Source organism: Larimichthys crocea, chromosome XV, assembly GCF_000972845.2.
Source record: "Larimichthys crocea isolate SSNF chromosome XV, L_crocea_2.0, whole genome shotgun sequence".
Taxonomy (NCBI): Eukaryota; Metazoa; Chordata; class Actinopteri; family Sciaenidae; genus Larimichthys; species Larimichthys crocea.
In genome coordinates, this window is record NC_040025.1 from 17300180 (window position 1) to 17422882 (window position 122703).

The following is a 122703-nucleotide window of genomic DNA, read 5'->3' on the forward strand; positions in this document are numbered from 1 at the left end:
GCTTACAGTTTACCTATACATTATTTGTTTGACAGGTTGCCTTCTTCCACATCTCACCAGGTTGTTCAATCAGGAAAAACGATGAAAGGGAAATGAGGCTCCCCTGGGATACAGTCCCTCAGAGATAAATATACAGTATGTGGGTTGGACAAGTTGTTTTTTTTTATATTGTCAAGACAAACGAGGCTGTAGAAGTTTGAGGAGCTGTCCAGATGCTGAAAGAGCATCAGGCAGCCTTTCAATTAGTAATACGAGCTGGTGACTCTGGGGGGAACTAATTTTAACACCAAGGGAAGATAAACTATTCATTCGTTGCGTGTTTTTTTGTCCTTAATTTGAGGCAGTATTTTTTTTATCTGCACAGAAATACACCCCTGCTGTTTTCTTTAAAACCAAGAGGTTTCATTTTAATAGATGGCTCACATCAGTCAAAATGTTTCACATTTGTTCTAAAAAAGGTGGAAGAAAATTTAGTCCAATGCAATATTGATGCCCCTCGGTGCTTATTTATTTTCTGTTAGAGGCTCTTAAAACCAATTTGGAGCAAAACAACGATCCATCCAGCCATAATCAATAGCTTGAATCTGCAACGCGTGTCAGTCGCAGCACCGCATGTAGGAGAATGCAGACAGGAGGGGTGGAGTTCACAGCTTTTACTTTTCAAACGCTGCTCAGGCAGAAGAGCTCATTCTTTGCCTGCAAAACAGCGGAGTTGGCGCTGATGCGTTGTGGCATGTCATCCCACTTTTAAGTCAGATCAATCGTCTCACTGTTGCAGCCTCCCATTAAACTTTTTATGCTGTTGCCCGTCCAATGGACAGCACTTAGGAGGTTTATCTGGACCGTACCCGCTCCTGCTCGCTCGCCCGCTGCGCCCCAGCTCTCCGCCGTCGATTCTCCAGGTTCAGAGGGACTCACGCGGCTCGGGGAGCTGGCCTGGGTCTCCTGCACGCATGGAGGGAGACGTTATGGACAAGGTGGAGGCCACGGCGACGGTCCGTGACTTCGATCCTATCAGTGGGAGCATCCCGGCCACCAAAGTGGAGATCACCGTATCCTGCAGGTAAGTCCACTCCGGTGCTGATGCTGCTGTGTCTGCGCCAGGGTTTGGGGAGCTCCGCGCGCTTTGGGTACGTTTTGCTGTGAGAAGAAAGAACGCTGTTTATCAGAAGTAACGTGCAATTTCATTCAATTTCATTGCTGAAATATAGCATACACTTCACCATGGCTCATTTCGAAGAATAATAACACTTTACAAAAGGTAAAATGACGACGTTGTCTCGGGAAAATCCTCTCAGGTTGCGCATTGATACACAGGACGTCATTGAAATATTTTAAGGAATTTTAAGTTAAGACTTTAAGTTAGAAACATGAATTTAGGATTCATACAAAACCTAATCAGCTTTGCAGTAGTGTCCAGATCTCCCCCTAATCACAGTTAGTGAAACTTTTACGCGTTTCTCTGTGTATTGCAAAGATTTACGCTCTGATGTCCGTTTAGATAAATGTTAACCTCACTTCAGTCAGTCAGGGTTTCTCGTGGTTCTGACAGCGCCGTGTGTGTTTGTGTTTTAGCGCGCGCCAGGTCGCGTGCCAAGTCGCGTGCCACATGAGCTATTGACCGTGGTGGAGTTTGCTTCCTGAGAGGTTTCCCCTGAGGCTGCGTGTCTTGTGAAGCTGTGTGTAACCGCCTGACAGGCTCCGAAACCAGTCTGTAACACAAACGTGAAAAAAACAAGAAAAAAAAAGAGCCTTTAAATGGATCCTTGCTCCCCACCTCCCCCATAAAACCTCTCCAAATACCACGAAGATGTCAAGTGCCTCGGCTGGAAGGGTGGGGCAGCGCTGGTTGCAGGTAAAGTCACTGTATACTATATGCTGCTGCACCATATAGTGCCTCTGTGGGTCGACGAGTACAGTTGGTGCAGTATTAATGAACGTTTCTCATGAAAATTTGTGTTAATGTGTGTTTTCAGGGCCTCCTGGGCTGTGCGTCATTTCCCCCCTTAATCCAGTGTTTATCTCTTTGTAGCTGGAAGCGTCAGTGTTAAATGCATGTAAATGAAGTGTTGCCATGCGCACTGCTGTTGAAACCGATCCCACAGAGATTTCATAAATGAATGCACGTAAAGCCATAGGACAGAGATTTATTAACCAAACATCCTGCTGCCATTGTTTTCTCCTCTCCCCTCTCATCTGCTTTCCTCTCAGTCATTCATTCAGTTATCTGGAGGGGGGGCTGATTGATCGTCTTTCTTGTTGCTTTGTCATCCACTTTTAAATTCAGAAGTTGTTCAACAAACACAAAATCGCTGTTGCCATTTAAGCGACCTTATAACCCATTTTGCATATTAATTCATTAGTCACACTTCAAAACAAATTTGTTAACCTTTAAAGAGTTGACAGGTTGAGAAGATGATGCAGCTCTGGGGGGTGGACAACATTAAACCCTATGTAGGTTCACTTTAGGATGCTGTGTTTATATAACCAAAATTATTTGTGTGTAAACCCGAGGCAAGTGTATAAGGCTTGTGTATAAGGCTGACATGTGGAGCTTAGGTTGTGTGTGAGTATATTGTGTGTATCTTATGCTTTGCAGGGCATGTGTCATGAGTAGCAGCTGGGCTTGTGTTGTCTCCCTCTTGGTACACAAACAGTTTTTTCCCTAAGACCTTCATACTTTAAGCCTGGATCTGTGTTGGTGCCCCCAGGCTCTTTTGCTCTGCAGCTCCCTTGTCTTTCATTAATGTGTCTCCAAACAAAGACTCGCTCTAGGACACAGTTTGATAGAGAAGAAAAATTCATTCCTGCTTTCACTGAGGTTTGAAACATTGTCTGTTCTAGATGCATAGGCTACCCGTTCTTCTTTGTGACTTGTGGAGATTGCTACAGTAGCTCATGTCTGACCTCTGAGGACCGCTTCAAACATCAAAGCCTGGACAGCTCAGAAATTGAACACATAAACAGTCACGCATGCAGCCATTCCTTCTACTTATCAGCTAGTGTGTATTTGGTCCATCCAATAGAAGCAAACAGAAACAATGGGTGTTATGTGGGTGAGAGGCGCAGGCTCCACAACTCTGTGTAATTGATTTAGTAAGCCTGAAAGCTCTGAGGTTGCTGCGCACATGGAATTGAATTGCAGAGTGTGGCCCTGCTGGCATTCTCATAACCCTCTGCCAATATTGCAGCAAGCCCCTGACAAACTGGAGAGACTGAAGCAGACAACCCCTTATCAAAACAAGTGCATATCACTGTGATAGCACATTGTTCCCCGGCTATGGCTCTGATTGGTTTTGCTCACAGGTCAGCCGGTGAGCCGAGCCCAGAGCATCTGCTCCTTAGCTGCGACGGATACACTCCATATCTGCAGTACGATGACTCTTAAAACTCAAGTAGTCTCTATCTGCTTCAGCAAACGCATGCCAGTGAATACAGTTCAATGGGTTAGGACCAGTGGTTCGATGGTGCTTTTATAAGCTTAATCCCACATCTTACGTGGCAGTAATGAGTGTGTTCATTAGTTAATATTTAAGCAGTTGTGATGAATATTTCATAGTTGTCCATGCAGTTTTCTACATCATGCTTTAAATATGAGCAAAGTACTAAATGTGAAACCTGCTGGATTGTAAAATGTTTCCCATTTTATATCTCAGCTTAGCAGACCGTCTCAGAGTTCCCATGTACAATGACTTGGGGGAAATCTGGGTTTCAGCTCTGTGGTGCCACTGTGAAGAACACTTCTGGTAATAAAAGTCGGAAAAAATGTGCACACTGACAAAATTTACAAAGCCCCCAAAGGCAGTTTGGGGGCTTTGTAAATTCGTTTAATGAATAGCTTTTATTCTGTGTTTGTCCGTGGTTCATCACAGTACAGACCCATGTATGACTGTAACGGTTTTTAAATGCGCTATTTACTGTATGTGACAATAAAGAGGGTGCAGAGTTGATAAGCTTGACAACACTGACAAAGGTTTACAACTCTTATCACAACAGAGTGTGTGTGGGGGGGGTAATTCCTTGTGCCTGAAAGATTATTTTTTGGCATCTCATTTTTTACCATCCAGATGAGAGCGAGGGGGAAGGAAATAATAGTGATTTGATGAAAAACACAGATTTGAACACTGTATCATTGTAAGCATATAATATACACTCCAGTCCAGCAAAACCACCAAGCTTGAATTTTTATTTCACTCCCATTTGATAACACCTCAACAGAGGGCATATTATCAAAATTTATTGGTCCTTTGCAACGTGTCAAAGCACACCACAGGTATGCAGTTAAAAGTGGAATCGGCTGACAAAGCCACCCTCCCTTCCACTGCACTCAGCCTCCCACCTGACAGCTTGAATGTCGAACTTTATCAGCCCCCATGGCCCGTTTCATCAGAACAAAGACACTGTATCTTGTCCATCCACTCTTGTTCTCCGCTGTTGCTTTGCAGCTCGTTGTAACCATTCATTTGCTGTGATAGATTGGTTAGAGTAGCACTGCATCCAATCAATGCATTCCATAGCTGGGGGGATTTAACTCAACCAGGCCACTCTGCTCCCAGGGATTCATTACCTGGTGAAACACACCAAGAGGTCACATGACTGCCAGGATCCTGTGACAAATGCTCGTGCGAGAGAATCCCTGGCGCACAAGGCCACTGATTGCTGTTCCCTAAGGTCAATCTGAAAACTTGCGCCATGCTTCTTGATATGAACTCTTCCTGAGGCAATCATTGCAGCAGAGGTGGGAGGCCTAATGAAATCATCAGGACTATTAGGATGTGTGGCATCGCTGCTCCATCTGTCAAAAACAATTGCTGGAGCAGAGCAATTGGGATTCAAGCTGTGTAACAACCTATTGTTGATTTAAATACATTGTTATGGCCTGTAACTGTGCTGTTGTTGTAGTGTTAATAGCTGTTGTATCTGTCAGTCTTGGTTACTCATTCACTCAAACCCTGTGACCTGGTTTTTCTGGTTGAAACATCCTTTTTGCTTTGTGCCTGCAGAAGTTTGAATTGCGCTGGTTTCCATTGTGTAAGAGCATTAAATATTAATAAACTATCTCTCTGAGAAGAAGAGAGAAATTTCAATTTGCAGTGTTTTTACTGTGCTATTCTTTTCATATTGTGTTCTCAGTTTAAGACTGACCTGGGGCGATCTTGCAGCTTTTATCTTGCAGGATGGTTTGTGTGTGTGAGTGATGTGTTGCATCTGTTTTGGGGATTGAGGCAGAGAGACATGAGGGTGCCAAGAGGAGACAGAATTATTTTTTTCTTTTCCAATTTTGGGGATGTTAAGATTGCAGCAGGCAAGTCTCACAGGTCGATGAAGCGGATAATTATGCATGAACCCCTGACACAGTGAAAATGAGTTTGGATTCCAGACACTTGGCTTGTGGTTGTGTCAGTGTTATTAATATATTCTCATTTGGGATATATGACAGCCAAGGGGGATCCCATGGAAACACAGTTATGGTGCCATGCCAGTGGTTTATAACACTCTGCATGTTGCCTGTGTCATCTGAAAGTGTTGATTGAAATGACAGGAAAGTCAAGAGTGTCGCGTAGCAATAAGAAATCAAAGCAGTCCCTCTCGGCTCAAAAGTATCAAGCTGCTTTTGTCAGAGAACCTGAAGGGTCAGCAGAGTGTGTTAGTGGATTTCTGTGTCGGGGGATATTTGACCGAACATCACAGCTTGTCTGGGAAATGTGAGAGCTGGTGGCGTTTTTTTGTACAAAGTGTGACATGTTGCTCAGTGAAGATTTCACCACATTATGTTGCATATGTTGAAGGTCGCTCACACGTTGACAGTCGTACCAGCTACTTATTGTTGGGTTATTGTCATTTCTGTAAACCTTTCTGAGTCAGTCATTTTTCTGTTAGATAGATTACAGTGGATGTGTTATACTGTAGCCATAAGGGACATTTCAGCCTGAGTGAGTGAGAATGTGTGTGTGTGTGTGTGTGTGTGTGTGTGTGTGTGTGTGTGCACTGTGAAGCTGTGTAAAGAGCTGAAACATCAAGTTTGATAAGTACAAATACAATTCATTTTCACTGTAGGGAGATAGGATTATCAGTCAGAATGTGTGGAGATAAACTTATCCACAAGCTACAAAACTTTAAGATGATTACAGGCTTCTGTTGAAGCTGCCAGTGTGTCTATTTTCAAGTTTGTTTTTTTTGTGTTCGTGCCTTCAAATTGAAGGTCGTGTTTTTGATAAGTCAGTCCATGAAATGTTTTGTTTTTAAGTAGTTTAAGTCATGTTGCTTGCTCAGTAAAAAGAATTGTTGTTTCTTTTCAACAATAAACAATGATCTTATGTTTTTCGCATTTCAATGTCAGGCTGGGAACATGACAGATCTACAACAAAGTTATTAAGTAAAGAAATCAGCTGACATCACAAATCTAAATTTTCAGAGAATGACTGAAGTCATGAATACCACAAAAGAATACCACTGACATGCTGTCAGTGTGTTGACACTTAAGTAGCACAAGACATGATACAAAGTTACAGGATGAGAATACATCAATAAGGAGGCACCGTGACAACCTACACAGTACAGGAGAGCTGTGTCTGCAATCACATGTATTCACTGTGTCTGTGGCTATTTTCCACAAGTAATCCCTCAATTCAATGCTCTGCACTTAACAGATGTGATAATTACCATATTGCGACTCTACACCTGTTGGAGATAGCAAGAAATGATTAGTATTAGTAAGTGTACGAAATGTGAATTTACTGCTCACTTTGAAGGAAATAGTTGAGTGTGTGTTCATTTTAAGGCTTAAAACTCTTTATCGGAGGGATTTTCCGAAAGATTTGTTGCAGCCTGGTTTCAGATCTCTGAATGGCCGCCTACAGTACATCTCAGATTTAAATCACATTTGTTGGCAGTTAAGTTGGAGTTATGTTTCTTCAGGCGGCGCATGTGTCATTCAGACACATTTGCCAATGTGTTTCTTTTACACTTATGTCCACTAGGAAGCAGTGTCAAAACATAATGTAAAGACATACACAAACATAGATATCAGGAAACAGACTTATTTAGAGACTTTCTTTAGTAACTGACCAATCAAAGTATAGAAAACTGGATTAATATACATCAACTATATTCATAAATATAGTGTCAGAAGATGAGCAGTGAGGCGAAGTAAAGTGTGGAATAAATAGATGTAGCTGTACAAGTTGTTGTACAAGTCATGTTACAGAAAAACCCAACTCTTATACCTGCAGTACAGAACTTCACCGTCTCCCTGTCTGACTTAATTGAAAGTAATTGTGAGAAACTGCACAAACAATGGGTGCATATGCCTCCACCGTTCTCCTAGTTACTGTAGCTTACTCCTTACTGGCTACTGCCTCCTCCAGGTCTGGCAAAGCAGTCAGTGGTGTAAGATGTGATGTAAAATGCATCACTATCGGTGAGCCAAAAGTGGGAATGCTGCCACAGAACACTACTTTATAAGAGAAATACAGAGATTAGCATTGTGTGAAGCATTGTGTTCGACAGGGGCTTGAATGTAATGGGTGTTCATTTATGTAAAAGTCCTGCAGCTTTAAATCTGAATCTTTGACCAATATGAAAAAACCTTAAGAACACTTACCACAGCTTTCATGTTGAGTCAGATTAGTATTATTGAAGCATGAAACTTCATATGATATTTATTTCCAGCTCAGTGGTTACATTTCAGGCCAGTTAGTGTGTATTTCTGAGTATATGTGTGTTATCAGGTGGTCGTACCTCTGAATACATACAGTGTTAGATTCTCATCATCTACTTGCTGTAAGCTGTTTTCACATATCAAGGCTCAGCACGACTCCACTACCAATTAGACAGCTCCACTTCTCTCTTTTCACCCTGTATAGTACTCTCACAGCTATCGCATCCCTCACTAACATCAATTAGTGTTATTCTCTGAGCCTTATTATCATGATCACTATTGAGATCGACCCTGCTCTCTCTGTGCAACACATGACCGAATCCACCCAGAGCTTCCTTTCTCTAGCTCGATTTAATGATGAGTTACTGTCATTTCCCAAATATGTATGAGCTTAGAAATGCTTTACTGCGCCCGATTGGCTTCCTAGTGTACAATTTAACATGCTTTATGTCACCAGTCTGTGAAATGCGCGGTAAGTGTGCGCCTGCAAAGATATTTGCAGCCTTGTTTTTCTTCCGATGGGATGGAGAGATGAATGAAAATTGGCATGAATTCCAAGTAGGCTGAAGTGCTCTGCCAGGGTTACAACAGCCTTATATTATCAGTATCTCCCCCATCTAAAAGAAATACAAAAAAAGATCTTTCTTTGCACAAACCCTGAGCTGTTACAGTGTTCAATTAACACTGATATTATTCCCTGGTCGGACATTAGTCACAGACAAAAAGCCGGTCAGAAACAGGGAGTCACAGCGTATGTGCATTCTCATTTATTATACTAGAAGAAGAGCAGTTTTATGACTGAGATTCTGTCACTGCCATGAAGACAGCCACCCAGGGAGTGCTCTGCTGCAGGTATTGTCGACCTGGAGAGATCCCAGGTTGAACAGAAACTGAATAATTAAACAGATGGAGGAGAAGAAGACACCTGGTGCCATCGCAGTGAAGGTCAGCAGATGGGTCTGTCACTAATAAAAGGGCCAGATTGTGCGTTGAATGTAATGGAGGGGAGTTTTTTTTATTCCATGCAAAAGTAACATTACTCTGAATCATAATCTGCCACCATCCGGGGGATTCAATTATGCAGTGCAAGCAGAGATCATTTACAATAATGAAATGCATAAGTGCATGAGATTTTATCAGTTGTTTTAATTTGTTTGTTTTTATGTCAGCAGCAGTGCTTCCTACATGCCAGTATCTGATGACCTTTCCTGCATAATACACTGCACATTTTTCTTTTTTTATGAATTACAAAAATGCCCTGAAGGAAAGTATTTCAGTCTAACTAATGGGAATCCTTCAGTTTGTAGAGGGTCAGCAGACTTCTGCAGCTGTATATATCTCCCTCTGTTTGGTTCTCTGATGCTTTGAACCTTGAGAAGCTACTTAAAGGTGTATTAGACAAAAAGTAGACCGACTGACCCCATGGTGTGTGAGTGGAAAGAAAATGTCTGTCCCCAGTCAAAAGAGACAGGGCCATGGGGCAGTTGAGAAAGTGACAGAGTAGACTTAAAAATACAAACCATCCTCCACTTTGTCCTCCCAGGCATCTTCCATTGTCTCTAACATAATAGAGATTGGATTTTCCTTCCTCTAATGCAGCCAGAGACTTGACTTTCAAGCTTGCATTTGTCGTGTCCTTGTAAGAACCAATGAGGCAGCAGCTCATACTGGAATTGGCCGGCCAGATTCAAGACTATTTAAAACCACTTTCCACTGAATTACATGCTATTTCTCCAAGGTGCCAATTATGATTTCAACAACTCTAAGAAAGTGGAGGAGAATTAAGGCACTGCTGACAATAAGATGCTGTGGGTACAGGAATTAATTTAATAATCAGCCACATGGACCAAGCAGCGGCTAAAATATCTCCAGGGATCTGACCAAGTGGGAGCATATGCTCCTAATATTTTCTTTTAAATTAGAATCGAGCAGTCAGCCATGTTTTAGAGGTCAAACCTCTTTCACACTTTTCGCTGTAGTGGCAACATTTATCAATATTTCAGCCAAACAGAATACTTTAATGACACATTTATACAGCCAGAGAGAATATGCATATTTGATTTCAGAGCACATGCACTGGTTGGGTGCTGCTAATACTGTATAGTGTCTGCCGATTTCCCTGGTACCGCCTTATTAATTTAAGTGTGCATAACCAGTACCTACAAGCCTCATAAAAAAACAAAAAATGCTTTGTTGGGGATGACTAGACAAGAGAAAGAACGCAAAGAAATTATATTTGTGAAATTGAAATAAATTTCTTGTAGTTTAGTTTGTTCTGCATCTAATAATGCACTCCGGATTCTTGCTCCACATGTGAGGAAATATTAAGTGCTCCAGTGACAAGAGAAGATTATTACACAGAGTTTTAATGAGGCTGGTGAGATCAAGTGGAATAGGAAAAGTTCACCATTTTCATTTACGTACTTCAAGTTAGATGGTCCCAGTGATCTCAAAAGTGATACATGAAATGTGGCGGGATGAAAAGTATCTGAGTGTAATAACCTTTGTCCTACTTTCAATTAACTTCATCTTCATCTGCAAACTTTCTCTACATCGCCTTTCACGATAATGATCTTCTCTTATCCCGCTGAGATTTAGAGAACTTCTGAAATAGGCAGCGTTACATCAGTGAGGGCAGAAGGATTATCTGAGGTGTTAATACCCATCCTGCAGCACCATTCTGTCTTTCCTGGCCATGTGCACAGTACGATGGTGGATTAATTTGTATTGGTGTGTAAATCTGTATTATAATTATTTCATCCTGGAATAGAAATGTTCTGCTAGAGCCAAGCTGTTCAGCAACTCAAATAAAGGTTTTTTTCTTACAGTATCATTGTGGAAAAATTAAGCAGGATGTCAGATATTCCCACTCATTCCTTTCAACGTGGCACAGAGATGGGATAAGGTGATGGACAAGCTAATTGTCGGAGGGTAATGGGTGCCAAACAGTAACAGGTGGATACAAAGAGGCAGTTAGTCATGGATGGCTTTGTTATCTCCAATGATAATTACTCTGACAATGTTCCAACTGTAGTCAGGTCAGCCTGAGGCTAATACCCAACAAAGCTGCATCTATTATCCCCCCACGTATCCCTGTGACAGAAGATTTTGTGTCCAGGAATGCAGAATTATGTGTACATGAATGATGTCCTGTTGCTTGGATTCGGTCCTGAAATCTCATCTATATTCATTGAAATACGGATGTCCCCTAAAGGGATGAGGATTGCTCTGAAACGCTGGTTATTTATTGACACTGTTCACAATCAGGAACCAGAAACAAGGCATATTTATAGGCTTTTGTATTACACTGATATGCTAATGAGATCTCTGAGACAGCTGGAAAATGTCTTTCATGTAAAATGTTGAATGAAGTGATTGATTAAGTGATTGTTTTGTGTTTAGGTAATATCTGATTTATTGGATCTTGTGCACTGACAGAAGGAAATGCTAAAGGGAATGAATCTGAGGAAACTCAGAATTTCCCTCCAGCTCCAAAAAAAAAAAAAAACCCAAAACAAAATCCAGTCTGACAGAGGCTAAAAATAAAGATCACATGAATAATATTAATTCTGATTGCACTTCATATCTTGAATGAGCCAATCAGAGTGCCTGGCTGCTTTCAAAGGTTCTGGATGATGATCAGAGTCGGGGAACTGGGTAGCTCCTACACAGTAAGCAAGGCTGAGCTTTACTTAGACGATTTAGGGTGTGGGTAAATTGTAGGTATCATGGCATGTAACAGTACTCTAGGAATGGGAACTGGTCTGGTGTGTACAAGGATTGGATCAGATTGGGACGCATAACGTTACCCATTAGGGAGAGAGTCCAGTACTCTCCCATGGATGCTGCCTGAGCTTTGAATCTAACCCTTGCACACAGATGCATGCTGATGTACCAGTTCAATGCATCGATAATATCATGTTGCTGTGAATGTTGATATAAACCCTCATATGTGCTCTATGTTATCGTTTGGTTGCTTTTTGCCCTGAGGCCAGAGTCACTGCAGCAAAAATTGGAAGACTACTCACCTCGCTATGATAGAGCCCATTACATGTTAAATGTCACAGTCTCCTCTGTGTTGTCATGGGCATATGAAGCGAGGGTAGTTAATGTATTTCAGCATTTCTTTATGTTTGTTGAAATTCTGTTTACATCCCGACTGCGATCAATAAATCAAATGCTCTGAAAGTAATTCAGAATCTTCAGAAGTCTGCCCGCCTGTCAACTTGCATGAACTCTGCCCATGCACTCATTGTAAAGGAAAATGTGTTTGTTGAGCGACTTTCTTTTTTCATTTTTCAGTCCAATAAAAGTTTCCCACTGGGTGGTAGACTGAAAGGTTCTTTAGTTCTTCATTTTCTGACCCATAACACATATCCATTAGAGATATTCCCATAACTAATTATTTTCATTATTGATTAATCTGCCAGTTAGTCTCTTGATTAATTTGTCTGTCAAATGAGCCAATACTGATGACCAGAAATAAATATATCCATTTACTATCATACAAGACAAAGAAAAGCAGAAAATGGTTGCATCTGAGAAACCAAATTGAAAAATGTCTAAAGTGATTTATGGTTTATCAAATCAAATTTACAATTCATTTTTTGTCGATCAATTAATTGAATAATTGTTGCAGATCTAATTAGACTTCTTCTTTTGTTGAGCTGGCTGACTCCTAGCACCATGAATGAATGAACGTCAAAATGATTGAATACTGGTTCATGACTTTGTGATTTGTATTGGACATAGTTTTTTCTGTATCATTTTCCTTACTGTTGTTTCTGTGACTACTACATCAGCATTGCTGGAGTTGTTGAAATTTTGTCTAACCTTTGCTGTATGACATACAAGGGGTGGTCCAAATAGCATAAAAAACCTTTATAAATAAGAACTAAAGTAACTAAATTATTATTCAAAAACAAAATGAGTCCTATTTGCCGCAGCAAGTGTATTTGTCACCTTTGTTCTGTTCATCTATAGCTCCTCTTCATTAGTTACCTTCAAAAGATGTAGTTCAATATTTTGGGTGATTTATTTGCTTCTTTGTTTCTTCAGAGCATTTATATTAAAAACAAGATTTAAATGAAATTTAGTGACAAATAAGGCCACAGATTAAAGAACAGTGCAGAGATCAAGCACAGGTTTGGCATCTTGTAATTAAAAAAAAAATGCTATCACAAAATAAAAACTGACACGTACATGCCTGATTTTCTGCCTTTTATTTATTTTTTAACTGATACAAAAACAGAAAAACATTCATCAACATTTTCTCTTTTTAGAGTAAGGATTTTTCAGCCTTGGCACAGGTTTGCAGTCTCTGTATGCTTTGTAGCGTGTTTTCCCTGGCACCTCTGCCTGCATCCTCTGTGTCCTTTCAATGTGCTTATTACTATGCAATTATCTTATAGCTGTGTATGGGAATTTTTGATTAAACTGTGCCACAGAGGAAACATTTACATATGTGTACAAAACTGTTACAGAGCAGTCTGAAACATTCAGTGAAATTAACAAATCTAACATAAACACATACTGGATTTGAGCTTTTGATGTTTCCTTCTCTTACAGGAATCTCTTGGACAGAGACACTTTCTCCAAATCCGACCCATGTAAGTTCCCAGCTTTTTACGATGCTAATTGCAGCTTAGCTTTCCCTTCCTCAGAATAAGGTTCATTGACACGTTCTCTCCTTTTGCGAAGCTTTACTTTTTACTTTTGCTGAGCTTAACTTTGATTCAGTTTACTCTGCTATTTCAAAGTGTTCCTTCAATAACCGCATATCATTTGCACAGTAATGTGACAACCTTTCCTCACTGAGAGCTACAGAAAGTACCTTAATGCATGCGGGGTATAACCACCAGCCTTTGAATACAAATGGGTATCTTTTGGTGAGACACATGGGGAACTGCCATAAAGGCATTTTCTTTGATACTCCCTGAAGGATAGAGAACCGAAGAGACATTTAACATAATAGGGAGGAGGTTAAAGCCCTTTGTATAAATAACCTACTGGGAAAATATCACACTCGCCCTGTTTTGTATTTGCCTAAAGATGAACCTTGAGATATATGACTGGTCACGTCTCCAGCTTCAGCTTCATTTTAACTTGCAAAAACAAATAGGAATCACAAGAATCCTGCTGTTAAGTAATTGTATTTTTTTTTGATTGCTCGGCTTAAATTGTGCTCTGGTAGCCTTCAATCTTACTTAAGAGCTTTTGTTCTTTGCATGTGGACATCATACCCAGAATTTGATGCAGTGCAGCAACATCAAGCTTGGTACTTCATTATGCTGTCAAGGCGTGGCAGGATAATTAATGATGAATGTCAGCAAAGAAGGAACAAAACAAACACCATTTGAAGAAGAAGGATGCTTGATTGAGATTGTTAAGTGACAATAAAGCACTCCTCTGCTCTCTCTTTCTCCCTCCACCTCCTCTCTTTTTCAGTGGTTGTGTTGTACACGCAGGGTGTGGAGTCCAAACAGTGGAGAGAGGTAAGAGATCACAGCCGTCCCTCTGTCAACATAGCTCAGTCAGCCTGTCTCTTCTCCATGACAGCCTGCTCTCTGTTGCCCTCCGCTCCTTTCTCTCAAGGTAAATGCTGTAAGTGTCAATCATTTGCAATTGATTGACCCCGCAAATATACGTGCGCTGGTCAGCACTGTGTTAGCTGTGACTGATTGGCTGATTAAGGAGACAGCTACACGTATCGATGAAGATTTGCCTCTGCGTCAGAGCCCCCCTGGCTGTTGGCCACTGGGCCTTAATTAGACCAGAGAGGCAGCTAGAGTAAAGGAAGGCAGAGACTGAAGCAAGACAGAGCGTTCTGGGATTATTACCTGTCCCTGCAACCTCAGTGGAAGCAATGCAGAGAAATAGTGACTTAAATTACACCTGAAAGGGGAATGCTTTATAATTTAAGATTTCGTATACTCTAATATTTCTTTTGTCTAAGGCAGCCCAACCATTCTGTGTGAACATGAAACACTTATTTCAAAAGCTAAAAGCCAGCTGAGTCAGAGATCTCCAACCCAATCAATACTGTAAATACATGCTGTGAACAGGAAGATGGATACTTTTTACACTCAAATCCTCTTTGATTGAATTCGAGTGCTGTGTTTATTGACTCCACAGGGACCATGGTGTCATGCTGGTGCACAATGATATGACACAACAGATTTAAGAGTGGGAAAAGGATTCAGGTATTATCTGTGTTTTGGTGGATGTGGTCTAAAAAACCTAAATAACCTAACCTTAAAACCAAGTTTTAAAGGAATACTTGGTTTTACATTTTAGAAAATATGGTTATTATCTTTTTTGTCGAGAGTTAAATGAAGATCAATACCACTCTCTGTCTAAAATATGGTAATAATGAAGCTAGAGTCGGAGATGATAGCTTAGCTTAGCTTGGCATCAATACTGAAAGCTGACCTGAAACGGCTAGCTCTGTCCAGAGGTAAAATATCTGCCCAGCACCACGTCTAAAGCTCCCTTAGTAACATGTTATATCTCTTTTGTTCTATCTGTACTAAAACCGTAATGCAACAATGATGAGTCACAGTTTTATGTCCCGGACTATTTCTTGACCGGGAGTAGTAACTACTTGGAGGTTGCCTGGCAACCATGTGGCGGTGACAAGACTCCAGATACTGCAGTGTTATTGATCTCGTCATCTACCTCTATGCAAAGAGTGAATCAAGGTATTTCCCAAAATGTCAAACTATTGCTTAAACCCTCAAAGGATCCTTTGAAAAAGTGAAGACAGGCCAAGATGTCCTTGCTTTTTTTATTTTTTATTAAAGTTTAAATCTCACAGGCCTGGTCCTTGCAAAGATTCAAGTACAGCAACACACACTCTACCACAACTAAAACCAGTTGAGTTCACTGGACAGTGTTGCTAACTTTCACACTTTGTAACTCATCTTGAGAGTTTGCTGACTACAAAAATGTCACTTTTATTTTCTGTGCTCATTTATTTGTATGTATTTTATTTTTGGTGGGCTCATCTGCGTGTGTGTATGGAGGTTATTTGTTATGTGATTATGACTTCTACTAACCCCACTGTATAATTCATTCCCCCGCAGACACAATTAACATGAATGATGAACTGAATGATGGACTTGTTGGTTGTTGGATCAATTGTTTTACCGATTTGCTGATGAACTGGGTGAGTGTAGTGATTCAGAGAAATGACAGCTGGTTGAGAAATGGTTTCATTACTTTAAAACATCTGTTTGCAGGGGTAATCACTAAGAGTAAATAATACTAGAGCTTGGTGGCGGGTTATAATTATTGTCTTTCAAGAGATATCTTCTTCCTTTGACTTACGGTAAAGAAAACCTCGGTGCTGGCAGAAACATGGTGATAGAGTAGTTTCGCTTATTAACATGCAAATGTAGACAAACATCAAGTGCCATGTTCAGGCGGGAAGAGCCACCTACACCTGTCACCAGTGGTTACTGCGCCCCACCTCGAGCTTACAAACTGTGGGTGCAGCCTCAACATCTCTTTCTGAAAGAGATACGGTCGTCTGTTTTGAGTGCAGACGACAGCTAGTTTTGTGAGCACCAGTCAAGCTGTGCAGTATTGATAAAGCTAAGCGCTTTTTCACCCCCTCTGTCATGTAATGTGTTTTTGTTCTCCTGAGACTAGATATGGTTGGTCGGAGCACCTTTCACCGTGTCACCAACCGTCTGTAATCCAATTACTCTTCTGTGGGACAAACTCCCCCCCAGCTGCGTGGGAAAAAGCAAATGTTTATGGATACATTTTGTTGTGATTGAGGATGCCTTCATCACCTCCTCTTGACACCTGTGCCCCCTGTGACTAATTTTTCAGCTTCTGCAGTTGAATATATAAAACTGTAGCTGCAGCCCATCAGTGTGTTACCACATGACTTTAAAGTCTTAATCTTCCACTCCCTCGCCTGTTATTACTCCTAGTGCATGGCAGGTTTTCCTCTTTCTACGACTTTCACTTAACTGAGCAGCTGACACAATATAACCTCCCCAAACCTAAGCAAAGGTTGGCCTTTTCACTTCTAGTCGAACTCCTAGACATTAATCTTTTTTACCAGGATGAATTTTCTGACACTGCAGCTCACAATTTATCCTAGTTAGGGTTATTGGAGGGAAAGAGGTGAACATAGCAGGGTTTTTTATTGGGGCAGGTTTGACAGTTAATTGTAGTACTTTGCTACTCTGGCTTTACTGACTGTGTACTTGCCAAAGTAGAAATAATGTGTGGATTGGGAAATCTGTTATCTCCTCTGGTGGCTGTTCTTCACTCTGGTGCTGATTCTTCCTTTGTTAAGTTTGGCCTGAGAGCAAATTGAATATGCTATTGGACCACTGCTGCCAAATTCAGCTCCTATCATTGAGATGGAATCGATGGAGCTTCCACCTTCTTTGCATCTGCTGGAAGGGAGCCCTCACACTTTCTGACAGGGATGGAGAAGAAGAGCAGAGAGAGAGGAGAGGTGGTGCCACACAGTAGTTAAACTTTTATGAGCTTAGACACACTTTTATGTTTGATGGCAGGTCACACTCTCTCAAACTGTCATACGTTACACACAATCCAGCCTGACTGTTCTTGCATTAGCATAGACGTCCATGCGATCTAGGTATTCTGCTGATGTAGCATTACTCTGCTGTTAAGTCCCACTTTGAGTTTTACACCCACTGGATGTAATCACAAAGGTGTGAGCCTGTAATCCTGCTGTTTCATCTCCTCATTAAGCTCTAACACTGCTATTATTAATGCACTGTGTCAGTTTATGGTAACACTTTCTACTGGGGATCATTTATTTATGCAGCTCAACATCAGTTCTCCGACTTTGAATTATTCATTTTGGATACAATTAATGTGTGTGTGCATGTGTGTGCGGGGGGGTGCAGCACTTTCTGTTTCTGTTGATTTGTTTATCGCTGCATCAACTCATCAGAAGGTCTTGCTCTCTAACACTGACAAATCTTTTTTTTTCTGTGTCTGTGCTGGCGAGTTCCCATTTTCCTCTTAACACCAGGAAACAGGAGATTCTTTTGCCATCCTCCCATCATTGTGACAGTTCCCCTGTGTGAAGACAGAACGTGAAAGTCACTGTTTTTCTTTGCCTTTGTCTCATCATCCCCTCATCCCCAAGCCCCTTGTTTTGAAGTGGCTCTGAGAGCAACAGTCGTGTTAATGTGGTTTTAATTAAATGAGTGTAATTGGACTCAATAATGTGCTGTCCTCGGGCTTGCTCATCCCAGCACAAAGAGAAAAGGTGGAGAACAGCTGACACTGTGTGATCACTAACTTCTGTTAATCAAATCTGAGCTTATTTGAAGCTGTGAGTTCACACGGTTGCTGGGGAAAGATCGAGGGGGGTTGCGGTGAGGCAATAGAGCAGTCGATGTAGTTTCCGTGTGACTATATGATGTACCGTTTCAAAGCTCTGTGCTTACATCTTTCTCATCTGTCTCTCCCTCCCCCACTTCTCCTCTGTTCCTGATCTAGTTTGGGAGAACAGAGGTGATAGACAACACGCTAAACCCAGACTTTGTCAGGAAGTACATCCTGGACTACTTCTTTGAGGAGAAGCAGAACCTTCGCTTTGACGTGTGAGTTATTCCGTTTGATCCCGTCCTCTGAGGACACACCGAGGTGCCGTCCTCTTCAAACCCAGTGCTCCAATTCTTCCCTTTGTTTTCACCACAACCGTAACATCTTCTCGCTCATTCACTTTCCCCATCATCCTCTCTGCTTCTTTCCTGTCTCTCTTTTTTTTTTCTCAGCAATTCACTCTTCTCTCTTCTCTCCCTTGCCACCAGCTCGACTCTCTCCTGAGGAATTATTCATTAGTGCAGTGTCTCAATAGTCATTCTTTGAAGGGAGATTGGTATAAGGGTGATAAATATTTCATATAAAGTTTTATCCTTAATCTCACTGCTGCTAAGAAAGGCAAATGTCTAAAACCAAGTCCCATAAAGCTCACAAAGACCCCGTCTTTCTCTTTTTCACATTCAGCTGCCTTCTTCCTTTTGAAAAGGCCAGGCTAGTCAGAGGGTCAGGGAGGTGTGGTTTCATTTTGAGTTCGCAGAGAACAGAGTTGGGATCAGTTTCCTCCTCTCTTCCTCCAGATATGCTTCCAAAAAACGTGATTTTTTATTTTTTTTCCTCCCTTCAAGCATGACATCCCCGGTGAACTACCCAGGATGGAGCTGCAAGTCTCTGAGGATTTTTAGACACTTAATGAATTAATTTGGTGTGTTATCATGGTATGACTCTGGAACAGGAAAGGAGGGAGTGCATCCCCTCACAATTAGTGCGACTCATTTACATCTCTCTTTATCGCAGAGGTGGGAGCCAGGGTGTATGAAGGTTTAATTACTTTTACATTAAGTTTGACTGGCAGATGCTCAAAAAGTTTCTCTGCATTGGTAAATTGTTTCAATACGATCCCTCAGGCATAGTATGGAAATTACATTAATAAACTATAGAATGACTTCCTTAATTAACCGTCACTTTATTGCTTACGCTTTTTGTCTGTGGCCGTTCCCTTTTGCTTCCTCAATGACCCAGGTGTGTGATTGACAGGCAGAAAATGTCCACGCTGCAGCCAGTAGTTCTTTATGAGAGCCTGTATTAATGTGTTAACGCCTATAATGTTTTTTTCTCACAACTTTGCCCCTGTGATTTGTGGCCACTGTGATTTCAGGTATGATATTGATTCTAAAAGTCCTGATCTGGCAAAGCATGTAAGTAAAGAACTTTTCTATTTTTCTGTGTATGAGGAGTTCAACTTCACATTTAATCCTAATATTAGTTTAAATTGTCATTAGTGCATGTCTCTCATACAGAGGTTTTATGCAAACCAAAGCATCTGAATGCTCTAGCATCTGAATGCTCAAATATATTTTGGAAGAAAGTGAATTATGCTTCATCTGCAGAATATTGTTTATTTTCATTACCTTCCACCTGCTTTGTTTTATAAAATTAGGTACTTTATTTCTCCAGAGTCCTAATAATCAGAGTTTCATTTGCATCTGGCATACTCTTATTACCTTTTTTTTTCCTAAATTGAGAAATGAAGCATTGCGCATCATTATGAAAACATTTCAACACATTTCCCTGTGTGCTCTGTAGTGTTGTTTGCAATTTAAATTTAAATATCCAAGACCTCATTCAGTTTTCCAAACAATATACATGTATTAAATGGTAGTTTTATCTGAAAGACACACTTTATTGTAAAACATACATTCAGTTAAAAAACGAGGTGAATGTATGTTTGTGCTGAAATGTTCCTGCACTGCTATAGCGACACATAAAGAATATATTTGCAGCACTTGGTTTGCATACTACCAAAGTCATCATTAGTTATGCCCCTGTCTCACTGTGATGCTTTCATTGTTGTGTTTTGCATTGTGCTGCATGCTCTGAGACAAACTATTCTTCTTCCTGCCCTCAGCTTTTCGTCTCTTTTGCTATTTCACTTTCCTTTTTTCTTCCTCTGAGACTTTGTGACTCTTTACCCTCTGCTTTTTCCATTCTGCCTATCTGCTCTTTCACATATCTTCTCTTCTTTCTTGCACTTGGTTGATGACAGTCTGGTATTTGAGTCGTGTGCCTTCTGTTCCATGATATGCTCTGTTGTGTCACTGCTGCCGCCTGGTCTCTCTCTCTCTTCCTCCTCCTCCTTCTTCACCCTGGAAGCCAACCGACTTTAACGTACGTGTCTGCCTCAGATGTCCTAATTTATACCTGTACAGTTCTTATAATAATGCTTAACTCCTCACCGACTCTCCTTGTTACCCACCGTGATCCACCTGAACGCCCCAATCCTTTGCCCCAAACCTACGTCTCTCTCCATCCCATTTTATGCCCCATGGCAGGACTTCCTGGGACAAATCTACTGTACACTGGGAGAGATAGTGGGCTCACCTGCCAGTCGCTTGGAGAAACCTCTTGGGTAAGTGTTCCTTTGACTGCGTTCACTCTGTGATTTTGCACAATCATGCAACAAAAATAACAGACACTCAAAGGTTTTTTTTTTTACCGAACCTCTCAATAAGACAAATAGAACAATTTGAAACTTTTCGCAAACACATGCTCTCAGATGCTATCAGATAATGAAAACTCAGTGTCACCTATCAGCCTATTCAAATGTGACATGTTTCTCCTGCAAATACGAGGGGGTGATGAATATGTCTGCCTTCTAAAGCCATCTGTATCGCACATTACACTGCAAGATTACATCCGTGTGCTTGGATGTGAATGGGTAATTGAACACGACCGGGGGCTTCCTCAATGCAATTACTGTCATTAGGGAGGCGATCTAGCACGGAGAGTGGATTGAAGTCTGCGTGACACACATGGTGCTCTCCACTCTCTCAGCGTAAATTGGGAAATATGAAGGCCTGAAGCTATTGGCCCCCATGGATGTGAGAAGGAGGACCAACTACGAAGCTTGTGTTGAGAGTGAGACTGTGAAGTATAGCGTGTATGTCTCTATGTGAAGTATGAGGCAGTGCTGGGCTCGACTGCGGGGGTTTGTGTGAACAAAAGGCCTTTGGTGTTGACCGTGAACTCTGCCAGGGACTGGCGGAGGTGGATTACAGAGCTCGGTACCCTCCAGTACTAACTGAGAGGATGAGCAGGATCAAGAGAGTGTACGCTGTAAACTAGGTTTCATTCCTCACATCAGACATAGACAGGAGGCTCAGGAGCCCCCAGACATAATGGACAAAAGTATTGATTCTGCAACTTCAGTGTGGCTGTGATCTCCGCTGAGACTGTGCACTAATGCAACACCCAATTAAGCAGAGGGTGATGATGATGATGTGGTTGTCATTACAGACTAGAGTTTACCGAAGAAGTAAAGAACTACACCAATTTGAAAATGAACTCTTCCAACAGCTTTTATGTCGGGCAGCAGCAGTTTACAAGCACAAGTATAGATTTCTTTGAGTCTCATGTCCTGATGACATTAAGGTGAAGTTTTGTTCAGCCGTGCCCTTTTTGAATAGCTAAATAGAATCAATGGGTAATGCAGTTTTCCTCCCCTCCCGTGATAGACGATCGCTCAGAAGTTGTTTAATGGCTATGTGCTCCATTTCCTTGTCATGCACCCAGACAGTGACAGTGCCTCCCTGGACCAGAGCTTTGAGGAACGGCCCCCGCAGGGACTGAGGAAATCTGTTAGCCATGCTTAAACGAGCCTTCCCAAAGCACACTGCATCCAATGACCTGCTTAAGAAGCACATCAGCACCTCTTTCCCTATTTTCCACACTTCATCTCTCATTTATTTTCCCTCCTTTTTTCCCTGGTCTGACCCCCTTTCTCTTCATTGTATTTTCCATTGCGTTTTGTTCCTCCAAACCTCTCCCCTTCTCTCTTGTTCTTCTTTCCTTTCATTCCCTCCTCCATCTGGCACACACACACCTCCACACAGATTACTGACTTACCCCAGTCTTACGGTAATCATAAATACTATACGCCTCTCAAACCCTTACCCAGAATTGAAGCCGTAATTCTAGCCTTCGTCTCAAATCCAAGTCTTAACCCTTAATTGTTTTTTTTGTTTTGTTTTTTACTGTATTAGGACCAAACATGTATCCACACATATTGGAGTGTGTATTACCACAAAAGTACAGTTCACAGTATACTACAATTGCTCTTCCAGGTGCTTTTTGGAAGTGTGGATCATGTTTGCAGGTGTTTTTTAAAAGTTATTTTTCTCTAGGCTTTATTGGCTGACAGAAGAGGATATTTAGGAAAAATGGGAACTCATAGGGGGAGTGACATGCAACAAAGGTTCCTGGCTGGGAAATTGTGGTTATTTGGCGTATACTGCTTGAAATCATAAACTCTACTGTACATGGAGACCAGGGTTCATGTCCTGCACTACACTTAACCAAAACCACAACCTGACTACTTTTACTTAAACGTAACCGCAAAAATGTTAATCATGATTTAGTTATTCAGAGCTGATATTACTGGAAAACAAAGGAACCATATTACTGTAATGTTTTACAGATGTGTTTAGTAATACTAATTCTGCAGTGGCACACAACAGTTTAGATGTTTTCCATACAACTGCATGCATCAAAACATCTAAACATGATATAATGTGAACATCATACTAACTCGAAGTTCTCCGCTCCTTAACATTAACCGTAACCACTACTGTAGATGCTTCGTCACAGACAAATATGAATAGCATATGAATGCAGAATTTGTAGGCAAGAGACCAAGATTTTTTTATTATCTGCATTCATATGCAGTCATCTGTTTATAGAGGTTAGCAGAAATGTACTTCTCTCTTCATTCTCATGCATCAAATTTCTAATCGGATTTGCAGAAGAAGTCTTGGCCTAGATATCCGTTTTCTGAATTGCCGCTAGAAACACCTGAAACCCTGTAACATTGGTGGTTTCCCCCAGAGTCTAAATCATCATCAGATGATAGCCGATGGGTTCTAAGATTGCTGAAAACCTAATTCAGCCCTAATTTAAAAGTATTAAAAATATCTTGACCCCAAAATAAATGATTCACGTTATGAGCTAAATTTCAGGGTGGAGTATTCATCATGTTGTGGGAATGCACTCATATTGTGATGGATACACTGTGTACATACACTCTTTCCCTTTGATGTAAGCAGAAACCTGAAAGCAGAAACCTGCTACTCACGCTTGGCTCAATAATTTACCTCAATCATTTCTGAATTTGTATTTGCTGTGCACATGGGGACAAATGTAATCTTCTAGTATTCGCCTCTGAGAAAATTTCCAAAGACTTATTTGTTTTGGAGAAAATAACAGATCAGATGAAATGTATGACTTTTCCGACATGCCTTTATTGAGGCAGAAACATATGCCAGTGGATGGGATGTGAGCTATGAAGCACTGAACTGATACAGTGGTACAAATCCTTTTCTGCTTATAATCTGGTTTTAATGAGAGGCATGTATCAAAGTTATACAGCTGAGGAAATGCAAAGCTAAATGATTTACTGATGCACGTAAATGACATCTTTTACTGAAAAACATAGCTGTGACGCAGCTCTCATGGCTGTGATGGAGTGTATAGCCTGTGGGAAGGAACCATGGTATGTATGTAGAGGTAACATGATAATAGAGTTCATTATACAAATGGCAGTAACCTTTTCTGTTGGTATGGTAAATTATACCACACACTAGAGCATATGAATGCATTACATTAGCATGTTAAACCCATTAGCCTACTGTGACCGTGACCTCCTGCTGTATGTTTGAAAGAGGAAGTGAACCGAAAACAAAACTACAATGATTGTTGTGGATGTTGTCGTTGCACCCATGGGAGCCAAGGGAAGAAAGGGATTCACTGAAATATAGAAAATTGTCCATAAAAATGCAATGCACGCATATTGATTTGAATAAATTGAGAACCGTAGCTCACATCAAAGGCTCATCTGAACTGCATCCCACCCTGTCGGAACCAAACCATCATCAAAAGGAATAATCTCGTCTTTTATTTGTTTCTACATATAGAGTTGTGACTGAGTAAGAACTTTAGGAGAATATTTTACAGAAGTGCACAGTACAGCGAGCACCTTTTAGTGCACTTCATGTGTCTTTCACTTTTGAGCTAAGAGGTCAGCTACGGTTAAAGTGGAAAAATAAGTATTCCTAAACATATTTTCAATGCAGCAATTTATGTGAAATTTAGACCAGACATTGTTATTAATTCAATAAAACTACAAAGATAAAGAAATCGTAGCATTTGAATCCATTGAATACACTAAGAAAAATCACTAAACCAACTGATTCCAGATTGATTAGATCTACCTGTGTTAATTACAGTCAGCCGGGTTAGTGCATGCTTGAACTTTTACTTGTTTTGAGAAAAGATAATTTGGTGAAACCTGACAGATTTGCATTTGTATATGCCAATATAATGATCATTGGCACTGGCTTTCTTTCTGAAGACAATAATTACACCTGTCAGAAATAATCACTATCAAGAAACCAACAATAAAATCAATACCAGTAGAAAGTCTTGAGAAAGTAGTACTAGGAGAGAAAAGTAAACAAAAAGTCCATCACCGGGTCTGTCACATTCATCTGTGTCACCAGGCCTCAGGGAACAATTAACACTGACTTTTCAAGATTAAACTTTGATTGGCACACTGGCCAGTGCACATGTTAACTGCTCACTTCAGTGCAGATGATGAATGATAATGATGTTTTAAAAATTCAACTTGGTTCGGCCTTCATCAATTTAACCACGTTTCAGCCGACTGATTCATCGCTCAAAACATCACTAATAAAACATGGCAACATTTAATACATCTAAAAAACAGTTTTAAGTTCTGAAACACAAAATTGCATCAAATTAAATCAATTTAGTATAAAGTTCCATTATTTTTGTTACACTTTCTCAAGCTCTCATTGTTCTGTTCCCACTGAGGGCTAGACAACAATTGTGTCTGCACCCACCTCTCTCTCTCTTTGCTTTCTATAATTAAGTTTTAGACTTATTAAATACAGCAACACCAGTACAATATAATACAATCCAACATTATAGCAATTGAATAAAATACTCCATCTGTGAAACCTATAATGTTTGATATTTGCTGAGGTGTAGACTAAACTATTTTTTAATCTTAAATAATCGTGGTTATTCTTACTTTGTTTTTGTTGTTGTTTTGTTATCTTGCATTTAATGAGTTTAGGTTGGATTATATCACATCTAGCAGTTAGATGTACTTTGCGATTATCATCCACATACTGTAGTTGTTTCACTTTTTAATCTTCTGTTTCATGTTTAAGCTGCTCACAGTCCATCAGTGGACTGAAGAAAAAATAAAGATTTACTGTAAGACAATGATAAGAAGTCAGTCCAAGTATCTGGCAGCTTAGTTTACATATTTGTTTGTATTTAGTGTCATATTGAAGGATTTGTTCAGGATGAGGATGTGTTTGGCAAATGTTACACTATCATGGGTAATGATGGATGGAGTTCCTAAACTCTGAGTGTGAAAAGCCTTTCTACATAGTTTGTAACCCCACAAGCTGATGTAATGAGTTAATGAAATGCTAATTTCAGCCTTGGAAATAATGCTGTTTATTGCTCTCACTATTAAGCTGGTTAGCCAGGAGTGCAGCTTATTTTAGAGCAGTGAAACATCATTTAAGTTGTCTTGATTTACAGAGCAAAATGTATATACAGTAAAAGAGACTAAGTACATATTTATGATGTCATCCTTACAAGATGTCAAACTACTGTGCAGCTGTATGACTCACTAAAAGTTTACTCAGAGAAAACTGCGGGCATTACTCATATCATCTTGACTACAGAGTCTCACTGTTCCTTTAAAGTTGTTGGTTAATGCAGCTGGCTGACTGACTCTGGACTACAGAGCTCCGCTGAGATGAAAAGAAGAAGAAGACGAAGAAAAAAAATCGTATGCTGCAAATTTAAATAATGAGTGGGCGTGAGAGTTCATTTCTTGGTGAAACTGAAAATCTTTGAAAGTCCTCCAGATACTGTAAATAAGAGAGGGAGGCAGGTACTGTGTTTCTGTGCCCGTTTAGCCATGTGTTTGCCTGTATTACTTAACTGGGAGGTGATGTGTTTTAGACGGCTTACAGTAATCAGCATCCTCTGCCTCGGGACATCACACACAATTAGAGCATTTTGCTGCCTCGCTAAATGCCAATTTGTGCTCTCAAGGCTGAGCACTAACAAGAGGTCCCTCTCTAATAATGTGTATTCCTGCTTAGGCGTGGAAAACCCAACCATGCTGATTCTACAAGAACCATTTTAGTGCAATAGAACAGGGATTTATTAGCTACCATTTTAGAGGCGAAAGGCCTCCCTTCTCTGCAGCACAGCCCTGTTATATCACATGGCCTTCCCACATTGTGTGGCGTTGTTCAGTTTATCTTAAAGGACTTTGGCGTCATATAAAATACAAAAATCTAATTTCTTTGGCCATAAAAAGAAATATATTCCTATATTTAAAATATTCTGTGGATGTTAGTTAATTAATTAATTAGGTTAAGTTTTGTCTTCACGCTAATAATGAATGATTTTTACTCTGCTTGATAAGCTTAGCTTGATTTGTTTTGCTCTCAGAGCAGACAGTGCTCATTTCTGTCATAGCCAGATGCTGTCATCTGCTTGAAAGGTGCGAAAGCACCCTGAAACGCTTTGCTGCCCCTGTTTAACACTCCCATGTTGTTAATCTATTCAGCGGCCGAAAACGATCTGTTGGCATGCAGATTGCAATCTATAGTCAGCAGTAACCACCGCAGTGGAGGTCAGGGCGTCCCAGTGTAACATGATATGAATTTAATTACTCACCGCCCAGCACCAGGTGAGAGGGGTAAAGGTGCTGCAGCCTCGTGGCACAGCGGGGATAAGAGAGAGCTGTGATTTGATGTTGAGCACACACAGTGGGTAAAGTGGGATAAAATAAGACTTAACATCATTTATGGAATAGCAAATAGAACTGGGCATCTCTTTTGGCCTCTGATGGAGAAGGATGTTCTCTTCTTGCAGGGGGGTTGGGGTTGAAATAGGTTCGTTATGTCCTCTAGAGAAGGGTTTTTGTTGTTGGCAGGAGAGAACACAGGAAAGGAAGTGAACATGGTCATGACTTTGAGTAGTTTTTCCTGCACACTGTGAGAGAAAGTTTCTTTCTGATTGACATCATCTCCTAATCCTCTCTTACTCTACCAAAACAAGCAATTTTTAGCTCGCAGGTGGCTGATGAATGCCTCATTTATTCTAGAATCACAATAAATCAAACATTGTTATAGTGATTAAAGCCTGTGCCGTAATTTATGTAATCAAAACATCAACGACAAAGTCATTACATCACTAGACTTCAAATTTAGTGATATTTTGTGTTTAGAGCAAACAGACTTCAGTAAATAACAGGATTATTTTCATTCATTCAGATGCATCAGTGGGAGACCCGATGTATCCTCTGAATACGACCCCAAATGTTACACATCTGCAACAACAACAAAAAAATAAAGGCATGTGTACATGTTGTCGACAATGTGGTTTCATGCCTTGCACCTTTTTTCCAGCAGTAAAGAAGGTAAACACATTCTTTACTCAAACATACCCATCTGACATTTGCACCACATTTTTTTTTTGCCCTATTTACCTGCTTTCTGCTCATTCTTACAAAGCTTCAAAGAGTATCGAACAGGCTGCCTGTAGCTACCTGCTTTAAACACAAACACCAGCTTCCATCAGCAGTAGGAAGCAGCTTTCTTCTTCCTCTGTGAGAAGGTATTCGGGTGTCCTTTTGAATCAGACAGTGCACTTTTCATCTCTCTTTTTTAATCCTACTGAGGTAAGGGATTATGGATGCTTATCAGTGTATGAAGATCACAGGGATTAGGGGTCTAATCCCATTTGAAACCACACAGAGTTTTGTCAACCTTGTCTAATTCTGTTCAACTATGATCTGCCCACTGCCCCAAACATTTACAGTGGCACAAAGCCAGGTTATATGTTTATCCTCTGTTGGTCTTTGACTCAAACCAGTTAGATCTGTTCATATATACTGTCATCAACCAGAGAGAGAGACTGGATTGGATCCACTAAATCTCACTAAAATCATCCAACGAAAATTACCCTATTTCTTGTCTTATTGCTCTCTATCTTCCCAGATAACATGTTTTAATTTCTTTTATCCCTAGGTGTGAAATTGCAATGTAACTATCTTCTTAGCATGGTAACACTGCAGTCATTTTGTCTAATAGAAAAATATATAGTCCCACCCTGCAACAGCTGCAGTGTGAAAAAAATAAAAATCTTTTTCTGGGGCTCTCACTCATATCGTTAAACAGATAACCCTCCCCCACTCTCATATGCGTGACACGTTGCAGCGTTGTTAAATATCAAGACCATTTCTCATCCTAATGACCTAATGTGAACGGCATCAACAATTGCTTCCTTCTCTCTCTTTGGACTTTAATCTCACCAACCTCCAACCACCCCACCTCCGCACTGATAGGTAATGGAGAATACAGGCATTGTGAATCACCATTTCGCGACAGCAACTGCCTCTGGATGGGAAATTATAGAGGCCATACATTGAATCTGAATATCCATATTATAATATGTCATGCACAATGATCTTCAATGCTTGTTTTCTGAGGAATAAATGACTCGAATGTCTTTCCTATTGAAAAATAGAGAGGCCCAGTTATCTCATCAATATTCTGCAGAACTGCAGCATCAGAAACTTTAGTCAAGTAATTGTAGTGATGCTGAAATATGCTGCTTCATCTCTTTTTATTAAGCTGATCAAACAGGAGATCTGTCAAGACAGCTATATCTAACTGTTTCGGTGTGAGCTAAGAGCATGACAGCGCTTCTTCCTTCTTTCTTTTTGTATAAAGGAAGCCACTCTGCTCACAAGGCCCTGTTTCATTTCTGTCTCTACTTGTTTGTTTTCTTCACGAAGCTTTTGTTTGATCCTCTGGGTTTCTGTTTGAAGAGGAGGTAACCTCGTGATGCTAATACGACTGTAAATATGAGGCCCACTGAGGTTTTCAGACAACACTAATGCACATCATGGACTGGTATTGGATTGGTCAGGACCATATGGCAAGGTGTCTGTTGAGTGCCAAGGGAAGCCTGTAAGTGACTGTATGAATTATGGAAAATTGTAAATGGTGTTAAGTATCATAGCTATTTAGGATGTGGTTAGTGCAGTCACTGCTCACCTGTTTTGCTGAGACGCTGGAAGCCTTAATGACTTTATTAGATTTCATTAATCATTCACTGGAAGCACAGACACTGATGACAAAAAGCTGTCATCTGTCTTCTCTCAATAAGACCACCTCTTCCACTGTCTGCACTTCACTCACTGAACTTAGATGTCATTACCACTAATACAACGCAACATGTTCTTTACTGTTGTTCCTCTTAATTGGAAGTTGCATTAAATGTAAATGAGTTGAATTGTATATGTCCTTAAGGACACAAAGGCAAGTTGTTGGGTTAGTATTATATGGGACCTTATGCGGAGAAAGCTAATGTGTTGTTTGATTTTAAAGCAACATTACATAGAAATTGGTATTTTTTGCATATTAACTCCCCCAGTTTCAGAGTGCAATACCACTGTGGTAAATATGGATGGCTGTACATGTGTAGTTGTTATGATCAAAGACTAGCAAGTCAACCACTTTACTAACAGTCAAACTTAAAGCAAGTCCAGTAACACAAGACATAGCAGCCAGCTAATATTACTTACTAGTCCAACAGCAAGAACCCCAGCTTGGCATCTGTGTAGCTACTGGATTTGATCCCTCTCTAATTTTCTCTTTTATCTTCCTCCGTCAATGTCCTCTTTGGTCTCTTCCCCTCTGTCATTATGTCCATAGAGGCTGCTTAGCCTGCTTACATTGCCCACTTACCCAGCTCCAATTCTGGCACTACACGGTCTCCGCTCCCCATCAGCATTCGCCCCATGCCCCTGACCTGAAAACCTTGTCTTCCCAGTTGTCCAAAAAGCCTGTGGTATAAACAATAAAACCCCCCTAGTGCTCTGAGCTCACAGTTCAGACAGCTACCAAAATGAGGTGGGAAAATGTAGCTAAAAGGGTAATGGAGTACGGCAATCTGCCATTGTTGACATTATTGGTCAAAGATGGCAATCCAAGAAAGCATCATTACAAAGTTTACTTGCTGAATATTACGATTATTTGCTAGAAATTAGTATGTGAGACAAAGTAACTCCAATTCAGCTAAGCAAATGGCTCGTTCTTCATTCATCAGTTAATGGCATGTGTGTCTGCAGAATAGCTGTTTATTTAAGCAAAGATTTTTTACAGTAGAAGATGATGCATTACAAGTCTTCCTGTCTCCTAAGTGGGTGATGTCTCTTCACCCCAAATCCAAACCTCGTTTGGAAGTGTTGTGAACGTCATTTGGATGGATGACAGCAGTTTGTGTTGTTCAGAAACTTATTTAAGTTTCAGTTCAGTCATTCTAGCTCTTCTTTGGTGAAACCAGACATATACCTATGTTGCCACAGTGTGTTGTAGGTCTCGAACAAAGTTCATTTTCTTCTCCTCTGTCTGTTTGAAAAATACCATTTTTATAATTGTCAGAATGTTCAGAGGATATGTTGCTTAAAAAATGAGCCCAATATTTACTTCAGTGACTGTGGAGTGAAAACACTCCCATTAGAGTCAGTAGACTTCAGACCTGCTGCTAAACCCGCATGACACAGTACAGACAGTGACTCTTCGATGTGGTGTCTCTTTTGTTAACTGCCTCTTTTTACCCCCTCTCCGACCCTGCCCCTCTGCTCATTAAGTGGTCCTATGTAATATGAAGTGCAGAGGGGAATTGATGGAGAGCATGGAAAACAATTATTGAAACGCACCTTAGGATTCATTATGGAATATGAGTATGCATAGAAAATTTAATGAAAATCCCCTCAGGATGGTAGTGCTCAGGTACTACGCCAGTCAAATTATCAAAGAAACAGAGTTTAGATAAAACCTAATTGTAAAGAACAAAATGGAATAGAATTGGTACAGATAAAGTATATACAAATATAGGAGCAGTTATTGATGGTGACTATCTGCATGAGGCAGTTTTAGTAAGCATTTGACTACCAGCATTTACATAGCACCAGTCTTTACATAAACACAGCCTGAGTTACATTGCTGCACCATTCACACCGACCAGTGACAACGTTACATCAAGTGACATCATAGCAACAAATTATTTGACTTTACCGGTTTTGATGATGTAACTTGTCTCATCCGACTTCTAGAACAGAAAATACTGTAACACACAGCCGTGGTGGAAGTAAAAAGATGAAAAACATATTTGACATTACACTCGATGATGTAACCTGAAACACTGACGTTGTCATGCCGTTTTGTTGAAGTAAACTGGTAACTAGTAATTTGAATATTCAAATGCAGAATTAGTGGAGACAAATATGACACACATTTACATGACCAGCTGATTAAAGCTCAGTCAGACTGCAGGCCTTTGTTTAGAGCAGATACTACAGCAACAAGGACCACAGCAATGCATTGCACATAATTTCATCATCAAAGCATTTTCCCACTGAGGAACCCTAAGTGAATGAGTGCTGAGCGAACAAACTCTCTTGATGCCGGACACTTCATATCACCAACAGTCACATTTCAGCACAGAAGCTGTGAGAACTGGGCAATAAAAATGAACTCATGTGCCTGACAGAAACGGTATTTGTCTATTCAGTGCTTGCTTGCTCTTCCAGTTAACTAGTCATTGTCAGAGAAAATGCCACGCTCAATAATGCATGCCTAATCTAAAAGACCATTGCCCTTTTGGTACCTGCTCTCATCTCAGCAGCAGAGATTAGAGCGGGGTGGTGCATCTTAACATGGCCAGAGCTGATATTTTACCAATCACTGGATCTCATTTCACCAGTTTGAAAGGAGTATCCGTCATTACCTTGACCTGAGGAAGATTTCTTGACCTGTTTAGTGTGCAGGCTTTACTAGCCTCTTTGGTGAGAGGTTTACTGGCACTTTGAGGTGCCGTCAAACTGCATGGTGGCAACTTGGAGTGAAACATAAATAATTCAAGGACAGTTAATTCACCTTGAGATTGCTCTCCATGGAGTTTGAGAATATAAAATGAAGTGTGGCTGCCCTCTCAGATTGTGATGGCTTCATTTTACACTTTGCCTCATTAAAGGCTGAGACTATGATAGTTCTCTTGCACACACATGTGTGGGTATGCAGCATTTGCAGCTGTATGCTGTATGTCAGTGGATTTATATTAAGGTATTGATCATAGTTGACACATCAGGCTCCAGTTGCTTTTATGGAGCATTGCACTGCATCTATTGGACCTCAGAGAGACCAGTAAAGGTTAATGAAAGTACAGTGTCCCATATATCTTAAAATCACGGCAAACACTTCCTGCACAGGCAAATAAGAAAGAGGAAACCATGCTCTATCCCCTAATAGGTCCCCTGGCATAACCCCTATGCTCAGCCTTTGCTGGTTTATGCTTTAGATTACCTTTCTAAATAATGCAAACTTCTGCTGCTGTAGTCAAAGAATACCTCCCATTTAGCAGCATGGAGTCCAGTATCACTGCCATTCAGATCAACTGTCACAGCTTGATGAGGATCGGCAGCATATCTGACCTTCTAATGATTGTCCTCCAGCTAAGGCCACAGCAGGACACTTGTGTAATTTCCTCTTTTATCCGGAAAGATGACAGGAGTGTCCACAGCTGGAGTGCTGTATGATTGGAAAGTAGATATGCTTACTCTGAGTTGGGTGGAACAGACTCTGACTTCCTCTCTCAGCTTCAGCGGGTGCTGACAGTGGATATTAAAATAAAAGTTTCAGATGTAACATTTAAAACTCCAGAACAATTTTGTCTCTGTTTTTGTTAGCCCCATTGGATTGGCAAGCTACTGAGGAGGTGATGCAAAGAAACACGGACGCACAGGGAAGCTCTAGCTCGCTATGATCTGTCTTGATCATTTGCTGGAGCGGGAATCAGCAGTAAACAACTGCAGACCTGCAGAGCTTTAAAGTCTCACTGCAGCGCTTGCAAATGGGGAGCAGAAATCTTTTGTGTCTCAGCAGTTTTATTCCATGTTGTACAACCCCCCCTCAAAAAAACCCCAACAACTCTAGAGTCAGTATTTATGAACTGCTTTTGATTCAGTTACAGTGGTGAAACAAAATAACATGCTCATTAGAGCTGTCAAACTGTCACTCTAATGGTACTTTGCCATTCTGTAATGTATTACTGGGTTAAAGCTGATATTTTAGGTGAAAATACGCCTGTATTATCAGCCTGAAATGAAAAGTGTGACTTTAGAAAGAGCCTTATGAATGTTAATCTATTATTTAAGTGGTATGCCCTCTCGTGATAATGGCATACAGGTGGTGAGAAATTAAAACAGTGGAGTAAAAGTGAAGTCCTGCTCCTCAATATACTTTATCCTTTTTTGAAAAGATAACTGGATGTATCACCATTAGTTAAAACTGCTACTAATACTGCTAAAACTGAAAAAAACTAAAATAATTTCAGAGATGTGTGTGCTTTACTGACTCCATTACAATGTATTTGTTTCCACAGTGGCATACCTGGGAAGAAATGTGGGACCATTGTCTTGTCAGCTGAGGAGCTGGGAAACTGCAGAGTAAGTCTGAACAGTTTTAACCAGTATATTTTCAAATTTGCATTATGGTAAATGTTTTGCAATGTTCACTGATCTAAGTTGAAAAGGCCCTTTAACAACGCCACATCAGAGTTTAATTGAACGCATTCACTGGAGCTGGTTTATTATTACGGCATGTCACTGTGAAATTGTATGTGACACACAGTAGAGGAATGCTGCACGTTGTTTAAGTCACGTTTAGCAATGTTCACACGCCTGCTGATGTGAAGCGGGATGTTTAATAGCCATGACTTCAGCGAGATATATTGTATCGTAACTGTCCCTCATTAAACCTGCAGGATACACCATGTCACTATGCAGTTGCGCTTGTCATTTAGAAACTGTGTACATAACGAATATGCTATGCGTTCCAATGGCTTTTTAATGAGCCTGCAAACATTCCAATCACTAAAACAGCCATTTCTTCTGATGTTTGCGTGTTAATCCATGCATCTGCATTAATAACCAGTGTCCACTAATGCCCATTGGCTTTCTCTTTGCACTGCCAAATGAAGACAGTAAATAATCACATTATACTGCTGCCAGTGGAGCAGAAGAAAGTAGATAGACTTATTGGCCAGAACAACTGGCCTCCCTCAGAGGCTATAAAGTAAGCCACTGAGCTGTAACTATTGTATAAATGTTTTATGATATCCTAATGAATGTAAGCATCTAATGATTCAAGGCTTTGTATCTTGCAGTCCTATATGTTGAGTAAAAAGCACCTGGTTTAGCAGTAATTGTGTCTGCCTTTGTGTTTTATCGTTTATTTCCTAACAAATAAACAGCCTCTGATGAATATGAGGCAGATAAGCGGTGCTGACAATAAAACCGCTATGATAACCATTTCTGATTTGGTCCTAGCTCGATTGAAGTGTCAGTGCTCACAGTCATGAAGGGCTGCTGTGATTCATCTGGTGGATCTGCCATGATAAGAGTTAGCATAATCAATGCAAAGCACCACTTCAAGAAGCGATTTTGTAATATAAATGCAAATGATCATCACTGGTACAAATGACCACTTCCTTTCTCCCAGACTGAATTAGAGAGACAAACTTGACGTGTCACTCTAGACCTGCCCTGTTTACACAGAATATGACACTGAATAGAAAATGCCTCAGGTTTGAGTCAAGAACAGGAAAAGGCTTAATGTAGTTAAACAATCTGATGACTTGCTGTCAGTCCCTCACCTGTGAATTATAGCAGTTTGGAATTGTTACCATCCATCTGGATGCTGTTTATTCTATAATCCACCTGTGGCCAATAAATGGATGCAACATGCCTCGCCTGTAGTAAACACTGCAACTCTTGTTTGGAGAAACTGAAACCAGCAGTGTGGGAGTTGACTGGGGAAGTTATGCAGGGACTGTTAACCGAGAGGCGGGTTGGCTCTCACCTTCGTGGAGGATTTGCCAGGTATCATTAAACAGAGCAACAGCCTCTGCATGGATCAAAGGGTTCCTCTTGGCTGTCGTTATCTCTGGCACATATGACATGCTGAGCGGCAGCAGGCTCTCCCTCAGATCCTCCTCACAGTCCAGCCGCAGCACTGGCTGATTTTAATTGCACAACACTTTACACATGACAGTACGAAACCGCAGAGAGATCCATTCTTTTACTCACAAACAAGTTCAATTACCATTGACTTTTTGGATTGTGTGATGTATTTCTCTCAAGTAAGTATTCTTCAGTTTGTTGTAGTTGTAAAATAATTAAGCTCTCTTACAGTTTTTATGATTCCATTTACTATTTTTTGTGCTGTAAAACTGTTCCTCACAATGCCAAAAAAACTCCTTCACCTGAGGCCTATACTCATAATAGACAGACACCTGAATGGAGGTTTAAAGTTTTTTTTCCTGAGGGGAATTGTGTTAATTTCTGATTCATACAATCCTCTGGGTCGTGAGTTTGCCAACTCATATACTGATATAACATGAATTTAAGAAGTATCTGCATTGTCTTTGTATTTCTTTGAAAGACCCGTTCCACTTTCTGAAAGTGACAAAGTGTACATTGCTCCGCCACTTACCTCATGCAGCGATATCTTGGTGGAGCAGAGAAATGGGAAGAAGGATGCAGACTACACTCTGTATTCCCCTGCTGCTCTTAAAGCTCAGCGGCTGAAATGAATGTTCTGCCTTTTTTCCCCACTTAATGAGAGAACGCTGCTAGGCACCAAAGTAGGTATGTGTTATCTGTGCCTAATGAAGGCTTAAGTCACCGTGCTGCCATGATAGTGTAATTGTAAAGGCCTTGTCAGGGCTGAGCAGGATGGTTACAGGATGTCTCTATTTTTAAGGGCTTTGGAAAACTGACCTAAACAAACTCCTCTAACATAAGTATTTGTTTTGCTTTTTTAAAATCCATAAAACGAGCCACAGTGGAAACTAGAACATTAGATGTTGTATGTGAAAAGCCATCAAGGGACAGCTTGACACACTTCCAGTACAAACTTCATACTGTAGTGGATGGCTCTTTAACTTGACTGATCCATTTCCAGCTAAGCAAATTGAAAGAAGACAGTCTTCCATTAACGTGCTCTCTACCTGTATTGTAGAAGCGGTAGAAACATAACTGAAAATGACAGTAAGGAGTGAAAATTGAAGCCTCGCTTCATTTAGCCGCAGATTGTTTTAATCAGCTCTTTACTTTACTTCATCCATAATGTTGATTGGAAGCATAAACTATGATTGGAAACAACAGTGATAATCACATTAGCTCTCCTTTCTGGGGAGAGTACTACAGGAGTTATTTTACTATATATTTAGTGACATCCATCTGTCTCTCAGCAATTGTTTCACTGATAGAGGCTTCTCTGTGTCTTGCACATGTCCAAGGGATAAAGTGATGGGATGCAGGGGTTAGGGAGAGGTTGGTCAGAGGCGAAGCGCACCACACTGATATGGGTCAAAGCAATCGATGCACCATGCTGATTCAGATCTAATAGCTGCAGTTCAAAACTTGGGAGACCTGGAGGTTAAAAACTCTCTTTCTTGAAGGCTCTGAATGTCTTCTGGTTTCTTACAGTTTAAAATATGATGATTAGACTCGACTTGCATATGCAGTATTCGGCAAGGCTAAAAAGACTCAGCTTTGAGAGAAAGACTGCTGGCTGTGGAGAACATTTTCCAGAATGTCTTCTGATGTGGACATTTAGCTGTCTACTCAGTGTCCACTGTGCAGCTTCATTATTCTACAATGCAGACTAATATCTGGAGAATATCAGGAGCCGAGAGCATTATGGTGCATGTTCATTGTCCTTGTAATAGCAGCGCACATTGAAATGGTGCCTAAATGAGTATAATTATGGTAATACCAGCCTTTCTAATGTATCATTAGCTGCACTCACACCCTCCACATCCTTTTTGTACACAGCCCTCCCTCCTCCATGTACAGGGGTTTTAGAATCAATTTCTATGTCTCTCCATGGTCTCTTATACTGTTACTATGATTATATTCAGCACAACAAGATATTTTCAATTTGATATCCCTTATCCCATCCTCTGGTGTTATGCAGGAGTTGCATAATAAAGAAATGGTAATGAATGCATTTGCAGGTTTTGAAAACTGGAGCCCACTGGCTGGTTTCACTCTGCTCTTATTAGGATTCAGTCAGCACTTTGCTTTTATTTGGTGCTTCAGTGCTTTTATATCTTGGCACACAGCATGTATAAACAAACGACAGGAGGCAAACAGAGGCAGGAGCATGGATTTACAGTATCCTTTACTTTTTTGTCTTTTCATTTCTCCGATTCTCTTGTTTTTTCCTCTATTGTAGGATTATGCCACGATGCAATTCTGTGCCACCAAACTGGATAAAAAGGACTTCTTTGGAAAGTCTGACCCCTTCATGGTCTTCTACAGAAGCAATGAGGATGGCACGTAAGTCTTTCTGCTTCTCAGTGGGTTTTTCATTTCAGCTTATCATGGGCAGGTAGGAGGGCGAAGACATCAAACAGGAAGGGATCCAAGGTCGAGAGAATTAGATTGAGATCCCCCTGAACTCAGCGGTATGAAGATAAATTCATGCAGATGCGATCTTGAAGCAAAGCGTATTGGGAAGTTTTTATGTGTCTTTTAGGATTTTAAATCCCTGTCGATTTGCATCTCCAGGTTCACCATCTGCCACAAGACTGAAGTAGTGAAGAACACACTGAACCCTGTGTGGCAGTCCTTCTCCATCCCTGTCAGAGCACTCTGTAACGGAGACTATGACAGGTAGGATGAATAATGATGTACAATAAAATGTTGTGCGCACTCACACTCACACATACTCAAAGAAGGAAAGGAAATCAAAGCCAAGCAGACTTTCAATATGCGGTGTAGATATTTTGAAATGACTTGGGTGTGTGTCAAATTTAGACACCATTGATTTTCTACCGTTATTTCATCTGCTACTGAAATAGAGAATTATTACAGGCCTATCTTTGACTACATGCTACTTTGCCTGGCTTTTCATTGATTTGCCCACAACCGGCAGGAGCATTTTCAGAGCCAATCAAGTTTCTGATTGGCTGCTCCAGTGGCATCTGAATTCTTTCAGAGCAAAGGGCCTCGCGGGACAACTGAGGAGCAGGAAGGGGTTTTGGCAGGAGAATAAAAAATAAGACAGAGAAAGAAAAGTGAGAGGGGAAGACAGAGTGGCTATACTCATCGTTCTATAGATGCTGACAGGTGGCTGGAACAACAGAGGAGCCCTGCTGTGTGTGTGTGTGTGTGTGTGCGTGTGTGTGTGTGTGTGTGTGCGCACATATGCATGAAAGTGTGTAGACCCAGACAGCCATGAGAGTGTGGAGAAGTCGTCAAAGAATATGTCAAACTTTGCCCTCTCCAACACGCTGGGTGTCAACAGAGGTTCTTCACTTGGATCGCCTCTCTGCTCACCTACCTGGAGAAGCTAATTGGGTCAGACAGATGGAGTAGATGCATGAAAGACGCTTGATTCCCTTTGAGGATTTTGATGGCAAGAGAAATCTACAGTGGTTTAGAGTCTGCCCTGTGTTTTGTGGGAAATCTGTACAGTTTGCTGTGTTGTGTCTGTTTTTTGAAGATGTATGCAGCAGAGGCAGTGCAATTATTCATTCATTCATTCATTCATTCACTGCTTCTCAGAAAATCAATTTTTATATTATGTTTAAAACACAATGGCTTTGCAGTAATTGCAGTTGGTCTGATTTTGACCCACAGTTTTTGAATGTTTGACTTAGGCATTTGTCAAACGCATAGCCATTTCTACTTGATAGATAATGCAGCTTTCACAGAATAAGCTACTATGCTTTTCCTTAAATAAAGTCTGTTTAATTTATAATTTCTATGGTCCACAAATTTTCCTCAATGGGCTTTACAGTCTGTACAGCATACGACACTCTATCCCTGTAGGCCTCGAGTCATATAAAGAAAAAAGGGCTTTAAACTCAATAGCTCATCCAGGCTGGACAGACGTAACAGAGCCTGTGTGCACAGAGTAGACAGAAATAATAATAATAAAATTACCCTATAGATTAAACTGTATAACAATATTTGGTGGCTAGATTGCAATGTACATAGAGAACATTGATCCAGGAAGACCTCCTACCACAAAGAGAGGGAAAAAGGACAAACCACTCATACACACAAGATGCAAAATACAAAGATACGATTCACAGGGTCTTGAATGATGTTTACCTCCTCATCACATCTTATGAGGCAGGCTTACGAATCTGTCAAATCTCTTGTAATTATATGACTTTAATATCAATCCGAAGGTAAAATCTCTCTCATTTCCATTTAAACGTTCCTGGGTGCAGGAACCACAACAGTGATCCAGACTAGTTCTCTGTATCATCACCTGTAGATTTGATCGTGTTGTAGGGCTGCTCATGACTCTGATCATTACTCTTGAGTAAATGACTTGAGGTAAATTTACGTTGACGGACACATCACTCAAGAATCGTGCACCACGCTGGCTTCAATTGTCAAAACACATCAATTTTATTTTTGCCGTTAGTTCTGCCACTCTGACTCTTGAATTCTGAATATCTGGTTGTGTTACAAGTTGTTCCAGAGTTTTAACACTGATTCACAGAACAGGGAGAGGAAATATGTTAGCTGCAGACAGAATGAGTTTAGGTCAGGATAACAGGGCAACCCTCCATTACCTTGCCTCCTCCTGGACCCACTGACACATGATTGACAGCGACTGATGGGAGGGTGCAAGCCACTGATCTTTCCATCAAACCAAGAAGAAGAGAGGAAGCACTCTCCTCGTTCTATCAGGCTTATTTATTTGGTTTTCTCGCCTTACAACTTATTTTGGGAACTTGCAAAATATGCTCCCTCCCGAGAGGTTAGGTTTCTATCTTTGGCCTGTGCAGGGAAATGCTTTACCCAAATTTTTGGCAACTATCATTCTGCTCTCTCTTCTGTAAGAAACACAAACTAACTAGTAAACAATTAATTAAAATCATTGATGGCGGTTTACCAACTCTAAAAAGATTTGTTTTGCTTTTTTGGATGCAAGACTGACAGAATCCACAAGACTGCTTTGTGGATTTGTGGTATCAGTCTTGGTTAAATGATTTGTCATTACAGACCAGCCTCAGCGTGCAGCGCAGTCTAGCCTCAAAGAGGTAACTCTTATTAGATCCCCAGAAGGATGTTTGTGTCTTTTGCATGCAAAACACACAGCAGCCACTCTTTGATTGATTTAATTCAGCCTTCACAACAATTAATGAGCTTTAATAACTTGGGTTTTTTGCTTGCACTTCAGAAATGCTTCCTCAAATCTCCTCAAGTTCCTCAAGGACATTTAGGTAGCAGCTCTCGCATTACACATATGCCCACACAAACAAACACTTTTCTGTCTCTTTGCATGTGTTGTACAGGACAATCAAAGTAGAGGTGTACGACTGGGACAGAGACGGGAGGTAATGAATATGCACACACAGACATTTATTTTATATAATTTATGACATCTTCAGCATGTCTTACTCATTCTGAGTTTCTCGTTTAAATCCCCATAGATTACATTTTCATCAGATTCACAATCTCTTCCCATTAACTGCTTGTAATTGTTTTTATTAACAATGGATCCCATCTGTGCATCAGTGCCTGTGGTGTCATTTTATCTTCTACCTGTTAAGGCTTTATCTGAAAGGACAGTATGTGATGCAGTTTTTGTGCCTCTTCTCCAGCCACGATTTCATCGGTGAATTCACCACCAGCTACAAAGAGCTCTGTCGAGGTCAGAGCCAGTTAAACATCTACGAGGTGAGTAGAGATAAAGACAGTCCATGCTGTTATCACCCTTTCTGTTTCCCCTCAGAGCACCTTTAGATTGTAGTCATTTTGACTAATACTTGAGCTCTGTTAAAAACCTTTTTGAAGATCACTGCACTGTGTCTAGATAATGGTTGTTTTAAATCTTGTGTTACTTTTTCCTGTTGTGGATCTGTTTTAACGACTTTAAAGTGGAATTCAGGTCACAAAATAAAAACCTGACCTCCTTTTTTATCTAATTCTGATGGTCTGAGTTCTGCAAGATCAGATATCTCTGCGTCCAACCCTATTAATGTGTCTCAAGTCAAGTGAAGCACAGTGAGCAAACTGTGGATAGGCAGAGCTATAAGCAACCTATCAATAAATGAAGTGTGGATGCACATTTGCTACAAAGGTTTTTTCTACTAGGGCACAAAAACAAACCTAAACTCCATTCCTCGGTACCACTGTGAGAAAACTAGTTCAATTTCTGAGCAAATTTAAGAGCCCTTTGGCTCAGCAAGGTCTTGTTATCTGAAGTTTAATGACTTCGGGGGGCTGTAGATGTTTGAGCCAGAATTGTGGTTGTTTGAGATTAACAGCTCCCCTCCTCTGTCTCTCCTCACCCTACAAGACATAAAGCATCTGAGAGGTTAAGAGTTGCAGCAGACCAGATGAGGAAGTGTGTTTCTGTGGTGAGAATACAAATGTGAACCCCAAAGAACTATGCTGCTTATTAGAGTTTTTTTGGATAATCCTTGAGGGTCAGAATGGGTATTACTGTTAGGCGCTGGGAGGCTTCTATTGGTCCTTACTCATTAAAACACTTGCCATGTTACATTAGCCTCTGAATTAGTCATGGAGGTACCTTAAGGAAAGAAGAGGGCTGGTGAAGAGAGTAGGAGGGAGAGGAAATGAGGTAGATGGGGATAGGTGAGGAGACACAGAGTGAGAAAGAGAAGACAGATTTAGTGAGTGGCATGCAGGGTTGCCCTTTCACACTGCTGACATGACAGAAGAAGGTGCATCCATTACCCTTCACCAAACCCTCTGTATTTTAATTAGAAACCGAAACACATCAATTTCCTCTCGCACTCTTTGCCAGGTCAGTGCCCTTGAATCAACTTTGAGATGTGTTTAAAAACTACATGAAGCCACTTTTTCCACAGTTGACAAATAACAAATTTGAATAGGTCACTGGCCTGCAGCGTCAGACTCTGATTCCTGTGTGCTCAACCTGACGTGCATGGGGCCTGCAAACATTCGCTTTGTAAGTTGAGGTGACAGCAGGCTAATGCTAACATAGGTTGGTGTAATTAAGGGTGATGTCTGTGTAATGTAATGTGAAGATGGCATGTGATGGCTGCAATGTTATGAGGCATTATCTGTGTTTGAGGAAGATGGAGCCTCTAGAGAGGAGGAGAAAGGAAGAGAGTGGGATACCTTTTATTTTATTACTGTATACAACACAGCATCCTCTAGACTTGTGCTTTATGTCTGTGTGTAGACCATATATTGGACCTTGATGGCTCACTGCTGTGGCACACGTGTTTTTGGCTGTAAGCTCCAAATGTAAATGTAAAATTCAGGGAATGTAATCGCTCATCATGAGCCCTGTATATGTGCATTTTCACAGATTACACATTATTCTTCTCCAGTGAATTTGCACACCATATATCTTGGTCTCTGTGTGGTTATCATTTTATTACAAGTAAATATATGGGACAGAGACATATGTTCCACCATTGTTAATGTGCATGTAAGACGCAGTGTAGGTATAAAAATCCCCTTGAATAATCTGTATCTTGCTGCGAGGCATGATCAATGCTATCTCGTTCTCAACTACTGCAGTTATTGGATTCAGTCCCTATGCTCCATTACCCTTACGGACACGGAGTAGGAGGACAAAGATGTTTTTATTACTTGCCCAAGGGTGGATAAAAAGAATTGTGCTGCAAGTTTACATTATCGTTATCCGTCTTTTCTATTCTGCCTTCATACCAGGTGGTGAATGCCAAGAAGAAAATAAAGAAGAAGAGATACATCAACTCTGGGACGGTGAGTCTTAGCTCTAAGATAAGGCAATCCCTCGTGATGCATTCTCCCCCCTGCCCTCCTTTGCTTTTGCATTCACCAGGAAGTTTCCTCTAAGTGGATTGCATGAGGCAGTTCAGCTCTGTTAAATGTTTTTGTTCCATTTCCAGTCTCTGAGCTTATGATTCAGTCAGTGAATTTAAGTAAATGGGCAAAATATTTGTGTGACCTCAAACTGGGTGAATAACCAAGTCAATGATAATGCATAAAGAGACTCTTGTCTGTGTCCTGTTAATGAAGAGTAGTGATGAATGTTTATAAATGAGCCACAGCTTTGTTACCGCCTGAGTGCTTTTGCTGCTCGCTGCTCTTACTTGGCTTGACTCTGTAATTAAAATCTCTGCCTAGTTATCCATCACACTGATCATTTATCAGCCACAACGATGCTTAGGCACGACAATCATTCTGCATGAATGTAATTTTTCGGGTGCTTAGCTCAGAGGTCAGTGTTAATGTGTAAATTGGTAGATTTGCTTTTCTTAATTAACAAGCATGAGATCATCTATTTGGACCTTTTTTTTCTCTCAGGTGTCCTTGTTGTCATTCAGTGTGGAGTCGGAGCACACCTTCCTGGATTACATCAAAGGAGGGTGAGTCTGACACATATGTTGTTGCTGTTTATATGAATACACAGCATATATTTTCATATTACCTTCGTGACAGGCTCCTTATGGCAGTAATACACTCTGACAGCATATAATTTAAGTCCTCCACCGCTCAAAAAATGTGTTTGTGTGTTTGAATGTATTTCTTCACTTGGATGTTTGAGCTTCACTGTGCATAATGATGATTCTGAAGACTGCTGAAGGGAAAGTTTGTCTTTACTCAACTTAAACTCAAGGTGTGCATGTAGGGTTTGTGACATCATAACTAGTCTGGAAGTCAGTTTTTAACTGACTAGTTCAGTTACAAACTGAACTTTGCTTCAGTTACAAACTGAACTAGTCGGTTACTTACAGTTAACTTACAGAAGAGTGATGTGGAATGATCAGATTTTGAGTGGCATCTTGTTGTTGAACGACAACAATTAAAAAAATATTAACTTGTTCATAAATTTGATTTTTAAATATATTGAGAAGGAGAAAATGTGATTATTAAAACTGGAAGATCCATATCAGAAACAAATTATTATTCCGAGCAGAGCATTTTATATGTCTTAAAACATGTCTGAGGAGATCTTTACCTTTATATGTCAGCTTTATTACGTGACACACAGCTCTGACATTCTGTGTGAAATGTTGGGCACAGACTGTACAACCTCTGGCCTCCTGTAAAGGATACATTTAACTACTGACTTGGCTCATGTGCTTGTTGTATCATATGTGGTTCATTAAAACCACAACGTTTCAAACTGAAACAGACCAAAAAGGATTGATCACATGTTGAAGTGTGCACAGAATAGGTTCTTTGGGGCGATCCTTTATGCCATGTTCATGTCCTACTTGTAAACTAGCAAATATAGAAACTTGTAAATAGCTTTAATGTCAACATATAAGTCAGAATGATGACTGGGAAACTGGTACTGGAATGAAAAGTGCGGATACATTCCAAAATATGGAAGACTCATGTTAGCCAGACATTGAATGTGATTAAATCCAACTTGTATGGACTTGTATGACTTAGTGTCATTATCATTGTCATCCACAGTTTTAATTCTCACATGACAAACTGTGTAGTGGAGCAATCATTTTGATGATATAAACGTTCGCAATTTGTTAACATGGAAATTTTTCCCATCTCTACCATCCATCCATCTATTCCATATGACGGTAATGTAGCATTAAACCGTTCAGGTGTGATGATGGATGTTTTCATCTCATTGCTAGCATAGACATCATAAAACAACAGCCTGCGTAAAGCTAAAGTAACATTTCAGCATGCCTGACAAACACAACACTTAGTGTTGAGTTAATGTGCTGTTACAACAAAGGAAACAACAACAACAACGCCTGTTGTCACACGCATCAGCACTTCATCTGCACTCCCCGTAGAAATAGAAATATTGCCTGATATTTTAGCTATTAGTGTTTTTTGTCAAAGATGTCAGGGATCTTTGTTTTATAAGTCATTTCAGTTTATTGTCTGCCTCTGAACTGTCTAATGCCGTATCATAAAAAAAGAAAAACAAACAAACAAACAAAAAAGAGCACAACAAGGTCATGTTAGCCAGTGTGGTCAACTAAAACTCTACTGGAATAAATTGCATACAGTAAGTGGAGGCAGTAAGAGGCAAAAAAACAAAACAAAACAAAAAAAAACACATATTACTGCGCTCTCATTGTAGTTTCACTTTACACCGATGAAGTATTAGATAATCAGTCAATAGTGGGAGTTACCTAGTTTGCTAAAACCTGCTGCAGCAATACAAACAACATTAGTGAGTGTTGTGGGCATTGTAAACTTGTCATTGCTGTGACTAATACATGGAAATAAGGTGGAAAATGAGTGCTGGGAGATTTAATACAGTAGATTTAAATGCATGGCTTTTGCTCCCCTGCTGCCCATTGCAGTACAACGCACCCATCCACTTTTATTTCACTGTTCACTGTGGCCCCAAAGCAGGCGATCCTGTCCCTGTCCACAACTACAGTATAAAGGAATATGAATGACTATGATAAAATATGGAGAAGATGTGAGAGCTTAATTAAGGGTGGACAACCTGTCACATATGGAAATGTTTCTCAGTGGATCAGTGGCTGCCCTGGTTTTAGTTTTCTACTGATGGCTGAGTGTCCCAGATCTGTCCTGTGGGTCTCTCTGCAGCTCACACAAACGGACACACATACTGTATGCACTCACACACCCACTTCATGTAACTGTGTTCTCCTCCTTACCTTTATTACCTGCTCGCCTCTGATCTGATTTGTCCTTGAGACACTGTAGAGAACTGCCAGGAGAAGGACAATAGACAAACAAAACTGGCTTATACACTGTGGGTTCATTAATGTTCTGCATTTAGATACATATTTCAGTTTATGGGGGTGCCTCTTAACATCATTTCATATTCACTAAAACCCAGATAAACACTCCAAGATCTGAGTAACCTAAATATGAACACTGGGATTTGCTGATGCCGTGACATGTACTCTGCCCTACTCTTCTTGCTTTAGGTGCAGATATATTTCTGCATGACATTTAGAAGGAAGAAGCAAAGAAGCAAGAGATAATAGACATTCTCAAATGTGTGGGATATTAGAGATTTTTAGTGGCATGATAAATATCTGCAATCATTTTGGCTAGACATTAGATAAGCTAAGCTAAGATAAACAATGAGTCTAAGTTGTCTGCAAAAGTCCACATCCTGCCTTTTTATTGAATTTCGCTTTTATTGGATTTTGCACTGGATGTTGAAAATCTACATTTACAGCTATCTGCTTCCCGCATAAGTATTGAGTACTGTGAAAGATTTGCTTTATTTTATATGCACAATACACCAAATCCAGCACTCCACAAAAAACTTAAATCGTAAATGTTTGTTTCTATTATATTAGAATATATCACTGTTCACCATCAACATGTTTTTATCCATCATGTTAAATAAAAAGTGATAATATTCATGAAACTGTTTCAAACACAAATGAGAGAGATAGATTTCCCCATTAATTAGTGTGACCTCTGTGTTATATGGGTAAAAGCATTATGTAGAGTGGTACGTGTTGATGTTAATGATGTTAAAAGCTATTTTGTATGGTTTCAGTGTCATACTTGGGATGGGTGCTGATGACAAAGACTATTACGTTAAAAACAGCCATCGTGGTTTCAAAACATCTTTTTTGTAAATATTTTCTCATGGTCTTTTAAATTATCTTGAAAGCCTCTGTGTCTGCTGTTGTCATTGTGTCTCTGATGTTTTCTTTAAGAAGCACTCTTAATAATAGAAGTCCTCGTGTATTAAAATGCTCAAAAGGAGCTGCAGCGATAAGAATAGTCTGGTAGATACCATCAAATACATGATATTTATACGAGATACAGAATCGGTTAATAATAAAAGTCTTAATATCCAAGTCTCTATGTACTGTAAGTCAAGGCTCTCTCTATCTCTGCCTTTGTGTTTTTATGTTTTGAAAGGGGCTCTTATCATTTTACTATAAGTTGTCTCTTGATTTTGTCTCTTCTTTGTAGAATATAAACCAACTAAGATGTATTTTTATGGCCATTAGACTGTGCTGTCAAAATGCATTTCAGAATTGAATGTAAATATTTCACATGTAATATAGCCAATATGTGGCTGTTAAGAAGAGTGAATCACTTCCTTCTCTGCTGTACTTCTAAGCTGTGTTCCTGTTTTTCAGTGATACTTTAGTCTATGAAACTGTCTCAGTTGCGTCTGGTATTTGAGCCTGGTTGTGAAAAACAATATGAAAATATTAGATGACGTTAGAGGAAACTGACAAATCAACATTGCAACCCAGGAATATAGAGAATATGACTGTTGATTCAAAGCTACAAGTTCACTTAGCAGTTAATAAGAACAGAAATAGATACAGTACAGTAGTAGTAGTATATCAGATCTTCAAGATCAATTCATTCGAGGCAAGATTCAAGGCTACATCTAAAAAAGCTCCACGCTTGTCTGGCTCACTATCTTCCACTGTGTAACTGTAGCATATGTGTGCTATTTTGATAGTTACTTTTTTAGATGTCTACATAGTATATGAACTTAAATGTTGGGAATTATACACTTAAGTGTTTCAACAGAGCAATAGTAGAGTATTAGTAGTAGTATAGAGTATTATAATTATTTAATACAGTAATTAAAGTGTTGTTTGTGTAATATATAATCATCTACCAAATATGTGTAACACCAATGTGTATTTACTGTAGATTCTTTTGTAGATGTATTGCCTAGTTTGATTTGAGCCACCTCTCCTAAAAACTATATGTGTCACAGTCCAGTTCTCTTTTTTTCGTATCTGAGCTGAAAGATTGAATCATATCATTGAATATGCAAATATTGTAACTGATTTATGAGTGTGTGGTTCAACCTCCTTTTTTTTGTGTCTAAAGGGAGCACCGTCTATAACACCATCTCTGGGATGTTGTATGTATAGTATTTTTTAGATAAACAAGCCTATTACTATTTTAAGATATTATTTGTCCATTAGTTCCCCATGATCTATTTGAGCGATGGTAGCTAAGAGAAGGTATAATTTCACTATGCCAAATCTCCACAATCATAAATAACCTGATTTATTAAGTAAGAAAAACAAACAAACAAACAAACAAAAAGATTGAATCTGCTTGGAGCAGATTGCATGACAGACTGATGAGGAAAATAAACAAGATTACTAGGACTGGCAGTGGAGAGATAAAATAATGAGCATGCTGCTTATCCATGATGGGTAAGATTAACTGTATCCATGAAATACCAGACTTATAGTGTTTAACTGAAAATAGTTTGGGAAAAGTATTTGCAGTTTTGGTCAATTAAACTGGAAAACCTTTAGGCAAACTTTGAAGTCTTATCAGTCTTTATAGTTAGAGCGTATTCTCCACTGAACATTCATCAAGTTAGGTCCCATAATAACTGTTAGTGTCTCTAAGGGGCTTCACAACACCCACATTATGAAAATTAAGCACACCATAACCTTAACCCTTCAACTGAGGATGGGAAAAACTCACAGAACCTCATTAGAAACAAAAATACTCTCCCCGCTGGGACGTTCAGACATGCAGTGGGTGCTGAGAATGAGCCAATGAGGATTAAATGTATGTATTGACTAATTATAAGTGTTTTAATTGGCTGGATAGCATTTGAGGAAACAAGCAGGTAATTACCAGGAGAGAAAAATAAGATGTTAGATGACAAAATATTCACAGGTATTGCTCATTTCTAACAATGAGTCATACAAAAACATTCTTACTGTAATGCATCATTTCATTATGTCCTAATCTCATACTGACATCTTTGTCAAATAGAAATTGCAGAATATTTTTGAATCAGATTCAAATTTGATTGTAGTTTTGTTCAGATTTTATGCATCCACATCCGCAGTGACAAAATTTGCAATTTATGAGTTCTGCCACAGAGCACAGCCAGTGTTTGTCCAATGGATCGCTTAGTTTTGATTTGGCAGCTGTACTTCTGCAGCACGGTGACAGAGATGACTTTTCTTCATCTCATACAAAAATGTATAAAAAGCAGCTGGAAATAAAAGAAGCCGAACCTGAATGCCTGCCAACCCTGCCATTCAGAGAGATGATGAGAAATATGAGCTGAAGCCTGCATGAGGCTGTTTGAATTTGACCTAGATTTGATATTTTAGATTTCTACTATTGATTCCTTTCACATGTATTTACTTTACTGCTCCCTTTCTAACAGGTGATAACTAACATGATGCATTTTAGATGATTTTTTGCTGCACAGGGTAAAAATTTTCTTCTCCAGACACACCATCACATCCTGGCTGCTTTTTCACGAACTGGTTTATCAGAAATATTCATTAATGTTCAGCTGGAGCAGAGATATCGTCAAATAGAGGTAATTAAAGTCCAAAAAACCACATACTGTGCTTGATTGTGAGAGGCTAATGAAAGATTTATATTCTTTTCATCACACGTTGAAGTGTTTCTATTTAAATTAAATCTGCAGTGAGATCAGCTGTGTAATAGCTTGTGTGGAGCCTCTATTGTGTGGAGATCTTATTAAGATTTAATAGTTTCATCCCCAAATATCCTGTTGTTCTGATATTAGAGAAACTGACACTTTTTTTTCATTTAATTTTCTTAGTGGTTGCCCTGCAGAATGGCTTTTTTTTTTTTTTTAACACAGGAGTAGACCGTTTTCTTTTCTTTGTCTTTTTCTTTTACTGCCTTTGGTATTGACTGATTCTTGAAAACAGGGAGACATTTCTCAGCTGTGACAGTGATTCTTCTGCCAGGTTATATTTTACTGCGAACACAATGGTTTGTAATTTGTTCACCTTGCACAAATAACCGGAAAGAGGTGGCATTAGAAGATTTAAATTACTGGGTGCTGGACTGCTAAGGATTGTGCTGCTTTAGTGTTTCAATGTCGGTCCTGTTCATGTTGAGTTCACAGGGAAGCAGAGGCAGAACACTTCACTTTGAATTCATGTATGACACAATCTAGGGAAATCTCTACAACTAGAGACTGTCAAGACAGTTTTCTACAATCTGAATCTTGCCACTCTCGACCTCCCTGACCTTTCTTTTCCTTTTTCTTTTACTGCCACATACCAAATATCCAAGTTTAATAATGTAATTTCGGCTGGGGACGAGGGATCATGTCCCCCTCACTTTTCAAAGTCTCACTTCCTCACATTTATAGTTTCAGTATAGATTTCCATATTAAAATCTCTCGGAACATTATTCTTTTACTGTGCAAGCTGCCCTACTTTAGTGGTTGGTGGTGGTTGTCTAAAGGCAAAGAATTACTTTCAACATATCTACCCACTGTTTTTGTTTGCAGTTAAAATAATTTAATCTGTTGTAATTTTGGGCCACAGTTAATGTTCCCTTGAAAAGGTGCTAGAACTGAACATCAGTCAAAGATAAGTCAGTAAAGCAAAGAGTTATGTTTACTAAAAATGAATCACTAAAGAAGTGAAGTGAACAAAAAATGACTTTAAGTATTATAGAGAATTGATAATGAGGTGGCTATTATTATTATTATTCTTATACTGTATATTTTAAAAAATTCCAGTATATTGTCTTCATTAAAGCGACACTCTTGTGTATACCTACCTGCCTGCATGTAATTATAGGAGAAAAGTACTGTTCCAATCTGCTCGTGATATTGCATTGGACAGTTTCCAGCACATACAGATTGTAGGTGTACCATAGCTGTGTTCTTTGTTTTACATTATATACAGCATCCCACCCAACGCAGATTGCTGAGAGTGCAGGGATTTCACATCACAAGTCTCCTGCCATATGGTGTTTGTCTAACTGGAAGGGGAAAGTCAATACGACACTGATATGTTTGTACCTATTTTAAACTATTGCAGCGATTCAAGGTGATACAGACTGGTTGAGAAGCTGTCATTTTAGCTGAGAACAATACAGGGGGAAGAGAACACGCTGAGCGAGTTAGTGATGATATGAAAGGACAGAGTGAAGCCCACTGGGAATTGTTGGACTTCCTGTTCTGAAAAGTTTGTACTGAGTCAGGTTGGAAAAGGCCATTTAAAGGCTGGTGTCAGATTTATGAACTCCTGATCAAATGTAGGAAATCGTGTTGGTACATCAATTTGGCCACAGAGCAATACATCACTCAAGGAAGAATCTAAAAAAAGAAAGATGACTGAAGGATTACCTGTTCTCAAGGACTGTAGATGTGAGGATTGGAACAATATAAATAGTAACAGACCATCCACCAGCTAGTGGTCCTCTGCAAGAAAACCTACAAAACAGACAGTACTGCACCATCAGTCAACATCAATCTGTATTGATTTTTTTTTGTCTCAAAATAATTTGTGAGCTCAGCTCTTAAACAAATCCCCACTGTGCATCACTAGTAAAAGTACTGCACGCATACTGTATGTGTGATGGGCAATAACTCTTCCTGCAGCAAGCTACAGACAGACAGCAGCAAATACTGACTCCCAGAGGACTGTGTGTCCATGGTCTGTTGTGTTGGCCGGCTCATTTCACAGTACTTTTCTCTAATAGAAAAGGACACAACTGATTTCTGCACCTGCTCATTGAGTGAATCCTTGTGGAAAACTGCTGTATGGAGTAGGATAAATGGATAGAAGGATGGATATTACATGCCTTACTCTAACCCCAGTCCAAACCCTAGTCCTAAAAGGGAAACAAGGGATATCTACCTTGAGTACAGTGCAGCTGTTATATATTGTACATTTATTACTGAGCCCAAAGACAGCCCTATCACCAGGCAAGCACACTGATATTGATGTCTCGTGAAAAGGAGCTGCAAAAGCAGTTACTCTATGGTTAAGATTAGGGAAATATTGTGGTTATGGCAAATAAACTACAGTTACGGTATTTCAGTCAGAACAATCACGTAAGGGTTTTAACTATGAATAGATTAATAGATGTGATTATAAAATTACTTCTGTGCGTGTCTGAACTACCACAAGGCTTTTTGTTTAGGCCACTAAAACTTTTAGGTTTTAGGTCATTTAATAGGAAGGAAGACATTGGTTGCAGTTATGCTACTTCCTGCAGTGTAATTAAATTGGGGGATTGTCCAATATGGATGTAGTTCATAGAATACTGGGCTAAAAATGTTTAATAACTTTACCAGAAAATCACCAGACACAAACTACATTTTCTGATACTAACTGACCCTATTAAAGCTCCTAAACTGATCAGACTGCTGGGGAAATCCATCAGGGTTTGTGATGATGTTACACAAGGGAACTGTAAGATGTTCTTCTGCTGGATTATGGAGTTTAAGCGTCAACTAATGATTATTTTACTGTCAATTAAACTGTTCATTATTTATATGTTTAATAAATGAAGAACTGGTGACAAATTCTCATGAAGATTTTACAGTGCCCAGGTTGAAAACCCAAAGATATCTGGCAAAATGTCTGGCAAATTTGAGAACCTGGGGTCAGAAATTTTAACATGATAAATAAATGAATATCACAATTATTGTTGATGAATTGACAATATTGCTGTTTTTTGGTATTGGTTATATTGTTGAATCTTGTGATACTAAGTGTTTATTTATAGGATTTATAGGTTGTTGTTGGCCGTCAATGCTATAAATGTGACACTAGTGATGGAATTTTTTGTAGGGACTTTCACTTACTGCAGAGTTTAGCAGCTACAATCTGAGGATGAACTTCCAGGTAATGTTCTGATGGCCTAATTGGCAGTTTGACTGACAGTTTTTACTGTCCTGCACTTTGCATTAACTCTAACCCACCACCTCACTCAAGCCAAACATTCAAAACTAACCACAGAAATCAGCACAGACTTTCAAATTCAGCCAGTGTGCCATTGTAACAATCCCCCCTTTGTCAGCTGAGTGGTCCAGCTCAATGCTGATTAATTAGCTGCGGTCAGAGTCTCCCCAGGAGGAAGGGGCCATTATCTCCAATGCTATGCTTGTGGGAATTTCTGAATGGAGGTGAAGTCAAGAAAGGCAATCAGTGTTAATCACAATAAAAGAGCACACACTTTGATCTAAGGTTCCCTTGCCTTCACTCTTCTTCTATCTCTCTGGGGAATGACGCAAATCCAGCAGAGACTTGTTAGGCCAAGTTTAGTTTCTTTTCAAGGTTTTGCCTATCATTACAGGCTCATGAATAAAAAATACGCAGCAGTTTTTGGACATTTTGTGAGACTGCTTTTTCAGATTGATACAGTGAATGGAAGACCTCACATTTTCCTTTGACCATAAAATAGTGACCAAGTGGAACAAAGACAGTAATCAATGATAAATATTATAATGGTGACAATAATGACCAGATGCACAGTATACAGGGTTGTGTAATGTTTGCAGGGTTGTGTAATGTTCATCTATCTTTAAAAAGATAGATGAACATGATGAGGAAATGTTCTTTTTAAAGCTTTTGCGCCCCGTTAATAATAATAATACTTTTCCTCTGTGTGTGAAATCATTAAGCCAGCTGCAGCGACTCATTATGTGTTTGTGGAGATCATGTGAGAAATTATTATGCCTTCATGAGTTTTTCTCAGTTACTGTTGGATGTGTTTGTGGTTTTCAGTTTGCCGTTGTGCCGTTAAATCTTTAAATACAGCATTATATTTGAAGATCATATCTGTTCTTTGGATGCTTTTTGACCATAAGCAAATGTTGCATATAGTTGAATAATAAAAACCTGATTAGATCCCATGTTGCACAGACCATAAAAGCATATTATCAACAGTGTTGTGGGTTTCGTTTCATCACACCTCCTCTCAGATGAGAGGTAGAGCAGAGAGCGAAACCGTGAAACAGTGAAACCTGGGAGAGCCTTGTTAACAGCATCCTTTCCCCTTTTCATCTGTTTCAGGACTCAGATTCACTTCACAGTGGCCATTGATTTCACCGCATCAAATGGTGAGTGTTTTGACCACCCTGTTAGGCTTTCATTTCCGTCCTCTGATATTTGACTGTGACATTTTCCATGAATCAAAGATGGGGTTGAAGTTTTCTCCCTGTTTGTAGCAAACTTTTTTTTACTGACGTGTTCCAATTCATAATGTCACTGTAACCTCAAAAACACTTTATCCAGTAGTGCTAATAACACAGGCAGTCACAATGAGCCTCACCTCTGATTCTGAACATCCAATTAAGTGTTGGCTCGCTCACATTTCTCTGGTTGCAACTGTCAGTTTGGCCTTGGCCTCATGGTTTGCATCACTGACTCTGACTCCTCTTGTCTTGAAAGGAAATCCATCCCAGTCCACTTCACTGCACTACATGAACCCATACCAGATGAATGCCTATGCCATGGCCCTGAAGGCTGTGGGAGAGATCATCCAAGACTACGACAGTGATAAGATGTTCCCTGCACTGGGATTCGGTGCTAAGCTGCCCCCTGATGGGAGGGTCTCTCATGAGTTCCCTCTGGTGAGTAAATAATGTCATCCATCATCAGAATTTTTCATAAAAGTTAATCTGGCTATGTGAAAATGATTTTAGCCCTCCCATAGGAGTTTATCTTTGAGTATGTGTACTCTTTTCTCTTTTCATGCTCTCTTTCCCATGTATGGATAAGCATGTTTTCATATGCAATATGGATGTGTGCATTTTGAAATGAATGCTGCTACACCTCTGACATGCATAATTCAGAATGAATTTCATTTACCTTTTATAGTGCAAATTAGGTTCTGTAAGGCTGAAGGATTCTTAAATCAATTTGGCTTCTCTCAGCCAGCTAATGTGCTCTGGTTGCTGCATAGTACGGCCTAATGAGGAGTCTGTCTACAGGGTAACGTGTGCATCACTCCATGTTTCCATTAAAATTTGCAAATTAAGATTCATCTCACCATATAATTGAAGCCTGATTCTTTTCATGCTCTAGTCTTGTAAGTGATTTGAAAAGTAAAGTTACAATCCTGACTGAAATATTTGTTTGGTTAAAAATGTGCCTTGTAGCTAAGGAAGATAAGCTCTGAAGCTGAAGTTTGACGAGCACATCTCCAAAAACAAAGAGTGTTTTCAGAATATCATTCAGCCTTTAAGCAACTCCACACTCCATCTTTTATGGTGCTAAACATCTATGGTTTAAATCTGATGAACTTGCACACCTATGATCACAGCTGGATATGCTCAGGTGTGGTCCGCTGTTATTGAGAACTGCACTCGATGTGGAACGAGCATGTATTTAATACTAGTTGTGTATCTTTTTCATCTCTGTTCATCCAGGACAGAAACCTAGAAGTGTGTTCAGCCAAACTTCAAAGCTGTCTCATTGACATCCTGTTTGTTGTCTAACACATTTAGATACAGAAAATAGATGTTGGATGGATTTTAAACACGCTTTTGGCTAACTAACATTTCAGCTAACAAGATACAACCCAAGGGTAGCTTCTCCCCTTTGCTTCTAGGAGGTGCTTTGACTTACTGTGCACTTTACTGTGTGTGCATTCCTTTCATCTGGCAGTCATCTATATTTGTCTTTTTCCAAGTCTCCCCAATGCATGATGGTATTTTTCTTTTAGTCAGTGAGCATCAATTGTACATTACCTTTTTTTAGATACATTGTGGGATCATTTGAGGATAAAATAGTTCTCACTAGACCAGTGGTTCTTAACCTTGTTGGAGGTACTGAACCCCACCAGTTTCATATGCTCGTTCACTGAACCCTTCTTTAGTAAAAAATAAAATATGATTTTTTTACTGGTGCACAAAATGAACCGTGCATTAACATCACCTTGTTCAAATAACAAAACCAACACAGTGCATGAACTCACAACAACTTACCTCAGTGTGACTTCTGCTGTTGCCTTTGAGAGACCAGTTCAGATATGCGTGGCTTCACCTTGGCAAGTGCCAGTCTCATGTCATTTTCACAGCAAAGTCTGTTCCTTTTCTTAGTTTTTATGTCCAGCATCCTCGAAAACGATTGCTCACAAAGATATGTTGTAACAAATGGTATAAAAAATTCCAGGGCGGAGGCTCCACCGAACCCCTGAGACCGACTCACCGAACCCCTAGGGTTCGATTGAACCCAGGTTAAGAACTACTGCACTAGACACTGAGAAAACTTAAAAACTATTCTTATGTCAGGTCTTATTGTATTCCAATATTCTAATAATAAATCTAAAATTATGTGTGTATATTGTTTGTTTCTGTACTATTCATGTTTTGCTTTTGTTTTTCTCAGAATGGCAACATCGAGAACCCGTACTGTAATGGCATGGAGGGGATCCTCGAAGCTTACCATCAAAGCCTTAAGACGGTTCAACTGTATGGACCCACCAACTTTGCACCTGTTGTTAATCATGTGGCAAGGTACAAGCACAAACACTTGTCCCAGAGAACAGCTGTCCTTTGTGTGAAAGTCAGTCTGTGAATAAACATCAGTTGGAGATACAGAGCCATCAGAGTTGTTAAGACAATGAGTGATGGTTTCTCTATAAGTTGAGCAAAAATAAGAGGAGGGGCACCTGGTAGAGCAAGCCCAATGTACAGCTGTCCAGGGTTTAATTCTGATCCTTTGCTATATGTCATCCCCCATCTCTCTCTCCCTACCTTCCTGTCACTATCTAAAGCTATCACTATCGAAAATAAAGGTTAAAAGCAAAAACCTCAGCTGCCAGGCTGAGATGAATAGAAACAGTAGGTGTATGCAGTGCAGCTTTTTTAAAAAACTCTGGTGTGGTGGGAGTTTTAAGGTAAGGTGATGAGGACTGGCAGGAGATTCATTATGTAGCCTTTCAGCCATTTGCTCATGAGCTACATGAATTTTACTGTGAATGTGGCATCACATACTTTAATTCAACATTACAATTCATTCACACATTCTGTCATTGAAAGTGGGTGTAAAATAATAATAAGGCACAGGTGTATGCTGTTTCAGCCCCGACCTTCAATACTGGACTCTCAGACTCAAGCTGGGACTGAGTTCTCAGTAACAATGACTGGCTTGGACTTGAATATTATTAATTCACTTGGACACTATCAGGGGGCACACAGAAGGATTCTAGACAAGTATATGGTGGTACAATCAATGTCTAGGCGAATGTACAAAATCGTTGGGCAAGAATCGTGGTCAAAAAACAGACACAAGGTCAAATAATCAGGTCAATCAAAACTAAATGCGAGATAAAGAAACGCTGGAACACTGTACAAGAGAAGGCAAGCTGGCGACAAACAAAAGGAGCACAGAGACTAAATACAGATGGAAAAGGGGAGGGGAAACACAATCAGGAAACACATTGAGGGAGGCAGGTAATCAGGTAGCAGGGATGACACACAGGGGAAGGCAGAGACAGACAAGACAGGTGAGACATAACTGAAAACATGATTTATCAAGACATGACAGACACTCGTTCATTGTTCGTTAACTTTATGGTACATTAACACTTAATTTTAACCCTCTAAGCATTCATAAGCATTATATAAACATTTAATCAATGGTTAACTACTGTAATGTAATTATAAGCTGATATGAGACATCATTACAGAATTGAGGACATATTTATCAATGTTCAATCAATCAAGTTTTTTTATCAAGAATTTTCACCTCTGTCATGAAGACATTAATTACCTTTTTATACACTAATCTCCCCTCATGGGTGTCCACAGGAGGACTTATTGTATAGTCTTGAAAAATAAATAAACCACACTTACTGTATATCAGCCTAATTGGAGATGTTACACACCATGAAAACTTGTCTTACAGTAAACACAGGTCTCCAATTAAGCATTTATAATGTAATTTTGAAGGTTCTGTTCCTGTTAATTGTGTTCATTTGACTGATGGCTAGAACAAAAAATATCCCTCCACAAAAAAGAAGAGCAAACACCTCTACCCACGGACACAAGAATAAGAAAAAAGTCCCCTTTAGACCTCTTTGTGCAATTTCAAGGAATGAAAATGATGAAATAAAATACTAAAAGGATTTTATGCCTAATAAAAAAATTCATATTATGGCTTTGAATCGTCTGGGTCCAAAGCAATCAGAGACTTTATGCATTTAGAAAACTACACTGTGACTCTACAGTGTTTCCTTTCCTACAGGGTGCAGTATCACTAAGAGTGCATTAAAACTCAAACAGTGAAATTTATTCACAAAGATGATGCAGACCATTAGAAGTGAGACCATCCAGTAAACCAATTATGAAAATAATAAAACGACTCTTTACATGACCAGAAACAGATCTTAACATCAGAAGTTGGGCAGAACATGCAGTTCTGTTTTTTTATCGTCATCTTTGCAGAAATCTGATTCATTAATAATAGCAGACGATGTTCTTAAATGGATAAAAGCTGTTGATGTAGAATACATACTGGGTACCAAATGTACAGTATGATGTTAAATTGTTCATCTGTTAAATTGACTGTACTTATAGAACCTTTCTAATCTTCTGACTACTCAAGGTGCCTTTGCAGTTTATATCTCATTCACCCATTAATACATTGATGGCTCTGGCTTCCATGCAAGGTGCCCACTGCTCATCAAGAGCAGGAGGAGTTAATCACATTCACACATGGGAGTGAACCGCCGATCTTCTGATTAGTGGACGACCTGCTCTACCTCCTGAGCCACAGCCGCCCTCATGTGTTGAGGTTATATTCTCATCTATGGACAAATCTAAAAATGTAGACTAGACAACACTGTGTTTGATGCTACAGTTATTACTCTGCTCCCTTGAATGGTTGAGTGTAGTCCACATTGTTGTTTGACAGGTGAGGAAGACAAATGTTTCTTTAATATCCAGCACATCTGTCACTGCTTTTGCCTTTGTCATTAACTGGGTACACGTTCTGATGAAAATGTCAATGGCTCCCAGTCAGATTTGACAAACAGAAAGTGAAAGTAAGGAGCTGACCTCTGACCTGTCCACGGCTCTCTCAATGATCTGCCACGTTTTCCCCCATTTGCTCATCGAGTCTGGTCAGTCGAGTGCTCGGCAATCAATAATGTTCTGAAAGAATAAGACTGCAGCACTTGCATAAACAGTTTAATAAATTATTCATAGCCAGCAGCCAGCAATGGGCGATTGAAACTAGGCCACATTCACTGTGGTGTCTCTGATGGGTTTCGTAATAGTGTCTGGATAGACCTCTGAGACGTGAAGAGCTATACAACATATTTTACTTCTTTACATGTCTATATTAAGCTTTTGTGTCACATGCTGAGCGGAGGGGTTTCTGAATATCATGTTTTTTTGAAATATTTTTTTATATCTCTGACACAGTGGTCACTGCTCTGCTGCTCTTAGATTCTCTCTTTGGCTGAGTTTTCTGTGAATCCATGAACATGCAGTCAACTTTACTTTACTTTAACATGGTCTGTGTGTCTTAAATCATTCTGTGCTGGTGATTTCTCTGTTTCAGGTATGCGGCAGCAGTGCAGGATGGATCTCAGTACTTTGTCCTGCTCATCATCACTGATGGCGTCATATCAGACATGGCTCAGACCAAAGAGGCCATAGTGAATGTGAGTGCTGATCTAACCCTACCTGCAGAAATTTCACCTCTCTCTCTCTCTTCCTTGCCTTCTCTGCAGGGCACCAGCATTGCAGGTGCTTTTAACTTACTGTGGCACTTCTCTCAGGCTTTCTGTTATTTTGAGGGGTTTATAAGCCACTGGCACTAGATTTGAGGATTTATGGGATATTTTCTGCTCCACTTGTCTCATACCCTGTGCTTGCGCGCTCTGTTTGTCCAATATTTTCCTTTTTATCGAGACCCTCAGGAGGCGGAGGGGGTCAGCTAAGATTCAATCTCAAGTCAACAGGTTTACTGTATTAGAGGCCAGTTTCATATTCAGCCCACCACCTGAGGCACTTTTTTCGTCAAAATGTAGTATCTTGGTGTTTCTTTTCTCTGTATACTACATATTTCTGTGTCATTTAGAGTTGGAATAAAACACTCATCATCGCCCAGGTAGACCTCACAGCAACATGGTGCTCTGACCCCCAGCAGACTGGGTTTAAAGGGAATTTGCGACTGTTAATCAAACCATTCGAACAGCCACACCTTCCTTTTAAGATCTTGTCTGCTGCTCTGCACTACCAAATCTACCGTGTCCTGCTTCCACCTCTCGCCTTTCAGTTTGGACCTGGCTTCTCTTTCATCTGCCCACAGAGCAAAGGACTGGATGACCTGCTTCACTTGGCATTTAGCTTTCACCCTGAGATGAATCATAACGAAAGAGTTATGTGCAATGCTCTGTACCTTTGGTTGCTTGTTTGTGCTCTCTGATGCTGTGGTGTATTTTTAAAGATATCTTAAAGATGCACGTAGCAGGTATCTCAGTCCCTAGTTTCCCAAACAAAGCTTTCTTCAGTGACTAATATGTCCACACATCCAACAAGACAGCTGGGGCCATCATGTTTTTCTTTAACTCCAAATTTAATTTCAGGATCTTAAATTATAAAAGAGGGTCTCTCTCTCTGACCTGGTCAGCCAGAATATAAATTGATTTGTGCCCACGTATTAAATTATGTCTTCAGTTGTTGCAGTTTGTTGTCTGGATATGAGGCTGGCTCGATCAGTAACTTTGTAAAGTCCATGAATATTTTAAAGTTTAGAGACACTTAAAAAAGCAGCATGTGGCATACTTCATCTGAATCAAAAGTTTCACCTGTTCTGCAAACTTTGGACACCTACTGACTATAATCTGCCACAAGAGACCTGACACCTTGCCAATGAATGTACTTTTTTATCACGTTTTTATTTCTTATTTGACCCAATTCCTGATCAAGCCAGCAGGTTTAGATGTATTATTGAAATTAACTCGATATACTTTACATAGTCTTAAAGCTTTTTTTTTTCCTCATCATTGATCTCTTCATACCCACAGTCATTAAGAAGTCTGCTGTCCAACCAAACTTGATTTAAACCCATGAAGCCAAAGTTTACAAAGATACCAGATATGGTCAGGCTTGATTTTGGGGAAGTGTGTATTAAATCATGCATGAGCCTTTTTCTTTTTAAATTTAAATCACTTCTAACTAAACCCCTGCCTGAGTCATATTACATATTTCAAAAGCTAAAGACGCTCTAACTTCTATGGAATCAGATCAGACACATCTGAGTCCATGAACCTCTGCTTCACTGTGACTTTAAGAGCAACTAAATGAGGAAATGTTGATTCAATACATGCACTAAAGAAGCTGAATGCTAAAGTGTTAGCATTTGCACTGGAAATATCTATCTACCAGAGACACAGAAATTATTTTATTGTGGATCCTCTCGCCTCTTGGTTAGTGTGACAAACAAAAAAAGGCAAAAAAAGTTGCTATTTCGTTTAAAAAATCAATTAAATGTTTCTTATGACAGCAGATATCTGCTATCAATGTATGTTTATTATGGTTCTGTGCAGTGAGAGGTATGTGTGTTTGCTCAGAGAGACTGATGGAGTGAGATCCCCTGAGTGACTTTACAGTGCAGGCAAAGTAATGAACGGTGTACACTGAATTATTCAGCTCTGGATACAGAATCTGATCTGGCATTTATAGGTATGTGCTTGTGGGGTCCTGTGTTGCTGGGAATGGGCAAACAGAAAGCATGTATTTTGTGTGAGAGCAAGAGGTCATGAGGAATGAGCCTGGTGGAAAGGAAGATACAATGGGAAAAAAGATAGGAGTAGGAGAATAATGATCGAGAACATGGGGAGGGTGTTCCCCCTCTTTCTATTTACTCCTATCTGTGACAGGCCTCTCCCCTTGGGAGGTTTTTGCAGGAGAGCTGACCTACTTTTACCCTGTAAAGGCACTTCTACCACAAGCATATATCATTCATTCATGTCAGAGCTTTCACATTCTCCACATCAAGACTGTGGTTTAGACTCATGCAGTCGAGGAACCTGCACTACTTAAGCTGTTTGGAAGATAAGCATTGTTAAATCTGCCTACACTCTAAATGTAGGTTTAGGTTTTGTGTACATTGGATTTCAATAGACAGCCCATGTGACCTCAGAACATTTCTATATGAACACATCAATAATAAATAATGTAAATAAGGAGACTGGGTGATGTAAGTGTGTAGGATGAAGTAATTATGTTTAATTTATGAAGCGTTTGACTTCACGTTTCTACACATTGTCTTTACTGTTTTTTATTCTGCTCTTATTTGTAGTAAGTCCAGAACATTGTCTATCTTATAAAATGTGTAACACTTAGCTGAAATATTCTAATCAACATTGGGGCCCCTGAGTTGAATAATGCATTTTATATTTTCTGTCATTCCCTGGACAATCTAAACTATGCAATGTAATATGATGTGAAACAAGGTCAAGAAACCAACATGATGATATGTAGCATTTATGTTTATCTTGTTTTATGCTGTCCATTATTGTTTCTTTCTCTTGCATCTCTGGACATCTGTGCTTGCAGATTAATGCTTATTTAGCAGAATGAAAAGTGTATTGTGAGATAAATACAAATAACTTGAAATGTAACTACTTTACACAGTGATAAAAACGCTGATGCGTGTTCTTCCCAGCATCTAAGTGACAACTGATTGCTTGTTCTTCTTGTTCATGACAGGCAGCTAAACTCCCCATGTCTATCATCATTGTTGGAGTTGGCCAAGCTGAGTTTGATGGTGAGAACAGTAACTAAAGTTCTTCAAGAAACAAAAACAAAAACAAAAACAAAAAACAGTGGAAACAAGTTTGTGGTCTGTTTACATCAGGGATGATTTGTTTTATTCAAATTTATTCGGGCCTTCCCTCAAGCACAGAAAAAATTGTACATGTTAATAATTCACAGTATGGAAATATTTAGCATGAAACATCTTTTCTCTGTAGCCATGGTCGAGCTGGATGGTGATGACATCAGAATTTCCTCCCGGGGGAAATTGGCAGAGAGAGACATTGTACAGGTGAGATGTTTTCTAATGTTTGTCTGACTCTTCGTTTGTCATTGGATGGACACGGCTCATTTTTGCCAAAGTTTGAAAAGTATAATTTTAGCCCCATTAGAGGCCATGTTTATAGATGGAAGTGTCTGTTGTTTGTTTTATTACAAAGGAAGATATCTCAACATCTACAGGGTAGATTGTTTTTAAGTATGGTCTTTATGGTTGAGGTTCTGAGTAAATCACTTTTAATGTTTTCCTTTCATCTTGTGCTGCTATCAGGCCAGAATCTTGACTTGTCCACCATGAAATTTACTGCACACATTTATGCTCCACAGAGGATGAACCAATTGCATTTTGGCATTTTCCACACCCCACACTCGACCCATAACATCAGCTTTATCATACCAGATAGATGTCTTGCAATAAAATTCACTATACATGTATCCATGTATACATACATAGATACATGTACAATAGATACATGTATCCATGTATACATATACATGCTTGCCTCAAAAACTATATATCAAGTTTATGGGGGTTACAAAGGTGCCACAGGGTGACCTCAAGAACTGTGATCAGTCTGCTTGGGCTGCTTTTGTTTTCTCCTATAGGTTTCTAATGCTGGTAGAATTTGTTGTGAGTGAAGATGAAATTAAAGCCTCAGATATCTGCTACCGCGATGCCCACTTGCTATCAGCGTAAATACAGTCATTTCATTACAGTAATGAGTGAAAAAAACAGGACGAAATAGAAGTTCTAGATGTGTCTCTTGTTATGCTTAGCTCAAGTCGCACAATACCACAGATTAAGCTACTGTGGGGTACATAAACAAAGTATATGTACATGCTGTTGTGGAGCCATCAACGGGTGATCTGTTGCTATACATTAAAACCGTATAAAAAGCAAAATCATCTGCAAATTGTTTGGTCCAGTGGTTTCATATTGTCAGGTAACATGGGACATTTCCTGTTAGACTTGTTGCATATATGATATGTTCTTTTCATCAAGAGATTTCTTTCCCGTGTCACAACAGTTTGTCCCGTTTAGAGACTACATGGACCGCACAGGCAACCATGTGCTGAGCATGGCGCGGCTGGCTAAAGATGTACTGGCTGAGATCCCTGACCAGCTGATCTCTTACATGAAGAGCCGAGGCATTAAACCTAACCTCGTCCCACCGGCTTACTCAACCGGCGACCACCTCCAGACCAACCCCGTCTGAGCCCCATACACAGCTCCACGTTGGGGTGGGGCAGGTTCGGGATTGATGGGAACCCGTATCCACGATGGAAATGCTTCTGAGGCCCTTTCGTAAATATTAATCCGGCTAAATGAAAAGATGATGAGACTCCATTTTGTTTTGGAGCAGTAATACTGCGTTGGGGGAAGCTGCTGATGATCAGGGAGTTTTATTCTCTCTTCTTCTGAGTGTTTGAGGATGAGAGTGCTGAGAGAGGTCCGGTGTAAAAGGGAGGTTTTAGTTGTTTGCTGTCAACCTGTCAAAGTGGTGATGTAATGGATAGCAAGTAAACCTGTAGAGAGAGCCTGTTTGAAGGCATAAATATATTAGAATGTGACAGTCTATCATGTTTGTGATACCTTTTGGAATCGATGTGTGTTAAACTAGGAAATCATGTGTATACTAATTTATTTATTTATTTATTGGAGAAATAATTTATTCCTTTGAGGGGGTTTTAAGGGTGGGGATTAAAGTCATATTTCCCCTGTAGTTTTCCATCTTATATTTTGTGACCAGTGTAATAAAAAAAATCCCCATTTCTACTTTGATAAGGACTGTAATATAAAAGCATGTGATAAAAACCTATTAAGCAGTTTATGAATCATTTTCACTGATGGATAATTTTTGATTGCAAGCTGTTAAATACATGTAGAGGACCTGCAGTGAGCTGTCGCCATACTGATTATCCAGCACCATGTCTTATATGTATTTTTAATATTTATATTAACAGAATGCACTAATTACTCTTCAAATAAAAAGCACAAAGGTTATAATGTTAATAAGCTAAAAAAACATTATTTTGAAAGAACCAACAGCTACCACAATGAAAATAATGGAAGGATCCGACATTATGTTTCCAGCATGGCTTTAACCTCGTCTTCCACTGTCATTTTAAACATGATGACAGCAGGAAGAATGTTTATAAGAAAATGACTGTACTGATATATTAAAATGAACTTATATTTATCCTAAAAACAGGATGTTTACAGAAAAATAGATGAATAATTCAGAGCACATGCTTGCTTTCCCTGTTAGTATGCAGAGAGGTAAATCCTGCTGTCCTGCTTAAGTCATGCTGCCATATTTCATTTGTCATCTCGCAGCTTGTGTTTCTTTCCATTATATTTGTTGTGGTTACAGTTTAATGTCTGGGATTTTGCTTGGTACTTTTAGAGGACCCTACAACCCCATTTTTTTAAAGACTGGTGTCAGCTAACAGTCACTTTCTTCCCCCCTAAAATTGATTTGTTTCCCCAAAATGAAAACAATCACAAATCAGCCACAAGTATGGAGTATGAGATATTTGAGCGATGAATGTTTTTTTTAATGATCTAAAGAAAAACCACAACTGATTGCACAAAACAAAAACAGTCACAAGTCCATCTTTTCTGATTCAGTGTCTCGTGTACGCGTTTTGCTTCCTGTGTTTTAGTCTTAATTGTGTTCCCAGAAAACATTTTTACACTAATGCACAACAGCCCATTTTATAACAAAACATTGGGATATCATTTTAGTACCTAAATACAATTTCACAATTTGTTTTACAATTCAGTTCAAGCCAGTTATTGATATATTCATATCCATATTTTCTTTCAGTGACTGTGTAAAAATTTTGTTACAGCCATTGTGGCCTGCTTGTGTACATCCTAATTAATCTATTTATAACGGCCATCATTTTCATTAGTATCTCTCAGTCACTCAATATCTCGATCCAAATGTGCCTATTATATGGAAACATATCCAAATTCAGTTACCCAGGTGTTATTCTGCCAGCAGCAGCAGGTCACATGTTTAAGATGTACACACAGAAAATGGTAGCGATGATAAAACTGTTACAAGATTAGGACACACTGTCTCAACCAGTGCTCTGTACTTTTTATACTTAAAGCTCTTCACTGATGGTCTTTGAAATAATGAAAGTAAACAGTGTCACTGAGCCTTGTTGTACAATATTCAAAGTCAAGACTTGTTTACACTTCAACTGTGGCTACTTACATTGCCTCAAGGAAAACGTAAACATTCATGGGTTTCGTTAAAAAGTCAGTTTATCTTTGATCTGTCGTGTCTGTGCATCATTCAGTTCATTTTGTACTCGCAGAGTTTCACCAAATGGCACTGGAGAACTAACGTTTAGAAAGATTTGTCATGTTCTCTGAGATTGTGAAGCTCTGATTTCTCACTGTTTTGTTTTGTGTTTAGAGCAAGTGTATTCATGTGACTCATGTTACTTTACGATCTTTAGTCAGGCGTTTAATGTTGTTTGACTCCCATTGCTTTAGTGCTCTCAGAGAGAAGATAGAGTCTGATGATACTTCAGAAACTCAGTCCAGAGGCAGTGAACTCCTTCTGTCACGGGTCCAGATCCATCTTTATACTTTTCTTTTTTTAATCTTTCATTAGTGATGACATTCTTCCCTCAGAAGACAAAGCAGAGTTTAATCTGCTGCCAAATTCACTTGTTCAGTGATCAGAAATTAAATGAGGCCATTAAGTTTACTTACATAACCCGCATAAATACCTGAATACCTCTACAGAAAGCCATTCAAGCCAAAAGGAAATCATTATTATACATTCAATATATTTCTTATTAAATATATTTAAAGAGTATTTTAAATTAATAGCTTAACTATCTGAAATATTAACTTTATTTTAAATTCTGCTTTTCAAAGTGATTATGGTTTTCACATCTTCTTTTTAAAAGGTAATCATTACTCATAGGTGGAAAAAGCGTGTCACGTTAAGTCAGGATCAGCATGCAGCTCATATACTGTGAGTGTGATTGCAAATGTCTGTGAACATAAATTAAATTAAATGTGTCAGGTTGGGGGCATATGTTGTGTGCACTTTTCAGGCATATTTTGTGTAATTAATCAAAATTAGCTGAAGTAGGATTAAATGGCTTCTTTGGCTGCTCTGCTAAAACTATAATAAGCTATAGTCTTTTTTTGTTTTTTATCCTGAGGCATATTTCTTCCACAAGGAAATGAAAAAAACTACTAATCAATAAATATGAAATGAGCACAGTATTGACACTTATGCAATTGTGAGACATTAGATTATTATCATTAAATATATTTTGCAGTCTAAAAGATGTCTTTCCAACACTTCAGTTATTTATTTTCTCTCGGTGGGAATGGCTTTGATTATTTATCCCTTCATTTTGAATTTTCTTTGAGGCTGAATTCTAATTATGTACATAAGCCCCATATAAAGAATACACAGTGCCAAAATGTGTTCAGTTGCTGAACTTGGCCTCTTTAGACAATGTGCATGTTTGTGCCAAAACGGCAGGAAGTTTGATAGTCTGCCTTCATTTCACCTGATTAGTGCATCTGCCTCTGTGCTTCATTTGTTACTTCGGATGTTATTCAGAGATAACAGCCACTTCTAGCATGTTGGTTTCTTTCCATTCTGTTCCTATGAGACACAAACTGTATGGGTTCTTCTTGCCACTACTCCTGTTTTATCCCAGGTCGTTTACATACCTCTCTTGGTCTCTGACTTGCATGCTGAATAATTTCCAAACCAGGTGTTGGACATGATATTGTCGTTATACTGTGGTTTGTGAAATGCTTTGTAATGGATTGCCTTAACTGAAGATTAATAAAATATTGACAACTTTGGCAGAATGCAAGATTTTTTTTGTGTGAGTGTTTGATCACTGATAAAGCGAGTAACTTCAAAAGAGAACTCCACTGATTTAACATCACGTATTGTCCTATTACATGATAAAATGTCAAAACAGCAGAACCAGAGATATTCTATTTTTATTCTATTCACTGTTGTTTTTTGCTAAAACATTATGCCTACATTACCCACAGTGCAATCTGATTCAGTTGGGCTAGTAGTGGCAGATTTAGCCTCCAAACGCTAGCTTCAAAAAAAGAGGAGGAGTTCTGGTGAGCTCACTTCTTTCTAACTTCACATGCCGAGATTCATTTTATGTTCAAACTTCGGCACCATCCGACGTTGACTCAAGTGACATCATTTTCCCCATGAATGCTTAACTTTTGGATGAATTTAGATTGCCATTAATGAGTCATGAACTGCAGAATACCGTGTATTTGATGTAGATCTGTATCTTGTTTTGCATCAGCCTGCTGGCTCCACAGTGCTGCAGTTATTAAATGATGAAGAAACTCTTTTGTGACTCTTCGTATTCTTTTAATTTATTCTGAGGAGTCAGTTTTGCCTGTCTGTGTGTGTGTGTGTGTGTGTGTGTGTTTGTTTAAAGTTAACGGAGTAATTCATTAACTTGGATTTTAACCAGCCATCTTGGAGAAACACAAAGTAAAAAATATGTTGTATATTTTTGTGTGTGATTTCTCCGCAGTGAAACTAGTTTTAAGTTGGATATTCAACAGACATTCACTGCAGGTCACATCACCTCCCGTTTTAGGCTAAATTGCCATAGGTGGATTTAGGGACCATCAATAAATGTTTTGTTTTCTTATACCTGCATAATGACTTGCTCATAATGACATTTCTAAGAGAAGAATTATACTAAAATGGTCTCATGTAGCACGTCTATTTTGATTTCAAATGTGTGATTTGTTTATTTTATCTAAATATTCTGATAGAAAATATTGGCATTTTTCAATAGCTTCCATGTAATGAGACACACTTACTCCAAATCAATAGCAAATATTATTACTGCACTGAACAAAAGGACATGCATATGTCTTCATATTGGATTTTAGTGCTTCTATTTGGTAGAAATATGTTTTGTGAAAAAATATTGATCCAATAGCTTAAATGTAATGTGACTCCAAATCCATACCAAAACGGATTACTACAGCAGACACATTAGATGCAACTCTACAACAAATGCAGTTCTGAACTAAGAAAGTAAGTGAAGCAAATTTTCACTAATGTGGGCAAGTCAGCACAATGATATAAAAAAAAAAAAAAACACACACATCAATATTGTATAATTTAAATAGTCATTTATTGATGGTCCCTAAGTCAACAGAGAATATATGGGACATAAAACAGAAAAAAACTATTTCAATATGGTTATAGTAATCTTAGTTGCTGAACCAAAACCTTGCCTGTGAACAAACTTTGGTAAAAAGTCAAATTTAACCCTAGCTGTCTTAACTACATTTCCTTGTTTTGTTTTTTGTTTTGATGAATCTACCTGTCAGTGTGAGGTCATACATTAGAAAAGCTGCTGTCACAAGATTTTTGTTGCAGCTTTTTTTTACATGGTGGTTCATACACACTATCCCACCGAGAGAGACTGGTGTCCAATCAGTGATGAGCGTCCTCTCGCAGAATGCGTTCCACATCAAAATGTGATTTTTTTTTCTCCCCCCCCTTTAATGAGATGCACTGCTGACGAATCAAGATGTCCCCCTGGAGAGAGGGAGACAGCAGCTGGAGCCATAAATTACAAGCCTGAGATAGAGCCAACACCTCCCTTGCCCACCCACTTACTGCTTGAACAATAACCACCAACTGGCAGCCAGGAACAAAATCAACAGCTAATGACATAGAATTATACCCTTCTTATAACATTTCACATGTATAATAATGCAAAAATCATTCACAAAAGAGTTCTGCTCAGAACTAATTACACCAATTACTCTGCAGTTCTGGCAGGCAACATATTATGAACCAAAATAGATGTTGAAAAACAGTTTCATGGAAAAGACACTTACAGTAAAGGACTTGTTCGGCATTTTGGGAAATGTGTATCACATTCATTTTATAGAGTTACATGAGAAAACAGATATGCATCATCTCATATCAGTAATCATGAGGCTACAGTTAGCTTATCTTAGCATAAAAATGCGGGAAACAGCTAGCATAACCTTTAATGCTTTAAGGCTGAACTACAGATGGATATTAGATCATCTAAAGAAATCATTTAAATCAGTTTCTGCATGCAGCTTACAACATTGAAGGGTATAGTATTCAACATTTCTGCATTCAAATGTCTAAAAATAATCAAACCTGTTAATTGAGTTGTGTACTTACATCATCCCAAATGTTTCCAGCAATGTTCAAACCCAGAGAAATCTGTAATCATATTTAAGTTGATATTTCGTTCAGTTGCCTGTCATTAGCGTCATATGCCTCTTTATCCTCTCTATAAACGTCAGAAAGTGAGAAAGGAAGTTGTTGAAGGTGACTGGTTCGCCAGAATGTCGGTTGTGTAACAATGAAGACAACTCCCACAAGTAACGACGTCATCAAACTACGTCTTTGGTTATTGTTTTGATGAGAGACAGCTAGCAGCAGAAATTACATGCTGTGCGTGTTTAATGTGTTTAATGAGGTCACATACTGTGTGTTTAATGTTTAATGATGTTTAATAAGGTCTGCAGTCATTTCGGTCAACAGCCACCAAAAGCTCCTCTGAACTCTGGAGTGTCTGTTTTTAATCGGTTTAACAAGGCAAGGAGGGAGGTGTGCAGACGCTATCCCCACTCTAATCAGAGTTCAGGGTGGACTGTACTTTAACTACTGACCTGGAAACCAACCAGAACCAGATCTCTTCCTGGTATGTCACAGCACTGCCAGCGCTGTCTAATTAAAACAGCCTCCAGCTTCTCCAGCAGCAAGGAAGGCTGTTTCATGTCTGATGACAACGTGAACAACATTCCCAAATTTGTGGAGCTCAGGTCACTTGAAAACATATAGCTATATCTTTTCAGGTTTGAAGTCAGTACTCCTCACAGCTCCCACAGACTGTATGCTATACCTCCTTTTTGTAACCTTCCTGCTGCTGTTCAAAATGAACTCCGCTCACCTCGGGGTGACAACATGGGTCTCGCTGAGCAGCACAAATGCACTCACCACCACGATTCACTAGCCGCCCTTGTATTGGCTATAAATCATCATTAGAGTACTGATAAAGAATGATATTAGAAGAATGAGTGAGTTTACAGTGCACTGTAATAGAGCCAGAGTGGTGCAGTAGGTGGTTTCCCATTACTGGCCATATGAGATAATGTGTTGGAGATTTGTCAGCTGGGATAGCCACTCACACAGAAAATAACTGTGATGAATCATCTTAATTATCACGTCACATTCACTGAAAAGAAATACAAACATGTCATATTTCTTTCAGCTGTTCATTTTACTTTTAAACTAAAGCACACAGTAGAGATCTTTAGTTTGGAATAAGTTCAAGTATATACCATCTTCTGCCTGAAAATGATGAAAGCACTGGTTATCTGACCACACACACACATAAAAAAAAAATCAACGGGTAAACAATAGAGACTAGCTGAATACCTCCAGTATGAGAGTGCTCACTTCTCAGGGGGGAGTCTGATGTGCTGAATATCATTATATTCTGGCAGAGTGAGCCTTACTGTTTGCTGCATGCTGGAACAGCCTGTTCCCTATAAAAATGCATTCCCATTATGGACAAAAACAACACTGAGACTGAAAATGTCAGGTATATTTTAGAGATTTTATGTGATTCTGCATGCGACCACACAGGAGGATGCAAATAACGATAAACTAAATACCAATACAGCCGAAATTGCCTGTAAACCACTGCCTGAAATATATTTGAATATATTTAATCAATTAGGCATTGATAATTGTTTAAGTCATGTTTTAAGAAGAAATCTGGTACCAGCTATTCAAATATCAGTACTGAGAGTATATGAGTATAGATAAAATATGTTTTGGTCTGGCAGTGTTTGAACAAAACAAGTAGTTCAAATGAACTGTATGTTCATCTGGCCTTTAAAGAAAATGATGGGCAGTTTAATGATAAATGAAGCTGTTTTATGACATTACCTTCCCCTTGTTGGGTAATGCTTTTAATGGATTGAAAGACAGTGTATTTTGTATTTTAATCTGACAGACTTGTTACCAAATGGACTGAGCATATGACTTTCTAAACTGTAAACAGTCTACATAAATATCACAAGGGGCGGTAAAATTGAAGTATAAGGAAAGAAAAAAAAAGAGGAATGACCCTCCCTGCTCTCCCGAAAAGTCAAAATTGTAATTTACAATACCCCCTTGCCCTCTGGTAATTTTCCTACGGTCCGTTAGAAATGTAAGACATCAACGCTGACTCAATCTCACGCAAATCAAATGGCTGTGACATCTCCAAGTGCAGATGCTGCCAGGAGCCATAAACCATTTCAGCGGTGAGCACCATTCCCTGGTTGATGCGTGCCATTTAGCAGCAAACTGAAAAGCGCACACAATGCCTGGCTTTACCAGCCCTGTCATGCAGAAAAAGGCTTGGGAGATTTCAAATAATTGAACGTAGGTGCTATATTGTGCTCAGATAATACTTCATACGCTGCCAACTGCTGTATCTGCTGCTCTCTCTGCATGTATTTACCATACACCTTAGATTACCTCTTCAGAGTCTTGGAGCCAGGGCTGTAATCTCTGTGGCTGGAGGGGAAGGAGGACGCGATGAGAATATACGGGAGAACAGAGGAAGTGGGGACTTTAAAGATGAGAGAGAGGGGCATCGAGAGAGAAATAAAAGCTGGAAGGAGAGAGGACAGAGGGTGGGAGGCTGGAACGAGGACTAAAGGAGATTAGAGAGAGCACAGAGGAGGGAGATAGTGTAGCAGGGAGGAGAGACAGCAGGAGAGAGCATGAGGAGTACAGTAGGGGAGAGGAGGGGAAGGACGGAGCCCCCCATAGGGAAGCACTGTCTTGTGAGTCATCCACAAGCAGCTGGATGCGGGCCCATGTAAGCCAGAGACTCCCTCCTATGGTCTTATGGGATATTAACAAAGAGAGAGTGATGAATGACTGCTCCTTGGAAGACAGAAAAATAAAGGAAAAAAAACGGATCTCTGTGAATATAAGGCTGCCTGATTGAGTCTCTTTTGATGTGAAAGAACGAATGATGAATGAGTTATCCCGTGGACTACAGTGCTGTCGCTCAAAAGCTTGATACATGCAGAAAATCTTCAGCATTTAATGATGTGGTCTGTTCAGTTAATGTTTCCAGTACAAGGTTGAACATTGTGGGAAAATGCCCAGTTTTTAATGATGCTTTGTGGGAAAGAGAACCGCTCAGAAATCATTTGAATTCTTTGAAAGTCACTAAGCAACAACTACATTTCTCAAAATAATTGCCTTTTTTTGGTGCTGCTTTTACCCCTTCTTGTAAATCTGCCTTTTCAGAGATGTTTTGTGACTGCTGTGCTCAGTCTCATCCCTCTTACTTCTCATGATTGTGTATTTGCCCCCTCAGAAGACACACAAACACATTTATTCCCAAACATGTGTGTATATACTCCCGCACGCACACAGAAATAGCTGTAGACTGTGAGCAAAAAGATAACAGCCACTGCTGCTGTGTGGGTGTGACACAGCTCAGCTTCATCATTCCAACTCTCTGTGACAGTTTGTGAAAGAGGGACTGAGAGATACCACTACAAAGTACAGAAACCAGTGGATCTCCTATTGTCTATCTCTAGACTTGTGCTACTCTTCTGATCACCTACACGAAAGCTCTGAGCTGGTGCTCGCCTCCCACACAGCTCTGTCAGAGAGGCGTTGTCTTTGAAGAACCGCTACAAACTGATACACTCAGCATTTTGAGACATTGAAGTGGAAATGAAATAAAGAATATGATTTTCTCTGGGGCCTGATTTAAAAAGCTGCCCTGTTGCTCAATGTTTTTTCTCTCCAGGAAAGTCCTTGTTTCAGCTGTGTCAAGTCAAGTTCTCTGCCAAGTTGATGGATTTGATTTAACTTTGTCATCCTTGGCTTCACACCAGTGCAGTCACTATGTGATTCTTCACTGGGGTGAGGACTCCTACCCTACCCCTACATCATGTACGAATGTTTCTCCAAAACCAAACCCTGTGCATGTGCAATGCATTCATTTGCATGTTGGCGATATTTTCTAACCCGCCAAGCAAGATGAGAAAAATGGCCCTAGGTTACAACAATTTTAGACTGATTTTCTATTCAGGGAGGATTCGTGGTAATGTGTCCTGTGCATGAAGCTGGAAAGCCACATACGTGTTCAAGTTGTCTATGGCTGATGCCCAGTACTCCTTGCAGCTAAGATATGTGAAAATCATTTTTTAGTAGTAATGGTAGTAATAGTATTTTTTAAGTAATGGTAGCACCTAATTAAAATACTACATTAAAGTAAAGCTGCTACATTTCATAAATTTACTTAAAGCAACGTTATGTAAGATTTAGCAACCCAAGTTTCAGAGAGCAATACCACTATCGTAAATATGGACAGTTGTACACGTGTATTTGTTCTGATTAAATTACTTATGATCAAACACTAGCGAGTCACCTACTTTGCTAAGAGCCAAACATCAGTCAAGTGCATCAACACAAGACATAGCAGCCAGCTAATATTACTTACTAGTCCAACAACAGGAAGCCCAGCACAGCGCCTGTCTTTCAGACTTTCATTTCACGATACTCTCACCAAGAACTAAAAGTCAGTGTGAGAGTTAAGCTTGTCCAACAACCTTTTGTCTGCTCACTCTCTTTTTCTCTTCTAAGCTTCCATTGTCATCTTCTTATGTCTCTTCTTCCAGCTTCTGCCATGCTCTGCCTCTGCTGAACCCAGTTACAGCTCCAGTTATTCTGCTGCTCATTACTCTTCACAGTGGTCCAAAATGCCTGTGCCACCAGTGTAAACACTCCCCCAGTGCTCTGAGCTCTCAGTCAGGGTAGCTTTAGTTTAGTTTTTTTTCTGTATAGTTTACAGCAGTTTACTTTAATGTCCATCAGAAAACATTTTCTCCATAAAATATGATCCTGTTTTCACCAAAATAAGTGAAATAGTGGTGGTGTGTTTTTGCAAATTGTATGTGTTTCATTATGGTTTATGTATTTTAGGTTTAAGTCTGTTGTGTTTACCGGGTGATATTAAAGTAAAAGTTGAAGTTAAAGCATCGGTTTTCCACCAAACACTCTACAAAAGGTGTTGTAGTTAGGAGTACCTAAGTAGCAGTTGTACTTTAGAGAACTGTTAGCCAGTGAGTAGAGAAGTCTGATTTGATTGCTAACAGTAATGGATAAATGGTCAAAATATCAAGTATGTTCTCGAGCACACTGTAAAAAAGGAAAAGAAGAGAACAAAAACACTGACAATCCCAAATATTAACAATGTTTCACTGTGCTTAAACACTAACTGAACCATTTTATGAAGGCCTACCCATATATCAGTGAAGGGCAATCTGATTGGGCTGTATGTTGGACAAACAAAATTGCTTTTTACACCACTCATCCATTAAGACTGAAATCACACTGATTGTAACATCTGTGGATAAAACCAAAATCTATCAGGTAAACAATGAGGTAACCAGAGTCTGTGCTAATGAAATCATCATCATTAATTGAATAATTAATTTGAGAGTTAAGTGAATTGCGATACTAAACTTGTTCTATGAGCAGTTTTACTCCTGGTAAAAGGGTTTGGCCTTGCAGGTAGCAGCGTTCTCATGATTTCCACTTTGAAGTAATGGCGTGTGTGAGGAATCCATTACTTTAGCCCTAATACCCTGCTGTGATGCTTGTGGGGCTATGTGACACTCCATTTCCTTTCATTTCCTGGTCTCACTGCCAGGCCTTCATATTCTGTTATAGACTAAAAAAAAGAAAAAAAGAAAATGCATTTTGCCTCCTAAATTATTATTCTGTTTTGGTCGAAAACATGTTTTCTGTTTTTGCTATACAAGTGCACTGCCTTAAAATAGCATCTGGGGCTGCAGGCAAAAGAAGCAGACTTATGTAAAATATGCAGGAATCTTGATGCAAATTCAGTCTCAGGCATTATCTTGTCCTGATTACAATTCAAAGATTCTCAGGAGTGCAAAAAGTCCGCCCCCCTCTGCTGTCAAGAAACATTATAACCAACTATAATCTAAACCACAACGTCAGCACACAATCCATTCAGTCTGATTACCTGGAATCCTTATACAACAAAGCTTGGTCCTCTGCTGGAAGGTGGGACATCTGTAACAGAACCCTGGGGAGTGTAACTACTGTAAGTACAGTTACTCAAGTATTGTACTTAAATACAATTTTAATGTGTTTGTACTTTAAGAGTAAATTCTTTTCATGTCACTTTACATATCTTTGAGGGTTGGCTGGTGGGGGAACCTTAAGGTCTGGTGTATGGGCTGCTTCATAAATGCAAATCATCACAAATTTATATAATCCTAAATGAACTTCAGACTGTTGGTCAGACAGAAGTAATTTAAAGAGCCCAGAAACTGACATTATGAAAAAGATTATCAGACAATTAAAAAATATATCCATAAATCCATTATTAAGCAATACTGCTAATAAAATATTTAAAAAAAAGATGTAAAAAGAAGCTTTTCTTTTAAGCTCTGAGCAAATTGTAAAACATAGCAATAGCTTTTAATTACTTTCCTTTTGCAAAAAGACCAGTTGATCTCGTTTTGAACCTTTTTCACTTATTTTTTATATTTGGTATTTAATCAATATTTCAGCCTGCAAACTCACTGAAACGAACCTCTGTGATATACACAGTACATTATTAAATTTCTTAGACTTAGACTTAGTCTTAGACTCATAGTTGGACAAAGGTAGCACTTAGAGCTCTCGGTTTACATTTCGAGAATATTTACAAACAACACAATCAATGTATACAGAAAATAATCCATTAAGGAAAACAAACATTGATTGTAGTCATATATAAATTAATTAATGAATTCCACAGTACAAATAATGAAATCATTTACAGTCTAACAATACTTTTATTGTTGATACTTTAAGTATATTTATTTTATTATACTTAAATACATCTTCAGTGCAGGTGTTTTACTTTCCTGTACCAGCGGTAATCATCATTATTCGTATGCATACAGTCGCCTCTGAGCCTGTGGCTGATGTTAATCCCAGATCACTGTCCTCCCACATGTAGGGACATCCATGCAGGAGTCAGTCATTCATCCTTTATGAGCACAAGAGGAGACTCCTGTTGGATGTCTCATGTCAATCTGACAACCCACTGATGGTGACTCTGACGTTTCTAAACTTCACACAGAGACAACTTTTTATAAGGCACTGTTAACAAAGTGCAGCCCAATCGGAGGTGCTAGGATCAGGGGCAACTAAAAATGTTTATGCATCTAGATTGCTGAGAATATACTGTATTCAAATAACTTTTATTGTTGAGTTTTCTTTCTAATTTTCACAATTGGAATGTGGACCTTTAGAGGTTAACGAACATGGTTCATTAGTGAATGGTGGATGAGGTTCTCTGCTGTTGTTACTCCAAGACCACCAAACTACCTTTCTATGATGGCTAAAATGAGTGACAGCTGGTCCTTCTCTGTAGTCTTGAGTGCAGTGCAGCACTCAATCCTCTACAGCGTACTTGTTTAAACGTGCAGTTTTTGTACAAATGTAGAAAGACTTAAATGGATCTGAGTTTGAGTTTCTAATTAAGAGCATAGCAGGTTTCTGGTCATTTTCAGACTGAGTCAGCCTTTTTCCGTATGTGATTTCTGTCATATAACATTTTTATTATTGTAATTTGAAATTTAATGTTAATATAAAAAAACTCTGATGGCACAGAGAGCTGAGTTATTACTGCTCAGCATGCCGTTATACACAATTTTTTTCCTCTTCCTCACAGAAATTAGACATGCTGCAGAAACCTAAAACCACAATAGAATGAGAACCCAGAGATAAAGCAAAAGCACCTGCTGATATTTTTAACAAACTAGTGCCATCTTAGGGGAGGATTGCAGCATTGCAACAGGAAACAGCTGTGAACCCTTATGCCTTCAATGCCTTAGACAAGCTCAAAACTGGGCATACAAATGTTTGTCTCTGCATCATGGGTGTAGGATGCTACCCTTTAAATCACCCTGGATCAAAAGGGCAGAACACATTAATGAAAAGGTGGGATGATCCTCAGAAAAGGCAGAAACTCTCAATATGTTTTGCTGTGCCGAGAAGCAAGAAATCTAATCAAAGTAATCAACAACCTACTGTTTATTTCTAGGCTATCATTTGCTGCACGGTCTGCCAAGTGTCATTGGAAAAAGGAAGAAGCCTCTGGGTTACCAAAAGCAGCTGTTTCTCCCCATCAACTAATGGACACCATAGAGGGTGTCCTGCAATACCCAGGAGACAACAGCTTGAAGGAAGGTCCTGCTAAAAGTGGGTTGTCCAGTAATCTGACTGGTTGCCGGTTGGATTCCTAGCTGCCCCAGTCGAGTCAAAAAGTCAATTTGTCAAGTGTTGCAGAAGTGCTTTGAGTGATCGGTAAACCAGAGAAGTGCTATATTAACCATTCATTATCACGCTTAAAAAGTGAAATTTCAAATCAAACAGGACACCACAGAACATTTATTTTTAAATAACAGGATAATTTATTGGGGAAACAGTTAACACACAAAGAACATAAACATTAGTGTTACATGTATTACAGTTATCTTTAACTCAACTGGTCGTGGTGGCTGACCGTCCACCAATGAGCTTGGGTCTGCCCGAGGTTTCTGCCTGTTAAAAGGACGTTTTTACTCGCCACTGTTCACCAAGTGCTTGCTCATGGTGGAATTGTTGGGTCTCTGTAAATATTATAAAGAGTATGGTCTAGACTTGCTCTGTATGTGTCATGAGATAACTTTTGTTATATGGCACTGTATAAATACAATTGAATGGAATTATTTCTTTCCTAAACAAAAAGGCAAAAAAGGTACAAATTGAACTGAAAGTCAGAGTGAAATAAAGTCCCAAAGAGCGCAGCCAAACTGTACACCGCTGGTTTATGTCACCTCTAATCAAAACATAAAGAAAGTATAATAGCAAATCTTTGGAGCAGGCAAGGAAGGTGCTCAACTATAAAACACACATTAAGCTGTTATTTTCCTATTTAGTACACATGCATGTTATTTTTCCCTTAACAACTATAATTAAATTGTTTAGTAATATGAATACTTACTGACAAAACATCAGGTAAAAGTATTTTGGAGTGTTTTACACAAGTTTATCTGCAGCAGTGGACTAACAAAGAAAGAACACTGCCACATCTAAAGAACACACACAAATACAATACTTTATTTTAAACAATGTCTTCACAAACCTCAGACCCAGTTACAAAAATGTCACATCACATTTAGTACGAGTTTGTTGTTTTTTCATGATAAAAAGTACCAGTGTAGCAACCCAATGATTAAAAATACAACAATGCCAAAACTATTCTTCATCTTTAATACTGCTATTCTCAGTGTAGAGGGACACAAATGAAGCCAGTCAAGGGCAACCATTAGAAACAGAAGGCCATTACTCACACACAGTGGAGATCTAAGATAAATAAACTGAAAAAGGCAAATCTGTCAAATGACAAAATGACTGCTTTTCTTACTTTCTTTTAGCTTTTAGGCTAAAGCTGAATTTATATTTTATCAAATTTGGCTTTTGACTTTTTGCAGAAAAAACATCCTACCATTGATATTTCTCCAACTTCAAAATCATCACTCACTTTCAACTGTTCAAGGATGAAAAACAAAATACAAACACAAATAAAAGCGACAAGACAAATGGTTTTCAAGGCACAAAAAAGCTTAAAAAAAACGTGTCTATCTGGTTAAGTCACAGATGAGTTTTTTCTGTAACAACAAGAGAAACAGAAAGTTGTTTTAATGAGAAATGATCAGGGACAAAATCGTAACATTTTGATCACAAGCCTGCTCATCTCCAGACCACCCAAACAAAACGGAGGTTCAAGAACGGACAATAACATAGAGAAGGAAGGTATCTTAATGCACAAACACATAAAAAGGCCTCTATAGCAAGGCAAAAACTTGAACATTGGGTCACAACTCTTCCTCAAAGCTCCGCAGCGGGAAGCATGGCATCTTAAAGTCCTCCTCTGTAAAGGGGAGATTCTTCAAAATGCGGTTTTCAAGCTCCACTATGTACTCATGCCGCAGCACGGTCAAAGAGCTGGTTGAAATCCAGAAATCGTCATTGAGGCTGCTCAGCAATGTCACACTGTCGTTCTGATCACTTCCATGTCCATTGTGCTGACTCGTGTTGCTATCATTTGACATGCTGTCGTCTTCCTCATCAATGCCATGTCCACTGTGCTGACTCATGCTATCACTGTCTGACAGTGCGTGGTTGTTTTGAGAACTTCCATGTCTGCTTTGCTGACTAGTGTCACTTACTGTCTTGTCGACTGTTTTGGCATTCGTTTCAAAAAGCATTCTTGCAGTCCTGACAGGCTTTAAACAGGCTTTGCTGTTTGTCAGGATCTCCACTGGCATCGACTCTGCCATCACCATATTTTCAGATACTGTTTGGAAGATGTTGAGGCTCCACATGTCTCCAGCCCCTCTTTTGTGCTTATTAGGGAGGAGGTCTTTGCTCACGTCAATAAGGACAGAGTCAGAGTCCTTTTCACTACTTTCTGTGTCCATCTCTTCCTCAGAAGCATCCAGCTGCAGGCACTCTCCTTCCCAGGGATTTCTGGATGGCCTTACAGGAGACTCAAATACCACCCCTTTGGGAGTGAGAGGTTGCAAATGTCTGCGGCGAAGGCTGGTGTACGCTGAAGAGCTGAGCTGGCTCTCAGGCTGTCTCAACATGTAGTGTCGGACTGACTCAGGCACCAGGATTTCATGCCGCTTTCTGTTTGGCACCAAGGCAGAGAGGCTTCCAGGTACATTGTTTCCTACAATGGGTATAAGGGAGGTAGGTTTAAGTGCAGACACAAAATCCTCCAGCTCTTGGTAAGAGGAGTGGTCAGAGTAGGGGACCACATAGACATTGGGGTTAAAGGAGACCAGCGGCCTGCTGGTGGGCAAAATGGCCAGAGTGGGTTGTTCTTTGTTCCACTGGTGTAAAGTGGCAGAGCAGATCTCTGACTGATTGACAACACGGATACAACCAGCTCCTGGTTCAGTGGTGAAGACATCAGGCAGTTGCAGGGCTTTGAGGGTCTCCATCCTCTCAAAGCTCACCTCAATCCAGGTTTTAAACTCCATCGCCAGCTCCAACAGCAGGGACTCCTTACCCAGTGTGTACAAGCCTGCAAGACCGCACAAAAAACATAACGGTCTGTATCTCAGCTGTCTCTGCTGAGTGCAGAGCTGTGTTTGCCACTTTACACACTTAGCACATGTAGTGTTACTAGAGATGGCAACTAAATCCGGTATTAAAGACCACAGAGAAGCTGCAGCAGTATCAGTTCCTTTAGTTTACACATTTTGGTGTAATTTGTTATTATGCTGCAGCCCGTCTACTCTGTTGGGGCTGCGCTCCTCTGCACACAAATAAACACACATTTGTTACTGTAGGTGCAATAAAACCTTTGTGAGTAAACAGCTAATACTTTATCCAGGGTAAAGGAATCCTGAAGTTAAATTTATTTGCTTTTAAGACTTTTTTAAAGTACCACACATTTTAAGACCTCATTGGCACTTTGAGTTCTAATTGTTTAGTTTGTGATAACTTTACCAATGTAACATAATTCAAATTGTCAGGGTGGGAACAGAGGGCAACATTGGAAGAAGTGGCAGCTGTTAAAAGTGTCAGCAGTGGTGGGTAGAGACAGACCCAGATTCAGATTAGTGTACACACAGTTTTCAGGAGATAACTGCTGGTAAAATGAGACTTTACATAAATGTTTTAGGTAGTTTGCCAATTTCAGTGATTGTGTTATTATTTTGTACTCTAAAGAGTTTGGTAAAATGTTGCTCAGAGGAACCATTACTTCCCTGTTAATGATCTTTTTTTATTTCTTATTTATTTTTAATGATCTTTTTTATTTGTTTCTGAATTGCAAGGCAGTCTATGAAGTCCGCAATTTGCCCGTAAACTATCATTTCTTCATTAGGAAGAAAAGATAGTTTACCACCTGGGCACAATGAACCTTTGTGTAACACTATCAAGCAGCAGTCAGTGAGTAACTTGTCTTTTTCAGGAGACTTTTAAACTTACATTCATACAAACTTTAGCCTCTTTGGATAAATACGCATCTTGAAAACAAGCCGCAAAATGTAATACCTCAGCACTGTCCAGTTTTCCTGTCAAGCTGTATGGTTACAGACAAGAGTTAAGAGCTGATGTGAACTTATATATTTAAAATCTGCTGAAATTAAAGCACATAATACATGTTCAGAAAAGTCTATAAAATATTACCTATGACAAAATTGTGATTGGGGTGGCTGCGGATGATCTCTTTGATTTGTTGAGTGGCTCGCTGTCTGGAGGGGAGAGTGCGGTTGGGGTCACAGTTGGTGTTGTCCAGGTACAGGATGTCTATAGTGGTGTTGGTCCTCAAACACGGCTCACGCAGCATAGAGGGAGTATATCTGAAGTCACCTGAAATTAAGATCATGTCAGTGTTGACTGTTTATTCTATAGTACCTACACATATATTTAGATCATATGATGCCAAATATAATGTTGAAAAGCAAAAAGAAAAAAACCCTACAAGAAACAACAGATAAAGTGTTTTGCTTTTGCATTCAGACGCTCACCAGTGTACAGTATAGAGCCAAAGTAGCCTTCGAAAAGAAACATGACAGCCCCTGGACAGTGGTTGGCATCAATTAGTGTAACCGTCAGCCTCTCCTTGCCGATGTCATCCAGTGGCAGCAGGTGTGGTTCGCCCAGCTCTAATGGATGGACCCACTGTTCTTTCACCTGAGCAGAAATACAAATGATCAGAAGATAAGTTAATGTACAAAAAAAATTAACGCAGCAAGGACTGTTGTTCTTAACCATTTCAACCCTGATGATCCCAATTTTCTCTGAAATATCAAGGATACATCCATATGAGGGGTCACTGAATGGTTTGATGAATGTGAAAATTACGTTGATCCTATGTTAAGCCCTCACATTCACTGTCTCAACTCAACACCTTAGGAAGTTTTTGGACAGACACAACAGAGCTCTCCACCATCATCATCAAAACACCAAATTAGCAATTTTAGACTTGTAGAAACTATGCCGAAGAACACTGAACCTATCCTGGTGGCTCCTGTTTGTCAAACACCTTTTTTGTCATCCATCAGCACACTGCAGAAATACTCAAAAGAAGAGACGCCTTTCAGTACATAAATGTGTATTACTTTCCATTTAGTTTATCCTGTCATACTTGTTATGGAATTTTCTATCCTTAGGTTACACAAGGTCACGTGTGGGCCTTGAGGTCCTCGGCAGTATTAGTTGTTTGGCTTTGATTGAGAACAGTAGGTGCCGGTCTATCTGTGGTGGCCAGGGTCGAAGAGACCTATTGCTGCCTTCCTAGACATAATACATAGCTTGCCGTTGACGTTCCAATCTGCGTAAACAGACATCTTTGTCTCTAGACTAGAATATGCTGACAATAACACAATAAAGACATTCTCTTTGACTTTTTCTGGGCATATAATATTTGAGGTGTTATCTTGGGGTTTAAAATCTGAACACCAGGATGAGTTGGGCAGAAGGTGAGACCGACTCAGGCACTTCTGATGAACTTTGAGAGTGTCTCTAATTAGCCAAGCGCCAGTAAATAATACAACATAAGACATCAGAGGCTCCTGAACACTTTCTTGCTTCCTGACCTCACCATTGATTTTTGACTTCAGCAATTTCTCCACAACAATACTTATCATTTTAACTTCCAATATACATTTTTGATTAAGTAATAACCGCACAAAGCGAGTTTGTATTAATTAGTTAGTAGTTGTTGACAAAGAGAAAGAGGACTACCACCCACTCTGAGTACCCGAAAACAATTATTTGGCCTAAGGACAATTCAGTCAATGCTGATTTAACTGGATAAAATATAGTGGCTTTGTAGAGCCACTATGAGAGACTGGGTTGTCACACAATAATAATATTTTAACAGGGAATCTGGACGCAAACACAAGTCATTGTGTTTAAAGTCAGCCTCCAGTGAGTTAAGGCACAGGTATCACCTCCACAGCTCCTATGCACATAAAAACACACAGAGACAAATGTGACTACCTACTACTGCATCAGTCCCTCAGTATATATCCCCTCACCTGCAGTTTGAGTCCGAGCAGGGTTGCAGTGGTGGGAGAGCAGTAGATGGGCCGGTCGCTCCAGGTGGAGGTCAAACCCACCGTGTGGTCGCTGTGCATGTGGGACAAGAAAAACAACCGTGTGCCCGGACACCTGCGTACATGCCAGAAGTCTACCGCCAGCGGGGTGTGCGGGATGACTTTACCGTTGACGGACATGGTCTCACTGGATGTGGCGCAGGCAGGTGGGCTGATAACTGTTGTTTAATTAAATGCTATTCAGTGGTTACAGGGCGACACATTGAAGAAAATATATTTTCTGCATGGCACAGGTGAAATGCTGTCGTATCTCCGCTGATTAAAACAGAGATGCCTCTGCACGGACAGCTAGCTAATGGTCGACGTCGGTGAACACAGAGCGGCTAGCTGTACTTAGCATTGTCCGGCTAAATACTTGCTGCTTGTTACTTCGCGACGCCATAACACTGCGTTTTACATTTCTTGTTTATCCGTCGATACCACAAGCAGCTGGCCGTGCTAAAAGCTGTTTACGGACCGCGCCATTTCTGTTTTCAATTTAACGCTCAACGCCTCTCTTCTTCTTCTTCATCCCCGGAGCGATGCAGCGGCTGCTGTCCAGGTTGTTGTGCTGCCACCTGGAGGTCGGACCCGGTCGTACCATGGTGGGTCCCATAGGCCAGCGGTGTCCAAACTTATTTTAAAGACAATGTAAAGATGCCCGGGGGCCAATATTAACATTTAAAGAATGAAAACATGAACAATAATCTTTTTTTTTTTTTAAATGGCAATGTCACCCAATCTAACTGTTATTTATTTCAAAACTAAATTATCATCATATCTCACTGTTACCTCACTGCTACTTGTTTTTTACTGGTTCTATTTAACTGTTATTTATACATGTGTATATATTGTAAAATAGGATATTGTATAGGGTATATTGTTAAGGTTTTGTTTTCTTACTACTGTTTTCTTGCTATCACTTACCATTTGGGAGCTGCGGTAACAAAAACAATTTCCCTACAGGGATTAATAAAGTATTTCTGATCCGATTCTGATTCTAAACCAATCAGGCGTGAACAAATCTAAAAACCAGTTCTGCCTTTCTTTCATATCTGGAGTCACATGACAAAGAATAAATTGTATGTAATACGTTAAACTTGCATGAAGTTGATACAATTCTTAAGATCATGTTTCTTTTAAACATGACTTATTATGAGTAATGCAAAGTCTGTTAACATTTAAGTTTAAAACGTATCACTCTTGCTCTTCTCTTTCACAAGATCATTCAGAAAGTAATATTTTGTGTGACATCTACAGATATATAACACCAGCAGTTATGGCCTTAAATGTTCAAATGCTTCGTTATGTCAACCAAAACAGCCAAATCTCCCAGCCATACAGTATCTGACAATCCTAGCAGGCCATAAATAATATATTATAAAAATCAAGCTTAGGGCTACAAGAAATCTGTCTTTTGGTTGGGGTCAAAATATGATAGACGGTATAGCAAGATAATCACATTTGGACAAACAAATAAACAAATAAACTCTGATATAAAGAGATCCACATGGGAGAACATTTTCTACCTGGCAAAATACAGATGAGACTAAGTATTATACAAAACTGATATAGATTGTGACTTATCTAAGCATTTTGCCAAATCAGTCATCCTTCTTTTTTCTGGAGGACATTTTTAAAAAGTCTTACTTAGCTTTAGTGTGATTGAAACTTAAAAAATCACTAAAACAAAATATATTGATCTCATAAATGTTATTTTTTTGGTTGGTGACTTTTTGTTTTTGTGTCTTGACCAACACATTCTTTCTTATTTAGACTGACTTTTTAAAAAATAAGTACAGTAAACAAGCGTCTCCCGGAAAATGATTGAACTGCGTCCTACTCTCCAAAAGATGGCGCCAAGCGCCAAGAGAGAGGAAGCAGTTGTGACCATTGGGTGTTTGTTTGTTTGTTTGTTTGTGTGTGTATGTGTGTGTGTGTGTGTGTGTGTGTGTGTGTGTGTGTGTGTGTGTGTACATTTATTTGTAAGCTGCACATCATATGAGAGATTCAGATAAGGTAGAGATGATTGTTTGTCCAACAAATTTGAGAAAATCTACATATTTCATGTTTGTTTTAATTTATTCTTTCTTTCTTATTAAACAAAATCCAAAAGTAATACCATTAAGACATTTTTCATTTACTTTTTATTCTATTACAGAAAATTAACAAAAAGCAAAACAATGAATAACGTATGTTATGTTTTCTGATCATGACATCAGATTGCTTCCTCTCTTAATTGCTAAAAAATATATATATATATATAATCCTGCTGTCCTAAACATCATCACATCCAGCTATTTGTAATATTTGTTTCAATATACTAAAAGAGGGTTGTTACAACCAAATGGGGGCGTTGCTATGGTGACAGCGGCCCATTGTAGTCCCCCCTCCTCCCAGTGTTTGCACACTGCTCACTTTTCAGGATTATACCTGGGATTGCTTCACGTTCTCCTGTTATCACACAGTGTGCGTCGTTTCTTCATAACCACAGGCGCATTTATCATGCCCTGCTTTACGGTTAATTATCTATCTTCCCAACACACACACACACACACACACACACACACACACACACACACACACACACACACACACACACACACACACACAGGCACGAGCACACATACCCCCTGTGGAAACCTTACGCTGTAGATGAAGAACATTGGACTGGTGATTAACTGAACAGGAGTGGGTCGAGCTCAGTCAGGGAAATCAGTGGAGCCCCTGTTACTATATTAATTTTATGCTTGTGATAAGTTAACAGCAGAGTCCCCTTTTACATTATCACACACTGTAGGGGAGCTTTTATACAGTCAAGAGACAAGTTGGTATGTGATTAATTACAATTTTACTCAAAGTGAGTGATACTAAAGTAGATTTTTTTCGAGTAATGACTTGTAACCCCACAGGATTTTTTAATTATTTCCTTTAGTTGTTGGATCCTACTTTTACCTTCACATACTGTGTGTTACTTTTTGGGAGTAGCGATCACACTCATCTCAACTACAACTACAGTTTGAGTAAAATATTGTTCATATGGAAAATATGCTTAATAATGATATTATTAGACCAAATTACACTATGCGAATGATTTGGAAATGACCCAAAAACACAGCAATACACCCAGGAAGAAAATCTATTTACCACATACTGTAGGCTCTATTGTATCCATTATCAGTCAACAACACTTCCACAAATGACTGAACATCTTCATTAACCAGCTCATGTTTTTCTGTTTTCCAATCCATTATTAAATTAAGTATATAAGAAACCACTGCAGAATGATAATAATATCATCACACTATTAGGAATAAAAATAGCTGCACTGTTTACATGCGTCAAGTCAAATGTTGCTGGTGTCAGGAGAAAATTGCAGAGAAAAACAAAAGTGCTGTCAGACAGCAGCAGTGATGCTGCAAAGGCAGATGGCTGCACAGTCTGTGCCCTGCCGCTGCTGTTATCAAAAGCAATCCTTTAAATCCTCCATATATATATATATTGTTCCTTAAATTCAGAAATGGCCCCATCTAAGGTTTTCTCTGGATTCTCTTATCATCACCATTTACTGACCCACATGAATAATGAGCAATTTGAGCTATCTCCATTGTCTCCATTCATCTGAGTCAACACATTTATACAGTCAGAGGTGGTGGCACCTTCATTCCTCATAAACCCTCGAGGATGATGTAGTAGTGCTCTAAACACTCCTGCAGAGATATTTATGGGTACGTGTGAGAAGCCAAAGATGTCCCTTGAGGACATGAGAACACATACTCTCATTTTGGCATGCACTCTCACCTATTCCATCTGTCTTTCTGTTTATCTCTCTGTCACCCTCTTGTTTCTTTCACTCTCTCTGTACAGATATATCCTTGTTTTGTTTTATCATCTTTCAACTTCATCCCCTTCCACTCTGTCAGCCCCAGTAAGGTTGTTATGATGTCTTTTTTTGTGCTGTGTCATTTTTACTCACTGGCACAAACACTCACAGCACCGCAGCATGAATGCTGTCCAAAACTCTTTACAGCCAGTCTTGGTGACCACCCTCGTTTCTTCACTGCTGTAACACCTAATGTCAGTGGTGAAGGAGGTGCTATTTGTAGCCAGGCTTTAAGCCATGACACGCCACAATATACTGTGGGCTAATTTTCACCACTCATCTGATATGATTAGCTCAGTTCATTAGACTCTCAGGAATGGGCTGAATGGTGTGGCATGCAGTGAGCCTGCTGAAGATCCCCCAAGGCCAAGTGAAGGATGTCATTTTAGGCACTACATTATGCATAGAAATATGCTCATAGCTTGCAGTCACAGCAACACTGCATACCAGGAGAAAGAAATGGCATTAATTGTCTTCCTGTAGGGATTTGAGTCTTTTTGAATTTCTCTTAGTAGGACACGGACATGGGGAAAGTCCTAGCCTATGAGGACTGGAAGCTCTTAGAATGATCTAATGAGTGTTGTATGAGCTGAATACGGCTGGAGACATAAATCTTCTTTATCTATGGGAGGAGTCCTGGTCAATTTATCAACCGTATCAGTCTAATCAAAACAGATGTAACCTGTGCTTCTGAAGGGAAAAGTGGACTTACTGATATTGATCATCAATCTTGCAAGAAATAATAACAGGATATATAACAAGATGAACAACATGCTTAAATGTTTAAAAAAAAAACACAATTTTATTGTGCATGGCCACCACATGCAATAAACTAAATACTCAAATTGTTGAAGGTCGAGGTGTTTTGAGCACTCAACACTACACTGACACTAAAAATATATTCTTGTACTGTATTGAATTTGTGTAATGTTGCATGTAATACTCTCTAGCCTGGCAGGCATGACTGATATCCACACTGAAAAATAAGGTAACAGCTGCATCACACAAAAACAGATTTTAGTTGAGTCTCAAGATTACATTTGCATTTTGCTGAAGGAGACAGATTTCTTTGTCACAGAGATCTCTTGTTGTTGATCGTCACATGACTTGCCCTGCCAACTAGCACATCACAATTGTGCTGTCAACAACAACAAGAACATCCATCGGGTGTATCATTTCTTTTTCCATGTGAGTGAGGAGCAAACATCCGATGATCTGATTTATATTACTGGATATATTTATCTGATTTACTGCTGTGATGACAGACTTTCAAATGCTTTCATATCCGCTCACTTGACTCTTCTCCGGATCAGGGCAATATTGTACAGAAGTGGTTTTGAATTTAAATTTAATTGCCACAAGGATAGAGAAGAAGAAGAGCACTATAAGGCTTTCTAAAAACGTGTTTCTCTCCATGACAAAGAACTAATGTTGTAGGTGCATTACTGAAATGGCCCAGAGAAAAATAACAGACAGACTGCAGTAACAGGATCATTCTGTTGGAAGAGACACACTCCTATTCAGTTGTGAAAAATTGGATCTCAAGCAGTTTCGAGTCTGCTGGCTACAGGCTCGAGGAAAAGTACAAAGCAGGTAAACCTGGTGAAGAAAAAGGCTTTATAAGAGCAAGCATGAATCCACTGTGTTCAGTTGTCATGTGAGGTAGTCAAAGAAAATCTATGTCTGAAAGTTCAAAGGCTGCTGTTCAGAGTTTATGTAATTCCGATTGAAGAAACATGGCCACTGTCGTTTTGCCTTTACTCAGATCACAGGTCACAGGTCTGAAGAAGTGGTTATTCGTGCCAGTGGTACCCTGTACACTTAACCGTAATAAAATACATGATGAATAATTGATCATAAAGGCCCCAAAGAAACTACTCACATGGCCGCAATATGCTTCAGTATATCAATGTGCATGACAAATGATGCATTTGCACATGATTTAGCAAAGTGCTCCATATGTGCATAATGCACATATGGAACAGGGTGGCAAAGGTCGACATTTACTGCAGAAGAACTGTTCGATCGTTTCCCAGCACTGTTACAGAACTAATGAGGAGTCTTTTACACACTTCCCCTATAATTTTGCCTGATGGGAATAGGTAGAAGAAATATTCTGTTGTTACTGTGGGTGACTGTAGAGGTGTGGTGTGTTTTGTTGGGTAGCGGCCGACAGCAGCCTTGAAGGGGTTGGCACCAAGCAACTGCAGAAAAATGGGGTAACCTTGTTTAGGCTTATTATATTTTGGCAGGTAAAGTAGGAAAATGCCAAAATAACAATTTGCCCTGCTGCTAATGAGACACAAGGACACACATATGCGTGCATACACATGCACACACACATACACATTTGCACACAGTGGGCCTGAGGCCCAATCCTAAGAATCCCCTATGAGTCTCTGAGTTTATTAACCAGGCATGTTGGTGAAAATCCAGGTATCAGTCAGTCTGTACATGACTCTGGGTAACAACTCCTCATTAGCTGGATCATTATTAACACTATGTTCCTATACACCCATTCTAGAAACTCCCACTAATCTTGTACCTGCAACTAAGAATTGATTTGCAGTAAATAAAATGGAACTTGTATTCACATGGGACTGCAAAATAATCAATACACTGTCTTTGCAGTATTAATTTACTGTGCAAAAGTATGTACGTGATCATTTTTATTCCCTATATAATCAATTTAAAGAACATATTACAGCAGTTACAAGCAGTGAAGGCAGAGACAGGATATTCAATTTTCTGGACATTCACAGTCTTTTATTCCAAATGTCCTGCCACTGTGGTCAGCATGACCTTTGTCTGCAGGGTTTTCAATCACTTAAATGCAAAGTTAAGTCAGTGAATATCAAATATGAGATGATTGGTACCACTCACTTTGATGGCAGATTGAATATTGTCTGGAGAATATTTAAGAATCAGGTAGCTACATTTGTGTATATTTACACAGAATGACAGAGAAAGAGAACATGTGGTTATGGTAATGAGTTATGCTTTGTCTCAGCTGGAAAACCACATTGTCAACATGTCACTGCATTAATGCTGCACCTCTCTTGTCTTCTTAGAGGAAAAGTACCTTTTTTGGGGTGATAAGAGGCAAACCAAGGCTGAGGGCAAACCAAAATAATAAGAAAATAACTGCATTTCCCATTGGTTGACTTTCTGGCTGATTTTGATTAGGATCTTTTTGTTGTGCCTCAGTTATCATTTACAAAATTGTGGTTTCACACAGTACAATAGAAAATGTATTCATGCAGTTCCAATTGGGCTGACATAAAAGAGACTTTTATGGCATCTGCTGCCGACTTTCTTCCCAGGATGCAGCTATTCTTGCTCTGTTTTTTCAGATGGCTATGTTGTCTTTTCCAGCCACAATCTTTTTCATGTGTTTTCACAGGATTCTTGGTTCTTAAAGCACAGTTTTCTTTTCAATATATCCACATCCTGGTATATACAATGAATTTTAATTTCATCATGATAGTGGTTGCACTAACTGAAAATATGGGAACACCAGCAAAGTATCCTACTGCATCTTATCCTACAGGCTCGATAGTTTTATGCCTTGTGTCTTAAACATGCACAAATAGAGCTCGGCACATTAGCAAGAAATCAAAAGTACTGCATGAATATTTAGCTTGCTATATGTACCTTCATATCTGAATATATCTTATCTGTTGACTTTTGTTTATTTCAGAATTTTCCTGTTTAATCCACTGAAAATTCAAACTAAAGAGCCCTTAAGTGACATAATTTGCATAGATTTCTAAAAAGCCAGATGTGCTCACAGAAAAAAAATAAAAATGCTCAGGTAAACATCCTTCTAACACTCCCTGAGAGGGGGGGTGAATGAAAAATGCTCTTTTATCTCATCTCTCTCCTTCTTCCTCTTCCCCAGCCAGATGCCAATATTTAATGCTTATGGATGGCCTGCACAGCATCAATTACAGCCAGTGTAAACTGAGGTGAATCACTGCACATGTTAGGGCTCTGTGGAGGACTAAGATAGCTGAAACAACAGTTTTAAAGGTCATATAGGAAGATCTTCATCTGACACAGGAGCAGGAAATATATGTTAGAGTTCACTGTAGCTCCCAGGTATGACCTATTGTATATGACTGCAGTGGTCTTAGCTGGATAAGATATATACTGCGTTTATTGGGCACATCTGTATCGTAAATGCAATCGAATAAAATAGCGCTTCAATATAATCTACCTTATGATGTTCAGTCTTTGCTGACACTGTGATGATTCAACTCTATGGTCATTTTTAAAGCTCTAGTTAGTGGTGGTGTTCTGGACTGCATTGTAGTGAAAGGTGTTTTTATAGTTCATTTAATGTTTATTGCCCTTAGCTAGTTTACAACGCCCGTCTACTGTTCTGTCCAACACCACCAACAAAAACATTACAAATATTTTTAAATATAATGCAACGTAACATAACGCAACAGGACAGCACCAAATGACTGTAGTGGGGAATCAATTTCTTTCTGACATCTTCTCAACATAAAAAGGAATATTACAAACAAAGTTTGTCTTTATTGAGTTATTGCATTTGATTGTATTACACTGTGTATCTAATAAGCTGATAAATCAGTCTATGTCATCCTGAAGAACTGAAACTACCAATTCTACTCTGCCATGAAGGAAATTACCTTACCTTGGATGAATAAAGAGCACAGACGTTCCCTCTGAAGTCTAAATGCACAGAGCTGCACATTTATACAGAATAGTGATTTCCAATAAAGAGGCTAAACGGGAGGCCTTCATTTGTCTTCATTACCTCTCGTCTCCTTTAACAGACTTCAAAGACTGAACTAAAGTTAAGAAATCCAACTGAGGTAGTGCAGCATTCAGCGGTGTGATAGCTTGACAGCAGACAGTATAAACCTGAAGCTTCACACACTTGCAGAGTAGCTCCAGTACATTTATTTATTAGGAAAATAAGCCAGCGTTTTGGCAATCATTTTACAGATTATCTACAGTTCAGTATATTGGGGTTTCAATTAATCAGTCAAGACGTATTTTAGATAACATATTGTACCTAGAAATACATAATCGACATAACATGTACAAAAATTAAAAAACTATGTGATAAAGTGTCACATAGAAAACAGTCCAAGCAGACAAGGAAAAAAACATATTTAAAGCTCCATTTTATGGCTAACAAAAGTCTGAGAGGGACCATAAAGTTATGTAGTCAAGAGTGAATGGATTACCCATGTAAATAGTAAAAACACAATGTAAATCATTCACTAATTAACCAATCAAATTAGCTATTTAAACCTGCAGTAACTGATCGTTTTGGCCACTTTTTTGGGGAGGGGGGTCAGCAAAAACAAGCTGTACAGCACAGCACTGCTTTTTCTCTTTAAACTTGATATGATGAACATGTTAGTTAAACAGATCAGGTTCGTTACAAAGCTACAGTGTCGTTCATTTGAAGTTACCACCTAGCTCTGTATTTGGTCTCCACCTGACTCTTTAGCTGCTGATTGCTCCACCATGTTTTTGTCGAAAACCGCAAGCTACTGCAGCTAAAATACGACCAGAAAAAAACAAAACAATGAGCTGAAAGACACCAAAATGCTCTGTAGAGCTGAGAACTGCAGGGTCAGGTATTAATTCTCTGTTGGTTAGTTGACACCTTTTAACATAAAATTGTATCGATTTTTAACATCGGTTTAAAAATGTTGATTAAGGCCCCTACATTATCTATTCAACAGACCATGCAGGCCGGTGTTGATCAGGAATGAATAAACTTACGTCATGAAACATAGCTTTCACCTTAACTCTGCTTAGGCACAGCAGAATCTAGATTCTAGTTTACTCAGCAGAAAACATTTAAGTCTTTGCATCTTGCTGCACAAAGAAGGAAACAGATTTCTCCTCTGCTGTGATAGAAAACATTTGAATCCACATTCATCTCTCTCCATCTGTTGTATCAGCCGACTCTTTAGGTAAACATTTTCTATCAGTTTCATCATATATACAGGCAGTTAAATATTAATACATTTAGAACTCCTTGGAGAGTTGAGGTCTTGCACAGGGCTCGAAGTGTTAAAAAGGATGTTTGATATTCAGTGGGGACTGCAGCAGGGAGCAGTTAGATTACAGAAATAGCAGCAGCCATACTTTGGAGCTCACTTCATCGAGTTGAGTTAATGGAACACTTGTTCTTGAGTTTTTAAAGCACTATCTCCAAATAGACAGGGTATGATAAATTAATTTACTTTGCTGCTTTTGCTGTTGTCAAATGTGAAACATTGATAGGAGTGATGACAGAAAGAGTCAGGCGTAGAGCTCTTATCATTTGCAGACCATAGTGCTCAGTGTCAGCATAAGAAAATGTTCTCTGAGTGAATGATTTATTTGTTGTAGCATTGAGTCATGACAATGTCAAACTATCATAAATACTTTTTCAGTGTACAGCATTTTTCAAACAGCTAAATGAGCAGTGAATCTCAACCTGCTGCCAGAGCTAGATGTGTTAGCTGCGTCTATCTCATTGTCAGCAGACAGCAGTGTTCTCATTACCATTTTATGAGGCCCAGTTGGCAGAGTGCTGTATGCCTCGAACTCTGTTGGAGTGAATTAACTTAAAACAAGATTCAGACATTTGCCCCAGATATTTTTAGTATCTTCCCAGGCTGAGACTGCAGGGACTGAATGTCCAGAACAGTAAAAGGCAAAATCTGTGCTGAGAGCAAGAAGTTGGAGTCTGTAGATTATTTTACTTTCACTTTATTGCAGTCCTCCTCTCTAGTACATCAGGTTTAAGGGAACCAAACCTTCCAATTCTACACTCGTAACAAGAGATATAAGATATTGGATTCCTGCAGGTATCTGATAAGCCAATATTTTGGCTCATTTTGTCTGATCCCGATGTAGGAATATATATATTTATTTCTCCACCTTTTTTGCAGAGAACATCAGCTCTCACCAATAGTACAGTAAACATATTATTATGCCTACTCTTGTTGTGATGGCCCGCTGGTAGATGCAGACATAAAATGCAATGCTTTTCAAAATGTACGCATTCATTGGGCTCCTCCGTGCATGACTGATGCAGAGCAATCATTGCAAATAACAACTCTGCTATTCGTACATAAGTGCATCATTTAGGAGTCATTTTATTGGCCTGTCATATCAGCAGAAAAGTTTATTTCATGCCATTACCAATATTTCCTTTTAAAGTCTTTATTTGCTGATAATGAGGTTGTGCCGAGATTACTGTCCATCTCTGCTCACAACATCTGTTTCCCTATCAGGATTGCATTAAGGCAAAAAAAGACCTTGAAAGTTTCTACTGATGGCAGCAGGACAAATCAATACACATCTGAAACAGAAGCCTGTTTTAAATGCAGCAGCTCAGTATTGCTCCTGTGTTTAAACCAAATTACAAGAAGGAACAATATTTCAAGAACTAACAACTCCTAGCGTACTGTGTTGCTGCAGCTCATTATGATCGTGTTCAGTATCAGGTTGTAGCTGAGAGTCTTTATTATCGTGTTGTTTACTTGGATGAATTACTTACACGAGTGAGACAACTCATGCTGGTGATATTCTTTACAATTCATCAGCAGCTTTCAGTGTATCATATAGTGGGAGATGTGCTTGTTCATCTTGCAAGAAAAGATAAGCACACTGAACAGAGAGGAGCATTTATTACTGGAAAACTCAGCAGTTTTTTTTAGGGCTGTTAACTTTATCTCTGCGTCCAAGAAAGTCAGTGAATTGTTTAAAATTCACTGAGCTAGTGATTCTAAAAGCAGACAGGAGTAGAGAGTCGTGTGCTAACATGAGTGAAAGACAATGAGCCTTTTAAAAAGGGGTATTTCAGTCCTGCAGTTGCGGCATTTTCAAATGTGACCTGATTGTCAAGTGTAAAGTAGGAAGCCCTCAGATCTTCATCTACCTAATCGCTTTTTAGTCAAACGATTCCTCGTATGTTCTCTAAGATAGTCCGTGGAGATGCATCAGAAAAGACCGAGCAGCAATCATTAGGAGGATGCTGTACAAAACTCCCACAAGTCCCATTTCTACACTCAACATCTGACTCATTTAGGAGTGTGCATACTATTGATGTCAGGCAAGCCTTCAAGGGAGGACCGCAATTGTACTTAATCAGAAATCTGGCTTAGCTTTAATGTTTTCCTTAAGGCTAGATTTTCTCATTGTGAGTAAGAGCAAGAGGGGGAGAATGAGGTGGCAGAAACACTTAGCTCTGCAAAAAAAGACTGCAGGGTCTTTTATTTCCTTTTTGCTCCCCCCCAATTACTTTTTTCTTTTGCTAACATTAAAGGACCAGTGTGTGGGATTTAATGGTATCTAGCAGTGTAGTTGCTGATGGCAGCCCCTCACCTCACCCTTCCCTTTTAAATGTAAAGGAGAAACAATGGTTTCAGAAATGTAAAGCTAAAGACAGTATTTAGTTTGTCTGTTCTGGGCTTCTGTAGCAACATGGTGGACTTGAAAAATGTGAAAGAGGACCCATTGTATCTGTAGATATAAAGGACTCAAAACAAGACCTAGTGAAAATGAGAACCTAGTTTATGCATATTAGGCTCCATTTCTGCCATGTTCTATAAATAGTGCCTGCTAAATCTTACACACTGACTGAAGGTCAGTGTTTGTTTCGGGCTAAAAGTTTGAGAGTTGCCTTTAACAGTGTTACCCAGAGTTGGAAGGTGCACTCCAGCCTCTCTATAACCTTGAGCATCCTTTTCTTTTTGGTGCGTCAGATTCTTAAACTGTAGAGATGCTGACCTGTCAGCTATTGATTGCAGTAATGAGAGATGCAAGCCAATGTACGGTATCCTGCTACTGTCATGCCAGGCTGCCATGTTGACAGTAGACTATTTCGAGAGCAGCATGAGCGAGCATTCATTATTGATGTGATCAAGAGCACTCAATGTATAAATGCAGTTTATGTGCAGTATAGATTTTTGTAGCTCTGCAGGAAGTGTATGGAAAGTATTTGACTTCCCACTTAAACTACTTCTTACTGTGCTTTCTCTTACTAATTTGACGACTGTTTGCGCTTCTGCTGCTGCACATTTTAACACACTGCATTAAAACTTTTCAGACCTTCACAGCCACTAGTGAAAAGAGCTGCAGAATGAGGCAATGACATGCCATGAGCCCTGAAATGTTTCCTTTCCCTCTAGAGATAGAGTGACAGTTTTGTAGCACAAGGTTCCTCCTGGTTAGTGAGGCAAGCACTCCTCACACCAATCTAGGTGACTCTCAGAGCTGTTAGTGATGAAGCCGAGACAGGAAAAGGCTCTCTGAGAAATATAGCTCCTCGTTACACTTGCCCTCATGTCAGGGTTGAAAATGTTAGCATGTGACACCTAATCACAAGTCCTATTAGCAGGTGATTTGACATGATTGGAAAATGTTGCTATGGACGGAGCCCAAATGAATTCTTATTAACATGCAGCATTCACAAAATAATGTCGCAATTTGAAATGGAAGAAACTGGTGTGGGGAACAAATTCCACCATCATCATTAAATTGGCATTTCTTTGATGACATGTCAGGGATTAGCTGTCGGATTTATTGTTCAGCTAAGTGTCATCCTTGATTGTATTCTGATTGAAATGCTGCTTAGCTTCCTGTTGAGAGCACCCCAGAGTTTTACATTACAGTCCTCTTCTAATTGACAACGCCTTCATGTCAGCGTGAGGGTAATGCTTACACTGTGTGGCAGCAGATAGTAAAATATAAAACACAGGCTTACAAGAGTGCAAAAATGTGTGTCTGTGGGTGGCTGGTGTGGGAGGCGAAGTACTGTATGCTGTATCAGTGCAGAAATGAAAAGATAGTGAGCAAAAGAAAAGCAGCAGGGTCAGTGAAGTGGAGTGGAAATCTGAAGCCAAAACATCACACTGCTGACAGGTGAAGCAAGAAAACAAATTATAGCATGCGTGTGAGAGAGAGCAGAGGGAGAAAGAGAAGCCAAAGTTAAAAAGTAAAGAGGACTGGGAATGCAGTGGTGTGATAAATAGAGGCCCTAAGACTGGATGGATTCACCATGCTGAATCTTAAATTCAAATGGCTGTCTGTCAGCACAGGGCTGCCATGACTTGAAGGCAGGCGTGACCTATGATTGGTCTCGTAGGACTGAGGGGCTGAGATTGAAGCTGTGGTCAAGGCCGTGAAGCGTCTCAGCAAAACACACTGTCTGAGTAGGACTTGTCTCGTCAGATACAGAGAGTGATAAAGACAGATGGAGTGAGTGGAGACAGGGAGAGAGGGATAAAATATTCATTCCAAACCCACTTCTTTCTATTAAGATACAGAGCAACGTTGTTTTTTGTTGTTTTTTTTAAAGACTACCACACTCATCTCTCAGTCTTGCTTAAAAAGTTTTCCATTAAGAGAACTTGCACTTTCAGTTGTACGTGTCATTTATAATTTAGCAGGTTTGTCCTGTGCAGTTGCTTACTTTAGAAAGTGCTCTCTTTAGTCTGTTTTTTTCTGCAGTACAACCAGAGCCAAGTGCTGCTGGTTTGTATTCAGATCAGGTCTTCCCCCAAATGCTTTCTGGTTGACCATCTAATTAACTCTATTTGACCTTTGGGTGTCTAAGTGAAACCTCTTTGTTGTTAAATAGAAGAGTATTAGAGTCTTTTAGATACATTAAGATGTTTCCTGGAAAGCTATGAAGTCAAACACTCATTCATGACTCACCACAGCCTTCACTATTATGTTTAGTGAAAGAGGCAGGTTAAGAATTTCACCCCTCCACAATGAAGCAACAACCTAATACAAAATCCATTACGCTTGATGTGAATGGGTCAGTGCAGATTAACAGACCTGCTGGACACAGCTGCCACGGTTTAAACAGGGGTGAAATGTTAAGTACTGCTTGGCTTTGCCATGAAATGCTGAACATGGCAGATTTTATGCAGAATGACTTGACATCCAGCTCATAAGCCTCAAAATTAATTATGTTCTGCTATGGTTATTGCATATCTCCAACAAGTTGCCAAAATTAAATGGCAACACATTCTTTGTCATTTCCCTGCAGGGCAACAGATATCGTCAGCTTTTTCTGTCCTGAGAACACTGTTTGTCACGTCCTTCAAAAACATTTTCATCACTGTTCTTCGAATCTGACGCTGTTGTGGTTGAGGTTTGGTTGAGTTTAGGCACAAAAACAAGCCTCGTTTTAGTTAGAGAATGATTAGTCACGATAATAAAAAAAAATAAAAAAACATGACTAAGAGTCAACAGCCAATGACAATGTTAACAATGACAATGTTAACATGCTGATTTTTCTTAGTTTAGCATTATCAAAGTTTAGTTTAGTTTAGCATTATCAAATGCATGTATCAAATTTAATGACAATTGATCTTACAGTCTTTTTTTAATGGCTGAATGAACAACAGCAATGACTCTCTGAACAAAGGTCCCATCCTACTACCCACCTCCTCACTCTCTGACAAAAAACCTCTTCATCTGACAACTGTCAACTTGACATTATGGGCTGAAACAACAGATGCTGTAATTTTTCTTCGGCATCTCAAAATGTTCTTACACTTAACATGGTGGGTGGTGCAGACATCCTGTTTAAACAGTCTCATAAAATGTCTTCTTTAAATTGGAATGAAACAAGTCTCAAATGTCAGCCAAATACATTACAACTACAGTTAGTTAGCTTGACCACTTATACTTTATAATCTTGCATCAGCCATTCATGGTTAAACCTGTGTTCATAATTTCATTTGTTCACTGGGTTTGTTTGTTAAAGGTTATGTGCTGTATGTAATCAGTATGCACTGGAGCATCGCCCTGATGTCTTGTCCTTGGGTATGGACCAAGGCATTTCTGTATATCCTTTGAAGAAAATTGATAGAAGACCTTGACCTCAACATATATTATTCATGCACATTTACCACAAGGTAATGAATAGCACTTCAAAAACTCAATGCAATCACAACTTTGTGATTGACACAGATGTTAATTAAGGCAACAATAGCATAAAAAACACATTAAGGTGAGGGAACTTAAAATTGAATTTGGTTAATTGCACTTCAGTTAACCTTAATTTAAACAATGTTTAAGATTATTATCAAATATTATTCTATTACTGTTTTGTTTAAAAATGTAATGGATGATGTTAAGGGTGACACAGCTTGTGTAGACTTCACCACATCAAAGAATCAGCAGATACCTTAACAACACAAGGATTATCTGGATCTCAACATCATGGCATCTGTGTGTCAGTGTGTGTGTGTGTTTTAATCTGTACTCTCATTTCTCAGTAACCCATACAAGATTAATTCAGCCGAGATGATCTCATTCCACCTCATGGGGCGCCGCTCTCACAGTGTGCCATGCCACAGAGAATTTTACGATTGATAATAACAAAATATATGAAGACAATATATAACACAGTGTCTGCTGGTTCATATGCTTCCCGTGAGATGAAAGGGCATCTATAAAACAAGATCATCTTTATTTTTCTCTGTCTGGCAGATATAGCCCCAAAATACCTATGAATATCTAATACACCAAAACAAATAAATAAACAAAAAGAAAACACCGACATCTGCATCATGACTCGAGATGGAAACCAACAAATAACATTCAACTCTGCTGATGCAAGTGAACAAGACCAGAAGTGTAAAGCCCCACCGGTGGCTCCTAGAGGCTGCATTATTTATTACAGCTTAATATATAACACCGAATGAAAGAATTGAAGTGGCTCATCGAGTAAATTTATTGATTATAATAAAATGTATTCATACAGCATCTACTGAATTAAAACTATTCAGCATCATAGTTAATAAAATCCAGTAGATAATAGGGCAGATAATGGAGCTGAATAAAATACCCATAAAACAATAAAATAATAAATAAACAGAAAACACATAAAACATAGTGGATAAACATAGTGGATCATTAAAATCAAAATCAATGTGCGTCGACGTTGACCTCAGGGTGGAACATAATAAAAGCTCATGAACCCTTGAGGACTGAACACTAGAGAAGGTTTGTCGGAAGATGGAGGGACAAAAGATTACAAACAACTTTTCATTCAAGTCCAATCCAATACAAAAACTAACATACAAACTATGGCCTCAAAAACAAGTGTTGAGTCAACACTTCTTTGATTCACAAAAATTTACATTTTCAACAATTTACACAGAGCTCTCTACTGTAATATACTGTGTTATTGTAGAGTATTGCTGGCCATAAGTGCATAATTGGACATGAGGTATGTTAAATCTTTTGAGATCATATGGAGGTCATCATGTGAACTAACATGAGTGACCTTTACATGCTGCGTTTAGTATGCTCAAATCTTAACACTTCAGTCAGCTCAGCATGTTCTTGTAACATAAACACGTTCAGACCGTATTCCAAGTGAGAAAATTTACATTTAAAAAAATGTAAATTTATCTGTGTCAGTGTTCACACAATCCCCTGAAACTCATTTCTGATGGCGTAATGCAAGTCGGTCCAGCAAGACACAATCGAGGGAAAGCGGAGAAATGAGAAAACTGAATGTGCTTGTGTCGTAAATATTTATTTCACCACACAAGCACCACCTTATTCGTAGAGATATTGTCCAGTTCACATACCTGCTTTCCTGAATCATGACTGTATGTGAATGGAAATGTATTTATGAAACATTCATCTCACTGACAGTGTACTCTGAATTTAAAAACAATATATATCATACACCTCTGCAGCATTTATCACAGGCTGCTTATAGACACCCGGAGGGATTAAAGATGACACAGGACAGTGTAAAAATGAAACTAACAAGTGACTGCTGGTCCACATTTATTATTGAGGATGTTTCAGCCGTTATGATACAATATTGGCACATCTGCAACTGCACTCTGTGTGCTGCTGGGTCCAGAAGGAAGCCAGTGAACTTCTCATTCACAAAGCAGCTATAAATCTCTGGAAGTAGCTATGAAAGTTACTTCTAATAAGACACTTAAAAAGACACTATTTATGCTTTTGTTTCATCTCTCGCTGACCATTTTATATTCTGATCCCAGTGTGTACTGCTATTAGTACAGAATGCACTGAAGCTTCTAAGTGATAAACTTATAATTTTAGAGTTCATTTTAAGATTTTGATAACATAACAGTAAAGAAAAAATAATCTTAGATCTACAGACGAAGCTGACAGTTCCCAGTTGTAGACTGAAGCTAAAATGTACTAAAAGATTCAAAGATTAGGCTCTGAGACTTTGAGGCTCATTTCTTTTAGTCTTTTTGAGATTTTCTTTGTTGATTTTGTTTCCGTTTTTTGTGGAAAGAACTGTGTGGCTTTGTATTCGCAAGATGTGTGAAATAAAGCATTGCATGTGTGTAATTTGTAGCTATTAGCACATAGTGGAAAGATTTTAAACCAAAGTTGTTGTTATGATGGGCATTGATCAAACGCAAACAGAATTGTTCTCACGTTATGTGTGTGTGTGTGTGTGTTACAAAAAAAGTCAATGCAAAGAAGCAAATAAACATAAACATTTGTGCCTGTGTGAGTTAAAAATGTTTGAACTTGAAAGAAAAAATTGAGTGACACTGTGTCTAGAGAGCCTGAAGTCACTGTGAATCAGAAATGGAGAACAAACTTATTGTCGCCATCTGAGGGCACCCAAAGCTCTATAAGGCAGTGTCAAAAACACTCCAGTAGCCGTGATCACACAAGTAACTCAAGGCGAGAATTAGTTTCTTGTTTGGTCTGTCCATCACCCTGATCTGAGCTATAATTAATGTGTGGCTAGTCTATAATTAAGGGGCTCAATTTATGCCAGCAGAGTCTTTATCTTCATGAAAATACTCTGGCAGTTGATATATTTTTTGCCTAAAGTGGTATTGTTTATGTGAGCTACAGAAAGTATTACGCATTAGTAAGAAACAAGTTTGCCATGCTTATGCATGACAGTTTATTCACTGCCATGGTCTCATCATTTATAGTGACACAAGCCTCCCAGCTGAAGCTTGTGTGTGTTCGAGTTGTGTCAAACAGGATCAATTCTTGCACATGAATATGCTAATAGAGCAGGAGGATACCTCCGGCTGTTTCACAGTAACACCTCAGCTTTAGAAACACTGAGTCAGCCAGCAGTTTGTCCGCTGCCAGCATTGACATTGATTAGTTTTCCAGTTCAGGACTGTTCTTAATGCGTTCCAGCAGAAGTTTGTGGTGACTGATAAACTCTCTCTCGCTCTCACTAGCTCTGTCTAATGAAGCATGAGCACTTCAACAGCCAAGGGAAAAGCAACTGTCAACAGAAGGAAATGTGAATGTAATTCATCTGAGGGACAGGGTCAGGGTTAAACACTACATTTATTTCCACACTGGTTCACTTTTATTGACCAATTATGCATTTTTATAACCCAGAAAATGAAACACTCCTCATGTGAGTTGTTTCACACATTCCACATTACAAGCATGTAATACAGAGATGTCTAAATGTGTATATCTTTTATAAACATACAGCTTTGAATTGTATAGTAACTTCATTTATTTGTTGTCTTATGTGGTAATTTATAATTTATTTATTTATTTTATACACTGATTGTTGTGTATATTTAATGACCTACCCTCATATATTTATTTATGATATTATCTCTTCTCTTCTTATAATTTCTTTGTTGTTTCTGTCTCTTTTGCCCTGTCTGTACTCATTTGACCTTATTTGCCTGGCTCTTTTTTTCTACATGCATGGCTCATCTGGTCTTTAATGGGCCCATATACACCTAGGCATGAAAGATCTTGATCGCAGAGGCCCCCCTCCCCCCGAGATTTCCCTCATTTATTTATTTTGCCTTATCCAGTTTCTGTCCACTGCTGTGTGAATAGACTTAGATTGCTCACGCATAAAGCATTTAAGTTGTTTGCCGCCATGGTCCGGATGCCTGGGTTAAAAGGATTTGGGGCAAATGAGGGGAAAAATGCTCACTGGGTGGTTTTTCAAAGGCAGTCTCATCTGTGTTAGTGTTACCTCCTGTGCCCCTTTCCACTGTTAACTAAAACATTCAGCTTGACTTCACTACAATGAAAAATAAGCGTGATTATATCATCAAACACTTGAAATGTTCTCTTCTCCCAAAAAATTCAAATACATTATTTCCCACATTGACATCTGTTGCCATATAAAACAAACATGAATTCCTATATAGGGGGTGGTGGATGAGGGAGTGAGCATATATCACTGCACTGGGAATACATATGGCTCCAAACAAAGCATTTAATCAAAATATTTGCATGGCTGTCACTTGTACTTGTTGGGGGTCACTGGGTCAAGAAGTAATCAGAGAGAATTTTCTATAAACATGCAAAGCCATGAAGCAATTTACATATGGAAATAATACATACGAAAAGGACAACACATACTGTAACCTCTGAGATGAGAGCATGAGAGTCATATCAATCAGTCATGGTGCTGTTTAATATTCATGGTTGGTGATAGACTTAGGAGAAGTAATATCTAACAGAACTATCAATAAGAACGTGAACAAATCAGCTGTAATCGATATTAATCAAGAATCAGAAACACAGGGATGGATAGGTGGATGGATGGATGGATGGATGGATGGATGGATGGATGGATGGATGGTCTGACTGACTGACTGCACTCTGTCCTTTTAAATTAAAGCTCATTCATTGTCGATTTCCTCTGTTAAACTGTTCTGTGATTTAAAGCCTCATGAAAACCTGCTTATATTAAAATGATCAAAACTTGACCAGAGCAATCTATTTCAGTTTAAAGATGCAGGGCACAGCGCACTACACTGATGATTGCTTTGATAATTTAATCATGACAATTCAAATGCTAGACTAAAATGATGCCCATGCTCATTCTCTTCTGAATGTTAATAATGCATCCTCATATCTCATTGAGATTTCATCCCCTCGCCCACTGACAGAAGCGCTCACGTTGCACAACACTTTATTGCCTGCCGCTCTCCATGCATTTCACGTTGCTTCAATTATTCCTTGTCTTAGCTTCAATATTTAGGCCTCCCATTTGTGTAAACACACACACACACCACACTCCAAATGGTGCTTTATATTCCCAGATCTGCCAACAATTTCCCTCATTTGCAATATTGCTCCTAAATTGAAATGGCAAGTGGCCATAGAGTGCAGGGATTTATCTCATTAATAAACGATTACGCCTCCTCTCAGGCCTTAGATGGTTTGAAAGGAAAAGATGGAGGACCTTTTAAAATCAATTTCCAGTTTCTCTTACAGGGAAAAGTGTGAACATGTTATAAAAAATTGACAGGGAAGAAATATGTCTTTGGGTAAAGCAATTTGCACAAACCTCTCCTACCTGCTTCTTTCTGACTCGAGCGGTTGTTTGTTTTCAAGTATTACAGATAGTAATATTTTTTTCCCAGAAGCTATCCAATTTTAACGGAGAAGCCAAAGAGTGTATCAGTTTCTGACGTGCCTACATGTAAACTGTGACTGCCAAGCTGACAGAAAATGTTAGCAATTTAGTGTAACCAACACACAATTTGACCATGCAGTTATTTTTTTAAAGGTATTTTTATATATGGTAAACAGAAGCTGTCTTGCTTATGTGCTGGATATTTAGATCATATGGAGGTCATCATGTGAACTATATTCAGAAGACCCACATAACCCCCTACTGCATATTTACTGTTACATATTTTAGTCTGGGGATTCTTACGAATGAGTGGTAGTGAACAGGAAAAATGCTGCAGCAAGCCATGCAAGCTGGCACGCTATGTGAATGCACCGCAAATCCATTGAGGCAAAAGTGTCCTATCTCATTTATTTTGTGGGGGAAGCAGATGTACTGTATGTCTTAATGGTGGTCCTCTAGATAACAGCAAATCCCCAAAAGTTGTTGGTGGTGGGCTTTGTTTTATGGACAGTACGTCTCAACAGTATACTTGGCAGTATATCTTCCTTATGTACAGCCATTAGCTATACCCACTTATCCTTAGAGAGCTGTGAGGGGTGGGGGATGGAGCTGATCTCAGCTGACACTGTTTGAGTAATGGGGTACACACTGGACAGGTCAACAGGTCAATCACAGGGCTGACACATGGAGACAACCATTCAGGCTTACATTGAACCCTAAGGACAATTTAGAGTTGCCAATTAACCTAACCTAATGCTTTGGGAAGAAAAACCAACGCAGGCACGTAGAAGAACATCTGTAAACTCTGTGAGAAATACAATGAAGAGCAATTAAATAAGACATTTGTTGTCTCCACACACACACTCGATGCAGAGTAGTCGTGGATTAGGTAGAATAAGTAGAAAGCATGTCTGGGTATGAAAAGGGGGGAAAGAGGAATCAACTAATACTGATGCACAGAAGCATTTCTACAGTCGATGTACCTGGTACTTCACAAAATGATTGTCAATAGTGATTCAATAGTAGAAAAAAAAATGCATTTTAGGAGGTCATAGGGTCACCAGAATCAGTACGCTTCTTCTTTCTGTGTGAATGTACACAATCAGTATTGTGACCTGTCGGAAAATAGAGTCATTAGGATTGAGTAATTGACCCTGAACAAAAGGTCACAGGGTCTTCAAAGTCAATAGGTGGTTTTCCTGATCATGTGAATCTGCACAAAAACATGTAATGTACGGGCAATTTTAGAGGTATTGTAAGTTTTCTGCAAAGAAAAACAAATGGATGTACTCAGGCAACTACATGATGTCTTCGCCAGAGCTAATTAAACAAACACCGCGGTGCCTGCCTTCGGCCAATCAACGTAGTTTTGAGAATTAATAGAACATGGCAATGATGGACAGTCCCTGTATTGTGCATGACACAGGCTATAAACAATTAAATAAACACGAGGCACACACATTGGAGAAATCAGAATAAATTAGGAGATGAAATCCTCCTACCCTTCTAATCAGCAGCATCTAGAAAATGTTTGCGAATGTTGCATCATTCCCCAAAGCATGTCAGAAACTGATTAGTGGCATGCAAACTGCAGTGCATGATAAACCATGATCCACAGTCCTAGCCCAGCTTCACTGTGGGCCACACTGATGAGTATAAATTCAAACAGTCTGTAGTATGAAGACTCTGCACACTGAATATCAGAGCTTCCTGTATCCTGCTACAGAATTAGTCCTGATCAAAATCTTTCTTTTACAACACTGGATCCTGTCAGTCTCCAAAATCACCGAGCTAACATCAAAGAAGCTGAGGCTGGATCACATCCTCCTCTACAGAGACCCAAAACTACACATTTGACCTAGTTTTCTTTCACTCATCAGGGCTCACTTTTCCAAAGCGTTTTTTAAAGCAACATCACAGTGAAGTGTGCCTACAGCAGCCGTGACCTAAAAGGCACATTCTTGAGAAATAAATGCACAAGAGGCCACACCAAGTCATTTGAATTGGGATTGACCACACCTCTTAAATAGATTAGATTTGGAGTTTTATCATTAACCCACACATTTTCCAACCTCTCCCTCCATTTCCTTTCATCTCCTCTCTCATCTAGTCCTTGCACAGAGCCCTAACTGATGCCTCTCTCCTACTCTACTATCTAATTATATTCTTTCTCCCTTTCACTGATTCTCCACCAGTTTCCTCTGTGTTGCCTTCACATGCTGAGCAGAGAGAGAGAGAGTGAACAAGAATAAAAGCCTGATTTCAAAGAGAACTGCTGACATGTGTTTTGAAAGCCATAATTATCCTGGTCTGGCTTTATTCCTCTCACTTCCTTTGAATGCGGAGTGATCTAATTGTATAGTGTGAGACTTGTTTATGCAGTAATAAGCACATATGCAGAACATGGCATTACACATTGTGCCCTCATTATCATCTTTGTTGACAAATTAGAAGTTGTGAAATCAACAGCTGATAATATATAGAGCATCAATATTTCACGTGCAAGCTGTGATCATTGGAGGTATGTTACTGTACATGCTGCTGCTGCCAAAGTGCTTCCAATTATTGTTACGTAGCAGTAATTGGATCGCATGCTGGAAAGAAAAAGAATATTTCCCCTATCCAGAGGCCTTTCAATATGTTTGCAGCCACGAGGAGAAATTGAGACTAATTATAAATCTTTTCTACATTTCACCCACCCGTATGAAAACAGGATGTGGGTTCCACGCTTTGTGTTTTTTTTTAAAAACACATTTGTCTTCAAATAGCTCTGTGTGTAATTTTATGATTGGTGTGTAGGCTGGTGGAAAGTACTTTATTCTACATCCGTCAGTGGGTTGCAGCTGACATGTTTCCGATGAAATCAACCCCCCATCAATATTAAAAATATCAACATGCAAGGTGTGAATTATACATTTTAAGCATGATATATTCTGAGAAGCAGAGAGTGGCGGTTGATGGTGTGGAGTGAAGAGCTGTGGGAGATACAGTATTTTCTGCACAATAATCTTATTTGGGGATGGTGTTGGATGACGTGGAGGCACTTTCCCCACAGAGGTGCATTAGGGAGCCCGTGGTTTGGGTTTCAGAGTGGACCTCCTCTTCACATTTCACCACACATACAGAGACAAAAACACCCTAGGGAATTCCCTGCTCCCTGCTCCAACTGTTGGGATCCACCAAAAGGAGAAAGTGTCATCTTAGAGCAACACACAGACATGATTGTATTGCACAACACCCTACTTTCCATACAAATATGGTAGATATTGTTAAATGAGTATGTTGACAGTTTAGGAAATATACTTATTTTTTCTCTTGCTGATAGTTAGGTACAGTGAATATGAAGCTACAGCCACCAGCTGTAGCTGGTTAAGGCCTACATTCACCTCTAAAGTTCAATAATTAACACATTATATCTTTCTTGTTTAATCAGTACAAAAGTGTGGTTTTGTTACCTTTGGACAGAGCCAGGCTAGCTGCTTCCCCCACCCTCTAGTTTTTATGAATTATGAACTAGTCTAATCACCTCCAGCTCTCGGCCATGATGAAAAAATAAGTATATTTTCCAAATTGGTATTTTATTTATTTTTTACTTGACTTCTTTCTGGCAGAAAAACAAAGCCAAGTTTAAATGCAATAAGAGGATTCAGCATTTTTCCACCAGAACGTTCTTGGCAGGAAAAGTTTAGACCATCATGTAGGAAGATAACCCGGAAATGTTCCTGACAAAATTGGTGGCTAATCCAGAATTTCTCAGGGGAGTTCAACATTTCAAAAATCCTCACTGCCACGCAAGCATTTGACAAAACCTCATCAGCTGGCCAAATTGAAAGACCCACACATCAAAACATCCTTGTTTTGATCATGAGAGTGCTTTTTGTTTGATACCAGACGGCATGCTACCCCCCGGATTAGCTGCTGACATTTTTCATTTTCACCCTGTCAGTTGAAGTTGGAGTGGACATGGTGGTTAATTTTCCAGGCACACTATGGCTCTTGAGCAGGCGATGATGATGTGGGTCAGCCAGCAGGCAGCTCTAAGAGGGGGATCTTACACAAAAATCAGTATGTCTGTAAGGTTGTTTTCTCTCTGAAGGACCTTTCGCATACATCTGATTATGTTCTCCAGAAATGGTGAAATGCAAAATCTAGGCCACGATGATAATGTAACATTTAATAATGACAAATGCATTAGTCCGGCAATCAAATATGGAATATATCTATCCATAAAGTCACCTACCCAGTGCTATTAATCTATTATTCTGGGGGCAATAAATTCTAGATATTCTCACTCTCGTCTCTCACGTTGTGTAGAGCTCTTTACTATGACCCCAACTTGAATTTTATGACACCCTTACTGATTGTGTAGCAGAAAAAGGCTGGGTTAATAGCTGTGTTTGTGTGAAAACAAAGATTTTCTACGGAAGGAGATTAGGTTGTTTGAGTACATGTTTTCCTGCAATGCACCACTCTCTGGACAATTTCCATGTAAATTACAGAGGGCCACATTCATTCTCAGCAGCTATAATAGTTTAGAGGCTGTTTGGGTGCTTGTTCGATCGTCCAAGTGCAAGTGCTTGAGTGTTCCCATATTGCCTCCTATTTGAGATTTTCATTGAAGGTCTTGTGAGCCAGGGATGAACACGAGCTATCCATCTTGTGTTGTTTTTCCTTGGAATATCCCCTGTAATAGCACAGCAGTTGTATTCCCCAATGGCCCCGGTCTTGTTTGAAATGGCTAAACTGTTTTCCTGGAGGGAGTCCTGGCTAATAGGACGAGGTCCCATGTCTTTGGCAGTTTTAATAATGTTGTAGCTGTCTGGTTCAGCAGTCCACTGAGAACGCTATTGCAGTTCATCGCCAGGGCTGTTTTGTTTTTTTTTTAATGACTGCGCAATATTGTTTTTGAACACAGTTTAGCAGAGAAGACGCTGGGGAGAAGGCTACCATGTGTAATCTTTTCTCATTTGAATATGGACATGCTTCGATTCTTCCTCATCCAGGCAGCTGAAGCATTCATATAAATTGTGCTGTGTCAGAGCAAAAAGGTTAATGTGCCTTACAAGCTGTTGGGGCGTCACACTGTGCCCATTAGTGTGTCTTTCTGTCATCTATCCAAATTATCTACATTTGATGAAGAGGTTTTGTTAAACGCATTCACACTCTCAACTGAACTGCTTCCTTTTTACCAGTGAAAAAACGGAAGCTTGAAGGCCACATATAAACTGTGGACATTTGTAACTGCTGAAGTATCATCCAGGACTCAGCAGAAAAAGATAATTAAACTGTCTAATAAAACCGAAACACGCTGCACTTCACTGGTCTCACATCCCTGAATGTCAAAATCTGACAAACGTTTACTGAAGCATCTCCTCATTTTCTTAATCTGTGCACATGTCAGTGTAAGTGAATTAGTCACAGAACTCTGCAGTTTTGTTGAAGTTTATCCCTGAAAGGCCCTGATAGTAAGAAAAGTTAAACAGTTTTATAAGGTCTGTAAATACAGGGGATGTCTTACATCTCAAATATTGCCAGGTTGTAGTGATGTCCCCTGTAAAAACAAGCTTTAACACCATTATGATGTCTGTGTAGGCCATGTTGAGCAAGTCTGTCTTTAAGTCTTTAAGCTGCTAAAAGGAGAAACACAGTTAAAAAAACAGCAGTGTTAAATGATGGAGTAAGCCTCTTTTCAGATCCCGTTGCTACTTTCAACTGAAGCTTAATGAACAGAAACAGAGGTACACAGTAAAATTGATAACTAATTGAAAATGAATGATTTCTCATACTTAACTACCACACTCATTAAAATGTCACAAGTGGGTTTGATGCCAATCAACACGAGCAGAACATATGGCTGCTTCCTTCCTCGGTGTATGTTGGCTGACCTCAAGACTTCATGCTAATCAGCATCATGGTCACAGATGGAAACTGTCTTCAGCAGAGCTCCTGCTGACTCTTGGCCATCCTGTCAACCCACACGGTGTCCCAGTGTGAACATTGACCACAGTACATGCCTGCTTTGCTTTTTGTTTTTGTTTCACCCGCCAAATGTCAGCTGAAAGCCAGCACAGGACTTCTACCCTGCCTTCCTCAATATTACATATAATACAGTGAGTGACTGCAGGGCTCCATCTGGGATGTTTTCACATCCAGTCTATACTGTCATTTCTGCTTCAATGTGAAAATAGAAATCCTGCCATGGTCACAGAGCTCACACAGCTGCCTGCTGTTGACCTTTGAACCCTAGCGAGGCAGCACAAGATGCCAGTGCTGTACAGTTCACTCAAGTATGTTTGCAATGCTTGGCTGCTCAAGGTTCATTATGTGTTTCTCAGAAAACAACATGGTCTTTGTGTCACTGCAACCTTCATGGTCAAAAGCAGGAAATATCTTTTTTTGGACCTCTTAGAAAGCTGCATTTGATGTTTGAAAGGGCTGGTCGATAGAGCTAAATCAGTAATAAGGTTTCCAGTTCTGTTGTTATAGATTTCCTGTTAGTTTGGAAAATGGGGCTGGATCAGACTCAACAAGGAGATCTTTGAAGTCTGGAGCACATGAATATATTTAGACTGACCTGAATATCTATTTGTATTACAGCTTCTCTCATGTGTTTTGAATTAAAAGAGAAAAAAACAAACAAGTCTTCATATAGTCTTCATATCTTCAAGACTTCATATTGTGTGCTTCAATAATTGTGCCACTGTTTACTCATCCCTGTATCACTTGGGGAATTGTTTCCAAGCTACAATGCCATTTTCATTACCTTTATCTGTGTTACTTTGTCTGTATGTTGTCGCAGAGCACCGCCTCACCTCTTATCAATGGGCAACCGAGCAAGGGCCATTAGCATGTGAAAGGGCGTGGAGCAAAGGAGAGGTACATGGTTTTACATAGAAGTGATTTCATATCACCTCCGCACTACCTGACTTTGTTGGGACGGTCCCGCAGTAGGCTCCAGCTTCATTTATATAATTCTGCAGATGAAGGCGACCACTGAAGGAAATAGATGAACTCCAGGATTATATTCACAGAAAGGCATTATATTATATGAAACCGGAATAACAAAAGGCGAGATCGCACAGCTATTTATGGCAACTGCATTATTGCACAGCGAGGGAGAGAGAAAAGAAGAGACACCCGCCTCCGCAGCAGCTGAAACGGTGCGCGCTTTCACCCAATAGATAGTTTCAGAGGGTATTTGCTTTGAAAAAAAAAATCTTTTATGAATTAGATCTATAAAAAAAAAACTGATGAGAAACGCGGACTGATGAGGATGAAGCGCCCTCTTGGATGAATCGGAGCGCATGGGAAGGATGCTGCTCTCACTAGGAGCAGGTGTATTCAGCCCAGTGGAGGCGCAGGGCACAAAGCAGGAGCGACGCACAACAGCCACCGGACCACAACACCTGCTCCAAAGGAAAAACCCCTTCATCCTTAGACATGCTGCTGGTTAACGAGCTCCTTCTCCTCAAAATAACTGGATTTTTGTCTTGCACTCTATGTGGGGTAACAAGGAGAATGTGGGCACCGTGAAACTGATGGACGCGCAGCTCATTTGGAAAATACTGTAGTGACAAAAAAAGACTATTTGCTACTCATAAGGCTGCTTCACTGAAATCAATCTCGTCTTATCAAGGACATAATCATCTGCAAGGATGCCCGGAGCACTTTTTTCAGCGGAGACGCTCTACATAGGAATGGAGGTGGTGATTGCACTGGCGTCTGTAATCGGGAATGTGATGGTGGTTTGGGCGGTGAAAATTAATAAATCGTTGCGAGATACCACGTTTTGTTTCATCGTCTCCCTGGCTCTGGCGGATATTGCGGTGGGAGCCCTTGTCATCCCTTTGGCCATTACCATCAGCATCGGACTCCAAACTCACTTTTACAGCTGCCTGCTCGTGGCGTGCACAGTGCTGGTGCTGACGCAAAGTTCAATTCTTGCCCTCCTGGCCATTGCAATTGACCGCTATCTCAGGGTCAAGATCCCCACCAGGTAATGAGGTTTTCACAGTCCACGCTGGAAATATTATTTCACTTATTCACCTGCGCCATAAAAAAGGTGATACTGATGGTGTTTTATTTCCCATGGAAGCCTCCTGACACACAGCAGAAGTCACCACAGCTCCAGCCCCTGTGCATTGATTTCCTCAAGGGTCTTGTTTCACTTCACATGATACATCCATCCACTCCCATGCAGATCTGACTCACCGGCACTGACATGACAGATACCAGAGCATGGCTGATAAACCAGCAGCTTTAATTAGCCCCTGTGTTGTCAAGATTACAATGTGTGAAAGAGAAGTGCATTGACTACACTGCAAATCTACTTTTCTCTTTCACACATTGTGCATTTGACTGCAGGGTTGTATGCAAATGTGTGTTTTCTGTGTTTCTGGAGGTCAGGGTTGCTGTCAGCAATTGTTATGATGTTTGTATTTAATGCACGGACCCCCAGTGGTTTATCATGCCAGGCTGAAACAAAAGACTGAGAGCTGGTGCTGAAAGGTTGAAAAGATAAGATAATACTTTATTGTCTGAGAATATTGTCTGTGATAGTCTCAAACTTTAATCTCCTGTCAAGGACTCCACTAATTCTCCAAGGCTTATAATAGCAGTTTATCAAGAATTTTATCGTTTGACTGCTTAGTTAAACCATCCAGGCTTAATGCTTCTCTGAGGGTTGCTCTGCATTTCTCCTTCCACAACTTATATTTATTATGAAGAGGAACAATAGTTCAAAACACAGTAGGTTTTCGAAAAATTATAACACTTTTATCTTATGATAGACCTAACACTGTGTTTTTTCTGTATATTATCAACAGAAAGTACTCTTTTCACCCCATCCCCATTCTCTGATGTTAGATCAGAGCGGCTTCTAGGCTCGATGTCTGAATAATGATCGTCTTGCTGTGCTTCAGACACAGACCTAACTTAATACATACATCCTTAATCAATACTAATCCAAGACATGGCACCTGTGACACTCACGCTAAATTGCAGAGTCTTGTTTTGTCAGGCATTTGTCATGCCTAAGATTTCTCTTACAATTACAACATCAGTAAAATGCACTCCCAACATGAGCTGGATCAGACTTTAATTACAGACTCCAGGCGAGTATCAGTCTGAGTCTCTCTGTGTCATTTCTTGGTCACGCGACAGCAGTGATAAGAAGTTATAGCCTCTGCACCTTTTACTCTTTTCTACTTCTGGCTTCCTCTCCATAAAACACTATAAACAATGAAAAAGCCAAACCTGTAAATCCCTTTGTAGCATGCAGGGTACTACAGCTGTTGTCCACTGTACCTCTGGAATGATTTAGTGTGTAATATTGAGCTAATTCTAAGAACTATAATTCAGTTTTCCCCTGAACAAAAGAAGCATAAAAAGCAGCAGTGCTGCAAAGGGCGAGGTTTGCTGATAAGGGTTTGCAGAGAATATGTGCTGCAATGTACTACGTGTAAAGTGTCAGATGACTCTGTATTTTAGGCAATAGTTCTTCATGAATCACACTTTTCACACATCAGTTCAAGGACACTGCCAAAATGAAAAAATAAAGTAAACAAGAAGGCATGCATACCCTGACCATGTAGTGACAGGAAGTGCTGACATTATACTGTGTTTGTTCCTGCAGGTACAAGCAGGTGGTGACCACTCGGCGAGCAGGCCTGGCAGTGGTGGTATGCTGGATGGTGGCTTTCATAGTGGGACTCACACCTATGTTAGGCTGGAACAACCTGAAGCGCCTCCAGCAGAATGGCTCCATCAGCTCTGACCTCATTATCACCTGCCAGTTCGAAAATGTCATCAGCATGGACTATATGGTCTATTTCAACTTTTTTGGCTGGGTGCTGCCACCGCTGGTCCTGATGCTGGTCATCTACGCAGAGATCTTCTACATGATACACAAGCAACTTAATAATAAGAAGTTTACCACCAGTCACGCAGACCCCAACAAGTACTATGACAAGGAGTTGAATCTTGCTAAATCATTGGCTCTGGTCCTTTTTCTCTTTGCCATTAGCTGGCTCCCCCTTCACATCATTAATTGCATCACACTCTTCTGTCCAGATTGCCAGAAGCCTATAGTCCTCCTCTACATTGCCATCCTGCTCACACATGGCAACTCAGCTGTCAACCCAATTGTCTACGCTTTCCGCATTAAGAAGTTCCGCACAGCCTTCAGGAAAATCTTGCAGCAATACTTCTGCTGTAAGGACACACCAGCCCTGGAGATTCAGCCCAGTGACAGGAAAGAGATGCCCATTATAGAGCCACAACAGGCGACACCGCCACAACCCCCTCAGAAGAAAATCCTAAATTCAGATCCAACACAGCAGCAGTCGCAGCAGGAGCAGAGGACCGGACCACAGCAAGAACCCAAAGAACATCCGCCCTTACTGGAACAGAACGCAGTCTAAGCCAAGGAACAAAGCTGATTTCTTGCTGGGAAAGTAATACACAGTGTACGAGTATTGGTTCACTCCTCATTTGAATGGAGTCTAATGAAGAACATGAAGTGCTACAATGCTCTAGTGACTGAGGTGACTTCGATGATAAATCCCAAACACTGGAAGATCATTCATGGTTACTCATGAGGAGTGGATTTACTGAAAGTTGGGCCATAGCTAAAAAAAAAAAAAAAAAAAAAAAAAAAAAGAAGGCAAAAAGGGTATCTATAAACTTGCAATAATAGAAGGCTTTTTGACAGTGACTATATATCTTAGTAAGAGACTGAAGACATTAAGCTTTATTTTTTCTTTATGGTCAAACAGTTGGTGTGAACATTACAAAGTGTGCAATATAAATTATTGTGGTTAATCAGTATCAAATGTTATAACTTGCTTTAGAGCGAGCGTTCAGAAAGAGCAGGTTCTTCTTATTACTGTAATACTGTGTGTATGTTTAAACTGACAGTGGCTGAAGAATATGAATGTAAGAATAATGTAAATAAGGGACTATAGCTGCACAGCTGAACACTCATCTCTTCTTCAGGGTCTTAATCGCACAACAGTGGTAGAGCAAATGGCACTATGGGAGAAATTTCTGCAGCACAGTGGTATGTATGTGCTGATAGAAGGATTTTGTAATCTTTTAACTCTTCTCCACTGAGGCTGAGTCTCTTGGTGGTCCAGCAGCGCTGATCCATTACAGAGGAGATGGACAGGGATAAAAAACAAGCAGCTGGAGGGAATGGGAGGTTTTAACCTTTTAGAAGCTGCATGCTGGAGACTCCTGCCTGCAGGACAACAGCTACTCATGTGGGAGAAAGACAAGATGCACTTAGAGCTCATGTTTATCCAGCCTCAGTACCAGCTGGTGATGGAAGCAGGGGCCTTTCTATTTATTCCTCCCTTCATTGACTGATGATAACCAACTTACCACTAGACACAGTGGCTTCATGGCCTTATTCAGGGTTTTAATTATTATGGACTGAACAAGAAAAGACAACCTGAAGATTGTGAGTATCTTTACGACTATCTTTACTAGACTGTAAGCTCAACATTTTGCGTAATGCCAAACTGGATATCTGTAGATTAGTGATTAAACTGTTTTCAAGGCCACTGACTTAAAAAAAAAAAAAAAAACACTGTATGAGAATGTAAAGTAATTCTGTTTTGTGTCTTGTAAAGACTCAGAGCTGTGAACAAGATGTGTGTGCTGGTGTTCTCCTACGTGGATGACAATCTCTTACGTAAGGTTAAAACATTTTTTTTTATTGCAGTGTCAACAAACATCTCTCGGGCAAGAGCAGGCAGTGAACATTTTGATGCTCAGATTACTAAGACAGTATTGACATAGACCTAAATGCAATTCTCACAACCTGTATCTTGATTTGTCTAGAGTGTACATAACACACACTTGAGAAAAATGTATAACATAATGTGTTTTCTATAGGTTATGCTGTTTCCAACTTATGTTTACAGTTTTGACTCCAATAGAATAGTGAAATATACATATTTGTGTGTTATTTTGTGTTATTTAATATCTTGATGAATGACCTCTGGTGGAAATGTGAGTACTGGGCATACAGTCCAACCCTGGACTGGATTATAATTATGTTATGTTTACGTACAACTAATTAGCAACAGCAAATGTGTTGTTCTCTATTAACATAATGAGAAATTTCTGTTAATTGATGTATCTGGTGAGTCACAAAAATGTTCTACTGAACGTATTTCATTTGCCAAAATGTCCAAAGTGGCAATACAACATACACACCCATACTGACTACAGCATTGTTAAACTTTTTATAATTATTGCAGAAAACGTCTGAGATGACTACGTCTTCCTCTAACCTTAAGTACTTTTGTTGTGTAAACCTAAGCACAGACAGAAACAGGAGTTAAAAAAACTGGACTTTATACACTTACCTCTATTACATCATTGATTCTTGTGCAGTAGAAAACTGTAGAGCTTAATTTACTTCAAAAACAAACAAAACAAATGAAACCAATTCAATAATCTATAACTGTAATTTCTAAGAAAGAGGGTTGCACAGTAAAGTGATATTTCTAGTGCATCCGACCATTTTAAAATGCCTACAATCAATAGTTTTATAGTAACAATGAATCACATGATGACTTATATGAAATATACAGTTTCCCTCAGCACAATGGAGGTTTATAACATCTTTCAGCTCATTGTTTTGGTTTAACCCCAGTGCTCTTCGTTGTTAGCAGAAGCAGGCTGCTATTTCGGACAGAGTTTCATCAACTAGCTATTGATGAAATGTGAGCATTTAGAAGCTAAGGAGTGGAAGAACAGAGCAGAGCTCAAAGAGGAGTGAATACTGGAATTACATGCATCAGGTGGCTATAAACACCACTCCAAATGAATGCTAATGATGCCATGTATCTGCTGGCTGGGTAAATAAGCAGCTGTTTGCGGACAATTTAACTTAAATGATGATAATATATCATGTTTAAAGCGTGTTCAAATACCAATGTTTGCTACATGCCCAAGTAAATGTGGCCAAGAAATCCAGATTATTGCAGGTTTAAAGGCAGGCACTAAAAGCCCTCATCAATCTGCTCTTTCTTCAGATAAAGTCAGCACATCCTGCGCGCTAACTGAGGATACTCTATCTATCGGTACCTTGCTGCAGCTTGGCAGGGCTGTCAGAACTCTGATTATCGCCGTGCAATAATGTAGCGAGTGGCTCTTGGATAACAGTCGAGAGTTGTCACAGCTCTGACAAACCATTTCTCCTCTCTATACATGAATTCCTTTGATATTTGGAGACGTATAAAGTTCTGGGAAGGACCACATAATCCTAAAAAGGACTGTACCCTCTTGAGACACACTCTTAGGTCTCCACTTAACAACCTTGTTCAGAATCCATGCAGCAAAACATACGCTAGGCATGTGCACGCCATTTTTATGTGATCTAGTGCCAAGCAGAAAATAGATATAAAATCAATAGCCTGGTTCAATATTAGGCATATTTTACATGCAGTGTAACAGCCACAATTCAGTCTTGGAGGCTATTCTTATCATGTTGGCTTGTTTCCTGGACAAAGATGCTGAGTTTCATGAAAGGATTTAATAACAAGTCGAAGGAGGCTCCAGATAAGAACTACAAATAAGAGGAAAGGAAATACTGGTGCTGTGTATTTCCAATAGACCGACAGAGGTGACCTTTCCCTGCAGCGACCTCCTGTCCTTGGGGCTAATGTGGGTGTTAACCGCAGATCCTGAGAGAAGAAGAGGGGCCTCACTGTCCACCACTTAATATTCACATTCTGCAGTAAAATCAGCTCAGGTTCATGATTCTCCAGAAATCTAAATTGTAGTCATGTGTAGGAATCAATTCAAATTAACATCACAGTATTGTACCAACAACAGCGCAAGTGATCTCTACACCTCTGCACCTTTCCTTGTCCCCTCTGGTGATGTGCACCTATTTGGATCAATATGTCCTCACGATGGTTTGTGTCAACCATGTTTCAGGTCAATATGTAGCTTTGTACATTAGCTAAGGCACTAACTGACACTGACCTTCCAGTCCCCCGAAGACTCCCTGACTGTACCTTCACAAGGGCAGGCTGAGGGGAAAATGCATGGCTTGATATTTATGTCCCAGGCAAGGGTTTTTTTTCATTAAAAATGGAGGAGCTGTTTGATCCACCTGGGCTCTGATCAGGCATCATGAATAAGCAAGTGTGTTGTACCCCCAGTGCTGCTTCACAACAGGAAACAAGGCTCCTTGTCAGAGCACTTTATATACTGTCACACCATATGTCTTAGGAAACAGCCGTAACACGGCTCTGACACAAACCTCTGAAGGATAAAGGAAGGATTAGATGTGATAAAAGAAGCACTATTATCCAGTCACACCACCATTCACAGTGTGGTGGTGTTATATAGTAAAGCACAAAACAATATCCACCATTGCATGCGGCTGATTGTTAGCATTGTTCTGCATGTGTGATTTTATAGTAAATCAACCAGTCAGAAATAAAAACAAGGCCACTAATTCTGCCTCTGCTGGAAGAGCATCTGTGTCAAACTCATCTGTGTTAGGATACAGCAACATGGAAAGATAAATTTCTCATTGGCTGCGTCCGAACTGATGAACATAAAAATGCTCTAGATGCAAATTGGTAGCAGATGGAGAATTTGCATCCAGTAACAGCTGAACATCTCCTATTAAGATGTAGTGACACGCAACGTATTAACATAGATAAACACAAAGCAGGTTAACTGCCATCCTCTTCAGCTGTGAATATGACCTAAAGGTGATGGGAAAAAACGGTGCAATCAATTGTCTTTACAGCCCTTCAGAAGCGGTTTCATCCCACTCACTAAACCTCTGAGAAACAGTAATAAGAGCTCACAGCATGTGTGAAACCCTTCAATAAAACAGCATCATGATCCTGCAAATAAAACTAAAATTAATCAATTATTCACAAAACAGGCTTACAAAATTAGAACAACATCAATATTTCATCTCATTTTTTTTTCTTTTTAAATCAAATCTCTGCCCCAGGAGGTATTTTTTGAAAACACAGCCTTGAAGAAGGATTGTAAAATGTGGGATGAGATTGGCTCTTGTTTGCATGCAGACAAAAGAGAAGATGTAATAAATGGTTCACAGGGTTTCATTCACAGCAGATTTCCACGCAGCAGAGATGGTTTTATGCCTTTTCAGTCGTGTAATTCACTGATTTTCCTTAGACAGTAGAGACTGTTAAAGCTTGATGCTGCATTTTCTTCCTGACACTAATTCCCTGTACCAGAGCTCTACTTCTCTCTTTTAGCCTCAGCGATGGTCCTGATTACAGACTGCCACCTGCTGGTAAAGAATATTTTGGTATGTATGATTAAAACTGAGCAGTGCCAGGAGGACTCACTGTTGATCTGACTCTCTGATGGAGGGTAAGGGACTTTTTATTTAAAACCTCCTGGCAGAAGTTCTAAAGACTGGCTTGAAAAATGTATATCCTTGGACATGTGAATTAGATCATGAGTGGTAAAAGAGACAAAACAAACCGCCACTGCATGTATTTGCATTCAAAACAAAATGAAAAAAACACGAATCCACAAATTACTCTGTTTTACTTCTGTGTAGCAAGAACGTAAAGAGGAAAATTTCCTAGAATTTAATCTACAAGCTTTTCATCTGTTTTTGTCATAAACAACATTGTTGTATCACACTAGATTTGTGAGGATAAAACCTTTGATTCAAGTTGTTGATTATCTCACAGAGATCCTAAAACTATGATCCACAACATGTTCCAACAACCACACCAGATAAGATTTCCCACTTGTCCCAAAATGTTGTTTTTGTTGTCAGGAGACCCACATATGAACTTCAAAAGGTCATAAAAATGCAGCATTTTAAACAGGGGACTGATATACTTGCTATTGCTTCACTTTAGTGACACAGGCAGAGTCATCAGCAAATGTGTAACCACTTACGGTAATATCCGGGTTTAGGTTGTTTTTGCTAACTACTGGAAAATGACACAGAGTGTGCACAACGATCTTAGTTTTTGTCCTGGAGGAAAATACTGCATTTATCTTAGGCCACATGAGTTCAAACTCCGGCAACCAAACACATCAAAAGGAGGGATAATTGCATGCCTCAACAAGTCTGAGCCAAAGTGTGCAAAGGCAGCTGAAGTGCTGAGCCTGACTCACTTCCCGCCCGCTATCAGCTGGCTGTCCTTTATCAAGGAGGGAAATTCCCATCCCTTCTTCCATTTTCTGCAATGCTCTGCTTTTAAAACCTGATGATTGGAGAGGAGTGAAGGGTTTGGGGGCACGGCTCACAAAATGCTGTAACAAAGCACTTTTTTGTTTTGGTTTACAGGCTTTCAGTTTTAAAAACAACTCTTTAAAAAGTTACCCAGGCGTTGCTCCATATGAAGTTAAACAAGCAATAATATCATTCTATAATGCTGTCACTCCCTGTGGCTGTGCTCTGGATGGCAGAGGATGGAACGCCCATAAAGGCCACTGCTTATGACTTGCAGTAATTAGCTTTTAACGGTGGTGGTGAAAGATGGGTGTCCATAAAGTCAACACAACTCCGCCTGCCTGGATTTGCTCTGCAGTGGCAGCCCACGCCTCAGCAGACGCAGTCTACCCTTATGCATGGCTCTCGGCCAAACACGCCTGCTGTATTTTAGTGATATTATATAAATAGATGAACTCGTACAAATTGTCTACAGTATTACATCTCCCTGGGGTTGGAGTGGCCTGGTGGCCCGGGGGTTAAGGCGCCGACCATGAACCACAACGTTCTCAGTTTCTTTCGGACCCGGAATCTCTACTGCAGGTCGTTCCCCCTTCACTATTGAATGAAGGCAAAAATATATATTTGTATATACTGTATATCCCTCAGCTACCTCTGTCATGATAACTCTCACACAGGTGACCCACATACACAACTAAGATGATATGTTTTGTTCCCACAAAACATCAAGTTGTTCAACAAAGCACCGCAAATGTTATAACCATGTATGTATCCATACAAGGTCATTTCAAAACATCAGTACACATACATCCCTTTGGTTTGTGGACTCACTGTCATATCCTGTTTTACTCACCAGTACCAAAGTGACCTAATCT

The 122703-nt window shown here is 39.5% G+C and overlaps 3 protein-coding genes across 3 annotated transcripts; 2 read left to right on the plus strand and 1 right to left on the minus strand.

Annotated features, from left to right (window-relative positions):
• Nucleotides 1–426: 426 nt before the first annotated feature.
• Nucleotides 427–68484, plus strand: cpne5a (copine Va). The gene is made up of 21 exons (XM_019259223.2): nt 427–1063; nt 13229–13269; nt 14108–14154; nt 18158–18261; nt 19359–19398; nt 20354–20368; nt 20533–20609; nt 33764–33827; nt 37624–37727; nt 37959–38063; nt 40709–40750; nt 41018–41093; nt 43086–43139; nt 43704–43765; nt 54131–54177; nt 54509–54690; nt 56450–56577; nt 59630–59732; nt 62788–62845; nt 63051–63124; nt 64140–68484. Exons 1-21 carry the CDS (start codon nt 954–956, stop codon nt 64326–64328), a joined length of 1722 nt encoding a protein of 573 aa, XP_019114768.1. The 5' UTR covers nt 427–953; the 3' UTR covers nt 64329–68484.
• A 10171-nt stretch (nt 68485–78655) lies between these two features.
• dclre1b (DNA cross-link repair 1B) lies at nt 78656–84946 on the minus strand. Its single transcript, XM_019271016.2, has 4 exons — nt 84305–84946; nt 82790–82955; nt 82449–82631; nt 78656–81336 (listed from the first exon to the last, which is right to left on the minus strand). Exons 1-4 carry the CDS (start codon nt 84500–84502, stop codon nt 80120–80122), a joined length of 1764 nt encoding a protein of 587 aa, XP_019126561.1. The 5' UTR covers nt 84503–84946; the 3' UTR covers nt 78656–80119.
• A 27939-nt stretch (nt 84947–112885) lies between these two features.
• adora1b (adenosine A1 receptor b) lies at nt 112886–117851 on the plus strand. Its single transcript, XM_010740574.3, has 2 exons — nt 112886–113620; nt 115259–117851. Exons 1-2 carry the CDS (start codon nt 113280–113282, stop codon nt 116043–116045), a joined length of 1128 nt encoding a protein of 375 aa, XP_010738876.2. The 5' UTR covers nt 112886–113279; the 3' UTR covers nt 116046–117851.
• Nucleotides 117852–122703: the final 4852 nt, after the last annotated feature.

Coding starts and splice junctions, on each gene's coding strand:
- dclre1b (XM_019271016.2), bottom strand. CDS start 84,502: ATGTCCGTCAACGGTAAAGTCATCCCGCACACCCCGCTGGCGGTAGAC. Junction 82,632..82,789: donor TGGCTCTATACTGTACACTG/GTGAGCGTCTGA, acceptor TCTTAATTTCAG/GTGACTTCAGATATACTCCC. Junction 81,337..82,448: donor CAATCACAATTTTGTCATAG/GTAATATTTTAT, acceptor GCGGTCTTGCAG/GCTTGTACACACTGGGTAAG.
- cpne5a (XM_019259223.2), top strand. CDS start 954: ATGGAGGGAGACGTTATGGACAAGGTGGAGGCCACGGCGACGGTCCGT. Junction 54,178..54,508: donor TGATTTCACCGCATCAAATG/GTGAGTGTTTTG, acceptor TTGTCTTGAAAG/GAAATCCATCCCAGTCCACT. Junction 56,578..59,629: donor GTTGTTAATCATGTGGCAAG/GTACAAGCACAA, acceptor TCTCTGTTTCAG/GTATGCGGCAGCAGTGCAGG.
- adora1b (XM_010740574.3), top strand. CDS start 113,280: ATGCCCGGAGCACTTTTTTCAGCGGAGACGCTCTACATAGGAATGGAG. Junction 113,621..115,258: donor AGGGTCAAGATCCCCACCAG/GTAATGAGGTTT, acceptor TTGTTCCTGCAG/GTACAAGCAGGTGGTGACCA.